Raw genomic sequence first — 144,179 nt, 5'->3', positions numbered from 1 at the left:
TGGAGCAATCAAAATAAGGGATACGCAAGAGGCCAGAATTGGAGGAGCGCAAAGATTTCAGAGTGTTGTAGGGCTGGAGGATGTTACAAGAGATAGGGAGGGGCGAGGTCACGGAGAGATTTGAAAACAAGGATGAGAATTTTTAAATTTTGGTGTTACTGGACCAGGAGCCAATGTAAGTCAGCGAGCACAGGAGTGATGGATCAACAGGACTTGGTGCGGGTTAGAATACGATCAACAGAGTTTTGGATGAGCTCAAGTTTATGGAGGATGGAAGCTGGGAGGCCGTCCAAATGAGCATTGGAACAGTCAAGTCTAGAGGAAACAAATGAGGGTTTCAGCAGCAGATCAGCTGAGGCAGGGGCGGAGTCAGACAATGTTACTGAGGTGCAAATAGGCGGTCTTAGTAATGGAGCGGATATAGAGTCATAGAGTCATAACGGCACAGAGGAAGCCATTCGGCCCATCGAATCCATGCCGGCTCTCTGTAGAGTAATCCAGTCAGTCCCATTCCCCCGCTCTATCCTCGTAGCCCTGCATGTTTATTTCCCTCAAGTGCCTATCCAATTTCCTTTTGAAATCATTGATCGTCTCCGCTTCCAACACCTCGTCGGCAGTGAGTTCCAGGTCATTACCACTCGCTGTGCAAAAAAGTTCTTCCTCACATCCCCACTGTGTCTCTTGCTCAAAACCTTGTACCATCAGCTAATGGGAACAGCCTTTCTCTGTCTACCTTATCCAAACCCGTCATAATCTTGTACACTTCTATCAAATCCCCCCGCAAACTCCTTTGCTTCAAGGAAAATAACACCAGCTTCTCCAACCTAACCCTGTAGCTAAAATCCCTCACCCCTGGAACCATTCTGATAAATCTCCTCTGCACCCACTCAAGGACCTTCACATCCTTCCTAAAGTGTGGTGACCAGAACTGGATACAATACTCCAGTTGTGGCCTAATCAGAGTTTTATAAAGGTTCAGCATAACTTCCCTGCTTTTGTGCTCAACACCTCCATTTATAAAGTCCAAGATCCCATATGCTTTGCTAACTACTCTCTCAATATGTCCTGCCACCTTCTATGCACATGAACCCTCAGGTCCCTCTGTCCCTGCAAACTCTTTACAACTCTGCCATTACGTCTATATTGCCTCTCCCTATCCCTTCCGCCAAAATGCATCACCTCACACTTCTCTGTATTAAATTCCATCTGCCACTTGTCTGCCCATTCTGCCAGCCTATCTTTGTCCTGTTGTAGTCGATTGGTATCATCCACGCTGTTTGCCATATCTCCAAGTTTGGTATCATTGGCAAATTTTGAAATTTTACTCTGTATTCCAATATCCAAGTCATTATATATATATAAAAAAAGCAGCGATCCCAGCACAGAACCCCTGGGAACACCACTGCCTACCATTCTTCAGTCGGAACCAGCTATTCACCACGACTCACTGTTTTCTGTCCTTAAGCCAATTTTTTATCCAAGTGATACTGACCCTCCTATTCCATGAGCCTTTTATGTGGCACTTTGTCAAAAGCTTTCTTAAAATCCTACATCCATTGCATTCCCTTCATCAACCCTCTCTGTTACTTTATCAAAAAATTCAATTGGATTAGTTAAACACAATCTGCCTTTTACAAATCCGTGCTGGCTCTCCTTAATTAACTTCAACTGCTCCAAGTGCCTGTTAATTGTTTCCCTGGTTATTGTTTGTAAAACCTTACCCACCACTCATGTTAAACTGACCGGACTGTAGTTACCAGGATTGTCGTTACACCCTTTCTTGAACAAGGGTGTCACATTTGCCACTTTCCAATTCTCTGGCACCTCGCCCGCATCAAGGGAAGATTGGAAGATTATGGCAAGCCCTTCCGCTATCTCCACCCCCACTTCCCTCAGCAACCTGGGATGCAAGGCATCCAGACCAGGTGACTTATCCACTCTAAGCATAGCCAGCCTTTCCAGTACATCCTGCCTATTAATTTTCACCCCATCCATTACCTCTGCCATGTCCGCTTCTACCGATATTTTGTCAGTAGCCTCTTCCTTAATAAACACCGATACAAAGTACTCATTAAGAATTCTAGCCTTGCCCTGCGCCTCTAAGCATATATTGCCTTCTTTGTCCCAAATAGGCCCCACCCTGCCTCTTACTACCCACTTACTATTTACATGCCGGTAGAAGATTTTTGGATTCCCTTTTATATTAACTGCCATTTTATTCTCATATTCTCTCCTTGTCAGTCTTATTTTCCTCTTCATTTCCCCTCTCAGCTTACTATATTTGGCCTGGTTCTCACTTGAAGAATTCACCTGACATGCATCATACACCCTCTTTTTTGTTTCATTATATTCTCTATCTCCCTTTTAATCCAAGGAGCCCTGGCTTTGGTTACCTGACTTTCCCCTCTAGTTGGAATGTACCTAGCCTGTATCTGAAACATCGCCTCCTTAACGATCACCCATTGTTCCATAACAGTTTTTCCTGTCAATCTTTGGTTCCATTTTACCCTGGCTAGATCCCCTCTCATCCCACTGAAGTTAGCCCTCTTCCAATTTAGAAGTTCCACTTTAGATTGTTCCTTGCTCTTCTCCATTACTACTCTAAACCCTTACGATACAGTAATCACTCTTACCGAAGTGTTCTCCCACAGACACTTGGTATGTTGTCGGAAAGTAATCTCAGCATCAAATATGACACCAAGGTTGTGAAAAATCTGATTCCGTGTTAAGACAGTTGCCAGAGAGAGGGAATGGAGTCAATGGCTAGGAAATGGAGTTTGTGGAGGGACCGAAGATATTGGCTCCAATATTTAGTTGGAGGAAATTTCTGCTCATTCAGTACTGGATGTCGGACAAGCAGTGACAATTTAGAGACAATGGAAGTGGTGGTGAGGTAGAGCTGGGTGTCGTCAGCATACATGTTGTACCTGATGTTGTGTTTTCTGATGATGTCGCTGAGGGGCAGCATATAGATGGGTTATAGGAGGAGCCAAGGATTGATCAGAGGTTATGGCACGGAGGGCGGGAAGAGAAACACTTGTGCACACATACAACTCTCCCCTTCCCCCCCCCCCCACACACACAAACACACACACTCACACACATATTCACACACGCGCGCGCACACACACACACACACACACACATTCACACACACGCACTCATGCACACACACATTCATACACACACACTTACACACACACATGCACACACACACACACACACACACACACACACATTCACACACACACATGCATACACACACACACACACATTCACACACACACATGCACACACACACATTCACACACACACACACCCACCTACCCACACACTCACCCTCCCACACTCACATATTCATCCCACCACACACACACCCCACACCCACCCTACCGCACACACCCACCCCGCACAAACACTCACATTTACACCCACCCTACCACACACACCCAATTCCCCCCCCCCCCCCCCCTCGCACACACACACCCCACACACATAAACAGATCCACATATGTTGGAATACAAAAATATAAATGCTGGAAATGCCAAACAGATGGAGCAACGTGTGAAAGAGAGCAAGTAAGCTCACTGGATGTGACCCTGTTCCAATGAAAGCTTATACCTGAGAGGTAACCCATCATTTATCTTTCCCATGTTGCCAGGCTGGTTGTGTGTGTCCAGCGTTTTCTGGTTTTACCTCAGGTGAAAATGCAAGATGACCCTTGTTTTTTTCATTTATCTACCTACACACAATGCAGTGACAGAGCTTAAAGTCACTGTGACCCACACCTGTGACGTTACAGTGACACGCTGTTCCACTGTTTCTTCCTTTCCAAGTTTGCCTATCCCGAAGATGGTGTCCCTTTTACATTCATTTCTGTAATTAATAAATCCGGACAGAAGAGGGCGACCATGCACCTGAGTTCAAATTAAGTGCAACTGGGAGGCAACAAATAAACAGTGGAATTTGCTCAAATCAGTCAACTGGGCATTTTACAGGACAGTTTTACATGGCATACTTTGACTTAGTTTGTTGATTTAGCTATCATTGTAAACTGGGCCCCTGTTACAACAGCTGGTGACAAGTGACAATTGCAGGTCATAGCTAGAGCAACAGTAAGAAATGTGCTTCTTAGTTTTTCTTCCAGTTTTATCCCGTTTCCTCTCCCTCCTCTTCTGATGTTGGTTAAAGTTCCAGGGATGTTGGAAGCTCTCCAGTGACCTGCCAAGTGGCCATTTTAGGACCTTATAATCAGTCTGATTTAGCAGCACTGAACACGATGCATTCACCGACTGAACCATTGGGGAAACGACTGCTTTAGGTTTTTAACTGTACAACGGACTGATTATTGTTCAGGGGAGGAAAGGTCAGATAGCCAGCACCAGCTATGGCTCAGTGGGCAGCACTCTCACTGCTGAGTTCAGAGGTTGTGGGTTCAAATCCCACTCCAGTGATTTGAGCACATTGGGCTTGAAATCACACTCCACACAGACCGTGGGGTCCCCACAAGTTCCAGGTTTATGCGAAGCACATGCTGCATTTGCAATCTGGCCAAAATAACGTTGATAGCTCGCCGCCTCTAAACTAAAGGGCCTCCGCAGGCAGAGAGTTTCACTATTTGCCCAACTCCTGCCCAGGCAATGTCCTTCAAATTCTTATCACTGAAAAAAACAGGCGTAAGGCCTGCTTTTATCAGCATAATACTTTTAAAGTACAGAAAAAGACATTAAAAAAAATAATTTAAACATTTAAAATCCTGTGTAAGGTAAGTTTATTTTTAGACTCTTTAAAATATGTAAATTTATTTTTCAAAAAATTCAATTTTTGTTTTAAATAGTTAAATAGTCCATTTTTATTAATTTCAAATATGTGAATTTTTTTTTGTTATTTTCAGTGTTTCTGTGTTTTTGAGGCTATTCCCATTATGGAATCCCTATGAGTATGAATGGGGATTCCCCCTATTCTGATAGATTGGGCCGGCCCACATGATCCCAGAGATCCATACGAAACCCTTACGATCCTGGGCTACATGTGCGTCTACGAAGGCCTTCGCATAGAGGGCCTGGACCACAAGTCTCCGAACCTCCAGGACCACTAGGTAGATTTGTAGAAATGTTTCAGGTCAAAGGCATCTGCCCGCGGGAAGCCTCCAACCGCAATTTCTGGTCCAATATCTAGGCTGACACTCCAGTGTAGTACTGAAGGAGTGCTGCATTGTCGGAGGTGCCGTCTTTCAGATGAGAGGTTAAACTGAGGCCCAGCCTGCCCTCTCAGGTGGACGTAAAAGATCCCATGGTATTATATAGAGATGAGCAGGGGGAGTTTTCCTTGTGTCCTGGCCAACATTTATTTGTCAACTGACACCACTGAAACAGAAGATCTGGTCATTTATTGTTTGTTGGACCTAGCCGTGTGCAAACAGGCTGCTACATTTCCTACATCACAACAATGATTACATAAAGTATGTAATTGGCTGTGAAACACTTTGGGATGCCCTGAGGTTAGGAAAGGCACTTTATAAATGCAAGTACAAAAGTAAAATGCTGCGGATGCTGGAAATCTGAAATATAAACAGAAAATGCTGGAAATACTCAACAGGTCAGGCAGCAACTGTGGAGAGAGAAACAGAGTTAGTGATTCAGGTCAATGACCTTTCGTCAGAACTGGACAAAGTTAGAGATGCAAGTCTTTCTTTCAGTACATTGCGGAACATATATTGAGGCTGAGATATATCATGGTAGCGGCATTGTCAAGTGAGAATGTGATGAGGTCCATCGCAGTGATGTGTCCATTCGAACCCTGCCTGAATAGTGGGAAATGCTGGATGCTATGGTAGAGTGGTACACTCCAGTGGTTGCCATGAAGGGAGGCTGAGGATCATCTGTTAGCCATGTGGCACTGGTGTGCCCATTCCATACACTGAATCTGACTCAAAATGTCTCAGGTCTTAGTGCTATTTACTAGTGTATCTCCCATGGCATTAGGTGTCAGCTGTGTCTCAGTTGATAGTACTCTTGCTTCTACATAAGAACATAGGAGCAGGAGTAGGCCATACGGCCCCTCGAGCCTACTCCATCATTTAATACGATCATGGCTGATATGATCATGGACTCAGGTCCACTTCCCTGTCCACTCCCCATAACCTCTTAATCTCTTAATCCCTTATCGGTTAAGAAGCTATCTATCTCTGTCTTAAATTTATTCAATGTTCTGGCTTCCACAGCTCTCTGAGGCAGCGAATTCCACAGATTTACTCAGAGAGTAGAAATTCCTCCTCAGCTCAGTTTTAAATGGGCAGCCCCTTATTCCAGGATTATGTCCCATAGTTCTAGTCTCCCCTATCAGTGGAAATATCCTCTCTGCATCAACCTTGTCAAGCCCCCTCATAATTTTATACGTTTCGATAAGATCACCTCTCATTCTTCTGAATTCCAATGAGTCGAGGCCCAACCTCCTCAACCTTTTCTCATAAGTCAACCCCCTCATCTCCAGAATCAACCTAGTGAACCTTCTCTGAACTGCCTGCAAAGCAAGTATATCCTTTCGTAAATATGGAAACCAAAACTGTACGCAGTATTCCAGGTGTGGCCTCACCAATACCCTATGTAACTGTAGCAAGACTTCCTTGCTTTTATACTCCGTCCCCTTTGCAATAAAGACCAAGATTCCATTGGCCTTCCTGATCACTTGCTGTACCTGCTTACTAAACGTTTGTGTTTCATACACAAGTACCCCCAGGCCCCACTGTACTGCAGCACTTTTGCAATTTTTCTCCATTTAAATAATAACTCGCTCTTTGATTTTTTTTCTGCCAAAGTGCATGGCCTCACACTTTCCAACATTATACTCCATCTGCAAACTTTTGCCCAATCACTTAGCCTGTCTATGTCCTTTTGCAGATTTTGTGTGTCCTCCTTACACATTGCTTTTCCTCCTATCTTTGTATCGTCAGCAAACTTGACTACGTTGCACTTGGTCCATTCTTCCAAGTCGTTAATATAGATTGTAAATAGTTGGGGTCCCAGCACTGATCCCCGCAGCACCCCACTAGTTACTGATTGTCAATCTGAGAATGAACCATTTATCCCGGCTCTCTGTTTTCTGTTAGTTAGCCAATCCTCTATCCATGCTAAAATACTTCCCCCAACCCCATGAACTTTTATTTTGTGTAGTAACCTTTTAAGTGGCACCTTGTCAAATGCCTTCTGGAAGTCCAAGTACACCACATCCACTGGTTCCCCTTTTTCCACCCTGTTCGTTACATCCTTAAAGGATTCTAGCAAATTTGTCAAACATGACTTTCCCTTCATAAATCCATGCTGACTCTGCCTGACCGAATTATGCTTTTCCAAATGTCCTGCTACTGCTTCTTTAATAATAGATTCCAACATTTTCCCAACCACAGATGTTAGGCTAACTGGTCTATAGTTTCCTGCTTTTTGTCTGCCTCCTTTTTTAAATAGGGGTGTTACATCTGCAGTTTTCCAATCTGCTGGGACCTACCCAGATTCCAGGCAATTTTGGTAAATTACAACCAGTGCATCCACTATCCCTGCCATTACTTCTCTTAACACCTTAGGGTGCAAGCCATCAGGTCCAGGGGATTTATCCGCCTTTAGTATAAAAACATGACACTTCAAAAGTACTTAATTGGCTGTAAAATGCTTTGGGACATCCTGAGGTTGCTGTATAAATGCAAGTTTGTTTGTTCTTTCTTTCGAGCCAATTTTATGGGTGTTGTGATTTATTTTTGTTGATTTGCAATATGTTTGTTAACTGATACATTATAAGTGTTTGCAGTGGGTGGGGGAGGAACTGTCACAACAGCTGCATCTTGGAGAACTGTGGTGGCTGGAATGTGATTGGGCTCATTTCTTTTGTTTGCTAGAACTGGGGGGAAAATAAAACTGTAAAGATCAGTTTTAAGCAATATGAACGGTGAACAACAAAACATTGCAAAAGTAGAAAATAACCCATTAGAACGGAAAAAAAGCACAGACATTTAAACACTCAATCAATGGAGAAAAAGAAAATAAACCGATTGTTCAATGGTCACAAAATATTGGTTGCACATTTTATCTCACAGAGAGGAGCCTGAAAGAGTTCTGTAACTAGAATGCTTTTAGCTGAAAATGTAATCTACAGACAAGCTTGTTTATACAGCTGTATCATGAGAGATTATGTGCACCTGGGAGTAACATTGATGGCCACGGTTGGAAAATGAGAACTAACGTTAACTAGAACACAGCCCTGCAGGATAAAGACCCGTGTTTACTCTGCCTGACATTAGCCAAGAGAGAACAAGAACAAGAGAGAACTGTGGAGAAAACTTGTCAGGTTCTTGATTGCTGTGAGGGGCTCTGTAAAAGCTAACCTCTTTAAAGATGATACAAACTGACTCATGGATAATTCTTTCAGTTCACAGGAATAAAATCTGCGGATGCACCGATACATACATCTGCATGTACTTCCAGTCCACTGATCCTTAAAATGGCAAAATACTAGGGATGCTGGAAATCTGAAATATAAACAGAAAATGCTGGAAATACTCAGCAGGTCAGGCAGCATCTGTGGAGAGATGTTGATGAATTTTCGTCAGAACTGGAAGAAGTTAGAACCTAACAGATTTTAAGCAATTGCAGAGGCAGGGAAAGGGGAGAGGGGAGGGAAGAACAAATGGGAAGGTCTGAGATATGGTGGAAGGCAGGGAAGATTAAATGACAAAAGGGATGATGGTGCAAGGCATAAGCGAGTGGTAAAAGGACAAAAGATGGGTCTAGAGGAGCTATAAATGGTAACACTTTTGCCAAGTTATTTCCATTATAAATTAGTTAAGAACTTGGGCGGTGGGAGAAGGTCTTAACCCGCAAGGTGAGCCCTGTCTGTTCCAAGTGAGCTCTGTTCTGTCTGGAATTGGTAGTCAGAATGACTCAAATTGCACTTTGAAAAGTCACTGATTATGTAGGTATGGAGGATCTAATTACACATTGCAGAAAAACTGCTGAGAGTGCCTTGTTCTCCAAGGGAACCAATCGGCAATTGGAACTTGGCATCTGTGAGGGACCAATCAGAGGTTTTGGTGTTGTGAATAAACACTTCCGTGTTCATATTTATAATTGAAAGAAAGTGATTATCTGTACGAACATGATCCCTTTCTGCGCATGTGTGCTGTCACTGAGGCCACAGATGCACAGTACCCCACAGTTGTGGCTGCAGTGCAGCGTTGGCCAGGCTTCCACAGCTCTGTGGGAGAAGGCCCTTCACTGGATCTGTGCTGGGCGGGGGGTGGGGGGGGGTGCAGAAGAAAGGGAGAGGGTATCGGAGGGAGAGAGGGAATCAGAGAGAGAGAGAGGGAATTGGAGGGAGAGAGAGGGAATTGGAGGGAGAGAGAAGGAATCGGAGGGAGAGAGGGGGTAGAGAGAGGGAATCAAAGGGAGAGAGGGAATCAGGGGGAGTGAGGGAAATCGGAGGGAAAGAGAGGGAATCGGAGGGAGAGAGAGGGAATTGGAGGAAGAGCAAGGGAATCAAAGGGAAAGGGAATCAGGGAAAAGAGTTTATTGGAGGAAGCGAGGGAATTGGAAGGGGAGAGAGAGGGAATTGGAGGGAGAGAGAGGGAATCAGAGGGAGAGAGAGGGGAAACCGGATGGAGAGGGGAAGAGAGGGACTTGGAGGGAGAGAGAGGGGAAATCGGAGGGGGAGAGACAATCGGATGAGGAGGAGAGAGGGATCCGGAACTCGGAGGGGGGAAGGCTGGTGTAACGGGTTGGTATGGGGGAAGAACGTGATTCAGGTCTAAAGGGCGGGGGGGGAGGGGTGGAGAGCGAGAACGTGATCCAGATGGTAAGATGGATCACATTTTTCCAACCCCACCCCCTTTACATCCGCACCACATTCTCCTCCCCCTACACCTGGTTGATTTCTCGAAAAGCCCGGTGCATGAGTGGCAAATGACATCATTGGACTGGATGAAATAATGACACTGTCACTATTCACTTCATACTCAATAAACTGATTAACAATCCGTGACCCACACACAATGCCCTGTCTATGGTGGGCGGGGCGGGGGGCGGCGGCGGGGGTGAGGGGGGGGGGGTTGCTGGGAGAAGGTCAGGAACTTATTGGGGGAGAAGGTCATGAATCTGTGGGGGAGGAACTTGGGCGGGGGGAGAAGGTCAGAAATGTGGGCGGGGAGAGGTCAGGAACTTGTGCTGGGTGGGATGAAGGGGAAGGTCAAGCTCTTGGGTGGTGGGGGGGGGAGTAGTTCAGGAAGTTGGGCGGTCTTAACCTGTGACGGTGAGCACTGTATGTTCCAAGTGGGCTCTGGTCTGTTTGGAGTCGGCAGTCAGATTGGTTTGAATTACACTTTGCAAAGTCACTAATCATGTGGACAGGGTGGTTCTAATTACACATTTCAGAGAAACTGCTTGGTTTGTCTTAACCTCCAAGGAGACCAATCAGCAATCAAGACTTGTCATCCAAGGGGACCAATCAGAACTTTTGGTATTGCGAATAAATACGTCCTAATTGAAACTGCCTCTGTATATTTGTCATGCTGTAATTGCACCATCCTACCAGTAGTGGTGCTGTAACAGCTCAATTTTGCAGCACTCAGCTTCTCAGCCTGTATGCGAATGCTATGCTACCCACCCCTCTCCCCCTTACAATGTGGTGGTTAGGATAACAGGCGCTGCTAGCAGAAAGAAAGTGCATCCCTTCCTGTGTTAACTTGTAACTTTCCTTACATCAAACATGTGGTGAAAGATTTGTGGGACATTTACGAATCAGAATGAGTAACGTATGAGGTTGGCCCTGTGATTAGGAGATCAATTTGGGTGGAGATAAGAAGTATTAGCACAAAGAAGTCACTGGAGGAAGTGGTCTACAGGCCCCCAAACAGTAGCCGCATTCGAGGACAGAATATAAATCAAGATATAATGGAGGCTTATAAGAAAGGTACAACAATAATCATGAGTGATTTTAATCTTTATATTGATTGGACAAATCAAATTGGCAACGGTAGCCTCGAGGAAGAGTTCATAGAGTGTATGTGGGATGGTTTCTTGGAACAATACATTGTGGAGCCAACTAGGGAGTAAACTATTTTAGATCTGGTAATGTGTAACGAGTCTGGAATAATTAATGATTTTGCAATGAAGGATCCTCTTGGGAAGAGTGATCATAGAATGGTAGAATTTCAAATTCAGTTTGAGGGTGAGAAAGCTAGTTCTCAAACTAGTGTCCTCAACTTAAATAAAGGTAATTACAAAGGTATGAAGGCAGAGTTGGTTGAAGTGGAATGGGAAAATATATTAAAGGGTAAGACTGTAGAAACATTGTGCCAAACATTTAAGGAGATATTTCATAACTCTCAGCAAATATTTATTCCTGTGAGAAATAAAGATGCTAAGAGAAGGATGAACCATCCGTGGCTAACTAAGGAAGTAAAGGATGGTATCAAATTGAAAACAAAGGCATACAATGTTGCGAAGGACAGTGGAAGGCCAGAGGATTGGGGCATTTTTAGAAACCAGCAAAAGATGACTAAAAAATTGATAAAGACAGAGAAGATAGCATATGAGAGTAAACTAGCAAGAAATATAAAAACAGACAATAAGAGTTTCGACAGGTATATAAAAAGGAAACGAGTAGCTAAAGTAAACGTCGGTCCCTTAGAGGATGGGACTGGAGAATTAATACTGGGAAACAGTGAAATGACAGAGACTTTGAATAAATATTTTGTATCGGTCTTAACGATAGAGGAAAACAAAAAACATCCCAATAATTGATAATCAAGGAGCTATTGCCGGGGGGGGTGGTGGGGTGGGGAGGGGGGTGGGGAGGACTTAAAACAATCACTATCACTAGAGATAAAGTACTAGACAAACTAATGGGACTAAAGGTGGGCAAGTCCCCTGGACCTGATGGTCAGCATCCTTGGGTCTTAAAAGAAGTGGCTGCAGAGATAGTGGATGCATTGGTTGTAATCTACCAAAATTCCCTGAATTCTGGAGCAGTCCCAGTGGACTGGAAACCTGCAAATGTAACACCTCTATTTAAGAAAGGAGGGAGATGGAAAGCAGGAAATTATAGACCAGTTAGCTAACATATCATTGGGAAAATGCTGGAGTCCATCATTAAGGAAGTAGTGGGCCCTGCAACATCATGACCCCCCAGCCTGCGAGAGAACACCTCCACAGGTCGGGCTACAAAAGAGCTGGAGCATACCAGTACAAGTTCCAGCGCGAGCTGTTCCGAATGTGCGATAATTTTGTGGTGGGTGACTGGGTGACTGGGTGACGCCCAGGTCGCTGTTTGGAGCAGAAGTATCGGTGGGACCCAGGTACAGCAGAGGAGCGGGAAGGTCGTGGCAGAGATGTGGTGAGTGATTGAGGCGGAGGAGCGATGAGGGATGGTGGCTGAGATTCGGTGGGAGATCGTGGTGGAGATGCAGTGAGTGCCACTGGATAAAGGCCTAGCTCTGTCAAGCCCGTGTGGCGGCTGATGTGCAATGGTCACCTCACATTAAAAAAATCCACGCACAGGCATCTTCCACCCCCTCAATTGGAGTTCAGGACTGGAATACGGGTCCTTCATTGAAACATCTGTGAACTTGTCCGTTTTGGTATGGAAGCAAGGGACGGCCTATGATGATGATGATGACAATCAACAGGAGGAATCAGCAAATCATGAATGTAACCAGCGCTTGGTGGTTTTGTATGGTGTGGGGAAACATTGTGATGAAGTTCGACATGTAATTAAAAAATAACCAAAGACATCCTGAAGGTTTTGAAGAAGAAGAGCATTGCGGAGATTGGTAGGAAGTGCTTGTAATGTATTGAGTATGAGAATCCCTTGGATCAGGTTCACATTTGTCAAGTGTATCTTTGGCAGTTTATGCAGGATGAGTATGGATCAGCATCTTCTCTAATGATTTTTGGAAACGTTTTTTTCTTCGATGGAACTGTTCCAGATGTGTGTATGTGTATACATGTATACAGGTTGGGCTATAAAAAGAGCTGGAACGGTGGGCCTGGAACATCGTCCAAAACGGGCGAGCCGTTCCAAGTGTGCGACAATTTTGATTGGCCGACTGGGTGATGTCATCAAAATCCAGGTCGCCGTTTGGAGCGTGGGCAGGAGCATCGGCGGGGCCCAGGTAAAGTGTAGGAGCCCGAAGGTCAGGGCGGATGAGCGGCGAGAGATCGTGGCGGAGGAGCGATGAGAGCTCATGGCTGAGAGTCGGCGATTGATCATGGCGGAGGTTCGGCGAATGTTTGATGTGGATGTGCAGAGAGAGATCGTGGTGGAGGTGCGGCGAATGTTTGTGGCGGAGGAGGGGTGAGAGATCGTGGTGGAGGTGCGCCAAATATTTGTAGCGGAGGAGCGGCGAGAGACCGTGGCGGAGGTGCGCCAAATGTTTGTGACGGAAGAGCGGCGAGAGATCGTGGCTGGGGTGCGGCAAATGTTTGTGACAGAGGAGCGGCGAGAGATCGTGGCGGGGATGCGCCAAATGTTTGTGACGGAGGAGCGGCGAGAGATCGTGGCAGGGGTGCGGCAAATCAAGGTGTGGGGCCCAGAAGAGCCGAGGGCGCAGGGTCAGCACGGATCAGCCCACACTCCTCCAAACCAAGGCATTTTTGTAAAAAATAAAATTAATCAAATCGTAAAAATTCTGCATCATCAGGAGATAAAAAGATTGGGTACATGCAAAACGGTACAGATTGGATTCATATGTACCATTTGTTGGAAATGCGATGTTTTCAAAATGGACTTGTGAATAAAGATTATTTGACCATATACTTATGTCATTTCCTGGTTTATATATGCGCTCTAGGTCCGTGCGACAGAGCAGATCTCCAGTCGTCCTGGTTAAACCTTGCCACTGGATAAAGGCCTAGCTCTGTCAAGCCTGTGTGATGGCTGATGTGCAACGGTCACCACACGTTAAAAAATCCACGCACAGGCATCTTCCACCCCTTCAATTGGAGTTCAGGACTGGAACATCGGTCCTTCATTGAAACATCTGTGAAGTTATCCTCATTCGCAGGACTGTCTATGATGATGATGACAATTCATTCTACTTCTCTGTTAACCAAATTGCCCAAAGATTTTGCTATTGAACTATCAATTATAATATAAAATATAGTATCAAGTATAATATAATATATAGTATTATTTGCCAAGAATGTTTCTGTCCAGTAATATTTACAATACCATGTAGTGCTAAGGCTGACACAAAAGGTACTGTATCAGGCAATATATCTGCAGCCTGCAGTCAAATGTTTCATAGTAGCATGTGCAGCACATCAGACTCACAAAGCAGTATGACATTCCAGGACAGTCTGGTTTATATTTTGTTGTCCTGAATGCTAATTCCAACCAGCTGTTTTCGGTATTTTCTTTTGGGCACGACTTACAGTAAACACATTTTTTTGTTCCCGAAAAGTGTCTTCAAGCTCTTAATTCTCCTCACATCAATGTTGAGAGCACAGTCAGCTAGCCAAGCATTAGTGCCTGTCAGTAGATTCTACAACCCCAGTAGCTCCTCGTCAGTCCATAGAGTTGTTCAACAATTTGTTGCAAGTGTAAGCTGGTTACTAGTACCAGACACCCAGCCATAAAGAGCATCGGCAAAAATACCCATTAGCGTTTTATGACAGGGGGAAGGGCTGAGGTGCTGAGATGGCACAATAGTCTTTCTCCCAGCAGTCAGAAATAGCAACAGTCAAACAAAATGTCCCTTTTCACAGCAGCTGAAAGCTCCAAAATCAGAGTACATGCTTTACCTCATCAAATCTGCTAACTCAGATGTCACAGGCACTCTAACAGCTTTTTAACTATACACAGCACCGCCCCCACCCCTTGTTCCCTACCCTGGCGCTTGTAATGGAGGCAGTTTACCCGCGACATGCACCTGGAGCTGCACCCTCAAATCAACAGCGCAACTTCCTATGATGTCATAAATGTGACAGCAAATGCTCTTGTTCCAAGCTCACTGCTGTGAACAAGGCTGCTTGGGGAGACACCTGGTGATATGGTTTCTGCCCATACCTCTGATTGGCTACGCTCCATCTATGGATGGTCCTGGGGTGCTGGGGTCAGGAAAATTGGCCCTCTTGAGTCATGCCAAAGACATTGAGCTGATAAACTAGACTGGCACTTGCGTGCATTACTAAAAAGATGCCATTCTTCAGATCCAACTCTAATCTCAGGCCCTGTCTTAGAAACATAGAAACATAGAAAATAGGAGCAGTAGTGGGACATTCGGCCCTTCGAGTCTGCATCGCCATTCAATATGATCATGGCTGATCCTCTATCTCAACACCATATTCCCACTTTTCAGGTGAATGCAAAAGGATCCCTTGGTACTATTTGAAGAAGATCAGAGTGCTTTCTTGATGTTCTGGCCAACATTCATCTCTCTGCCAACCCCACCAAAAAGAGATGAACTGGTCATTCATCTTAGCACTGTTTGTGGAATCTTGCTATGTGCAAAATGGCTGCTGTGTTCAGCTACATAGCAAAGGTGACTGCACTTGAAAGTAATCCATTCTATATGAAGCTCTTAGGGATGCCTTAAGAGATGTGATAAGGCACCATATAAATGCAAATTCGTTCTAATTAATACCCCTTTGATATGGACTGCGATTACAAGGCCATAGTGGCTTCTGTAGCATTTTCAAATAGATGATGGAGATAAGGATTGCTAAAGCTTTATGTTAGTGTTTTAAGACCTGTAGATTGTGTTTTGAGATGAACAACTTTACTAAAAGAATGCTGCAGATCCCTATCCCATTTAATATAATTGTCTAATGAGTGATATAAACCTACACCGGTGATTTCCGCATGGGTTCTCCAAAGGTCCAGCGTAACTTTGTGGGAAAGATCAGAGGAAACCATTTTCTGTTTCTGCGAAGTTCCGACAATCTTGTGGCGAAATTGAGAGAACTCACTGAATTACTACCTCCCAGTATATGGAAGATAGTAACTATCTGCTCACAGCACTAAATTCTACTAAAATGCTCAATATATCTCGGCTTGATATTAAAATAAATGAGTTAACAGCTTAATTAAAATAGCGGACAAATGATTTGCATATCAACGTCCTAAGTGTTCACATGCACCAAGTCCCGCTCACCCATCACCCCTGCATTCGCTGACCTACATTGGCTCCCGGTTAAGCAACGCCTCTATTTTAAAATACCTCTTGTTTTCAAATCCCTCCATGGCCTCATCCTTCCCTATCTCTGGAATCTCCTCCAACCTCACAAACCTCCGTGATGTCTGCGTTCCTCTATTTCTGCCCTCGAGCATCCCTGATTATAATCGCTCAACCGTTGGTGACCATGCCTTCTGTTGCCTAGGCCCCAAGCTCTGGAACTCCCTGCCTAAACCTCTTCACCTTTCTACCTCTCTTTTCTCCTTCAAGACGCTCCTTAAAACCTACCGCTTTGACTAAGCTTTTGGTCACCTGCCCTAATTTCTCCTTATGTGGCTGGGTGTCAATTTTTTTATCTTATAGTACTCCTGTGAAGCACCCTGGGATGTTTTACTATGTTAAAGGTGCTATATGAATGCAAGTTGTTGTTGTTGTAAGCATAATTTCAAGGCATGTTACCTTGCAATGTATTGCAGTCCTTTTATGAATGGTAAGTGTTAAGAGAAGCTATGCTATGTAAAATTGTGTCCGGATTCCATTTTGTATTAAAGACTCCATTTTGAGGTTAAAAGACAGATTCTACAGAAATTGGCTGAAACTGTCAATATTTGGAAAATGTCAACGAGACAATCCAAATGTCCAAGGCCCCTACGCTAGGCTGGTCCTGACTGTCATCATATAAAATGGATTCTGATTCTTTGGGCTATTCTAATTGATAAATCTATCTGTTTGACAACTATATGTTTACTTTTCCTGTACACATAAGGAGTCAAGTCAACTGTTTGTTATGTCTGGATATCCATTATGGAACTTTCACCCACTGATACTAAATCTGTGGAATGATGAGCTCATGTTACCAATATAAACCAATAGTAAAGGTCATGGGTGAGGTATGCTGTAATGGTCTTTACCCGAGGTTATAATTGCATACTATTGTCATGAGAAGTTAGGTAGATCCAGAGTTGGCCACCCTGTCACTGAGCTCAGCAACAGTCGTGCGAGGTCTCCCACTGCCTTCGTATCACTGTGTGTGTTGTCCATGAGTATCACTTCCTCGAATGAATCTACAAATGAAGACTCTGGGGCCAAATTAGATAGACCCCAAAAATGGGCACGGGAATCGCGATGTGTGATTAACCCGCGCCCATTGTATGAAATGCACGCCATTTTCGTGCTGCCTGATAATTAGCATGATATCTGTGTGTAGCCAGCGTGCAATTCATTGGCTGCACGCATCAGCAGTAACTTCCTAGCACGTCTTGCACTGCTTAAAGCTAGCCTGCATCTCTTAATGGGAAGGTGCTTTGTGGCTGGAGCATGTGCTGGCAGTTGTGCAGGAAATGAATCTGACCAGAAGAACAGTGAAGAATGGCACAGTGTGTGAGAGTGCAGGCTGCAAGGTTGTCCAATGCTGCACTAGGGCTTCTTGGTGGAGTAGATGGAAATAAGGAGAGATGTCCTCTATTTGCAAGGGGCCAGGAGGCCCTCCAGACACAGTCAAAAGGCAGTGGGAGCAGAGCAGATAGCCATGGAGGTCAATGCCAGGCGTCTAGCCCAGAGGACCTGGATGCAGTGTTGCAAGAAGTTCAATTACCTCACGTGAGTATTCAAGGTCAGTGAATGCATCTTCAAATGCCATATTCTACCAACTGCACCACTAGCCTCATACAGCACTCATACCTCACATTCATATGCTCCACCTCACCCTCAGACACTTAGCACTGCTGCATCCACACACTGTCAGTTATTGACAGCCACATATCCCAAACATCTTGCACGACACTCACAGACACACTTCCCTCTCTCTGGCAGGACAAGATGACGCAGCAGGAACTAACCAGAGTGGGACAGGTGCACCTGCATGTCCTAATCCCCATGGAGGAGACGGTTCCGGTCATTATTGGAATGGCCACTGCTGAGGCCGTGGTCAGCGGAGGGGCTGAAACCATTGAAGATAATGGTATCCTCCGACCTAAGGCCTCCTCCTCACATCCCACTTCCCCCTCATCCCACAATCCCTTCTGACTTACAAGCTGAAGATGGTGTAAGCATGCACTTCTTACTTTCCACCCCCCCACCCCCCACTCCCCTCCCCTCACTGCAACCTTATCTTTGTGCCTGCCTCCTTTCAGATACCCAAGAGTTGCAACCTGGTCAGGCAGTGGAGGCACACCAAGGAGATAGTGATGAAGAAGCCACACCGTCACTTAATCCTTCAACAGATTACCAGGATTGCTGAGGCGCCGTCCCGGGGGAGTGGCAGGTGCTCCGTGGAACACGAATCTGCTGTCCTCTCTCAGGATGACAGCCTTTGTGCTCCCACTCTTGCCACTTGTCCAGTGCCCTTGCTGTTGCCTGTCAGCCAACCAGCCCAGACTACTGCCGCCCAAACCGAGATGGTGCAGTCCGCAGCCGGGCCCTCCAGGCCCAGAGCTGCTCGAGGTCGTCCTCCAAGGTGATCTGCAGTCTCCCCCACTGAAAGTCAGCAGCCCTCCACCACCCATGCTGCAGCCACTGGGGTAGCATTTCGTAGAAGACAGGCACTAAGGGAATGCACAGGGTGATCAGATTCATTGTGTAGGCAACATGGCATGTTTGATTTATAAGTTTTGTTTGCAATGTTTATTTTGTTGTGGCTTTTATTTTTGCATTGTGGTCAAAGGGGTGATGCATTGGCCAGTAACAGAGGGAAGGTAGGGAATGTGGGACTGTTGGTGTATGGGGAATTGGGGTTGGAGTTACTGCTATCACACTCAAATTAGTTGTTCAAGGAGAGTCCAAGCAGAAAGGGATTGCCTAGGTTGGCGCCTGCTTCTCCTCCTCCCTTCCTCTTCCTCCTGCTCCTCAGCTGCTCGCTGTATAGTTGGTGGCAAGGGCTGTGCCCTCATGGTGGTGAGGTTGTGCAGCATGCAGCAGACTACCACGAATCTTGACACCCACTCTACAGAGCACTGCAGGGTTCCTCCAGAGTGGCCCAGGCAATGGAATCATTGTATCGCCATGCCAATGGTCTGTTCTATCACATTTCTTGTGGCAGCATTGTATACATACTGGGCACGTGTGCATGGGTTACAAAATGGAGTCATGAGCCATGTCATCAGCGGATAGCCCTTGTCGTCCAGTAGCCACCCCATGGTTTGTCGTGGTGGCTGATGGCACAGCGAACTGCCGCAGAATTAAGGCATCATGACTGCTGCCAGGATACCGGGCATTGACCTGCATGATGCGCTGCCTATGGTCACACACCAGTTGTATGTTGAGGGAGTAGAATCCCTTTCGGTTCTGGTACATGGCAGAGATGACATGAGGCGCCCACAAGGGAAAATTTGTCTATTCAATGGCACCCTGCATTATGACGATGTCTGCAATCCTAGTGAAGCTGTGTGTTCGCTCCGCCTGCAAGAGAGAATGGAATGTAGTTTGCTTTCTTTGAATAAAGAGCCTCAGTGACCTCTCTTATGCAACAGTGGATGGCAAACTGAGAGATGTTGCTAATATCTCCAACTCCAGCCTGGAAGAAACCAGACGCATAAAAGTTCATCTCTACAGTCGCCTTCACAGCCACTGGCAATGCAGTCTTTGCCCTGCTCTGAGATTGCAGTTATGGCTGCACCAGTTGGCAGATTTCAGTGAGGACATCTTTATTGAAGCGCAGACGCCTCACACAATGATCCTCTCTGAAGTTCAGGTCGGAGAATTGCTCCCAGAACACCTTGGGTAGATATGGCCTCCTGCTGCGAGCCCTTCTCTCCCTTCTCCTCCTCCCTCTTTCAGCAGCTTGTCCTGTTCTGCGTGGCCTCTGTTCAATTCTCCCAGCCATGCTTTATTCCAGGAGGAAGGCCTACTAGTGCACCCATGTCTGGGAGCAACTGGTTTGTGCAGAAGCCTTAAATTCAGCAAAAAATCCTTTAGCACTTGCCACACTACTCCCCGTGGACTTTTGCAAATTGAAACCACTGCAGAAAGCACTAATCATTTGTAAAATTGTACCGACAGCCAGAAGAAATCAACCAGCAACTAACCTGTAAGTAGTTGATGATACCTTTAAATTAGTGCTGGTGGGGTGTGGTTTTCGTTCCTGCTGCTGAATGCATGTGCGAGCTTAAGAGAGGGCATTAGCTGAGCATTGAGCTCCAAAATCAACACAAACGGTTGCTATCGAGCTGAATTACGCACCATTATATGTCTGGGACTCTCATTCTCTGGCACAGAGGCAGCAGATCCAAGCTTGCCTCTAGCAGCATAACTTTTATTTTATTCGATCTGGGATGTGGGCGTCGCTGGCAAGGTCAGCATTTATTGCCCATCCCTAACTGCCCTTGAGAAGGTGATGGTGAGCCGCCTTCTTGGACTGCTGCTGTCCATGTGGTGAAGGTACTCCCACAGTGCTGTTAAGGAGCGAGTTCCAGGAGTTTGACCCAGCAACGATGAAGGAACGATGATATATTTCCAAGTCAGGATGGTGTGTGACTTGGAGGGGAACTTGCAGATGATGGCGTTCCCATGCGCCTGCTGCCCTTGTACTTCTAGGTGGTCGAGTTCGCGGGTTTGGGAGGTGCTGCCGATGAAGCCTTGGCAAGTTGCTGCAGTGCATCGTGTAGATGGTACACACTGCAGACACGGTGCGCCAGTGGTGGAGGGAGTGAATGTTTCAGGTGGCGGATGAGGTGCCAATCATGTGGGCTGCTTTGTCCTGGATGGTATCGAGCTTCTTGAGTGTTGTTGGAGTTGCACTCATCCAGGCAAGTGGAGAGTATTCCATCACAGTCCCGACTTGTGCCTTATAGATGGTGGAAAGGCTTTGGGGAGTCAGGAGGTGAGACACTCACCACAGAATACCCAGCCTCTGATCTGCTCTTGTTGCCACACTATTTATGTGGCTGGTCCAGTTAAATTTCAGGTCAATGGTGACTCCCAGGATGTTGATGCTGGGGGATTCGGCGATGGTAATAGCGCTAAATGTCAAGGGAAGGTGGTTAGACTCTTGCTTGTTGGAGATGGTCATTGCCTGCACTTTTGTGACACAAATTTTACTTGCCACTTATCAACCCAAGCCTGAAGGTCGTCCAGGTCTTGCTGCATGCAGGCATGGACTGCTTCGTTATCTGAGGAGTTGCGAATGATGCTGAATATCATGCAGTCATCAGCGAATATCCTCACTTCTGACCTTGTGATGGAGGAAAGGTCATTGATGAAGCAGCTAAAGATGATTGGGCCGAGGACACTGCCCTGAGGAACTCTTGCAGCGATGTCCTAGGGCTGTGATGATAGACCTCCAACCACCATAGCCACTTCCTTTGTGCTAGGTATGACTCCAGCCAATGGAGAGTTTTCCCCCAGATTCACAGTAACTTCAGTTTTACGAGGGCTTCTTGATGCCACACTCGGTCAAATGCTGCCTTGATGTCAAGGGCAGTCACTCACCTCACCTCTGGAATTCAACTCTTTTGTCCATGTTTGGACTAAGGCTGTAATGAGGTCTGGATCCAAGTGGCCCTGGCGGAACCCAAACTGGGCATCGGTGAGCAGGTTATTGGTGAGCAAGTGCCACTTGATAACACTGTCGACGACACCTTTTATCATTTTGCGGATGACTGAGAGTAGACTGATGGGGAGGTGATTGGATTTGTCCTGCTTTTTGTGGACAGGACATACCTGGGCAGTTTTCCACATTGTCGGTTAGATGCTGGTGTTGTAGCTGCACTGAAACAGTTTGTCCAGAGGCACGGCTAGTTCTGGAGCACAAGTCTTCAGCACGACAGCCTGGATGTTATTGGGGCCCGTAGCCTTTGCTATATCCAGTGCACTCAGCCGCTTCTTGATATAACGTAGAGTGAATCGAATTGGCTGAAGACTGGCTTCTGTGATGGTAGGGACCTCAGGAGGGGGCCGATATGAATCATCCGCTCGGCACTTCTGGTTGAAGATGGTTGCAAATGCTTCAGCCTTGTCTTTTGCTCTCACGTGCTGTGCTCCGCCATCATTGAAGATGGGGATATTCATGGACCCTCCTCCTCCCGTTAGTTGTTTAATTGTCCACCACCATTCACGACTGGATGTGGCAGGACATAGAAATATAGAAACATAGAAAATAGGTGCAGGAGTAGGCCATTCAGCCCTTCTAGCCTGCACCACCATTCAATGAGCTCATGGCTGAACATGCAACTTCAGTACCCCATTCCTGCTTTCTCGCCATACCCCTTGATCCCCCGAGTAGTAAGGACTTCATCTAACTCCCTTTTAAATATATTTAGTGAATTGGCCTCAACTACTTTCTGTGGTAGAGAATTCCACAGGTTCACCACTCTCTGGGTGAAGAAGTTTCTCCTCATCTCGGTCCTAAATGGCTTACCCCTTATCCTTAGACTGTGACCCCTGGTTCTGGACTTCCCCAACATTGGGAACATTCTTCCTGCATCTAACCTGTCTAACCCCGTCAGAATTTTAAACGTTTCTATGAGGTCCCCTCTCATTCTTCTGAACTCCAGTGAATACAAGCCCAGTTGATCCAGTCTTTCTTGATAGGTCAGTCCCGCCATCCCGGGAATCAGTCTGGTGAACCTTCGCTGCACTCCCTCAATAGCAAGAATGTCCTTCCTCAAGTTAGGAGACCAAAACTGTACACAATACTCCAAGTGTGGCCTCACCAAGGCCCTGTACAACTGTAGCAACACCTCCCTGCCCCTGTACTCAAATCCCCTCGCTATGAAGGCCAACATGCCATTTGCTTTCTTAACCGCCTGCTGTACCTGCATGCCAACCTTCAATGACTGATGTACCATGTCACCCAGGTCTCGTTGCACCTCCCCTTTTCCTAATCTGTCACCATTCAGATAATAGTCTGTCTCTCTGTTTTTACCACCAAAGTGGATAACCTCACATTTATCCACATTATACTTCATCTGCCATGCATTTGCCCACTCACCTAACCTATCCAAGTCACTCTGCAGCCTCATAGCATCCTCCTCGCAGCTCACACTGCCACCCAACTTAGTGTCATCCGCAAATTTGGAGATACTACATTTAATCCCCTCGTCTAAATCATTAATGTACAATGTAAACAGCTGGGGCCCCAGCACAGAACCCTGCGGTACCCCACTAGTCACTGCCTGCCATTCTGAAAAGTACCCATTTACTCCTACTCTTTGCTTCCTGTCTGACAACCAGTTCTCAATCCACGTCAGCACACTACCCCCAATCCCATGTGCTTTAACTTTGCACATTAATCTCTTGTGTGGGACCTTGTCGAAAGCCTTCTGAAAGTCCAAATATACCACATCAACTGGTTCTCCTTTGTCCACTTTACTGGAAACATCCTCAAAAAATTCCAGAAGATTTATCAAGCATGATTTCCCTTTCACAAATCCTGACTTGGACCTATCATGTCACCATTTTCCAAATGCACTGCTATGACATCCTTAATAATTGATTCCATCATTTTACCCACTACTGAGGTCAGGCTGACCGGTCTATAATTCCCTGTTTTCTCTCTCCCTCCTTTTTTAAAAAGTGGGGTTACATTGGCTACCCTCCACTCGATAGGAACTGATCCAGAGTCAATGGAATGTTGGAAAATGACTGTCAATGCATCCACTATTTCCAAGGCCACCTCCTTAAGTACTCTGGGATGCAGTCCATCAGGCCCTGGGGATTTATCGGCCTTCAATCCCATCAATTTCCCCAACACAATTTCCCGACTAATAAAGATTTCCCTCAGTTCCTCCTCCTTACTAGACCCTCTGACCCCTTTTATATCCGGAAGGTTGTTGGTGTCCTCCTTAGTGAATACCGAACCAAAGTATTTGTTCAATTGGTCTGCCATTTCTTTGTTCCCCGTTATGACTTCCCCTGATTCTGACTGCAAGGGACCTACGTTTGTCTTTACTAACCTTTTTCTCTTTACATACCTATAGAAACTTTTGCAATCCGCCTTAATGTTCCCTGCAAGCTTCTTCTCATACTCCATTTTCCCTGCCCTTATCAAATCCTTTGTCCTCCTCTGCTGAGTTCTAAATTTCTCCCAGTCCCCGGGTTCACTGCTATTTCTGGCCAATTTGTATGCCACTTCCTTGGCTTTAATACTATCCCTGATTTCCCTTGATAGCCACGGTTGAGCCACCTTCCCTTTTTTATTTTTACGCCAGACAGGAATGTACAATTGTTGTAGTTCATCCATGCGGTCTCTAAATGTCTGCCATCCACAGTCAACCCCTTAAGTATCATTCGCCAATCTATCCTAGCCAATTCACGCCTCATACCTTCAAAGTTACCCTTCTTTAAGTTCTGGACCATGGTCTCTGAATGAACTGTTTCATTCTCCATCCTAATGCAGAATTCCACCATATTATGGTCACTCTTCCCCAAGGGGCCTCGCACAATGAGATTGCTAATTAATCCTCTCTCATTACACAACACCCAGTCTAAGATGGCCTCCCCCCTAGTTGGTTCCTCGACATATTGGCCTAGAAAACCATCCCTTATGCACTCCAGGAAATCCTCCTCCACAGTATTGCTTCCAGTTTGGCTCGCCCAATCTATGTGCATATTAAAGTCACCCATTATAACTGCTGCACCTTTATTGCATGCATCCCTAATTTCCTGTTTGATGCCCTCCCCAACATCACTACTACTGTTTGGAGGTCTGTACACAATTCCCACTAACGTTTTTTGCCCTTTGGTGTTCTGCAGCTCTACCCATATAGATTCCACATCATCCAAGCTAATGTCTTTCCTAACTATTACATTAATCTCCTCTTTAACCAGCAATGCTACCCCACTTCCTTTTCCTTTTATTCTATCCTTCCTGAATGTTGAATACCCCTGGATGTTGAGTTCCCAGCCCTGATCATCCTGGAGCCATGTCTCCGTAATCCCAATCACATCATATTTGTTAACATCTATTTGCACAGTTAATTCATCCACCTTATTGCGGATACTCCTTGCATTAAGACACAAAGCCTTCAGGCTTGTTTTTTTAACACCCTTTTTTAAGGACTGCAGACCTTTGATCTGATCTGTTGATTGTGAGATCGCTTAGTCCTGTCTATAGCATGCTGCTTTCGCTGTTTAGCATGCATGTAGTCCTGTGTTGCAGTTTCCCCAGGTTGGCACCTCATTTTTAGGTACTCCTGGTGCTGCTCCTGGCATGCTCCTGCACTCCTCATTGAACCAGGGTTGGTCCCCTGGCTTGATGGTAATAGTAAGTTGAGGGATATGCCGGGCCATGAGGTTACAGATTGTGGTGGAATACAATTCTGCTGCTGCTGATGGCTCACAGTGCCTCCTGGATTCCCAGTTTTGAGCTGCTAGATCTGTTCTGAATCGATCCCATTTAGCACAGTGATAGTGCCACACAACACAATGGCGGGTGTCGTCAGTGTGAAGACAAGACTTCATCTTTACAATGACTGTGCGGTGGTCACTGCTACCAATGCTGTCATGGACAGATGCATCTGCAACAGGTAGATTGGTGAGAACGAGGTCAAGTAGGTTTTTCCCTCGTGTTGGTTCTCTCACCACCTGCTGCAGCCCCAGTCTGGCAGCTATGTCCTTCAGGACTTGGCCAGCTTGGTCACTAGTGGTGCGACTGAGCCACTCTTAAACATTGAAGTCCCCCACCCAGAATGCATTCTGTGCCCTTGTTACTCTCAGTGCTTCTTCCAAGTGGTGTTCAACATGGTGGAGTAATGATTCATCAGCTGAGGGAAGGCCGTAGGTGGTAATCAGCAGGAGGTTTCCTTGCCCATGCTGGACCTGAAGCCATGAACAGTAAGTATCAATAGGAGTTGTTATACTATCAATTGCTTTCAGAACATATGGAATATGCCAGTCATTGATTCAATATTTGCAATTCCTTGCAGTTAAAGAGATAATCAGGCATCTTACAGTTGCCTGCACCAAGTTACACTGTTACTTCAATATGCAAGAAGAGGTTGGTTGGGATGGGTCCAATCTACCATCTTCTTTAGCTTATAAACTTGATGAGGCACAAACTTGATGTATGTTTAAGATTAATTAAGGCATTTATCATTTCAAATTTTATCAGGAAATTTTAAACGTGCATTTAGAGGACCACTCATTACAGTTTGAATAGTTCAATTTGTCTATAAATGTGTGTTCCCCGAATATTATGACTTGTATACATATCAGCCTGTATCACTGGTTTGATCTCAACACTATAGGTAATCTTCAAATACAAACATCTGCAAAGAGAACCTCCATGCACGTGTTTTACATGCAAACAGTATAATTGACAAATGTCATCCGGTCAAATATATAGGTGCTTATTGATGCAACATCAGAAATATACAAAGAGAAGTTTGCAGAGCATTGGTGTCTCTGAGGAAGTTGAGGGTAATGAACTGGCAGTGTTTCGAGCTATAGCTCCTAAACAAGGCACTCAACTTCCAATTTAATTTCCCACTTGCAATGTATGCACCGGTGAGCATGCTCCCAGACTTGTGGAGCTGTTGCACTGTGAGTGGCTTAGCCAGTCACGTGATGTTCACAAGATGTAATAAAACCCCAGTTAATTGAGCTCAGACTCCCCATGATGAGGTGGGCTGTTGCGAGCCTGCTGGATGAGCTGGTAGTATTCAGTTTCATTGTTAAACCAGCTCGTACTTACAGCTACACCACTGTGTAGCTATGAATTCTTAAGCAAAGAGCCCATGAAGCAAATACAATACACCACTGAAGACAGAGCGAGCGCACAGAATCTCGGATAAATAGCCTCGAGGAGGCCTGTGCCAAGAGACATCATAATTACAATCTTAAATTTCTCCAGGAAATAAGCTATTCTCCAGCAGGTGTGAAACAGAGATGTGCTGAAATACCTTTTGCTGGATATCTCCACTGACCTGAAGTAACATGCTGAGACATTAATGCAGTCATTTGTTTTTCACAAACCAGAAAATATGTCTCTGGGCTGGCCAGAATAAGGATAATAATGTGTCTCTGAGCCGGCCAGAATAAGGATAATAATGTGTCTAGCTGGCTAGAATTATGATCATAAAAAGAACACTTCTTCCCAGCCCATTGACGTGCTTATGTAAGCAGAACAATTGACCTGCAAGGACCTGGCCTGATTGAGTAAAGGAATATTATGTGTTCTTGTTATGTTCAATATTTCTTTAGCCATTGAGAGTGCAGTTTTCAGTAACCCAGATCAAGATAAATGGTTCACCAGCAGCAAGTGGGATTACAGGCTTTAATAACTACAGATCCTATTAACAGAGGAGATCAGTGAATTATGAAAATAGACGTCCCGAAGTATGCTTTCATACAGATCAGGTACTATTGATCCACTTAACGAAAAGCACTACTTGTGGTTGTTAGAATTGGAGATCCAGGGTGGAATCTACCATTGGCATACTCTAGGTTAATCTCTGGTGATTTTTCTTTTACTGCGATAATGCTCAAAATCAAAATATGAGTGCTATGAACCATGTGCGATGAATGTTAAGCAAAGGATGAAATCAGTACACCAGAGTACGCATTATTCATTGAGGAAGTGGCTGCTGCTTAAACATTAATAGCTCTAAAGCATAAAACAGGTATAACTATAGTACACATGTCACCCAAGTAATGTTACCACTTATTTTGAGAATTTAATAAGTTCTTAGTTGGATTAAAGAAAGAACTGATCAGACCCAATCCACGTCCAGACCGGGATCAAACAGGGCTGCGTCATCGACCCAATCCTCTTCTCAGTCTTCCTCGCTGCCATGCTCCACCTCACAGCTGACAAACTCCCCGCTGGTGTGGAACTAAACTACAGAACTAGTGGGAAGCTGTTCAACCTTCGCCGTCTCCAGTTCAGGTCCAAGACCACCCCAACCTCTGTCGTCGAGCTACAGTACGGGGATGACGCCTGCATCTGTGCGCATACAGAGACTGAACTCCAGGACATAGTCGACGCATTTACTGAGCAGTACGAAAGCATAGGCCTTATGCTAAACATCAGCAAGACAAAGGTCCTCCACTAGCCTGTCCTTACCGCACAGCACTGTCCCCCAGCCATCAAGATCCACGGCGCGGCCCTGGACAACGTGGATCACTTCCCATATCTCAGGAGCCTCCTATCAACAAGAGCAGGCATTGACGATAAGACCCAACATCGCCTCCAGTGCGCCTTCGGCCTCCTGAGGAAAAGAGTGTTTGAAGACCGGTCCCTCAAAACTGCCACCAAGCTCATGGTCTACAGGGCTGTAGTAATACCTGCCCTCATGTATAGCTCAGACACAAGGACCTCAGTAGGCACATATACAGTAGGCATCTCAAGTCACTGGAGAAATATCACCAACGATGTCTCCGCAAGATCCTACAAATCCCCTGGGAGGACAGGCGTCCTCAACCAGGCCAACATCCCCAGCATCAAAGCACGACCACATGGTCCGCATGCCAGACACGAGACTCCCAAAGCAAGCGCTCTACTCGGAACTCCTTCACGGCAAACGAGCCAAAGGTGGGCAGCGGAAAAGTTACAAGGATACCCTCAAAGCCTCCCTGATAAAATGCAACATCCCCACTGACACCTGGGAGACCCTGGCCAAAGACCGCCCTAAGTGGAGGAAGTGCATCCGGGAGGACACTGAGTACCTTGAGTCTCGTCGCCGAGAGCATGCAGAAATCAAGCGCAGTCAGCGGAAAGAGCGTGCAGCAAACAAGTCCCATCCATCCCTTCCCTCAACGACTATCTGCCCCACCTGTGACACAGTTTGTGATTCTCATATTGGACTGTACAGCTACCTAAGAACTCATGTTAAGAGTGAAAGCAAGTCTTCCTCGATACCGAGGGACTGCCTATGATGATGATTATGATAAAGAAAGAAGATGGAGTGTTCTTACTCTTTGGTCTCTCTCTAACTATCACAGAACCGGACAACTATAGAAAGATGCATAGCACCCCTCAGTGTTCTGCTAGATCTTCCTACACCATGGATGGTTATGTGTTCCAAATCAGGATACTTTTCCGGATCACCTGACACTTTGGGGTACAGTAGTATAGTGGTTATGTTACTGGGCTAATAATCCAGTAGGCCTGGACTAAAAATCGGAGATGTGAGTTCAAATTCCACCATGGCAACTAGAGAATTTAAATTCAGTTAATTAAATAAATCTGGAATAAAAAGCTAGTGTCAGTAATAATGACCATGGGCTCAGTTTTCCCCAGTGATTTGTGCCGTTTTTTTTGAGCAGGCTGCTTTTTTTGGCCTAAGTTAAAAAAACACTGTTTTCCTGATCAATTTGCACCAGCGTAACTCAGTTAGTTACAATTTTTTTAGGTACGTTCTTTTTCAGCCAAAGGAGGCGTGACCTGCCACCACCGCCAATTCTGGCCAGTTAGACAAGTTTGGCAAGCTGACAGTTACTCCAATTCTGCTTAGGCCAGCATATGTGGCCTCTGCAGAAAAACCTTCTGGAGAGTTAAGGAAATCGACGGAGGTAAGGAAATCGGCACAGGTAAGTGCAGCAGATGTCCGGTCAGCAGCAGCACGAAAGGTAAGAGAGAGAGGGAGAGAGGGGGCAGGGTAGGGGGTGGGGAAGCCTTTTGGTATAGTTAGGTGGGGGGACCGGGAGGGAGGAGGCCACTCGGCCTGGGCTAGGGGCGGGTGAGTGGGACCGGGAGGCCACCTGAGGCTCGGGGCGGGCTAAGGAAGCAGATCGGCAACCCTTCGGCCTGGGGTAGGGGCGGGAGTCGGCTCCGGCATCGGGAGGGGGATTTAATAATTGGAGGTAAGTTGCTGCAATGTATTTTTATGTGTTTTTAAGTTGCTGCAATGTATTTTAATGTGTTGTGAGCTGGCTGCATGTTTCACTTTGCAGCCTCAGCCTGCATTGTGTCCCTGGTTACCATGGCAACCCAATCTTTTTGGCACAGATCAAGGCTCCACTCGCAAAACTAAAGGACAGGTTAGGCTGGGCCAAAATGAAGAAATCCGACGGGGAAACTTAGATCATTTTTTTTTGGCGTACTTGGGTCCCCAAAAAAGGGCGTAACTCTTTAAGTAAGCCAAAAAAAAAAGCATTGGGGAAAATTGAGCCCCATGAGACTACTGGATTGTCATTAAAAACCCATCTGGTTCACTAATGTCCTTTTGGGAAGGAAATCTGCCATCCTTACCTGGTCTGGCCTATATGTGACACCAGACCCACAGCAATTTGGTTGACTTTTAACTGCCCTCTGAAAAGGCCTGGCGAGCCACTCAGTTATACCAAACCTCTAAAAAGCATGGACTGCGGTGGTTCAAGAGGTGGCTCACCAGCACCTTCCCAAGAGCAATTTGGGTAAGGCAATAAGTGCTAGCCTTGCTAGCGATGCCCACATCCCGTGAACAAATAAAAAAAACTTAAAGAGCTCAGAGTGGGCCTGCGGTAACTGGAACACCTCGGAGGCATGGGAAGGCTGCACAAATCTGCTTGTCTGTGCATTTTACACATTTTCTGGACAATTTGCCCTAGACTGGGGCCAGGCTGTGGCAAATGGAGTTCAATATGGTCAAATGTGAGGTCATCCACTTTGGTCCCAAGAAAGATAAATCAGAGTATTTTCTAATTGATGAGAAACTAGGAACTCAGGAGGAACAAAGAGATTTGGGAGTACACAAATTATTAAAATAGATACCAGAACTGAGAGGGTACAACTATCAGGAAAGACTAAACAGGCTAGGGCTTTTTCTCCAGAAAAGCGAAGACTGAAACATGATCTGATAGAGATCTTTAAAAATACCTGGGCTTAGAGGGCTCAATTAAGAGCGCAGGTTGCATAAACCTGGCTTGTATTCCCTTGCGTATTGAGGATTGATCTGATCGAGGTTTTTAAAATATAAAGGATTTGATAGGATATATATGGAGATACTATTTCCTTTGGTAGGAGAATCAAGAACAGAGGAGCATAATCTTAAACATTGAGCTAGGCCATTCAGGAGTGAAATCAGAAAGCACTTTTACACACAAAGGGTAGTTGAAAATCTGAAATTCTCTCCCCTTAATGGCTGTGGATACTGGGATAATTGTAGCCATTAAGACTGAGATCTATAGATTTGGGTAAGGTAAAGGTATCAATGGATATGGGTAAATGGAGTTGAGGTACAGATCAGCCATGATGCAATTGAATGGTGGTGTAGGCTCGAGGGGCTGAATGGCCTACTCCTATTCCTATGTTTGTAACTGTTTCACCTAGTCCAAAACTGGTAGCCAGCCAACTACATTATTCAAAGGAGACTTGTTACAAATTTTGGGCTTCTAAATGAAAATGACAAGTCCGTATATAGTTACTCTAGGAGAGGTAGATCAAGTAACGATCTTTTTTAAAATGTGTTTCGGGATTCTTTCTGAATGAAGACTGTGAAAAGGAATCATTTTATTGACGTTTTAAAGCAACAGACGTCACAGGAACATTTCCCGGTTGTCAACCTGTGCTGACAAAACGTATACCTGCAGCCCCTGTTTGGTGCAGGTTACTCAAACTGATACCGTCAGGTACTGTCCACAGATACTGCCTGACCTGCTGAGTATTTCCAACACCCTCTGTTTTTATTTCACTCAGGTACTGATTGCTGTGATGTAATATTGGCATGCACTGAAGCAAAGGCACAAAGCAAAGGTACTTTTCCATTATAAAATCCTCATCTTGCGTGAGAGTTTGATTTATGTGCAGTTTAAGTGTATTGCACAGGGATGAGAGACTTCAGTTATGTGGAGAGAGTAGAGAAGCTGAAATTATTTTCCTTAGAGCAAAGAAGATTAAGCAAAGATTTAATAATAAGGTTCAAAATTATGAGGGGTTCTAATGGAGTAAATGCGGAGAAACTGTTTCCCCTGGGAGGAGGGTCGGCACCAGAGGACACAGGTTTAAGATCATTGGCAATAGAGCCTGAGCAGAGATTTGGCAATTATTTTTATATAGCAAGTTGTTATGATCTGGAATACACTGCCTGAAAGATTCTAAGATTCCAAGATTCAATCATTCTATGATTCGAAGACTCTATAATGCGAAGACTTGGGGGGCGGTGGGGGGCAGTTTTAGCACATGAAAATGGGTGGGGGCAAATTTTTCAATTCTGAACCCCGGACCCAACCCGCCTGCTTCCAGGTTTTACGGAGTTGGGTCAAGGAGCGGACAGCCAACTCAATCCCAGGAGGCAGGTTGGCGTTTCAAATATGTTAATGAGGCTGGCAGTCTCCGATTTAATCTGCCTTGCAGGTTTTACAGCGGGTGGCTGGGTTTACCACACCTCGGGAAACCCAGCAGCTGAAGGGAGGTGACGGTTGCTTTGTGGAGACATTACGTGCCTTTCCAGCACTGCTTGTGGGGCAGGAGTCAGCTCACCGGCAGGCGAGGGCGTACACGAGTTCTGCTGCAGAGGACTCAGCTGAGAACTTCGATAGGCCAGGTTACAGAAAATGGCTGATGGGCGTATACCCACAAATGCTTGGTGCACTGGAAAGCCTGCCGGAGAGCCTGCCTCAATGTCAAAGAGCGTGCAGGTATCCAGCAATAACCTGGCACAGAGCTTGGAGCCCAACTTTTCCAACATGGAACGGGTGGTCACCTTTATCAGCCCATGTGTGGAACCCACCATGATGCAGCTTCTGATGTCCGATGTCTCAGCTTACATTGCACCACAAGCAGCTTCCAGCCAACATCTGAGTGCTGCAGTGGAAGCTGAGACTGCTGTCTTCATGGCTCTGGAAACTGCTGTTCAAAGGGGCTTCCAGGACATCGCAGCACGCAGCAATCTGTCCTCCATCAGATTACTAGGATTGCTATGGTGCCGCCCCAGAAGAGTGGCAGTGGCTCCCTGGAGTACAACCTCGCCCGCTATCATTTCCCCCGCCATGGATGCTGCGCACTCGTGCCCAGCGTCTCACCGACCTCCAACCCATCCTCTAAAATACACGCAGCTCAGTATCTGCGCTATTGGCTGCAACTGTGAGATCGAGTGACGGTCTCTCTTCATCTTCACTGTCTTCTTCCTCTTCCTCCACTGACCTCCCTGCTGTCCTCTCTCAAGAAGACAACATTTGTGCTCCCACCACTGCCACTTCACTATTGCCCTTGCTTGCTGCCTGTCAGCCCAGGCTGCTGCCGCCCATGCCAAGATAGTGCAGTCCACAACAGGGGCTTCTAGGCCCAGAACTGCTCAAGGTTGTCCTCCAAGGCCATCTGCAGTCTCCTCCACTGAAACTCAGCAGCCTTCCACCAGCCTTCCATGCTGCAGTCACTGGGGTAGGGTTAGGGTTAGCATTAGGACAGGCAAAGACACACAGAAGACAGGCGCTAATGGAATGCACAAGGGCAATTAGTTTCCATTTGTGTGCAATGTGGCATGATTTCATTTATAAATTTGTTTTAGAATGTGTATTTTGTGTTAGGTTTTATTTTTGCATTGTGGCCAAGTGGACGCTGTGACGTTCAGTGACAGAGGGGAAGGGAAGGTGTGGGACTGTTGGTGATTGGGGAATTGGGGTTGCAGTTACTGGTATCGCACTTGAATTAGTTCTTCATGGACATTCTGGCCAGAAATAGTCATAAGAACATAAGAACATAAGAAATAGGAGCAGGAGCAGACCATTTGACCCCTCGAGCCTGCTCCACCATTCAATAAGATCATGGTTGATCTGATCATGGACTCAGCTCCACTTCGCTGCCCGCTCTCCATAACCCTTTACTCCCTTATCGCTCAATTTCAGTCTAGGTTGCCTGCTCCCATTCTCTTCTTCCTCTTCCTCCCCCTCATGCTCCTGCTCCTCAGCTGCTTGCCGTATAGCTGTCCCCTCATGATGGCGAAGTTGTCTAACATGCAGCAGGCCACCACAAATCTTGACATCTGCTCTACCAAGTACGTGTGCGCATGGGTTGTGTACCACAGTCAGGAGCCATGTCGGCAGCAAATAGTCCTTGTTGCCCAGTAACCACGCTGTTGGTTGCCGTTGAAGCTCAAGTGCAGGTGGCACAACAGAGTGCCGCAGAATGAAGGCCTCATGACCGTTGCCGGGATACCGAGCATTGACCTGCCTGATTCGCTGTCTTTGTTCGCACACCAGCTGGATGTTAAGGGAGTGGAATCCATTTCAGTTGTGGTCATTGCAGAGGTGACATGAGGCATTCAATGGCACTCTGCACCATGGCATGGGGGCACCTGCAAATCTAGCAAAACCTGTCAGCTTGCACTGCCTGCTTGTCTCTGGCAAGAAAGAATGAAATGTAGTTCGCTCTCTTTGAATCGACAGCCTTAGTGACATCCCTTACACAACAGTGGATGGCAAACTGAGAGATGCTGTTAATACCTCCAGCTTCAGTCTGGAAGGAGTCAGATGCATAAACGTACATTGCTACGGTCACCTTGAAAAGCCACTGGCAATATGGTCTTTGCCCTGCTCTGAGATTGCAGTTGTGGCTGCACCAGTTGGCAGATTTCAGTGAGGACGTGCTTACGGAAGTGTAGACCTCTCACACCTTGTCCCTTGCTGAGGTTCAGGTAGGAAAAATGCTCCCTGAACACCCTCGGCAGATATGGCCTCCTGTTGAGAGCCCTCCTCCCCACCTCCTCCTTCCTCTTCCAGCAGCTTGTCCTGCTTCGTGTGCCCTCTGTTCATTTTCCCAGTCATGCTGTATTCCAAGGGGAATGTCTACTAATACACCCATGTTTCCTATGTGCAGAAGCCTACAAGTCAACAAAACATCCTTTAGCACCTGCTAACATCCTGCCACTCCACTTCCTGTAGACTTTTGTAACGTGAAACAACTATGGAAAGCACCAAACACTTGTGGAATCGTATCTGAAGAAATAAATCAGCAACTAAGCTGTAAGTAGTTGATGATCCTTTAATTAGTGTTGGTGGGTGCTCCTTCCTGCTGTTGAACGTGTGTTCTGCCATGTGAGGTTAAGAGAGGGAGTCAGCTGGAGTGTTCAGCTCCAAAATGGCAATGTTGATGTCAAATTCACTGAGTGCGTGCTAACACCTTCACCAATATGGCGTCTGACACAATTCATGGCAGAAGTGTGTGCGTGCATCGGACGCCACTTTGGTCCCCAAACAACAGATGCCACATGTCCTAATTTGGTGTTTTATGATTCTAAGATTCTATAATTCTAAGACTATGGCCTTGAAATTGGGTACTGCCCTGTTTTGGGGTGGAATCACTCGCGAGGCATGAGACTTTGCACCAGGTGAAGAAGTCCCGCCTCTCACAATAATTTGGGGTACTGCCTCCGGAAGGAAGTGGAGTGCCAAATCAAATGCTCCCCTTCCTTCCTGGGGCGGGAGAGGGGCGCATGGTTCAGCTGGGCTAAGCACTGGGTCACATAGCGCTGCCGCGTACGAAGGGCTCTTCCCTGAATTAAAGGGAAGGGCCCAAGCTGCACACTCTGCATATTGGGAACGCTCCCACCTGGACCACCGGGGAGCGGGGGTGCTGCGCAGTCAGCCCGGTACTCAGTCAGAATGCCCTATCTGAGGGATCGCGACACTGGCCCCGCGAACAAAGCGTGACCTGAGCGGGAAGCAAAACGGCAGATTTTTTCCAGCAGCAGCTGGCCACCTCCCCTTTAACTATTGCTCCGGTAGCGTCCGGCCACCCGGTACGCGTCCTCTGAAACTGTCGCTGTCATCGCCTGGTGCAGCTTCAGGGGGCGAAACACAATTTAGAGGCTAACAGGGCGATGCGCGCGGTGATGACATCACGATCTCCGGGTGCCATAGCGCCTCCGCCAAATCCCTGCCGAATTTAGCGGCAGTCGTTAGCGGCACCACATCTGGTCGCAAAGTTATTTGCACTCTGCTTGAGTGCCGGGTTGATGGGGCGGGATCAGGGCTGCCCTCGTGGAGAAGGTAAGTTAGTTTTTCTTTGCTGAGCATGCAGCGAAGGCCTTTCCCTATAAAGGAGCCTTTCAATGCGGCAGCGCTGCACGGCCTCACCGCTGAACTCACCCCCCTGCCTGCTGATTGCCCTCCAAGAAGGAAGTGGAGTGCTTAATTTTTTTAAAGTTTGAATGATTAGCGCCTGGAGCTAGATTCTGTAATTCTAAAACTATGAGAGGGGAGGTGGGAGGGAGGCAGGGGGAATTGCCCCACATCCCGATTGGGAGCAGTAACTTCCGGGGCCAAGTCTTTTATCGCCCGGCTCAGAAGTCCCGACCCGATGCAGAATTGAGTCTTACGTCCCTTAAAGTAAGTGGAGCACTGTCCCAGGAGCTCCTCTTCCTGTGGGGGGTGCTCTCAGGCGGTAGTGCGCCGCTGATGTGCTACAATGGCCCGCCCCTTCCATTAAAGGGGTGGGTCACTGCACAGTCTGCATGGCCCTTTGCTGGCCGCCACTGGGCCACCAGTGAGACCAGGCCACCGGCTCGGCACCCAAAACGGAGTCCACGTTAGGGCCGTCATGCTCGGGCCGACCCAAGAGTCGGCCGACCAACAAAGGAGGCAGCCCGGAACGCTGCAGGACTCCCCTTTAAACAGCGCCCCTGGAGTGGATGTCCATCACCTTTGCGACTTGCGAAGCTGGTGTTGACATTCGCCTGCACCAGCCTCGCAGCCCAATTTCCCCTGCGGGGCATTAAGGGGTCGGCGCGGGGCAGCAAGGGGTCAGTGTGCACGGTGATGACGTCATCACCAGTTACACACTGGCCCGGGGCCCTAAACATAAGAACATAAGAAGATAAGAAGTAGGAGCAGGAATAGGCCATACGGCCCCCCGAGCCTGCTCCGCCATTTAATAAGATCATGGCTGATCCGATCATGGACTCAGGTCCACTTCCCTGCCCGCTCCCCATAACCCTTTATTCCCTTATCGGTTAAGAAACTGTCTATTTCTGTCTTAAATATATTCAATGACCCAGCTTCCACAGCTTTCCGAGGCAGCGAATTCCACAGATTTACAACCCTCTGAGAAGAAATTCCTCCTCATCTCAGTTTTATATGGATGGCCCCTTATTCCAGGATTATGTCCCCTAGTTCTAGTCTCCCCTATTAGTGGAAGTGTCCTCCCTGCATCCACTTTGTCAAGCTCCCTCATAATCTTATACGTTTCGATAAGATCATCTCTTGTTCTTCTGAGTAGAGGCCCAACCTACTCAACATTTCCTCATAAGTCAACCCCCTCACCTCCGGAATCAATCTAATCAACCTTCTTTGAACTGCCGCCAAAGCAAGTATATCCTTTCTTAAATATGGAAACCAAAACTGTACGCAGTATTCCATTTGTGGCCTCACCAATACCCTGTATAACTGTAGCAAGACTTCCCTGCTTTTATACTGCATCCCCTTTGCAATAAAGGCCTAGATTCTATTGGCCTTCCTGATTACTTGCTGTACCTGCAGACTAAATGTTTGTGTTTCATGCACTAGGACCCCCAGGTCCCGCTGTACAGCAGCACTTTTTCTCCATTTAAATAATAACTTGCTCTTCGATTTTTTTTCTGCCAAAGTGCATAACCTCACACTTTCCAACATTATACTCCATCTGCCAAATTTTTGCCCACTCACTTAGCCTGTCTATGTCCCTTTGCAGGTTTTTTGTGTCCTCCTCGCACATTGCGTTTACTCCCATCTTTGTATCATCAGCAAACTTGGCTACGTTACACTCGGTCCCTTCATCCAAGTTGTTAATATAGATTGTAAATAGTTGGGGTCCCAGCACTGATCCCTGCGGCACCCCACTAGTTACTGATTGCCAACCTGAAAATGAACCATTTATCCCGACTCTCTGTTTTCTAATAGTTAGCTAATACTCTATCCATGCTAATATATTACCCCCAACCCCATGAACTTTTATCTTGTGCAGTAACCTTTTATGTGGCACCTTGTCAAATACCTTCTGGAAGTCCAAATACACCACATCCACTGGTTCTCCCTTATCCACCCTGTTCGTTACATCCTCAAAGAATTCTAGCAAATTTGTCAAACATGCCTTTCCCTTCATAAATCCATGCTGACTCTGTCTGACTGAATTATGTTTTTCCAAATGTCCTACTACTGCTTCTTTAATAATGGACTCCAACATTTTTCCAAACGCAGATGTTAGGCTAACTGGTCTATAGTTTCCTGCTTTTTGTCTGCCTCATTTTTTAAAAAGGGGCGTTACATTTTCAGTTTTCCAATCTGCTGGGACCCCCCCAGAATCCAGGGTATTTTGGTGAATTACAACCAATGCATCCACTATCTCTGCCACTTCTTCTCTTAAGACCCTCGTATACAAGCCATCAGGTCCAGTGGATTTATCTGCCTTTAGTCCCATTATCTTACTGAGTACCACCTCCTTCATGATTGTGATTTTGTAAAGTTCCTCCCCCCCTCTAGCCTCATGACTATCCACTGTTGGGATATTTTTAGTGTCCTCTACCGTAAAGACTGATACAAAATATTTGTTCAGAGTTTCTGCCATCTCTATGTTCCCCATCACTAATTCCCCGGTCTCGTCCTCTAAGGGACCAACATTTACTTTAGCCACTCTTTTCCTTTTTATATACCTGTAGAAATTCTCGCTATCTGTTTTTATATTTCGTGCTAGTTTACTTTCATAGTCTATCTTCCCTTTCGTAATCATTTTTTTTAGTTGTTCTTTGCTGGCTTTTAAAAGCTTCCCAATCTTCTGTCCTCCCACTAGTTTTGACCACTTTGTATGCCCTTGTTTTTAATTGAATACCAAACGCGGGATGCGTCACTGCTGGGTCAGCCCCAATCATCCGGCGCAATTCCATGGGCGACGGCAGCATCTTCCTCGCCTGAGCGATAACGTCATTGCGCCCTGTTAGCGCCCCCTGGAGACACTAACAGGGCTGTAAAAAGGGGCAATTTCAGCCCCTATGATTGTAAAATTTTGTAATCCTCAGACTGATTCTAAGATTCTGTAATTCTCAGACTATGATTCTAAGATTCTGTAATTCCCAGACTATGATTCTAAGATTCTGTAATCCTCAGACTGATTCTAAGATTCTGTAATTCTCAGACTATGATTCTAAGATTCTGTAATTCTCAGACTGATTCTAAGATTCTGTAATTCCCAGACTATGATTCTAAGATTCTGTAATTCGCAGACTATGATTCTAAGATTCTGTAATCCTCAGACTGATTCTAAGATTCTGTAATTCCCAGACTGTAATTCTAAGAATCTATGATCTCGCGTTGCTGTTCGGGATTTGAGTATTTTATCTTTGAGAAATGTTGCTGCTAGCTTGCTGCTTCCGCACTGAGCAGCAGAGTCTGGATCTGAGTTCTCGCTCTCGCTGTCCTGCTGCCGGCCGCTACATTTCTGGCATTCCATAACCACACGTACAGCATTCAGGTTGAACCATGGTGATTAAAGTTTTCATCGCATCTTCCTCTGGCTCTAAAGCGGTAAGAATATACTGAATGTATATATAACATTTACAAATTATCCTTTATACGGTACAGAAATAAAACGAAACATGTAAAAGAAAAACTTGGAAATGTTTTCATTTCCCCAGCGGATTGATTATTTTTAAGTTTGGCGAAGTATCTGCAAGTGGAACATACTTTTTTCTGTTTCAAGCATTAGAGCGGTAGTTTTTGGTGTTGTTGTAACTTTCCCCCTTTAAACATGTTTTTGACTGATAGTTACTTGTGCACTCTCGAAAAAGCGTTGGATCCGACGCATGGCTTTGGTCTATTGCAGAACCAACGATGCATTTACAAGTCACAGAATGTTTTAAAAGACGGATCCCGCTCATTTTATCTGGTTCCATTCCCACCTTCCGCCGATGTAAGAGTTACACCAGCTGACCGAGTCTCTGAGGGGATTTAAATGGAACTGCTCGGGGTTTTGGAATACTGGTTTTCAGAACATGCCAATATTAAATAGGATCACGCACGGGTTGGATTCGGCAGGCTTGTAGGTTTCCATGTCAATTTCCAAAATCCACTTCTGCCAGCGCACTGGAAACCAGCAAAACCCGAAGCCAGGTCGAGTTGCCTGAGGCCTGGCGATCTGGTTTTGAACAGTGGCTACACAATGAGCTGAGCTCACAGATACAGGTAATGCATTAAAAACAAGCTGGCCAAAACATCAGTGGCTGTACAACGTGTACGCCAATCCCTGGTATGGAATACGTGTACAGGAACTGATCAAATAGCAGGTCCAAGTTTTAGCAGAGTTGTACAGTAATGAAAAGTACTGTGTATTGTAATACAAGTTCATTTAATGGTTTAAATATCTACCCATATCCTAAGCAATTCATGCAGCTACCATGCCCCAGTTTACTGAATCAGTTATACTTGTCTATAGCTTGTGCTGTTTTTCCACTATTTAGTCTTCCAGTCCAGGCAGCCACAAATGCTTAATTGCTATTAAAATTTAGCCTAGATTACCAGAAACTTAAAACAAATCAAATCTCTGATGAGCTTCCAGAAGTTTGCGAAAACATAAAGCATAGCTTTGAGGAATTAATTGTGTGACTTTCATTTGGAATGGTTTGTACAAAACGGAAGAACCAGTTGACAAAGCCTTGCTTGCCAAGAGCTGTATAGCCTTTGTGCTGCAGATGCCCTCAGAGACCGGGACATATGGGCAGTATGTGTGCAGCAGTAAAGTTACACTCTTCCTCCTGCAGCTTTTCAGGCCTTTGGGTTTAGATTTTCACAGGTCAGAAGTCAGGCCTCAGCTCCAGATGGGATGGAGCAATTAGGGTTATCTATTTATGAAGGTTAAAAAGTCTGCATATATTGGTCCTTATATAACCGTTCAACAACCTGTTTGACAAGCAGACATTCTGTGGAAGGTCTAAAGTCAGCTTATTTGTTTTATATATTATCCTCATTTAAACTTTCCTGTCGCTGAAGTTAAAGTAGCATTCTAGCTTTGTCACAGTATAAAGGAAGAACTTGCATTTATATAGCACCTGTCACGATCTCAGGACACCCCAAAGCCCTTTGCCGCCAATGAAGTACTATTGAAGTGTAGTCACTGTTGTAATATAGGGAAGCGCGGCTGCCAATTTGCACAGTCAGGTCTCAAACAGCAATGAAATAATGACGAGATAATCTGTTTTAGTGATGTTGGTTGAGGGATAAATATTAGTCAGGACACCGGAGAGAATTCCCCTGCTCTTCTTCGAATACTGCCATGGGATCTTTTACATCCACTTGAGAGGCCAGAGAGTGCCTCGGTTTAACATCTCATCTGAAAGTTAGTATCTCCCAACAGTGTAGCACTCCTTCAGTACTGCACCGGAGTATCAGCCTGAATTATGTGCTCAAGGCTCTGGAATGGGACTTGAACCTGCAACCTTCTGACTCTGGTGAAACTACTACCAGTACTTGTACTGTTAAATTGCTGCATAAAGCAGTTTTCATGACCAGCAATGTTCCATCTACAGTTAACATGGAGCAGCATTACATATAATGGTACTGAGAAGCAACATGAAGAATGATGGAAGGACTTGTCATTAAATTAGCTAGGACAGGAAGAAGGTGAGTCTGAGGTGGTGTAACAATGTACTCTTGGAGGTGATTGTAATGGGGATAGGTGTCTCCCAAAGTTGATCTTGGTTTTCAAAGACTTGAAGCAAAACAGAATGAAATTCAACCAAAGCAAGTTGAATTAAAGAACAGTGCTTTTATTAACCTTTGGTCAATGGTAGCACTCTCACTTCTGACGTAGGATGTTGTGTGTTCAAACCCCACCTAGAGACTTGAGCACATAATCTAGGCTAACATTTCATTGGAAAACTTAAGGATGCTGCATTGCCGGAAGTGTCGACTTTCAGACGACACATGAAACCAAGGCTCTGCAATGTAGAAGATCCCATAGCACTACTTGAACAAGAGCATTGGAGTTCTCTTAATGTCCAAGTCAAACATTGATCTCTCAACCACACAGCTAAAACAGATTATTTTGTCATTTATCACATTGCTGTTTGTGGTACCTTACTGTGTTTAAATTGACTGTCACAGTTGCCTGCATAACAATGGTGCAAACCCTTCAAAAGCTCTTCATTGGCTGTGATGTGCTTTGGGATGTCCTGAAGACATGAATGGCACCATATAACTCCATGTTCTCTCTTTCTGATTGGATGGCAGTGATTTGTCAAGAGAGCTGGAATGTTTGTGTGTGGAAGTAGCTTGATGGGACACAGTCTAAGAAGTCTTACAATAAAGCCTGTGAGACTGCATTATATCCAGTTTACACTTGCTGTAAAAAAGGGTAGTGGGATGGAGTCAAAGGTGGGCCAACAAGGATGATTTGTGGTTTTTGGATGTTGAGATATGAAGAAAAGATCAAGGATTTCAATGTGTTCTCATTGCATGGAAGAACATTGGGGAGGGGGAGAGATATTCAAATGTTTTAAATACGTATTGTCATGCTTTCTGACAGCTTGCTTAAAAAATGCTTTCCCAGCAGATGGAAATCTTAGTGCAGGATGGACCACTGGGGATGTGGTGTTCTTGACAAACACAATTTTTCTTTAGTGCAAACATGATAGTTAATGCTATGATATAATTGTACCATTGTGTATGTTTCCAAACATGGAACATTGATGGACCATTCATTCATCAAGTTTCAAAGTACCTTTCAAGGGTGAATGGAGTTGATAGGGTGAAAGTGGAGGGATACTTTCTGAACATGAGGAATAGAGAACTAAGGAGCATGATTATAAGCTAAGAGAACAATCAGCTAATTGTAATTTAAGAAGTATCTTCACACTTAGCTTGTAGACAGACTGCCATCTAGCACAGTGATTATTAAAAGGGCTGGGGTTTTGCTGAGATGGTGGCAGGTAACATGCTGCGGGATGGAATCGAGGACACTTGTGTCAAAGGCAGAGTCTTGATTAAGGAGATCTTCGAAGTGCTCCTTTCAGCGGGTCCTGACTGCCTCGGTATCCTTGATGAGTGTCCCCTCATTCTTGGCCAGCAGTGGGGTGGGACCTTGGGTGCTTGGGCCATAGGTGGACTTGACTGCGGTGAAGAATCCTCGCACATCATGGCTGTCGGCCAGCTGCTGAATCTCCTGTGCTTTCTCCATCCACCATCTATTCTTTAGGTCATGGGTTTTTTGTTGGACCTCGGCCTTAAGTTGGGTTGTTTTAGGTTCAGAAATGCTCTCCGTTTGAGATTTATTAACTCTTGGATCTCCTTGGATCGCATATTCAGAGGCTGAACTCCAAGTCATTGTCAACATTTTCGCTGAGGCAGAAGAAAGCATGGACCTTACACCAAACATCCGTAAGGCAAAGGTCCTCCACCAACCTGACCCCGCCACACAGCACTGCCCCCCAGTCATCAAGATCCACAGTGTGGCCCTGGACAACGTGGACCACTTTCCATACCTCGGGAGCCTATTATCAGCAAGGGCAGACATCGACGACAAGGTTCAACACCGCCTCCAGTGCGCCAGCGCAGCCTTCGGTCACCTGAGGAAGAGAGTGTTCGAAGATCAGGCCCTCAAATCTTATGGTCAAGCTTATGATCTACAGGGCTGTAGTGATACCCATCCTCCTGTATGGCTCTGAGATGTGGACCATATGCAGTAGACACCTCAAATTGCTGGAGAAATACCATCAACTATATCTCTACAAGATCCTGCAAATCCCCTGGGAGGACAGATACACCAATGTCAGTGTTCTCGATCAGGCCAACATCCCCAGCATCAAAGCACTGACCACACTCGAACAGCTCTGTTGGGTGGGTCACATTGTTCGCATGCCCGACACAAGACTCCCAAAGCATGCGCTCTACTTGGAACCTACACAGCAATCGAGCCCCAGGTGGGCAGAGGAAATGTTTCAAGGAAACCCTCAAAGCCTCCTTGATAGTGCAACATCCGCACTGACACCTGGGCGTCCTTGGCCGAAGACCGCCCTAGGTGGAGGAAGAGCATCCGGGAGAGTGCTGAGCACCTCAAGTCTCGTCGCTGAGAGCATGCAGAAAGCAAACGCAGGCAATAGAAGGAGCGTGCGGCAAACCAGACTCCCCACCCTCCCTTTCCTTCAATGACTGTCTGTCCCACCTGTGACAGAGACTTTAATTCCAGCATTGGACTGTTCAGTCACCTGAGAACTCACTTTTAGAGTGGAAGCAAGTCTATGGGACTGCCTATGATGATGATTATTAAAAAGGAACTGAATAGATTAGGACAACACATTTACATTTACATTTAAATGGTGCTTTTAAAATGCTTCACAGATAGGAGTCGAATTAGAGCAAGAGGATAAAAGGAGATAGCTGAAAGTCTGGTCAAGGAGGTAGGCTTTAAGGAGGCTTTTGAAGACAGGTGTGAATGTAGCAAGGGGGAGGGGCTTAGGAAGAGAGTGCCACTTTTTTGGGGCACGGTGGCTGGAAATATATGAACATACAAAAATGACGGACAGGAAAAGACCAGTTGGTTCGAATCTATCCTATACAGTTATGTTGTGATTCATCATCATGACCCCCAGTGTTCCCACCCGCTATGTAATCTCCTGGGAGAGGCAAAAGAAACTCCGAACCCGAGGCCAGTTCAGAGATTAAACGGATTCTAGCATATTCCTCTCTGACCCCCAAAAGCAGTTAAATGAGCTGCAGGAGATAGTAACAACCAGGAGGTGAATGACCCAACATCCTATCTACGTTTTGTGCTATAATCGTAGGACAGACGGAGGGAGGGAAAACAGTAGACCAATAGGAACTGGACCAAATGCAGCAATGTGACTGAAGTGGAGCAGTTTCTAGAGGATGTGTGTCTGCGGAGTGAAAGGTCGGTGGTCTTATGTCTGAAAAGATAGCCTGTACTTCGTTGACCCAGGAGCTGAAAAGAAAGATCAGCTCCATAATAAAGGCTCTGCCGATCGACCTCATTCAACAATAGCAGATCCTGAATTAAGGAACTAACGGATGGGACACATTGGATGAGCTGAATATTGTTTTCTCATGCCTCCCTTTTAAATCTAAAAATAGTGTTTGGCCTTTCGGCCCTTACAGTTCACTGGCCTTGTGCTGATGAAGGCTGGTCACCAGGATGGTTCGGGCCTCTTTTGCTGTAATCGAGTGGGAGGTGCGATCGCAAACATTGACTGCCCGTCCCATTACCACAGGCAATCAAAATGGCCTCCTAGGATTTCAAACAGTGGTTCCTGGAAACTAGGGAGTCATTGGATTTCCATAGGTTCTGTATTTCTTCACTTACTACGATGCTTTTTCGGAAGTTAGAATGAGAGGAGGTGTCCTCGTAGATGTGAACGAAAGAAAGATTTGTATTTATATAGCACCTTTCACAACCTCAGGGTGTCTGAAAGTCATTTATAGCCAATGAAATACTTTTGAAATGTTGTCACTTTTGCAATGTACAAAATGAGCAGGCAATTTGCGCACAGCAAGGTCCTACAAACAGTAATGACCAGATAATTTGTTTTTTTGATGTTGGTTGAGGGATAAATATTGGCCAGAACTCGAGGGTCAGCTCCCCTGCTCTTCTTCGAAATAGTGCCATGGGATCTTTTATGTGCACCTGAGAGAGCAGTCGGGGCCTCATCCGAAAGACGGCACCTCCGACAGTGCAGCACACTCTCAGTACTGCACTGTACTGTCAGTATTTACAGTGGGTTCCTTACTCAGGCAAGAATTAAAATCATTTGGCTAGTTCAGAGGCAGTGGCCATTGAAAACGTGACCGATCTGCTTTCATATAAAAACTAAAATGAGCACAAAACAGTTTTTTTTAAAAAAAAGGACAAAACTACTCCAAATAGTAAAGCCTTAATATAAAAGCAAAATACCGCGAATACTGGAAATCTGAAATAAAATCCTGAATGTAAATCCTTTCTGAAATAAATCCTTAACAGTTGCTATGCCGCAGGAGGTAAGTCCTTTTTATTTAACAGATTACATGACCCCCTCCATGCTGCACTGTACCTCCTTTTTTGTCAGGCAGACGGTGAAGTAGACCTGTTGGGAGTGAGCTAAAGCAAAGAGTTGACCAGGACTGTATCTGCTTGTGTTCCTTGATGGCTGTTGGATTTGTCTGTTTTTTGCGACCAATTGTGAATGATCTACCCCGCTCCGTCCACCCCTGCCCAGCCGCCCAGTTTGGCTAACTTCTGCTGTGTTTCGGCGAGAGTGGTTTTTCTCACAGTAAGACGCGGGTGGGGACTGCCACTATTTACTGTTCAGCTTCACTGATGCATCCACACCCATTCCAGGATGAATCTGATGTTACTGAGCTACGTGCGGGTCTGGCTTGAAATCTCCAGAGTGCTTGGGAAGGCACCAACTTCCTAACTGCACTAACCAGTGGAGGAGGGGACAACAGACCTGACTTGAGAGAAAACAAGGTTTTTATACCAGAGGGAAGTGCAGCTGCTGAAAATGAACAAGCCATTGTTCATAGGTGCGCTTGTCCCTTGTGATATATTTCATCGCCATGGTTACCAGTTAAAGACGTTTGAACAACTTAACTTTTGAAAACATGTTGAAGAGAAGCAGTAGGGTAACTAGCTCCACAATGTACAGAACATCTGTTGTGCAGAGGGAGAAGAAGGCTGTTATTTTTATACGACTTAGGTTGCTTATTTTTACGTTACTAAGGTCTTATTGAGTTATAAAAATAGCAGCTGAAGTTTAGCTGTTCTCATTTTGTGTTTGGGTTTATTTGAAAGCCACTGAGCAAAGTTGAAAGGCTGTGAAAGAAAATGTTGGATGGATGTGTTTCTGAGGCATTCTATGGCAAAGCCTTATACGTACAATGCATTCTGGACTGAAGCTTTGTACATGGTGTAACGAAGATTAAGATAAATAATACATCCTATAACCAAGCTTTGTATATCGCATGCATCCTATAATGAAACTTTGTTTACACTTTAGATCCTTTAATTAAACTTCACATATGCAGTGAATCTTGTAACAAAACTTTATACATTGTTACATTGCATCCTGTAACAAAGCCTTATGTTGTGTGACTAGAATGTAGCCTATATATCACCTTTCTTCAAGAAGAGAGAGCAAGAATAAACTGGCTAATTATAGACTAGTTAATGCAATATGGGCAAACCCTTAGGGCTGCTGAGCGCCACTCCGTAGCGCCATGAAATGGTGATAAAATGGTGGCGGTTGCTCTTTCGCCAGCTAATGGCAGGTCCCGCAGCGGCCGCCACATTTGTGTCCCTCTTTGCACTGCCGGTAACTGGCAATGACCTGAAAGGAAAAAATGGTGATGTCAGTTGGTGTGCAACGCCGACTTACTGTCACCACGCCGAACTTCAACCCCAGTGCTGTCCGAAGCACGTCAGATTAACCCGGCGTGCAAGCAGGCTGACAGTTGCAATGTCAGCACTTCTTAAAGGGACACGCACATCCTTCAGGTGTTTGTATTTAAGTTTTTGAAGGGTTTTTTGAGTGTGTAGGGAGTGCTGCTGGATGCTTGCAAGGCCTCGGATGGTAAATGAAGGCCTTTGTGAAGACAGAAAATGCTGCAAATACTAAGCCGGTCAGGCAACATCCATGGAGAGAGAAACAGAATTCACGTCTCGGGTCGAGACCTGCTGAGTATTTCCAGCATTTTATGCTGTTATTTCATATTTAAAGCAGCTGCTCGCAGAGTGAAAAGGAGGAAGCAAAAGGAAGGATGCATCTCAGACAGCCCCTTTCTGGTTAAGATATCCAGGATGGAATCATCCACTTGTGGTACCAGTGACCACAATTCTCCTCTCAACTTTTGTCCTTCCATCTGTTACTGACCATCACAATGTCCTCTTGACCACGATGCTGAAATAAAAGCCACCACAAAGCAAATTTTCCAATCCACCTATATACATCTATCCATCCAATATGACATCGAGAAATCAACTCATCACCCTCGTGCATTCCCATTAGTGACTGCCTTGTGTGTGCCTTTGCCTATCCCACTGATGTCACGCAGTGCTACCCCAGTGGCTGCAGCATGTCTGGTGGAAGGCTGCTAACTTTCAGTGGGGACACTGCAAATGGCCTTACTGGTTGACCTTGAAGAGCTGGTGACTGGGAGTGTGAAATCATTCTTCTTCTTCATTCTTCCACCATTACCGGCTGGGCAGGCTACATTTCTTGGATGTGTGAAATGAGGAAGGCACAAGAGTGGAGTTGTGGTGATGGGAGGGCAGGAAAACACAAGGTGCATGCCAGAAAGAGGATAATGAATGAGGATACTGGCATCTTTTATCCTTCAGCCCTGCCACTGGCCAAGAGCTCAGCCACATCCCTGCCAAGAATGACCTGCACCGTCTCCTCCAAAGGGATGAGGTGAGGCTAGGAATGGGAGATGTGTCTCGTGATTGGTGCAGATTGTTGGTAGGTGAGTGATTGGGGGTCATGCATTGAGCAGTGTGTGAGGCTGGTGGTGCAGTTGTTAGGAGACGGCTTTTGAAGATGCAGTCACTGACCTTGACCAGAGGTCATGAAGCTTCTTTGGGCACTGGGGACAGATGGTGGGGGCAACACTGCTGGCAGTGACGGCCTTAGTGATGTTCTTTCTGGAGGGCTTCCTGGCTCCCTGTGGGTAGAGGGCCACTATTGCAGTATTGACCCCCTGCACAAAGTTGGAGTGCTGTGTGCGAGACCCTCGGTGTCCCTTCCCGGGCTTGCTGAGCAATTTGTGATAGTGCTGAGGCAGTTTTACCATTTGTTGAGGTTAGGAAGGTAATTCAGCTTTAACAGCTGAATATTCACATTTGGAATTTCTTTTAAATATTGAATATTTCTTAAAGGCAGAAAGGGCTGAAACATGTATTGATTCACTGCATTTTATTTTGTATTGCTTCAGTGTGCATGGCCCCTTTAATTCTCAGACCTCTTCATTGCCCACAATTCCTTGCAAGCTCCACAGCTTTACTCACCAAGGCTGTGGGAAGCTGGAATGACGGACCTTCATCACGGATCCCTCCAGCAACGCCACCAGGACGGCGCTGCACAGAAAGTGAGCACTTGCCACCTATCTCCATGTCCCTCAGACCAATTTCAGTCACTTAGCATTGCAGCCATTTCCAGCGGCTGTTAACTGCAGTTCCTGGTAACACCACCAACTTCGTGAATTTTTTCGCCTTTGAATCTATAAATTGGGATAAAATCAATGCCTCTAAAGCAAGTACATCCTTTCGTAAATGTGGAAACCAAAACTGCATGCAGTATTCCAGGTGTGGCCTCACCAATATCCTATGTAGCTATAGTAAGACTTCCCTGCTTTTATACTCCATCCTGTTTGCAATAAAGGCCAAGAAACCATTGGCATTCCTGATCACTTGCTGTACCTGCATACTATCCTTTTGTGTTTCATGCACAAGTACCCCCAGGTCCGTCTGTACTGTGGCACTTTGCAATCTTTCTCCATGTAAATAATAACTTGCTCTTTGATTTTTTTCTGTCCAACATTATACTCCATCTGCCAACTTTTTGCCCACTCACTTAGCATGTCTATGACCGTTTGCAGATTTTTTGTGTTCTCCTCATACATTGCTTTTCCTTCCATCTTTGTATCGTCAGCAAACTTGGCTACATTACATTCAATCCCTTCTTCCAAGTTGTTAATATAGATTGTAAATAGTTGGGGTCCCAGCACTGATCCCTGCGGCACCCCACTAGTTACTGATTGCCAACCAGAGAATGAACCATTTATCCCGACTCTCTGTTTTCTGTTAGTTAACCAATCCGCTACCCATGCTAATATATTACCCCCAACTCGTGAACTTTTATCTTGTGCAGTGCCCACGACCCCCTCCAGACCGCGGGAAAGGGCCCGTGGTGACTACATAGCTGCAAGACTCTTACGTGAGGAGCTGATATCTGAACGATTTGCCTGAAGGAACATTGCTGTGAGTGACAATGCTGTCACACTGCTGTGTGTGTGCAGCTCAGACATCAATAGTGCCCATCACCTTGGTGCCAGTTAAAGTTTACGTTAATTGAAGTTAAGTTTTATTTAACCTTTTCATGTTAAGGAATCACCAGTATGTAACGGTCCAGCTATCTGAAACAATGCACCACAAGGTTATGTTCAATAAAGAAAATTTTATACCAACATTGGTCTGAAATCATAAGTATCACGGGCAAATCTTTTGCAGATTTTTTGTGTCCTCCTCACTCATTGCTTTTCCTCCCATCTTTGTATCGTCAGCAAACTTGGCTACGTTATACTCAGTCCCTTCTTCCAAGTCGTTAATATACATTGTAAATAGTTGGGGTCCCAGCACTGATCCCTGCGGCACCCCACTCATTACTGGTTGCCAACCAGAGAATGAACGATTTATCCCGACTCTCTGTTTTCTGTTAGTTAGCCAATCCTCTATCCATGCTAATATATTACCCCCAACCCCGTGAACTTTTATCTTGTGCAGTAACCTTTTATGTGGCACTTTGTCAAATGCCTTCTGGAAGTCCAAATACACCACATCTACTGGTTCCCCTTTATCCATCTTGTTTGTTACATCCTTAAAGAACTCAAGCAAATTTGTCAAACATGACTTCCCCTTCATAAATCCATGCTGACTCTGCCAGATCAAATTTTGCTTTTCCAAATGTCCTGCTACTGCTTCTTTAATAATGGACTCCAACATTTTCCCAACCACAGATGTTAGGCTAACTGGTCTATAGTTTCCTGTTTTTTGTCTGCCTCCTTTTTTTAAATAGGGGTGTTACATTTGCAGTTTTCCAATCTGCTGGGACCTCCCCAGAATCCAGGGTATTTTGGTAACTTACAACCAATGCACTCACTATCCCGACCGCTACTTCTCTTAAGACCCTAGGATGCAAGCCATCAGGTCCAGGGGATTTATCTGCCTTTAGTCCCATTATCTTATTGAGTGCTTTGTGATTGTGTTTAGTTCCTCCCCCCACCCCCCCACCCCCCCCCCCCCCCCCCCCCCATAGCCCCTTGACTATCCACTGTTGGAATATTTTTAGTGTCCTCTCCTGTAAAGACTGATACAAAATATTTGTTCAGAGTTTCTGCTATTTCCATGTTCCCTATTACTAATTCCCTGGTCTCGTCCTCTAAGGGACCAACATTTACTTTAGCCACCCTTTTCCTTTTTATATACCTATAGAAACTCTTGCTATCTGTTTTTGTATTTTGTGCTAGTTTACTTTCATAGTCTATCTTCCCTTAATCATTTTTTTAGTCATTCTTTGCTGGCTTTTAAAAGCTTCCCAATCTTCTGTCCTCTAGTTTTGGCCACTTGATATGCCCTTGTTTTTAATTGGATACCGCCCTTTATTTCTTTAGTTAGCCACGGATGACTTTTTTTTCTTACACCCTTTCCTCTTCACTGGAATATATTTTTCCTGAGAATTGTGAAATATCTCCTTAAATGTACACCACTGTTCATCAACCGTCCTGCCCTTTAATCTATTTTCCCAGTCCATTTTACCCAACTCTGCCCTCATCCTTCATAGTCTCCTTTATTTAAGCTTAATATGCTGGTTCGAGATCCAACTTTCTCACCCTCCATCTGAATTTGAAATTCAATCATGCTATGATCACTCATTCTGAGGAGATCCTTTACTAGGAGATTGTTTATTAATCCTGTCTGATTACACAAGACCAGATCTAAGATAGCCTGCCCCCTGATTGGTTCCGTTACATACTGCTTAAGGAACCTGTCCCTACCCTGTCAATCTCCTTCAGAATCTTGTATGTTTCAATGAGATCACCTCTCATTCTCCTAAACTCCAATAGGCCCATTCTACACAAACTCTCATCATAATACAGCCCTCTCATCCCAGGAATCAATCTAGTGAACCTTTGTTGCACCATCTCCAAGGCAGGTATATCCTTCCTTAGATAAGGAGACCAAAACTGTGCACAGTACTCCAGGTGTGGTCTCACCAAGGCCCTGTACAATTGTAGCAAGACTTCCTTACTCTTATACTCCAACCCCCTTGCAATAAAGGACAACATGCCATTTACCTTCCTTATCGCTTGCTGCACCTGCATGCTAGCTTTCTGTGTGTCAGGCATAAGGACAACCAAATCTCTCTGAGCACTAACATTTAAAAGATACACACCATTTAAAAAAGATTCTGTTTTTCTATTCTTACCGAAGTGAATAACCTCACATTTCCCTACCTTATACCCCATCTACCACCTTACTGCCCACTCACTTAGTCTATCTATATCCCTTTGCAGATGTTTTGTATTCTCCTGCAGCTTACTGTCCCACCTTGCTTTGTATCATCAGGAAACTTGGATACATTACACTCGGTCCCTTCATCTAGGTCATTATTATAGATTGTAAATAGCTGAGGCCCCAGCACTGATCCTTGCGGCACCCCACTAGTTACAGCCTGCCAGCCTGAAAAATACCTGTTTTTCCCTACCCTGTTTTATGTCTGTTAACCAATCCTTTAACCATGCTAATACATTAACTCCAAACCAAACCCATGAGTCCTTATCTTGTGTAATAACCTTTTATGTGGCACCTTATTGAATGCCTTTTGGAAATCCAAATATACTACATCCTCTGGTTCCCCTTTATCTACCTTGCTAATTACATCCTCAAAAACTCTAATAAATTTGTCAAACACGATTTCCCTTTCATAAAACCATGTTGACTCTGCCGAATCATGTTATGATTTTCTATAGTGCCCTGATAGCACTTCCTTAACAATGGATTCCAGCATTTTCCCGACGACTGATGTCAGGCTAACTGTTTTCTCTCTCCCTCCTTTTTTGAATAGCGATGTTACATTTGCTACCTTTCAATCCGCTGGGAACCTAGTTTGACTCCGAGATGAGCTTCTGACCACATGTCCGCTCCATCACCAAGACTACTTACTATCATCTCCATAACATCGCCTGACTCAGCCCCTGCCTCAGCTGATCTGCTGCTAAACTCCTCATCCATGTCTTTGTTACCTCTCGACTTGACTGTTCCAATACCCTACATAAACTTGTGCTCATCCAGAACTCTGCTGCCTGTATTTTAACTCTCAACAAGTCCTGTTTAACCATCCACCAATGATCCCTGTAACTTTCGGCTCGCATGGCCCCTTCAAAATGTGCAGCTTTTCTATTGAAAAGCCGGTTGTACAAACCCCTGGAGCGCTGCTTGGTTGCACAGTTTACAGGGAAGATTGTCCATCACCTACACTGGCTCCCAGTCCGGCAATGCCTCAATTTTAAAATTCTCATCCTTCTTTTCAATCCCTCCATGGCCTCGTCACTCCCGATCTCCGTAATCTCCTCCAGCCCTACAAGCCTTCGAGACCTCTGCGCTCTTCCAATTCTGGCATCTTACACATTCCTGATTTTAATTGTTCCAGCATTAGTGGCTGTGCTTTCAGCTGCCTTGGCCCTAAGTTCTGGAATTCCCTCCCAAAACCTCGCCACCTCTCTCTCCTCTTTTAAGATGCTCCTTTAAAAACCACCTCTTTGACCAAGCTGTCCTGATATCATCTTCTGTGACTTGGTTTCTAATTTTGATTGATAACATTCTTGTGAAGCGCCTCGGGACGGTTTGCTACGATAAAGGGGGCTATATAATTGCAGTTGTTGTAATGTAGGAAATGCACAGAAAGAACCCACAAACAGCAAGTAGATAAATGAGCAGATAATCTGTTTTAGGTGTTGGTTGAGGGATAAATGTTAACCAGGACACCAGGAGCGCTCTCCTGCTTTTCTTTGAATAGTGTCATGGGATCTTTTACATCCAGCTGAGAGGACACAGTAGTGCCAGCCTGGATTACATGCTCAAGTCTCTGGAGCAGAACTTGAACAACAGCAACAACTTGCATTTATATAGCACCTTTAATGTAGTAAACTGTCCCAAGGTGCTTCGCAGGAAAGACTATCAGCAAAATTTTACACCAAGCTACATCAGGAGATATTCGAATAGGTGACCAAAGCTTGGTCAAAGAGGTAGTTTTAAAGCAATGTCAGAGAAAGAGATTTGAATTTATATCATCACCGTAGGCAGTCCCTCAAAGTCGAGGAAGATTTGCTTCCCCTCTAAAGGTGAGTTCTCAGGTGACTGTATCGTCCAATACGGGAATTACAGTCTCTGTCACAGGTGGGACTGACAGTGGTTGAAGGAAAGGGTGGGTGAGGAGCCTGGTTTGTCACACGTTCCTTCTGCTGTCTGCGCGCGATTTCTGCATGCTCTCAGCGACGAGACTCGAGGTGCTCAGCGCCCCCCCCGGATGCTCTTCCTCCACTTAGGGCGGTCTTGGGCCAGGGATTCCCAGGTGTCGGTGGGGATGTTACATTTTATCAAGGAAGCTTTGAGGTGACCTTGAAACGTTTCCTCTCCCCACCTGGGGTTTGCTTACCATGTAGGCTTGCTTAGGGAGTCTTGTGTTGGGCATGCGGATGACGTGGCCCGCCCAACGGAGCTGGTCGAGTGTGATCAATGCTTCAATGATGGCGATGTTGGCGTGAGCGAGAACACTGATGTTGGTGCGTCTGAGAGAGACTTGAATTTATCACAATCACCGGATGTCTCGAAGCACTTTACAGCCAATGAAGTACTGTTGTAATGTAGGAAACATGACGGCCAATCTGCGCACAGCAAGCTCCCACAAACAGTAATATGCTAATGACCAGATAAACTGTTTTTGTTATGTTGATTGAGGGATAAATATTGGCCAGGACACTAGGGATAACTCCTCTGCTCTTCTTTAAGATAGTGCCATGGGATCTTTTACATCCACTTGAGAGAGTAGATGGGACCTCCGTTTAACATCTCATCCGAAATATGGCACTTCCGACAGTGCAGCACCTTCTCAGTACTGCACTGGAGTGTCGGCCTAGATTGTTGTGCTCAAGTTCCTGATGTGCGACTTGAACCCACAACCTTCTGACTCAAAGGCGAGAGTGCGACCTACTGAGCCACAGCTGATACTTTAGAGTAGGAGAGAGATGTGGAGAGGTTTAGAAGGGGATTTCCAGAGCTTGGGGCATAGGCAGCTGAAGGCATGGCCGCCGATGGTGGAGCATTGAAAATTGGGGATGCGCAAGAGGTCAGAATTGGAGGAACGCAGAGTTCTCAGAACGTTGAAGGGTTGTAGCACTAGAGGAGGTTACAGAGATAGGGAGGGGTGAGGCCATGGAGAGATATGAAAACAAGGATGAGAATTTTAAAATCAAGGTTTTGCCAGATTAGGAGACAATGTAGGTCAGCAAGTCCAGGGGTGATCACGGGTGAACGGGTTCACGACCTTCTGACTTAGAGTTGAGAGCGCTGCCACAGAGCCAAGGCTGATACCCAATCACACTTTTCTTGTGATGTGGGCATTGCTGGCAAGGCCAGCATTTATTGCCCATTCTTAATTGCCCTTGAGAGGGTGGTGGTGAGCCACCTTGAACCGCTGCAGTCCTTGTGGTGAATGTACTCCCACTGTGGTGTTCGGGATGGAGTTCCAAGATAGTAACCTAGCAACGATGAAGAAACGGCGATATATTTCAAAGTCAAGGTGGTGTGCGACTTGAAAGGAAACTTGCAGGTGATGGTGTTCCTATGCGCCTGCTGCCCTTGTCCCTCTAGGTGGTAGAGGTCGCAGGTTTGGAAGATGCTGCTGAAGAAGCCTCGGTGAGTTGCTACAGTGGATCTTGTAGATGGTACACACTGCAGCCACGGTATGTCGGTGGTGGAGGAAGTGAATGTTTAAGCTGGTGGATGGGGTGCCAATCAAGCGGGCTGCTTTGTCCTGGATGGTGTCGAGCTTCTTTAATGTTGTTGGAGCTGCACTCATCCAGGGCAAATGGAGAGTATTCCATCCCACTCCTGACTTGTGCCTTGTCGATGGTGGAACGGCTATGGGGAGTCAGGAGGTGAGACACTCACTGCAGAGTACCCAGCCTCTGACCAGCTCTTGTAGAAACAGTATTTATGTGGTTGGTTCAGGTAAGTTTCTGGTCAATGGTGACCCCCAGGATGTTGATGGTGGGCTTTTCAGCGATGGTAATACCGTTGAATGTCAAGGGGCAGTCGTTGGACTCTCTCTTGTTGGAGATAGATGGCACTTGTGTGGCGCGAATGTTACTAGTCACTTATCAGCCTAAGCCTGAATGCCATCCCGGCCTTGCTGCATGCAGGCATGGACTGCTTCATTATCTGAGGAGTAGTGAATGGAACTGAACACTGTGCAATCATCAGTGAACATCCCCACTTCTGACCTTATGATGAGGGAAGGTCATTGATGAAGCAGCTGAAGATGGTTGGACCTAGGACACTGCCCTGAGGAACTCCTGCAGCGATGTCCCGGGGCTGGGATGATTGGCCTCCAACCACCACAACCATCTTCCTTTGTGCTAGGTATGACTCTCCAGCTAGTGGAGAGTTTGTCCACTGATTCCCATTGACTTCAAATTTACTAGGGCTCCTTGATGCCACACTCGGTCAAATGCTGCCTTGATGTCAAGGGCAGTCATTCTCACCTCACCTCTGGAATTCAGCTCTTTTGTCCATATTTGGACCAAGGCTGTAATGAGGTCTGGAGCTGAGTGGTCCTGATGGAACCCAAACTGAGCATCGGTGAGCAGGTTATTGGTGAGTAAGTGCTGCTTGATAGCACTGTTGACGACACCTTCCATCACTTTGCTGATGATTGAGAGTAGACTGATGGGGCGGTAATTGGCCGGATTGGATTTGTCCTGCTTTTTGTGGACAGGACATACCTGGGCAGTTTTCCCCTTTATAGGATAGATGCCAGTGTTGTAGCTGTACTGGAACAGCTTGGCTAGAGGCACGGCTAGTTCAGGAGCACAAGTCTTCAGCACGACAGCCGGGATGTTGTCGGGGCCCATAGCCTTTGCTGCATCCCGTGCACTCATCCGTTTCTTGATATCGCGTGGAGTGAATCGAATTGGCTGAAGACTGGCTTCTGTGATGGTGGGGACCTCGGGAGGAGGCTGATATGGATCATCCACTCGGCACTTCTGGTTGAAGATGGTTGCAAACGCTTCAGCCTTATCTTTTGCACTCGTGTTCTGGGATTAGTCATCATTGAGGATGGGGATATTCATGGAGCCTCCTCCTCCCGTTAGTTGTTTAATTCACGACTGGATGTGGCAGGACTGCAGAGCTTTGATCTGATCCGTTGATTGTAGAATCGCTTCGTTCTGTCTATGGCATGCTGCTTCCGCAGCTTAGCATGCATGTAGTCCTGTGTTGCAGCTTCCCTAGGCTGGCGCCTTATTTTTAGCCGGTCAGCGTACTCTCGAATTTTATTTCCTGTACTTACAAGGACTTAAATTGCCGTTCCAATTTCTCTGAGGCTGTCCTGTGAAATTTAGGTTTCGGTCCACAGAGCCATCTTGAGCACAGTTCACTTCATAATGGCCTGCACTATAGATGGTGTATAGAGCTCAGTAAGGCATAAATGTTGTGAGGATGCTCCAAACTGTGTCCTGGCAGTCATTCAAAAGTTTGCTTCTCTTTGCCCTGCTTTCCTCCTTATTAAGGGGTGGAAGATCGTTTGTGGATGTGGTTGGCCAGGACTTGACGACGGTGTCAAAATGTTGAATATCTCAAGCATTTCACAAGAGCTTGAGTAATGCAGTACAGTGGGTTTGCGACTGGAGTGAGTTTGAACTCCCTCCCTTGGCTGGAAACAGGAACAGCAGTTTTTCAGGGTACTTCGCAGGTCCAATTACTTTTCGATGGCAATTGCAAAAATCAGGCTGAAGTAGTTGGAGCAACCTGTGACGTAATGTTATAAAAGTAACGCGGAAGAAACATTGGCTGTTATTTTTGTTGTGTGAGATAGCCATGAATAGTAAATATGGTCTTTTGTTCTTAAGTATGCAGTCCTTGCAGGAACATAGGAATTGCTAGACAAAAGAAGTCCAAAGTCCATCTAGTTCACCTTCTACCATCCTGATACAACGATAATCAAGTTGTTGACTAATCATGGCAATCAATCTCTATCAATTAGTCTACAACAGGCCCAGACAGTGAGGAAACCCCACCAGTGATGGAGAGCATTGGGAACCATAGGTCCAAGGTCACCTATTCCTCCCCAGCTTGCTACACTATGTTTTTACTCCCATGACATCACTGGCGGTTGCCGGGAGTGAGAACAAAGAACTTTGAATATGGGAAGCGTAGACACTTGCTGATTGGCTTGCTGCTGCTGTGGGAAGATCCTGAAACAATGCTTAGTTACACTGCACTGTGTGATGTTAAAGCTCGATATCAGTGGAAAACTAGAGATGCGGGCTAGAGATTGATTGCCATGATTCGTCAACAAGATGTTGACTAGGCATACATCATAAAGGGCAAAATTGTATCTCGTAGTAGCAAATATTACCAGTTTTCAAATGTGTCTTTTTACTAAATTACATCAGCTCCTGATAGATAATTAAACAGTGAGGGAAAAGCAGATCCATACTGAAGTGGGACATGCTATGTTGCGTAAATATAACCCAGGTATGAAAAAAAGGAAGATTTGCATTTATATAACACCTTTCATGACCTCAGGACATCCCTTTACAGCCAATGAAGTGCTTTTAAAGTGTAGTCATTATTGCAATGTGGGAAACGCGGCAACCAACTTGCGCACAGCAAACTCCCACAAACAGCAACAAAACCTTTTTTTTTTCGTGATGTTGGTTGAGGAATAAATGTTGGCCTGGGCACCAGCAAAAACTACCCTGCTCTTCTTTAAAAAGTGCCATGTGATCTTTTATGTCCATCTGAGAGAGCAGATGGGGGCCTCGGTTTAACCTCTCATCTGAAAGACGGCACCTCCGACAGTGCAGCACTCCCTCAGCACTGCAGTGGAGTGTCAGCCTAGATTATGCGCTCAAGTCTGAGGATTGGGTTTTGAACTCCCACTCCAGAGACTTGAGCGTATAATCGAGGCTGACTCCAAGGCGAGAGTACTCCCACAGACCAATGGCTGACACCGAGTGGCCATACAGAAAGGGCACTGAATCAGTTGTATGAAGTTTTCAGACTTGCACCCACTGTGTAGCCTGGATTGCCTGTAATTACAACTCAGAAGTCTTAAGACTTCTGTATTTGCCGTTGGTTCTTTAGAAATGAGTCATCACATAAGACCTGGGAAGAGAACCACTTAAACAAAAAGGAACTGAGAGAGGCACAGCTTTGTGTGGAAGAATGCCTTTTATGACCCCAAATTTCCCCAGCCGCTTAGAGGGGCGTAGTTAGATGTGGTGCGTCGACTTCGTGGGGGAAAAAAACGCGGCGAAAACTTGATAATTTGACCGTTCCTGGATCCCTGTGGGCCCGTGGCATGGCACTGAGAAACCTGCAGGGGGGCGGAGCTTGGGCCGCACTTGTTCAGCACAGCCGGCAGGGGGGAGGGGCTTGGGTCCGGCATGTCCTCGAGTGTTCGCGCGTCATGCGCATTGCGCGTTAAAGCGTACGTGCATGCACAATGGGGCAGGAACCTTGGCAATCGGCCATTTAAAGGGAGAGCATCCTCAGTGCCTCAGCAGCATTGGCAGTGGGTCATATTAGAAGGTAATGTGTGAATTGTGATTTTTGCGTGGCTGAGGGAGTGGAAAGGAGTGCTGCACAGATGCATGAAAGGTGAGAACTGTGTGTTTTCAAGATCACCTGAGTGTAAATCCAATACACCAATGACGCAAGAATGTGCAACAAGGACGAAGAACTTCTTGCATGAGGAGGTGGAGAAACTAGTGACTGTCATTGAGGACAGATGGCAGGAGCAGGATATCAGTAAGAGTGGTCCCACAAAAGTTCCACCCAAAGAAATGAGGAGACGCTGGAACGTATTTGCCGAAGAATTCTCCGCAGGGGTGAAGACCGCAAGAACTGGAGGCCAGTGTAAAAAGAAATGGCAGGACGTTGGTCAAGTAGTGAGTGTAAGTATTAGCTTGAGTTTTAAATGGAATTGCAATTGTTACTGTGATCATCTGTATATGGCCATCCATCAGAAGCTCAACATGTGGCAAAAATTATATTTTCATCTTTGCAGAAGAAATTGGCCCACAACAAAAGGGAGAGAACTTGAACAGGAGGAGGGCTGCCGAATCTGCACCAACTATCACCACTGGAATAGAGGGTCGCTGCCTTGCTGAGTCACACCTGCAGAAAAAGAATCAGCTCTGCACAAGCTGGGCCCACACGCGAGGGTGAGGGTCAATCATGAAAATGCATCGTCGCCCTTCAAATCAACCTGCTGACTGGCCTGCTACACGTGAGACTACTCATTCCACCCATCCTGCCCCTTCCTTTCCTGCTAACCATTTGACTGATCTGTTGTATTTAGCAGAAAAGAAGATAATCCTGAACATCCTGAAGATCAACAAGAGGATTCAGATGCGTCTGCTCCAGACCAAGGCGGGTGGGGGGAGGAGGGGGGTCCATGGATCTGTGTTCACGAGAGAATGCTGATCGTGATATGGATCAGTCCATGGTACAGGGCATCACTTTGCCAGGCACCTCCATGAGCTCTGCCACGACATTCTTTGGTTTCACACCTTCCGAAGTTGCGGGTCCCAGTGGCGGTGGTGGAATGCAGGTTGTAACACCCAGGGCTCCACCGTCCTAGCCTGCGCCTCACACTGGAGGGATGCTGCTAGGCAGACCCGTGGCGAGGAGAAGGAGAAGCCGACCAGTCTCTCCTGAGATGTAGCCTTCATGAGGGGATCACTCGTGGCCGCCGTCAGTGGGGTGCGCGATGAGGTTGCGACACTGTCGGGATAAATATCAGCACTGAGACGGGAACTGAGGGCGGGCATGTCAGAGGGAGTGCAAATGATGTCAGAGGTCATGAGGGAGCTAGCTGCTGCTATAAGGGTACACAGGCCTGACAATCAAATGCCACCCCCACTGCAATCCCCACACCGGCCTCTGTTGAGACCCAAGCCGGGCCCCCAGCACCTCCCCCCCACCACCACCACCGCCCCTATGAGGAAGTGCTCATTCCCTGATATGTGGCTGAGAGATAGGTGCAGCCTTTCTTTGTTGTTGTTGTTGAAGTGTATTGTAAACTTTCCAATAAAAGATTTTTTTGCATTAAAACTGAATCATGTTCCATTATCACCACACAACATTTAGGAACAACTGTCAAAAAAACCCCATCCCTACCCCTACAGTCATGCATGCCTGCCGCCCCTAGCCCTGGCAAGAGGGCTAGCCGCTGCGTTCTGCAGTCGGCAAGGCAGGACTGCTCTATTTTCAGTAGCTTATTTATCTTTCATTTATTTTTGATGTTGTGAAGATATTGTACTGAAGTTGTTTTGATGTTATGCTGATGCTGTGAACGTGTTTAGTGCTTTAGAATCCTGTAACTCATCTTCCCCCCACCCCCCCCCCCCCGCCATCTCTGGCTACCTGCGCTGATTTCTTAAATGTAGGTAAGGTTTTTCTTTGCCTACAAAAGTGGCCACATACAGTGGCCTAAGTTAGTCTGGAGTAACTTTTAGCTGGCCAACCAAATTTGTTTCCATGGTCAAAACAGGCGTAAGTGGCTGGTCACGCCCTCTTTTGGAGAAAAAAAACTAAACTAAAAAACAACCTAACTAACTGACTTACACTGGAGCAAGTTAAATGGGGCAATTTGCGATTTTTAAGTTACTCTAAAAAAAGCTACTTGCTCCAAAAAAAGGCGTGACAACTCCTGGGGAAATTTGAGCCCTTTATACTTAACCAGCTGAGAATTCGGGCTTGGTACATCACCGATTGCCGTCAGCAAGGACTAATGTAAAACAAGTGTCACATGTAACCGGGTAAAATGTAACAAATAATGAAAGAAAATCTGACTTTCCATTGAATACATATTTTTTATGAGTTTTTTTTGTTCGCTGAACTGATTCAGTTGTTGGGGATAAGATTGCTTTAATCTCTCCTCAGCTCCACCCACTCCACACATAGCCCTCAAAACATTAAATAAATTGGCATGAGCTGTTTTAGTTTCTGGCTGTGTAAGTCATCATTTTTGGAAATATTGCAAAGATATCAACAGGCTTTGGTATGGTTGGCCGTATCATTAAGTATTATACGGAAAACACTCCCACTTGGGTTCCTCCCTCGGCGGCTCCAGTAACGTACTGAGGCCGTGAGCACGCCAGCATGTTGGCACCTGGTTACTGTGGCAACTCCTTAAGGGTAGTCTGGTGTGTGGTTTTTGATGTACAGTGGTACAGCAGAACATGCGGGGTGAGGGGGAATCAGGGGTTGAGGTCAGTGAGGGGGGTCAGGGGTCGAGGATAGAGAGGGGGGGGTCAGAAATTGTAAGGGGGGTCGGGTCGAGGACAGTGAGGGGGTCGGGTCGTGGACAGTGAGAGGGTCGAGAACAGTGAGGGGTGTCGGGTCGAGGACAGTGAGGGAGGTCAGGGGTTGAGGACAGTAAGGGGGGGTCAGGGGTTGAAGTCAGTGAGGGGGGGTCAGGGGTTGAAGACAGTGAGGGGGGTCAGGGGTCGAGGACAGTGTGAGGGTCAGAGGTCGAGGACAGTGAGGGAGGAGGAGGATTTAAAATTAAAAATTGCTGGTCTGAAACCAACTTCTCGTGGACATGAACATGCAGCACAAAACTATCTCTAATTCTATTGTGCTATACAGAAGGCTGTATCATTGAAGATTATGATTCAGTGTGAGGATTTACAGACCGAGCTAGATTCTGAAATTCAGCCTGTAATATGTTTTTAAGGTTATCTCCACCCCTAAATTCCAAATTTACCCTGCGACAGAAATGTTGAGAAAATAAAGAACCCTTTTTGCTTCACATTACAGAAAGCATCGAAACACCTTCGATACCAAATTCAAAAGAAATTCTAAATGCAATCCGATTGAATTGAGAGCCTCATTTTACCATTACCTTCTTGCTCTGTATGAAGGAGGTTGAATATTTGATCAAGGAGTTAGCCTAAACAGGACAGGGACTTTCATAGTTTGTGGGACATAAATGACTTCTTGAATAAGACTTTAACTGGTCAACTGCAGACAAGTATACCAGTGATCAAAGAATGTCAGTCAGTGGGCCAGGTGACATTCTAATAGATTACACATTAACTGCAGTTAACATTGTTCAGAAACACATTTGGGGAACGTAATCTTTTTCAAGTAAATACTCAGTTGTCTGTTCAACAGCCTCTTATTCTTTTGTCAGCCATGGCTCAGGGGTAGCACTCTCTGTTCTGAGTCAGAAGTTTCAAGTCATACTCAAGAGACTTGAGCACACAATCCCAGTGCAGTTCTGAGGGAGTGCTGCACTGTCGGAGATGCCGTCTTTCAGATGAGACGTTAAACTGAAGCCCCGTCTGCTTCGGTTTGGTGGACATAAACGCTCCCATGGCATTATTGCGAAGGAAAGCAGGGGAGTTCTCCCCAGAGTCCTGGAAAATATATGTCCCGCAACCAACATCATTAGAAAAACAGATTATCTGGTCATTATCTGGTCATTAACACATTCCTGTTTGTGGGACCTGCTTGTGCGCAAATTGGCTGCTGCATTTCATACATTACAACAGTGACTACGCTTCAAAAGTACTTCATTGGCTGTAATTTTTCTAATTCTATGTAAAAATCGAGACACAGTTAATATTGCTGAAAATGGGAACACGATGGAACAAGTAAACGAAGGACCTCACTACAAATGCAGGGCCAGCAAACGGGTGTAGCTATTGGCTTGTCATTGCTGGCAGCTCTTCCTCTTCAGTGCAGCTTAGAAGCATGTTTTCCATGTCAAATATTATTAGGGTATGGAATGTTTAACTACAAGTCATTATTGAAATCAAGTCAATCACAGTATTTAAGAAGGAATTGGAAAAACAAAAAGTATTCGGAATGTAGGAACAGGAGTAGGCCATTCAATCCCTCGAGGTTGCTCCGCCATTCAATTAGATCATGGCTGATCTGTACCTCAACTCCATTTTTCCGCATTTGCTCCATATCCCTTGAAATCCTTACCTAACAAAAATCTATCGATCTCAGTCTTGAAAGCTCCAAAACTATCGGTGGAAGCCATTCCAGATTTCCACTACCCTTTGTGTGAAAAAGGACTACTTGATTTCAGTTCTAAATGGCCGAGCTTTAATTGTCAGATTATGTACCCTTGTTCTTGATTCGCCTACTAGAGGAAATAGTTTCTCTGTATCTCCCCTATCAAATCTTATAATGTTTTAAACATCTTTGTTAGATCACCCCTCAACCTTCTCAACATGAGGGAATACAAGCCATGTTTATGCAACCTATCCTCAATTTATCCCTTTAAGCCCCGGTATCATTTTTGGTGAATCTGCACAGCAGCCCCTCCAAGGACAGTATGTCCTTCCTGAGGCAGCTGCCCAAAACTGCACACAGATGGAGTCTGACCAAGGCTCTCTATAACTGAAACATCACTTCCTCACTTGTATTCCAATATTACGTAGGCAGAGGGATAAAGCAGGAAATATGATTAGATTAGAGAGCTCGCGCACTGGCACAGGCACAATGGGCCTAATGGCCTATCCCTGTAATAAAACTTCTGATATTATGACATCATGCCGTGTTACATTCCTAGGCTGACTGGCCGCCTCTTCCTCCAGTTTAGCAGCAACAGCAGCAGCTTTCAAGTATACAGCGCCTTTAACGTAGAAAAGAAATGCCCTGAGGTACTTCACAGAGGCGTAAGGAAGAAATGAGTAGGAGATATTAGGCTGACTGAGCAAAAGCTTGGTCAAAGAGGTGAGTATTAAGGAGGTGTCTTCGAGGAGGAGAGGGAGGTGGAGAGGCGGAGGGGTTTACGGAAGGCATTCCAGAGCTCAGGGGCTAGATGGCTGAAGGCATAGCCGCCAATGGTATGGGAGGGGGTGGATGGACGGATGCTGGGAATGGACAAACGGCCAGTATGCAAGTTCAGCAATGGTAGGGAAGGGTGAGGTCATGTCGGGATTTAACACAAGAATGAGAATTTTAATAAGAAGTGCTCCCAGTCTGTTCTATTAATCTGTGGCATCAGATAATGGTTTAACCCATGTCACAATAAGGCATTCTGAATGGTCTTCCTGATGGTCAGCTGTTTAGCACACACCCAACTTAAGAATGACCATGGGATTTTAAGAGAATTGCTAAAGTTAAGTCTCTAACTATAATGAAACAGCCTTGCATTTAAGATTTGCGTGTCGAATTGCATAATATAACAAACGGGAAGGATGTTAGTTGTACTGGCTGAGTGTGTTGAAATAATGCTTGCTGAAGCCCGAATCAGACTGAGAGGCAGCAGTGGTTTTGACTGGAGATGTTTGCACTCTGACCTATTAATGTAAATCTACCAGTGAAATAATTCTCTTGCTGTGTCCTGTGCAATGTAAAACCAGGGCAGACATACTGTGAGCCGACTGATCAATTCATTTGGCTTTGGCATTGATACAATGCCTCCTCTGTTCCCGTAAAAGCAATTGGTCTGCGTTAATTTTGAAAAGTACACTGCCTGGGGGAGCAAAGAATGCCAAATAGCTCGTCAGCAAGGATTACTTCGGAAACTCTGTGCTGCAGAATACCAGCCTGTTCGGGCAGCCGTTGAAGCAAATCTAACCAGGTCATCAGGGAAGTTTTAAAAAAAATTCATTTTTGGGATATGGCCATCACGAGCGAGGCCAGCATTTATTGCTCAACCTTAGTTGCAGTAGTGTCTGGGCTCCATTCAGCAGCTCCCTCGCCCATCCTCCCCCCCGCCCATCCCCAGCCATGGCAAACATTGAACTTGCATAAGAACATAAGAACATGAGAATTAGGAATGGGAGTAGGCCATCTAGCCCCTCGAGCCTGCTCCGCCATTCAACAAGATCATGGCTGATCTGGCCGTGGACTCAGCTCCACTTACCCGCCTGCTCCCCGTAACCCTTTATTCCCTTATTGGTTAAAAATCTATCTATCTGTGATTTGAATACATTCAATGAGCTAGCCTCAACTGCTTCCTTGGGCAGAGAATTCCACAGATCCACAACCATCTGGGAGAAGAAATTCCTTCTCAACTCGGTTTTAAATTGGCTCCCCCATATTTTGAGGCTGTGCCCCCTAGTTCTAGTCTCCCTGACCAGTGGAAACAACCTCTCTGCCTCTATCTTGACTATGCCTTTCATTATTTTAAATGTTTCTATAAGATCACCCCTCATCCTTCTGAACTCCCAACGAGTAAAGACCCAGTCTACTCAATCTATCATCATAAGGTAACCCTCTCATCTCCGGAATCAGCCGAGTGAATCGTCTCTGTACCCCCTCCAAAGCTAGTATATCCTTCCTTAAGTAAGGTGACCAAAACTGCACGCACCAATACCCTATACAGTTGCAGCGGGACCTCCCTGCTTTTGTACTCCATCCCTCTCGCAATGAAGGCCAACATTCCATCGCCTTCCTGATTACCTGCTGCACCTGCAAAGTAACTTTTTGGGATTCATGCACAAGGATCCCCAGGTCCCTCTGCATCACAGCATGTTGTAATTTCTCCCCATTCAAATAATATTCCCTTTTACTGTTTTTTTCCCCAAGGTGGATGACCTCACATTTTCCGACATTGTATTCATCTGCCAAACCTTAGCCCATTCGCTTAACCTATCTAAATCTCTTTGCAATAAATCTCTTTGCAGCCTCTCTGTGTCCTCTACACAACCTGCTTTCCCACTAACCTTTGTGTCATTTGCAAATTTTGTTACACTACATTCCGTCCCCTCTTCCAGGTCATCTATGTATATTGTAAACGGTTGTGCTCCCAGCACCGATCCCTGTGGCACACCACTAACCACTGATTTCCAACCCGAAAAGGACTCATTTATCACGACTCTCTGCTTTCTGTTAGCCAGCCAATTCTCTATCCATGCTAATACATTTCCTCTGACTCCGCATACCTTTATCTTCTGCAGTAACCTTTTGTGTGGCACCTTATCGAATGCCTTTTGGAAATCTAAATACACCACATCCATCGGTACACCTCTATCCACCATGCTCGTTACATCCTCAAAGAATTCCAGTAAATTAGTTAAACATGATTTCCCCTTCATGAATCCATGTTGCGTCTGCTTGATTGCACTATTCCTATCTAGATGTCCCGCTATTTCCTCCTTCATGATAGCTTCAAGCATTTTCCCCACTACAGATGTTAAACTAACTGGCATATAGTTACCTGCCTTTTGTCTGCCCCTTTTTTAAACAGAGGCGTTATAGTAGCTGCTTTCCAATCCGCTGGTACCTCCCCAGAGTCCAGAGAATTTTGGTAGATTATAACGAATGCATCTGTGATAACTTCCGCCATCTCTTTTAAAACCCTGGGATGCATTTCATCAGGACCAGGGGACTTGTCTACCTTGAGATCCATTAGCCTGTCCAGCACTACCCCGCTAATGATAGTGATTATCTCAAGGTCCTCCCTTCCCACATTCCCGTGACCAGCAATTTTTGGCATGGTTTTTGTGTCTTCCACTGTGAAGACCGAAGCAAAATAATTGTTTCAGGTCTCAGCCATTTCCACATTTCCCATTATTAAATCCCCCTTCTCATCTTCTAAGTGACCAACATTTACTTTAGTCACTCTCTTCCGTTTTATATATCGGTAAAAGCTTTTACTATCTGTTTTTATGTTTTGCGCAAGTTTACTTTCGTAATCTATCTTTCCTTTCTTTATTGCTTTCTTAGTCATTCTTTGCTGTCTTTTAAAATTTTCCCAATCTTCTAGTTTCCCACGAACCTTGGCCACCTTATACGCATTGGTTTTTAATTTGATACTCTCCTTTATTTCCTTGGTTATCCACGGCTGGTTATCCCTTCTCTTACCGCCCTTCTTTTTCACTGGAATATATTTTTGTTGAGTACTATGAAAGGGCTCCTTAAAAGTCCTGCACTCTTCCTTAATTGTGCCACCGTTTAGTCTGTGTTTCCAGTCTACTTTAGCCAACTCTGCCCTCATCCCACTGTAGTCCCATTTGTTTAAGCATAGTATGCTCGTTTGAGACACTACTTCCTCACCCTCAATCTGTATTACAAATTCAACCATGCTGTGATCACTCATTCCGAGAGGATCTTTTACTAGGAGATCGTTTATTATTCCTGTCTCATTACACAGGACCAGATCTAAGATAGCTTGCTCCCTTGTAGGTTCTGTAACATACTGTTCTAAGAAACAATCCCGTATGCATTCTATGAATTCCTCCTCCAGGCTACCCCGTGCGATTTGATTTGACCAATCGATATGTAGGTTAAAATCCCCCATGATTACTGCCGTTCCTTTTTCACATGCCTCCATTATTCCCTTGATTATTGCCCGCCCCACCGTGAAGTTATTATTTGGGGGCCTATAAACTAGGCCCACCAGTGACTTTTTCCCCTTACTATCTCTAATCTCCACCCACAATGATTCAACATTTTGTTCATTAGAGCCAATATCGTCTCTCACAACTGCCCTGATATCATCCTTTAATAACAGAGCGACCCCACCTCCTTTTCCTTCTTGTCTATCTTTCCGAATTGTCAGATACCCCTGTATGTTTAATTCCCAGTCTTGGCCCCCCTGCAACCACGTTTCTGTAATGGCCACCAAATCATACCCATTTGTAATGATTTGTGCCGTCAACTCATTTACTTTATTTTGAATGCTGCGTGCGTTTAGGTAAAGTGTTTTAATACTAGTTTTTAAACCATGATTTTTAGTTTTGACCCCTCCTGCAGCCCCTTTATATTCATACATATTGTCCCTTCCTATCACCTTCTGGTTTACACTTACCCCAGTGCTACTCTGCTCTGTTGCCCCCTGCCTTTTGCATTCTTTCTTGGGGTCCTGTTCATCTGAGCTCTCACCCACTCTATCTAGCTCAGAGCCCTCTCCTGGATTCCGAATACTCCTTGCATTGAGGCACCGAGCTTTCATGCTTGCCTTTTTATTACCCTTTGACCCTTTAGAATTTTGCTGTGCAGTGGCCCTTTTTGTTTTTTGTCTTGGGTTTCTCTGCCCTCCACTTTTACTCATCCCCTTTCTGTCTTTTGCTTTTGCCTCCATTTTGTTTCTCTCTGTCTCCCTGCATTGGTTCCCATCCCCCTGCCATATTAGTTTAACTCCTCCCCAACAGCATCCTTCCATTCTGTGATGTAGTGTCAGCTGTGGCTCCGTTAGTAGCACACACACCTCCGAGTCAGAAAGTTGGGGGTTCAAGTCCTACTCCAGGGTCTTGAGCACATAAATCCAGACTGATACTCCAGAGCACTGCTGAGGGAGTTCTGCACTGTCGGTGGTGCCATCTTTCAAAGACGCTAAACCGAGGCCATGTTTGCTCTCTCAGGTGGACGTAAAAGATCCCATGGAACTATTTCGAAGAAGAGCAGGGATCCTGGCCGATAAAATTGACATAACAAAAACAGATTATCTGGTCATTATCACATTGCTGTTTGTGGGAGCTTGTTGTGCGCAAGTTGGTTGCTGCATTTCCCACATTACAACAGTGACTACACTCCAAATAAAAGTACTTCATTGGTTGGAAAGGGCTTTGAGACATCTGGTGGACGCGAACATTTGAGCGAACATTGCGGCAATGTTTCCGATCAACCCACCAATTGCCTGGAGGAGCTCTCGACCGATGTCGATGCTCTCCCTGGACAGTGCGACCATGTCCTCGTTAAGATCTGCTTATCACAGCGCATGCCTATCTCGCTGACTCAACCTCCGTGGGGACGGAGTGGGCACTGTACGCTGCTCGGCCCCTGCTGCAAGCCGCTTGGCCCCGCTACTTCATTTGTTGATGAAGATGTGGCCGCAGATACTACAGATGAAATTGGGTCATCATCTTCCTCCTCCTCTCCTTCAGTGCTGTCCTCTCCACCCGTGGTGATGACCACCTGTAAGGGGACAGGTGCAGCCTCCCTTTGCGTCTCGGGAGTCTGGGAACCTGCAAAACATAATTGAGCTTATTAGAACAGAAGGGTAGACATGAGAATGCTTGCGCTGCGCTGGCATATGTAGGAGGAGCAACACTATTGCAATAAATGTGAACGAGAGATGTTACATATATAATTACATCATATGGTTATACATCTATGGAATTCACTGCCCCAGAGAACTGTGGAGACTTGGTCATTGAATATATTTAAGGTGGAGATAGCCAGATTTCTGAATGATAAGGGATTCAAGGGTTATGGGGAGCGGGTAGGGAAGTGGAGCTGAGTCCATGATCCGATCAGCCATGATTTTATTAAATGGCGGGTCATTAAATGGCAGGTGCCAAATGACCTACACCTGCTTCTATTTCTTATGTTGTTAACCTGAGAGTAGTACAGAAGCTGCATGCATAACATGACATCATTCATGTATTATAATGAAATGCCGTTAAATTACTTTAAATTACCACTGGTTTACACATTACTCACGTTGCGCAACAACGGGATCTGCACCACCATGGGTGGCAGAGCGACTGTGGCTGCCCACTAGTGCTGCAGCACGTTCCTCCAAGTCGCTGAGCAGTAGTACTTGAGCAGGGCCTCATCCGATGCGCCTCTGCTCTGATCAATTCTTAGATATCTTCCTCTGCAAACATGACAAGAGCATGGCATAAACTAATTGACTAGGTACTATTCCGGAAAGATAACAGATTCTAACGTTATATACTAATACGGTTTGTAACCAATGGATGCATAGTTATAACATCTGCGTTCAAAGAAAATATTTAATAAGATCGTGCTTAGTAACTAATGCTTGATACCAAACATCTCATTAACGATCTCCAGGAAGGGCCCCATCCACGGGCTGTTGCATTTGGTGTCTGATGGGAGGTAGGTGGTTTATTTGACTCGATGGAGGTCCCCTGGGTTGGGGTGAAATCAGGACCGCTGGTGAGCTCGGCAATGACAGGAGTGCAATGGGAGGGGGCATCGTGTCCATGGGCTGTGCTCGGAGACCTCCGTGTAGCCGGAGCTAATTTCCCAAAGTGTCCAAGGGCAGACAGTGAGCCAGGGCAGCTCTCCCCCAGTCCAGGCTGGGTCATGTGTAAGTGACAGCAGCCGGAGAGACTCTCACAGTCTGGGTAAAGGTGACTGGACCCCTCAGTGCTCAGTCATGCCCCATCCACCAACATAACCCAAAAGAAGATGGTGCCAAAATTAGACTTAAATGGCGCAGGTTCTGAACCCAGTCCAAATCTCAGCTGGGAATCTACGCAAGAATACCCAACGTAATTGTAACGTAGCTAAGTTTGCTGATGATACAAAGATGGGAGGAAAAGCAATGTGTGAGGAGGACACAAAAAATCTGCAAAAGGACAAAGACAGGCTAAGTGAGTGGGCAAAAATTGGCAGATGGAGTATAATGTTGGAAAGTGTGAGGTCATGCGCTTTGGCAGAAAAAAAATCAAAGAGCAAGTTATTATTTAAATGGAGAAAGATTGCAAAGTGCTGCAGTACAGCGGGATCTGAGGATACTTTCTTCTCCCAGAGGGTTGTGAATCTGTGGAATTCTCTGCCCAAAGAAGCAGTTGAGGCTAGCTCATTAAATATATTCAAATCACAGATAGATAGATTTTTAACCAATAAGGGAATTAAGGGTTATGGGGAGAGAGCGGGTAAGTGGAGCTGAGTCCACGGCCAGATCAGCCATGATCTTGTTGAATGGCGGAGCAGGCTCGAGGGGCTAGATGGCCTACTCCTGTTCCTAATTCTTATGTTCTTATGTTCTTATGAGGGTGTTGACTTATGAGTAGATTGGGCCTATACTCATTGGAATTCAAAAGAATGAGAGGTGATCTTATCGAAACGTTTAAGATTATGAGGGGGCTTGACCAGGTGGATGCAGAGAGGATGTTTCCACTGATGGGGGAGACTTGAACTAGAGGGCTTGATCTTAGAATAAGGGGCCGCCCATTTAAAACTGAAGATGAGGAGAAATTTCCTCTGAGGGTTGTAAATCTGCGGAATTCGCTGCCTCAGAGAGCTGTGGAAGCTGGGACATTGAATAAATTTAAGATAGAAATAGACAGTGTCTTAAACGATAAGGGGATAAGGGGTTATGGGGAGCGGGTGGGGAAGTGGAGCTGAGTCCATGATCAGATCAGCCATGATGATATTGAATGGTGGAGCAGGCTCCAGAGGCCGTATGGCCTACTCCTGTTTCCATTTCTTATGTTCTTAATTTCAATCCGGCAGATTTACATATTCAGTGGATCATTACAATTTAAAATATATTTAATACTTACTCTTGCCGAAGCAGCCAAGCTGTTCAACCTCTTGCGGCACTGGTCTGATCCCCTCGACTCGTAGGACACCGAGGACACCACATCGGCGATCTCGCCCCAATTTTTTTGATATGTCCGGGATGGAGGGTCCCCACACCCACCCTGGGTTAATTGGCCCCACTGAGTCTGCACCTCGTTAAGACCTCATTAGCCTCATCTGAGAAGGGTTTTGCCCTCCTTCTCCCTTCAACCTCCTGCAGACTCCAGAATCATCGTGAGACATCTCCATCATTAACTTCATAGCACGAGTTCAAATCCACCTTCTGCAACAGCTTTCTTCTCTCTCTCCCTCCCTTTGCCTTCTGCGCATGCGCAGATGACCCTTGACCTCCCGAATCGCGGAGAAACTTCTTTGCAAAAAAAAAACCCCATGCACAGATCAGCCGTTGCTCTGGATGCCAGCCTTCCACATCGCTAAGGCCCATTCCACATCGCTAAGGCTATCGCTCAAAATAAAAAGCCGAAAGTACTGATCAAAAAAATGGGCAATCTTCCAGCGATCCTGAAAAATAAAAAATCGCTAAGGCCGGAACATCACCCATTTTTTGGGCAATAGCGATCTGAGTGGAAAGTCTAGCAAAGAATCTGATGCAAAGTTGACCACAGCTGGGGAAGGAGTCAGGGTGACAGAATTGGCCTCAGCGCCCTTGGGCCAGAGAGGGGATAAGTTCCAACTGGATGTCCCATTCTTAATCTTTTGGTCAGTGATCTCCATTAGATATGTGTGTGTGTGGGAGTGAGATTGGTTCCCTCTATGCCTCCCAACAAATTATTGAATCCATCTTAAGAATTTAGCATTGTGGGTCCATGTCAAGCAGGAGTCAGGTTTTAGACTGCCCAGGCTCGCCTATGCCTATTGGCTGAAAGTACAATGCAGCTCACCAGTGTGGACTGGATTTGTGCCCAGGTCTAGAGAGACTAATGTCTAACCCAACTAACCCTCCAATGTGTGTGTAAATAAATATATATATAATATGTACAATGCATATCCCTTAACTAACATCACTAAAACAGATTATCTGGTTATTATCTCACTGTTGTTTGTGGACGCTTGCTGTGCTCAAATTGGCTGCTGCATTTCCTATATTGTAACAGAGGCTACACTTCAAACGCACTTCATTGGCTGTAAAGCATTTTGGAATGTCCTGAGGATGCCAAAGACGCTATGTAAATGCAAGACTTTCTTTTTTATTTCTTACCCGTTTCCCAAATTAAATTTTTTTGCTGTATGTGCAAGTATCAGGCCAGCGGTTTTACACTTTGGTGCCAATGCATTTAGGCCTTTTTAAGAAGACATTTTTAACAGTAGTGTTACTTATCAATGAAGTAATAAAGAAACAGTTCAGTCCTTGTTAAGGAGCTTGCTTCTTGCTGCGTTGAAAATATAAAAACGGAATTGCCCATAAGTCAAGCTTTGCCTTCAGCCAGAGAGAGATTTTTTTTCCCTTTTAATTGCTGTGACCTTTGGAGTTTGAGCAGCGGATTAATTCGACAATTAATGACATGCTCAACACAAAAAATAATGTAGCAAGAAGCTCACTGGGAATCTGTGTAGACTGACATGGCAGTGGAATGTCTTGAGAAAGGAATTGCTCTTTGAGTTGCTGTCTGCATATCACACCCTTAATCCAGATTCTTCATAGTGTACAAAGATCAGTCAGCCCCACATGCCGGGGTGACAACTTTCCTCAATTAAGTCTAAAACATTCTTTGGCTGACAAAAAAATTCCCAGTAAACGTGTCCAAATGTCATACTGGTATTTTCAGTACTTCCAAGTTCAGACAGACTATTCATTTTATTGTTGGCTCATGTTTCTCCAGGTGAATTCTAAAGACTACTGGCGATAGCTGTTGCCCAGTTTAAATATGACACCCTCACAGACCCCAGTATTTACATAACTTTGGGCAACTGTACAACGCTGACTTGGAGCAAAGATTTTCAAACTGGGGTCTGTGAGGGGCTCCTGATGTATCCGCGAGTTTGTCTGATTTGAGGATGTCTGGGGCCATGCATACCACATTACTGTGAGGAAAATGTCATTAATATGTTTTCTGTTTATGTTGTCTTCCCAGTGCACTTGATTAGCAAAACAAAACTTCCCTTTGAGTACCCGGCACTGCCTTTCAGAAGGTGGGGGAGCGTGTTCCCTGGGAATATCCAATACAGTCCCAACCACTTAAGACTTCCATATTTAAAATAGGCAGTCACTTATATCGGCCAAAAGGTGATAACCATTTGTAAACGTCCGTTTCAAAGTTGCCGGTTACGTCTTAATTGCTCCGTTTATTTTGAGCAGGAAGAGTTTTGTTATATACGAATAAAGAGTCTGACTGGATACTGTGAGCTCAAAGTAAAATGTGATCTGAGTCTTTTATTGCAGGTCTCCAAAGTGCCTCTCCAGCCTCCTTAAGTATCTATGCTCCCATGGAATTATGGGATCCCTTGGGACGCTAGAGGATGAGCCCTCTGGTGGCTGTACAAGGTATATACAAGCTTACATTTACAACAACACTCCCCACCCCCACCCCCCGCACACCCCCTGCCCCCCAAAGGCAACAGTGTAACTATTTACAAGGTAAGACAATCTTGAGCCCTTCTTTGCCTGGTTGATCATCTCGGTGCAGATGCTGGTATTGGTGAACCGTCTGTTAGGCCCACGCTGGGCTGCTGTGCAGCTGGCCTTGCTAGGCTGCCTGGTGTGGTGAGTCCTGTTGGGCTGCTGCAGATGATGGGTTCTAATTCGTGGTCAACCATGGTGCCAGTTGCCACTGGTGTGTATGTTGGGGGGTCAAAGAAGGTAGGGTCCAAAGTGGGTTGCTCAAGATAGTCCATGAATCTGAGTTTGATTTGGTCCAAGTGTTTCCAGTGAATGAGTCCATTTGAAAGTTTGACCCGAAACACCCTGCTCCCCTCTTTGGCTACAATGGTGCAAGGAAGCCACTTGGGACCTTGTCCATAATTCAATACAAGTACAGGATCATTGATTTCAATTTCACGTGACACATTTGCGCTATCATGATATGTACTTTGTTGAAGCCGCCTGCTCTCTACCTGTTCATGTAGATCAGGGTGAACTAACGAGAGCCTTGTCTTAAGTGCCCTTTTCATGAGCAGTTCAACAGGTGGAATCCCAGTGAGCGAGTGGGGTCTCGTGAGGTAACTGAGCAGGACTCAGGATAGGCGAGTCTGCAGTTACCCTCTTCAAGTCCTGCTTGATAGTTTGCACTGCTCTCTCTGCCTGACCATTGGATGCTGGTTTGAACAGGGCAGATGTGACATGTTTGATCCCGTTGTGGGTCATGAACTCTTTGAACTCGGCACTGGTGAAACACGGCCTGTTGTTACTCACAAGGACATCAGGCAGGCCGTGCGTGGCAAACATGGCCTGCAGGCATTCAGTGGTGGCAGCGGATGTGCTTGCCGACATTATCTCACATTCAATCCATTTGGAGTACGCATCAACAACCACGAGGAACATTTTACCCAAGAACAGGCCTGCATAGTCGACATGGACCCTAGACCACGGTTTGGAGGGCCAAGACCATAAACTTAATGGTGCCTCCCTGGGTGCATTACTTAACTGCGAGCATGTGTTACATCTGTACACGCAGGACTCTAAGTCCCCATCAATATTGGGCCACCACACGTGGGATCTGGTATTCGCTTTCATCATTACGATGCCTGGGTGGGCACTGTGGAGGTCACTGATGAAGGTGTCTCTGCCCTTCTTGGGAACCACTACCCGATTTCCCCACAGAAGGCAGTCTGCCTGTATAGACATTTCATCTTTGCGCTGCTGGAACGGCTTTATCTCTTCCTGCATTTCCACTGAGACACTGGATCAGCTCCCGTGAAGCACACAGTTTTTAACTAAGGACAGTAAGGGGTCCTGACTTGTCCAGGTTCTAATCTGTCGGGCTGTGACAAGTGATTGCTCACTCTCAAATGCTTCCATAACCATGACTAAATCTGCGGGCTGCGCCATTTCCACCCCCGTGGTGGGCAATGGCAGCCTACTGAGAGCATCGGCAGAGTTTTCTGAGCCTGGCCTGTGGCGGATGGCGTAGTTGTATGTGGACAACATGAGCGCCCATCTCTGGATGCGGGTCGATACATTAGTATTTATCCCCTTACTCTCGGAAAACAGGGATATCAGTGGCTTATGGTCAGTTTCCAATTCAAATTTTAGCCCAAACAGATATTGATGCATTTTCTTTACCCCATAAACACACGCTAATGCTTCTTTTTCAATCATGCTGTCGGCTCTCTCAGCCTTCGACAGACTCCTGGATGCATAAGTAACCGGTTGCAATTTCCCAAAATCATTAGCTTGTTGCAATACACAACAGATGCCATACACGACGACACATCACATGCTAGTACCAAACGCTTACATGGATCATACAACACAAGCAATTTGTTTGAGCATAACAATTTTCCAGCTTTTACAAAGGCATTTTCTTGGCTTTTGCCCTATACCCATTCATCTCCTTTATACAGTAAGGCATGGAGTGGTTCTAACAGTGTGCTGAGACCCGATAAGAAGTTACCAAAATAGTTCAAGAGTACTAGAAACGACCGCAGCTCCGTCATGTTCTGTGGTCTTGGTGCGTTCTCGATGGCCTCCGTCTTCGAATCGGTGGGCCTGATGCCGTCCGCCGCGATTCTTCACCCCAGGAACTCCACTTCACGCGCCAGGAAAATGTACTTCGAGCATTTTAACCTGAGTCGACTAAGAACATCCTCCAGATTCTGCAGATGCTCACTTGTGTCCCGACCTGTAACCAAGATGTCGTCCTGGAAGACCACCATGCGCGGGACAGACTTCAGTAAGCTTTCCATGTTTCTCTGGAATATCGCCGCCGCTGATCGAATTCCAAACGGGCATCTGTAATAAATGAAGAGATCTTTGTGCATGTTGATGCAGGTGAGGGCCTTTGATGATTCCTCCAGCTCCTGCGTCATGTAGGCCGAGGTCAAGTCCAGCTTCATGAACATCTTTCCTCCCACCAGCATAGCAAAAAGGTTGTCAGCCTTTGGTAGTGGGTATTGGTCCTGCAGGGAGAAACGATTGATAGTTACTTTGTAATCACTACAGATTCTGACAGTGCCGTCTCCCTTGAGGACAGGAACGATCGGGCTGGCCCACTCGTTGAATTCGATCGGCGAAATGATGCCCTCTCTTTGCAGCCGGTCTAGCTTGAACTCTACCCATTCTCTCATCATGTACGGTACTGCTCTCGCCTTGTGATGGATGGGTCTCCCCCCAGAATTAGGTGAATCTGCACTTTTGCTCCTTGCATGGTTTGAACAGCGAAGGGAACTTGTTTGACACCTGGACACACGAAGTGTCATCAGCGGACGAGAGCGCTCTGACGTCATCCCAGTTCCAGCGTATTTTTCCCAGCCAGTTCCTGCCAAGCAACATGGGACCATTGCCCGGTACCACTCAGAGTGGTAGCTTGTGCACTGCTCCATCGTAGGAGACTTTTACAGTAGCACTGCTGATTACGGGAATCAGTTCCTTTGTGTAAGTTCTCAGTTTTGTGCGATTTGGAGTCAAGACTGGCCTTGAGGCCTTGCTGCACCACAATTTTTCGAAAGTCTTTTTGCCCGTGAAGGACTGGCTCGCGCCCATGTCCAGCTCCATTGACACCGGGAGTCCATTTAATTCAACCTTCAGCATTATCGGGGGACACGTTATGATGAATGTGTGCACCCCATATACCCCTGCCTCCTTGGCCTGAGGCTCTGGTTCGTCATGATCCGATGTGGATCTGTCCTCCTCTGCAACATGGTGGTTTGCAGGATTAACAGGATTTGCAGCTCGCCTGCACATACGTTGGAGGTGTCCCATTGTTCCACAGCCCTTGCAAATGTACCCTCTGAAGCGGCATGAATGGAAATGATGATCATCCCTGCAGCGCCAACAAGGTGTTAATAGCCTTGCATTCGTCACCCTTGGTGGTGGACTCTGAGACATCTACGGACGTACAGCTGCAGGCATGTGGGGCCTGCCCGTGCATTGCAATTTGAAAACAACATCACTTTGTTCACAGTACTTGTAGCAGCACTCGTGTGCTGAGAGATTTGCTTAGTATTGTCACTGGTGGCAATGAATGCCTGGGCTATCGCTATGGCCTCACTCAAGGTTGGGGTCTCTACAGTCAAATGTTTGTGAAGTATCATTTCATGGCCATTGCCAAGTACGAAAAAGTCTCTGAGCATATGCTCCAAATGTCCTTAAATTCGCAATGTCCTGCAAGGTGTCTTAGCTCAGCGACATAACTCATCACTTCCTGGCCTTCAGATCTTTTGTAGGTGTAGAACCGATACCTCGCCATCAGAACGCTTTCCTTCGGGTTCAGATGCTCCCGGACCAGTGTGCACAAATCATCGTACGATTTCTCTGTGGGTTTCGCTGGAGCAAGCAGGTTTTTCATGAGGCCATACGTTGGTGCCCCGCAGACGGTGAGGAGAATCGCCCTTCGTTTGGCAGCGTTCGCTTCTGCTTCTAGCTCGTTGGCCACGAAGTATTGGTCGAGTCGCTCCACGAAGGTTTCCCAATCATCTCCCTCCGAGAAATTCTCCAGGATGCCCACTGTTCTCTGCATCGTTGGGTTTGTCATTTGTATCTCCTCGCCAGTTGTTATATACAAATAAAGAGTCAGACTGAACACTGTGAGCTCAAAGTAAAGTCTGACCTTAGTCTTTTATTGCAAGTCTCCAGAGTTCCTCTCCAGCCTGTCAGGCCTCCTTAAGTACCTGTGCTCCCAAGGGATTATGGGATCCCTTGGGACTCCAGTGGATGAGCCTTTTGGTGGCTGCACAAGCTGTGTATAAGTTTACATATATAACAAGTTTTTCACTCACTAGTTCACACCTTGTTAAGGCGCACTGAATGTATCTGCAGGAGATCCCCTAATCAGAGAAGTTTAGAAACCACTGATTGCTCGATCAGGGCATCTTAATAGTACTTGTGTTGTGTTCTAACTCGTACCCAGCAATATTACGCCGCATAAAACTGGAGAATCAAATATTTTTGGTTTTGTGTGGAGCAATTTCTTTTTATTTGTAGTTAACACAATGATATCCTGCAGCGCCAAGTCTTCTAGAGGTTTATCTTGCTGTTTTTATTTCCCTCTTCCACATTCTTCAGCAAGTGTTGCTCCTCTCTCGGATTCCCCACATCGTGTAGCATTTCCCCATTGGAGAGACGGGCAAGTGATGTGTTCTCAGCAGGTTTATGGAATAACTGGAATGGGCAGCAACTCTTTCTTTATCATTTTCTTCCCCCTCCCCACTTCCACTGATGGGAATTGTTTCACCTTTACTCCCCTCCTCTCCTGGATGGGACATTTGAAGCAGGAACCCTCCATTTGGGGGGAATCTTGAGGAGCTCGGGGGTAGCCTCAATGCTACCAATACATGTACCATGTGTTCACACTCCAGCGCTGGGCTGTTTTGATACCTTGCCGGTATATGTTTCTCTTCACAGCCTCACTGCCACCTGTTGTTCATCAGTTAGCCAAAATTATATTTACCGTGTCTCGTGAGTATAACTTGGGTTCAGGCCTGTCGAATCAGGCACATGTATATTTTTAAAAATCAATTTATTTATGACACATGCCAAGGAATAGCAACATTGCCACAGCAGTAGGAGAACACTGCACTACATTCCTGCTATAGGGAAACCTTACCATCGGGACTTGATGATTATCTCTGTCCCAGGAACAACGGCAGTCTTCTTTCTGCTGTGGAGGATTCACCGTGGCTCCCCGTCTAGGTGTAAACTCTTTCCCTTTATACCCTTTCTGATTACTGCTATGTGACCACTGCTGCAATTCCGTTTTGTTTCTCAACCATTACATGACCTTTATTGCACTTCATGGAGCAGATGGTCCTCCTACAGCACCATCTGTTCAGTTGTTCCAAATATTAATTATCTAGTTCAAAATATTATGACCTAAAACTGTATTATGATGTTTTGTACATGAAAGTCTAACGTTTCACACTTGCGATACAAAAACAGCACAGCAATACCACACCAACAGGTCACTTTGAAGAATTAGCAGGTCTGCTGCATTAACCCTTCCCATCCTATTCTCTGACATTTACCCAAAGTTACTGTCCAACACATGTTTCCTCCACACATGCTTCCTCCTTTAGCTGGTAAGTTGGACTGCCTGGGGTAAGGAGATCTCCATTTCCACCATCCAAGCTGTTGGGAAATGTATGTTATAAATCATAGTAAGTGAGAGATTTTAGCTGGTCCCTCTGGAAGAGCACTACCATTTTATATATACTATTAGCTCCCCTCTATAGTGGTGAGGTATAAAAGACCAATTTGTCATCTTTCAACAACAAATCTGATTTATTTGTACATAAATACAATTTTTCAAAAGTACTTAAATCCTGGCTGCTGAGTGAGGGTCGCACGTTACTGGTGGTATTCATGGATAGAGCATGTCCTACGTGGCTCCTGGGGCAGACGGTTAAGTAGTGAGAGTGCTAACTGACATGTAAATGGTTATATATCAGTCAGATCTCTAGCAGGGCTGTAGGGTGCCAGTGCTTGTAGTGGTAACGTCTCTCTCTGTCTGATTCCTGGTGATTCAAGGTGGAGGGTGCTAAGTATCTTGTGGTGATGTGTCTAGTTCAGTGGTGAGAGGGCTGGCCTCGTGACATTTCTCCAATCCCTAGTAGTCTAGTCTGATGACGGCAAGGAGAAGATCACCTTGTAGTTATGCCTCTGTTTATGTCTGGAAATCTAATGGGGAGAAGAGACAGTTTTATTGAAGTGATACCATTTTTATGATTCATGATTCATGATTCATGATTCTGCTTGTCACAGCAATGTGGTTATCTTGTGCTTGGTGTTTGATTAGCAGAGTAGAAGTTGATTTTCTCAGTTAGTGAATCTGCTCCCTGTCAGTTTAGTTATAAAGGTGATGGGTTACACAATTCGGAATGGCAGTGGTCAGTGCGGCATTTCTGGGAGACATTTGGACAACAAAGAGCCCATCACTATTTTGAATTGTTTTAACAATTCTGACTCTGGGTTCAGGTTTGTGAATATTCTAATTTTAGACTTCCTGTGGCTAGTCCAAGTTAACCCTGAATCCTGTCTCCTTATTCCACTATGTATTTATAATTCTTATGCATATGATGCCAGCTGTGGCTCAGTGTCAGAAGATTGTGGGTTTAAGTCCCACTCCAAAGACTTGAGCACAAAATCTAGACTGACACTTCAGTGCAGTACTGAGTGCGCGCTGCATTGGCGGAGGGGGCCATCTTTCTGATGAGACAGTAAACCAAGGCCCCCTGAGGTGAACATAAAAGATCCCACGGCACTATTTTGAAGAAGAGCAGAGGAGTTCACCCCAGTGTCCTGGACAATATTTATCCCTCAATTAACATCACTAAAACAGTCATTATCACATTAGTGTTTATGGGACATTGCTGTGTGCAAGTTGGATGCTGCGTTTCCTACAGTGACTACATTAAAGGCCATACACTTTCTTCCACAGCACAGCATTGTTGACTTCCACAGGACATCTGGTATTAGAAACTATGAAATCCATCACATAAGGCTCTATAACAAGAGACTCTGAAGGGGATTGGGACCTTACAATGGAACTGAGACTTCTGTTCCTGTTGTGCGCCAAATAGATGTTTAGAGACCGGGGGCCAGGTATAAAATTTAAATTCATTCATTTAAACTTTGTCGCTGGGTCAAAATCCTGGAACTCCCTATCTAACAGCATTTTGGGAGTACCTTCACCACATGGACTGCAGCGGTCCAACAAGAAGTCCCACCACTTTCCCAAGGGCAATTAGGGATGGCCATTAATTGCCAGCGAGACCCACACCCTGAGAACATTATATCTCAATTGGTTGACACTAATGCTGTGATGTAGGGTTTAATCACCAATAAAGATTGATGCTTAGAACAACCCTTGCTTAACGTCCAGGCCCACAAAGGTCAAACGGGACAAATCAGTGAATAAGAAATATAAGCACAAGTAGAACCGAGTTGGCAGGACTTGACACCCACGTGACTCATGTGCAGCAGTTGGACACCCCTGATGTACACTGTCAAAAATAGAGCAGTGTTTTGGCGAGCTTGGCTTTGGGGTGTCTCCCTACACTTTAAAGACATAGCTTGGGATGGGAGCTGAGAAGCCGACTCCAGCATACTTTATGCCAAAGCTAATGAAATGGACACCTCTCCGCTGTGCTGATGGGCTCACTTTGAGGAAGTCCTAGGGTAGCAGTTACATATTCAGGACTGCGTGCCTGACTGCTGCTAACTTGGCTGCCTGTGTAGCTCTTGAGTTGTGCTTGAATTTGACATCAGGCAGTCTTTGTTGCTACCAAATTTGGTCTCCGACTGCTTGGCAGCGGCTCATTTGACGATCTGTGTGTTGTTACTTTCCCATAAATGGGAAGGACATCACCGCTGTTTTGATCTGGATTAGATTAATATCCAAGAAAAGGTTTAATTATATGCGATGCATAACTTATTGAGAAATGAAGTTCACATTGGTTGTAAGTCCTCGATAGAAATTCTTTGCTGCTACATAAACAGTATTTCATTTTACTGTACAGGCTTCATATAACAATTCAAGAGGCTGTGTTTTATTAGCATTGCACACTGTCCGACTGGATTAGTGGCATGCCCGTGACACATACACAGTTCAGTGCTGTCTGAACCATACACGGTATTTCAATGCCTTCTTCGATCGTGGTGTTCTTTATTATTATGTGGCATACTGAGGCAGACTGGACGGGGATGGTACTTGTTCTGAGCTGGCAGCACTGCTCTTGCAGTAGCGCACTAGTCTTTATCTGGTGCTACCACTGTTGCCGTCTCTTGAGACGATGGCACTGTGCCATTATTCAAAATGGAAGTGCCCCCTGAATCACCTATTAGCATTGCCGGCAATAGCAGAAGTTATTTAACCTTTTATTTTGCTCTCTGTTCCCTTCCATGGTTTGACTTCATGAAGCAAACGAGTGCTGCTTTTTCCAGACGGCTGTTGCTGCTTTGGGACAAGTTGTCTATTTGGCTCGTTTTCTGTTTTTATGGAAAACAAAGGGGACCTGAGTGGGAGCAGGGTGAAAGTTGCTGTTGAAATATTTCATATGTTTACAGCTCTCCAAGTAGTAGTCTTCCATTTTAACAAAAATTGTTCATTAATAGTGTAACGTCATTGTGACCTGACAAGAGTATTTAAAAAGGGTTGATTTTGTAGCAAGTATTGTTGCAATGTTGGAGAGTTAAATGTTTTCCACTTTATTTTCCTTGTACTACTCCCAGGTTAAAGTATAGGATGGTGGGATGCAGAAAAGCCTTGTCTTTGCTGCCTCAGTAATATACCCAATGCTAGATCAGGTAAATCCCAGGTTAGATCTCTGGTCTATGCTGAGTTTGTTAATGTTAGCTCGGGTGCTGTTGCCGTCAGCGGCCCTGTGCGAAGGAGGGGATATTCGGCCAGGATTCCTGCTCCTGATTGTTATGCAACCTATTGGAAAATGCAAGTGCATGCGGATATCTGGTGAGTACAGGATTGGGCTCAATTGAGACATCTCCTGGAGATGAATAGACTGGCAACATAGAATTATTATATAGAATATAGAACACAGAAACAGAACATTCGGCCCAAAAGGTCAATTGCGGTGTTTATGCTCCACTCAAGCCTTGTCCCATCCTTCTTCATCTAACTCTAGCAGCATAACCTTCTATTCCCTTCTCCCTCATATCCTTATCGAGCTTCCCCTTAAATGCATCTATACTATTCGCTGTGGTAGAGCGTTCCACATTCTCACCACCCTTTGGGTAAAGAAGTTTCTTCTGAATTCCCTATTGGGTTTCTTGGTGGCTATCTTGTATTGATGGCCTCGAGTTTTTTTTCTTCTCCACAAGTGGAAACATTCTCTCTGTATCCACTCTACCAAAACCTTTCATAATTTTAAAGACCTCTATTAGACCTGTCTTCAGCCTTTTTTCAAGAGAAAAGATATCCAGCCTGTTCATCCTTTCCTGATAGGTTTTCCCTCACATTTCTGGGATCATCCTTATAAATCTTCTCTGCACGCTCTCCAGTGCTTCTATATCCTTTTTATAATATGGTGACTAGAATTGTACTCAGAACTCCAAGGGCTAGAATTTCCATAAAACCCCCTTCCGCCAGATTGCCGCCCAAAAGATCGCTAAGATTCTTAAATAATGCCGGCGAAAAATTGCACCAAAAAAGCAAAAAATACTGCCCGGCAAGTAAATGGGTCTTACATGCAGATTCTCGGTGGTTAAACACAATCCTGGGCAAATTGGGCAGTTCTTAATCAAAATGTGCAGTACTTACTCAAATTTAGACCGAGGCTGTGGTTGGGCCTAGGGAGGAGGGAAAACATACACAATATTTTTTCCAAGAAACAAAAAATAAAAAAATCAGAAAACATTCTCAAGACTCTTTTTAATTTAATCGCTGTAAAAGAATTTTAAAAGAATTGTAAAAAACCCTTTAATTTGCCTTTCTTTGCAGGCTACTTAACAACCGCCCAGCTCCGGCTGCTTTTCGTGGCCGTTTTTTTCGATCTTACCTACGGGTCACCGCTGAGCCCAAACTTGGGCGATAGTGTTTTTTTCGGCGGTGCACGCCGACAGTCCACTCCCCAGCGGTACTTCGAAACCGCCGGCGGAACTCTTTGTGGGAAATTTTCGCCGGATGGTTTTCCGCCGAAAACGAGCAGCACCGCCGAAAAAACTGGCGGAAATTGAGTGGAAATTCTAGCCCTAGGTGTGGTCTAACCACGGTTCGATACAACTTTAGCATAACTTCACTACTTTTCAAATCTAGCGCTCAGAAATAAACCCTAGTGCCTGGTTTTCTTTTTTTATGACCATATTAACCCGTGTCGCTACTTTTAGTGACTTGTGTATTTGTACTCCTAGATCCCCTTGCTTCATTACCCCATTTAGATTCTTATTTTCCAAGTAATATGTGACCACCTTATTTTCTTACCAAAATGTAATACTTATCTCTGAAATTCGTTTGCCAATTATATACCCATTCTGCAAGTTTATTAATGTCTTGCTGTAATTTGTTGCAGTCTTCCTCATGTTTACTATCACCCTCCAATTTGGTGTCATCTGCAAATTTAGAAATTGTGTTTTTGATTCCAAAGTCTAAATCATTAATATAACTTCTGAATAACATTGGTCCTGGCACTGATCCTTGTGGAACACTACTACCCACCACTCTAAATAGCTACCCATTACCTCGACTCTCTGCTTTCTGTCTTGAAGCCAGTTAGCTATCCATTCTACTGCTTGTCCCCTGACTCCTCATGTACTAACCTTATTCATTAGTCTATTATATGGCACCTTTTCAAAGGCCTTTTGGAAATCTAGATAAATTACATCTACTGCATTACCCTTGTCTATTCTCTCTGTTACTCTTTCAAATAATTAAACGAGGTTGGTCAAGCAACACTTTCCCTATTGAAATCTATGCTGACTACTCATTATTATATTTTTGGTTTCTAGATGTTTTTTTATTTTCACCTTTTAGTAGGGATTCCTATCACCGATGTTACGCTGACTGGTCTATAGTTTCCTGGTGTTACTTCGCCAGCGCTTTGAGGTGTCTACTGTATATGGTCCACGTCTCTGAGCCATACAGGAGGGCAGGTATCACACAGCCCTGTAGACCATAAGCTTGGTGCCAGATTGGAAGTCCTGGTCGTCAAACACTCTCTTCCTCAGGCGGCTGAAGGCACAGTGGAGGCGGTATTGGATCTCGTCATCGATGTCTGCCCTTGCTGATAACCTCCCGAGGTATGGAAAATAGTCCATGTTGCCCAAGGCCACGTTGTGGAATTAGAAACATAGAAATTAGGTGCAGGAACAGGCCATTCAGCCCCTCGAACCTGCACCGCCATTCAATAAGATCATGGCTGATCATTCAACCTCAGTACCCTTTTCCTGCTTTCTCTCCATACCCCTTGATCCCTTTGGCCGTAAGGGCCGTATCTAACTCCCTTTTGAATATATCTAACAAACTGGCCTCAACAACTTTCTGCGGTAGAGAATTTTACAGGTTAACAACTCTCTGAGTGAAGAAGTTTCTCCTCATCTCAGTACTAAATAGCTTACCCCTTATTCTTAGACTGTGACCCGTGGTTCTGGAACTCCCCAGCAACAGGAACATTCTTCCTGCCTCTAACCTGTCCAATCCCGTCAGAATTTTATATGTTTCTATGAGATCCCCTCTCATTCTTCTAAACTCCAGCCCAGTTGATCCAGTCTCTCCTCTTATATCAGTCCTGCCATCCTGGGAATCAATCTGGTGAACCTTCGCTGTACTCCCTCAATAGCAAGAACGTCCTTCCTCAGATTAGGAGACCAAAACTGAACACAATATTCGAAATGTAGCCTCACTAAGACTCTGTACAACTGCAGTAAGACCTCCTTGCTCCTCTACTCAAATCCTCTAGCTATGAAAGCCAACATGCCATTTGCCTTCTTCACCGCTTGCTGTACCTGCATGCCAAACTTCAATGACTGATGTATCATGACACCCAGGTCCCGTTGCACCTCCTCTTTTCCTAATCTGTCACTATTTAAACAATATTCTGTCTTCCTGTTTTTGCCAACAAAGTGGATAACCTCACATTTATCCACATTATACTGCATCTGCCATGCATTTGCCCACTCACCTAACCTGTCCAAATCACCATGCAGCCTCTTAGCATCCTCCTCACAGCTCACACATCCACCCATCTTAGTGTCATCTGCAAACTTGGAGATATTACATTCAATTCCTTCATCTAAATTATTGATGTATATTGTAAACAGCTGGGGTCCCAGCACTGAACCCTGCGGCACCCCACTGGTCACTGCCTGCCATTCTGAAAAGGACCTGTTTATTCCGACTCTCTGCTTCCTGCCTGCCAACCAGTTCTCTGTCCACGTCAGTACATTACCCCCAATACCATGTGCTTTAATTTTGCACACCAATCTCTTGTGTGGGACCTTATCAATAGCCTTTTGAAAGTCCAAATACACCACATCCACTGGTTCTCCCTTATCCACTCTACTAGTTACATCCTCAAAAAATTCTAGAAGATTTGACAAGCATGATTTCCTTTTCATAAATCCATGCTGACTTGGACCGATCCTGTCACTGCTTTCCAAATGCACTGCTATTTCATCTTTAATAATTGATTCCAATATTTTCCTCACCGCCAATGTCAGGCTAACCGGTCTATAATTCCCTGTTTTCTCTCTCCCTCCTTTTTTAAAAAGTTGTGTTACATTAGCTACCCTCCAGTCCATAGCAACTGATCCAGAGTCAATAGAATGTTGGAAAATGATCACCAATGCATCCACTATTTCTAGGGCTACTTCCTTAATTACTCTGGGATGCAGCCTATCAGGCCCTGGGGATTTATTGGCCTTCAATCCCATCAATTTCATTAACACAATTTCCAGACTAATCAGGATTTCCTTCAGTTCCTCCTTTTCGCTAGACCCTCGAACCCCTATTATTTCAGGAAGGTTATTTGTGTCTTCCTTAGTGAAGACAGATCCAAAGTATTTGTTCAATAGGTCTGCCATTTCTTTATTCCCCGTTATAAATTCACCTGATTCTGACGGCAAAGGACCTACGTTGGTCTTCACTAATCTTTTTCTCTTCACATATCTATAGAAGCTTTTGCAGTCAGTTTTTATGTTCCCTGCAAGCTTCCTCTCATACTCTATTTCTCCCCGCCTAATTAGACCCTTTGTCCTCCTCTGCTGAATTCTAAATTTCTCCCAGTCCTCAGGTTTGCTGCTTTTTCTGGCCAATTTATATGCCTCTTCCTTGGATTTAATTCTAGCCCTAATTTCCCTTGTTAGCCACGGTTGAACTACCTTCCCCGTTTTGTTTTTACTCCAGACAGGGATGTACAATTGTTGAAGTTCTTCCATGTAATCTATAAATGTCTGCCATTGCCGATCCACTGTCAACCCTTTTAAGTATAATTTGCCAGTCTATCCTAGCCAATTCACGTCCCATACCATCGAAGTTACCTTTCCTTAAGTTCAGGACCCTAGTCTCTGAATTAACACTGTCACTCTCCATCTTAAGAAAGAATTCTACCATATTATGGTATTCTTCCCCAAGGGACCTCGCACAACAAGATTGCTAATTAGTCCTCTCTCATTATACAACACCCAGTCTAGGATGGCCAGCTCTCTAGTTGGTTCTTTGACATATTGGTCTAGAAAGGCATCCCTAATACACTCCAGGAAATCCTCCTCCACCGCATTGCTACCAGCTTGGTTAGCCCAACCTATATGTAGATTAACGTCGCCCATGATAACTGCTGTACCTTTTTGCACGCATCCCTAATTTCTTGTTTGATGCCATCCCCAACCTCTCTACTATTGTTTGGTGGTCTGTACACAATTCCCACGAGCGTTTTCTGCCCTTTGGTGTTCCGCAGCTCTACCCATACAGATTCCACATCATCCAAGCTAATGTCCTTTCTTACTATTGCCTTAATTTCTTCTTTAACCAGCCACGCTATCCCGCCTCCTTTTCCTTTCTGTCTATCCTTCCTGAATGTTGAATATCCCTGGATGTTGAGTTCCCAGCCTTGGTCACCCTGGAGCCATGTCTACATAATCCCAATTATATCATAATCGTTAATAGCTGCCTGCGCAGTTAATTCATCCACCTTATTATGAATACTCCTCGCATTGAGGCACAGAGCCTTCAGGCTTGTCTTTTTAACACTCTTTGTCCCTTTAGAATTTTACTGTAATGTGGCCCTTTTTGATTTTTGCCTTGGGTTTCTCTGCCCTCCACTTTTATTATTCTCTTTTTTATTGTTTGCTTCTGCCCCCATTTTATTTCCCTCTGTCTCCCTGCATAGGTTCCCATCCCCCTGCCATATTAGTTTAACCCCTTCCCAACAGCACGAGCAAACACTCCCCCTAGGACATTTTGATGACCGGGCTGGAAAAGTACAGGTTGGACTTCCCTTATCCGGGACTCCCTTATCCGGCACCACCCCTCGTCCGGCATGATTCTGGTGGCTGGGGGCGCATGCGCAGAACGCGACCGACCTCCACCCAACTTTGGGGCCCATCGACACTCAGCCTGTCCGGGGCACCAACCTCCTTCCCCCCGCCCCGACCTCAGGCCGTTTCCCCCCCACCCCTCCCCCTGGCGTGACTAGTCACAAAGGTAAAAGCCCATGGGATCCAAGGCAAAGTGGCAAGTTGGATCCAAAATTGGCTGAGGCAAGAAGCAAAGGGTAATGGTTGATGGATGTTTTTGTGACTGGAAGGATGTTTCCAGTGGGGTTCCACAGGGCTCAGTACTGGGTCCCTTGCATTTTGTGGTATACATCAATGATCTAGATTCAAAATAGAGGATATGATTAAGAAATTTGCAGATGACACTAAAATTGGCTGTGTGGTTGATAATGAAGAGGATAGTCATGGACTGCAGGAGGATATTAATCTATTGGTCAGGTGGGCAGAACAATGGCAAATGGAATTTAATTCGGAGAAACATGAGGTAATGCACTGGGGAGGTCCAATAAGGAAAGGGTATACACATTAAACTGGAAGCCACTTAGAAGTGTAGATGAACAAAGGGACCTTGGAGTGCTTGTCCACAGATCCCTGAAAGTAGCAGGACAGGTGGATAAGGTGGATAAAAAGGCATACGGAATGCTTGCCTTTATTGGCCGAGGCATAGAATATAAGAGCAGCGAGGTTATGCTTAAATTGTATAATACTTTGGTTGGACCACAGCTGGAGTACTGCGTGCAGTTCTGGTCGCCGTATTATAGAAAGGACGTGATTGCACACGAGAGGGTGCAGAGGAGATTTACTAGGATGCTGCCTGCAATGGAGAATCTTAGTAATGAGGACAGATTGGATAGTCTGGGTTTGTTCTCATTGGAACAGAGGAGGCTGAGGGGAGACCTTATTGAGGTGTATACAATTTTGAGGGGCCTGGATAAAGTGGCTAGCAAGGGCGTATTTCCCTTGGTGGAGGAGTCAATTACGAGGGAGCATAGGTTTAAGGTGGTTGGTGGAAGGTTTAGAGGGAATTTGAGGGGAAGCTTCTTCACGCAGAGGGCTGTAGGGGTCTGGAACTCACTGCCCGGAAAGGTGGTAGAGGCAGAAACCCTCACCACATTTAAAAGGTGCTTGAAGTGCCGTGACCTGCAGGGTTACAGACCTAGAGCTGGTAATTGGGATTTCATTCGATAACCTCTTGCTGGCTGGCGCAGATACAATGGTAAATACTTTAGGGAATCTAATACGTCCTCTCTTGGACTAGTTTCGATCGCCTGGATGGATCGGAGAGGAATTTCCCAGATTTTTTTCCCCTATTGGCTTGGGTTTTATCTGGTTTTTGCCTCTCCAGGAGATCACATGGCTTCGGTTGGGGTGGAGTATAAAGTGTTGCAATACATGGGATATCGCAGTTGTGTGGGGTGGACTGGTTGGGCCGGATGCTCTTTACCTTTCCGCTATTGTTCATTGTTCATAGGTTTATGTGTAACCTTCAGGGCTGCTGACCGAGGGCTGTGTGGCTCTTTGTCGGCCAGCACGGGCACGATGGGCCGAAATGGTCTCCTTCTGCGCTATAGATTTCTATGTTTCTATTCCAGATGAACCACTCGCTGCTTAAAGTTTTTTTCTTGTGTCGCCTTTGGCTGTTTTGCGAATCACCTTAAACCTGAGTCTCGACTCTTCGGCCAAAGAGAACAGTTTCTCTCTGTCTAGACCCCTCATGATTTTGAACACCTCTATCAAATCTCCTCTCAATCTTCTCTGCTTTAAGGAGAACAACCCCAGCTTCTCCACTCTGTCCACGTAACTGAAGTCCCTCATCTCTGGAATCATTCTCGTAAATCTTTTCTGCACCCTCTCTAAGGCCTTCACATCCTTCCTAAAGTGCGGTGCCCAGAATTGGACACAATACTCCAGTTGAGGCTGAACCAGTGTTTTGATACATAATTTCCACACGTTTGTACTCTATACCTCTATTCACGAAGCCCAGGATCCCGTAAGCTTTTTTAAGTGTTTTCTCAACCCGCCCTGCACATATACCCCTAGGTCACTCTGTTCATGCACCCCCTTTAGGATTGTACCCTTTAGTTTATTTTGCCTCTCCTCATTCTTTCCACCAAAATTTATCACTTTTCTGCATTAAATTTCATCTGCCACGTGTCCGCCCATTCCACCAGCCTGTCTATGTCCTCTTGAAGTCTGTAACTATTCTCCTCACTGTTCACTATACTTCCAAGTTTTGTGCAAATTTTGAAATTGTATCCTGTACACCCACATCCAAATCATTGACATATATCAAGAAAAGCAGTGGTGCTAGAACCGACCCCTGGGGAACACCACTGGACCTTCCTCCAGTCCGAAAAACAACTGTTCACCACTATCTTTCGATGTCATGTCCACTTGATCCGTCTCCCTGGTAAATAATGAAGCAAAGTAATTATTTCATATTTTTGCCATTTCGCTATCGCTGCCTTAGTGGCACTACTTCCATCAGGACTGTCCTTTTTTTTACTTATGTGCCTGCAGGATATTTTACTATTTTGTTTTATGTTCTTTGATAATTTAATTTCATAGTTCCTCTTTGCCTTCCTAATTGTGTTTTTTACTTCTCTCCTAATCTCTTCGTATTATCCCATCTCATGCTCTCTCTCCTGCTGTCTATGTACTTAGAGTCTGCCTCTTTCCTTACCCTCAATTTTTCCCTTGTACGAACATAAGAAATAGAAGCAGGGGTAGGCCATTCGGCCCCTCTAGCTTTCTCCGCCATTCAATGAGATGATGGCTGATCTTCTACTACAACTCCACTTTCCTGCACCATCCTCATTATCCCTTGATTCCCTTAATATCCAAAAATCTTGCAATCTCTGTCTTGAATATATTTAATGACTGAGCTTCCACAGCCCTCTGGGGTAGAAATTTCCAAAGATTCACAACCCTCCGAAGAAATAAATTTCTCTTCATCTCAGTCCTTAATGGCCGACTCCATATTCTGAGACTGTGACCCCTGGTTCTAGACTCCCCAGCCAGGGGAAACATCTAACCTGTCAAGCCCTGTAAGAATTTTATGTTTCAATGAGATCACCTCTCATTCTTCTAAACTCTAGAGAATATAGGCCTAGTCTCAATCTTATGTCTTTATTCATCCATGGAGTCTCGTTAGTGTTTAGTTTGTTCTTGTTTTTTAGTGGAATATATTTTTCCTGGACTCTGTTGAACACTGTTTTTAAATGTTTTCCATTGCTGTTCTAAATCATTGTTTACCAATATTGATGTCCATTTTATTTCCCCAAATTCTATTCTCAGCCCCACAAAATTGGCTTTCCTCCAATCTCCAACCCTGGTCTTTGTCTCTTCTCAATTATTATCTTACAGTGTATTATATTATGGCCACTATTGCCTAGATGTTCCCTACTTTTACTTCATATCTGCTCTGGTTCATTGCCCATTATATAGAAATTACATTACTGAAATGGCCCATTTGGCCCAACCACTGTGTGCGAGTCTTTATCGTCCACACCAGCAGTAATCCTCATCCCATGTGCCTCCCCTGCTCCCATATCCCCATATCTGCCTACCTTTCAACCAACTATCTAATCTATTTTTAAATGTTGACATGGTCTCTACTTCAATCATTAACTCCAAGAGAACATTCCTCAGTCTCACAGCCCGCCATGGCTTTAAAAAAAAAGCTTCCCCATCTCTTTTTGTCCAGAATCTCTCACATTTAATCTTGTATTTACATCCCCTTTCCAGACCCTTCAATCACTGGAAAACAGTCAGTTTCTTTTTACTGTCTCATTCCTTCAGAATTTTTAGAATCTTAACATCTATCTGACGAAAACTGCCCCAATTATTGAAGCCTTCCATGCTGTTGAGATTCCCACGTGAAAAATGGTCACTTGAGAGTGAGCAAGCAAGCAAAGAGGTCAGCACCATTTTGAGAGGTAGTGGGAGAAAAGCAGTGTGGAGGGGAGAATAATGCAGCTGTTCACTGATCTCGACTCTAGACTCTGGGTGCTGTGGAATTGACCTGTGTCTCATTCACCTGACAGGGTTACAGAGATTGTCATCAGAGGAAGTACGAGAAGTAAACTCAGCCCGATTGCCTCCTTATTGCAGTGCTCTCCAAGGACGGTCCAAAATTGGGGAAATGAGCCAGTGCTTTGAATTACAACAAAAATGCTTTCTTCGTAGCTGTTATTTACATAAAAAACAGTTACCATTTCATAAGAAATGAGAACCTAGAAACAGGAGCAGGAGCGCAGTGTAAGACGGGCTGCTAATTTGCTCTTAGCCGCTTTGTGCTTTCGCTGAAGAACAATTTCACCCCCTATTTGCACTGGTCGGTGAGTCATAACTAGGGGGTATACATTTTTAAATATGGCCTAAAACGGGCACCGAAGGGTCCAATATGGCAAGTGGTGTGCGATCGCTCAGTCAATGCCGGAAATGCGCCACTGTAATACTGGACAGGGCTGCTCAGTAGGCATGCAGGATGTGTGTCTGAAACTGGGGTTAGCCCCTTTGCATATGCAGATTGGGGGCCTGAACACCCGTTTCAGCTCCATTTGCCAAATTGGACTGTGAATGATCGCAGCCTGCTCCAAGAGTATTGTGGTCAGTTTCTTCAGGTGTTCAGCAGCCAAAGCAATGCTCCTTAAAGCTGGAGATTGCCATTCGAAAGTAACTTTAATGCTTTTTACTTGCCTTATTGTGGAGCTAGGAGTTCTTCTCTCAGTTCCACATTGAAAACGTGGGCTTCTGCCGGCCACCGTTTACCCCCTTCGCCCCCCTCACCACCCCAAATGACTCTCCTGAGGATCTCGGCCAATCTTGCTGCCAGCCTTGCCACTGGTGAACCATCTCGGGCTGAATATGGTGCCCATAGCTCACCAGCACTGTTGTAAGGAGGTCGGCGGACCAATTTGCTGTGGTCCTGCCGCCAGCCTCCGTGGGCATGTGCAGTGTGTGCTGGTCTGGGATCGCACCCCGATTGGAGGGCAGTCCAATTTCTAGTCCTATTTCTGTTGCTGTATACTAGTAAAAAAAAGAAATGCTTTTTGCATTGAGAGAACTGGTTCCCTTTTGGGTAGATGATGTGGCCCTTTGGAAATTAGGGCAAAGTGTCCTGAGGAATGTTAATATTTGCAAGGGAGTCTCCTACATAGTGGGAAAGCACTGATCTAACACATGCTTTTCTTTGGCCAGAATGGAGGGCTGTCTACCTCGGGCATCCATGCCCTTGACAGTCTCGGAGAAGCTTTCCACTCTGATGTCTTATGCGTCGTCGGCATTTATATGAAGGGCGGGAGGAATGGCTTTTTGAACTCGGGATTATCTGAATGTTCTGGAGTTTACTCTGGATTCAGTGCCTGTGTTGACCTGGACACTCACCCCTGTGCATTGAGTTATGAGCCGATGTGTAGATGCACATTACCCTGCTCCTTGGCCTTGTGCTTATTTGATTCTGTTGAATGGCTGCAGAACATTTTCCCTCATGGAGGACTGTTTAATTTCAAAACAAATGATTTTAAAATTGCAACATGTGCCAAGATTCAAACCACAGGAAAATAAAAGGGGAGAGTTCTTGGCTCAGACATTGAACAACACACAATAAGAACCAGATGCTGAAACGGTTTCCGATTGGATTACGTTACATTCCTAAAAACGTTCCAATTTTAATGAAACAAAATCTCTACAGGAACATTTATTGAGGAGAATTTATTTTTTATTGTACTGCTTAATTAAAAAAAAAAATTCAAATTAATCACAAACTGGTCCCATTAAATTGACCTAAAAGCATAGGTTTCTAAACTGGGGGACCGCTGAGCCAAGTGTGGGGGCGGAGGTGGGGGGTGGCTTTGAGGTCCCGGGGAGGATATCAATGGAAGGGAGGGGGAGGGCTTTGCAGTTCCATCAGATTTCTGTATAACACTCCATTTCTCTTGTTGTATAATGATCATTGTTGCCTGCAGTGATGGTAGGACAGGCCTTGTAAGTGTCATGGATTCTCAGAAGCATGTTGATACTTACAAAGGGTTACCTTGGAGTATGTCTAATACCTGGAATTGTCTTTTGAGGTGGAGTAATGGTGGGAAAAGCTTCTGGATTCATTCGAGGCAGTTGGACGATGTGATTGGGGAGGATCCTGGGCTTTTATGGAAGGTTGAGGGGAAAAATGGCCCTTTTCATCAGTATTTCTTTGTGAATTTTCTATTCATTTTTTAAAAATTAGGCTCCGTTTTAAAAAAAATATATTTTCTAGTTTGCCTCGCACACATTAGTTTTCACATTTTTGGAGGGAGACCTAATCATTGTAGTTTACAAAGTTCACTGCAGTTGACAGTGTGCCACTCCTTAATGACAAACAGCTGTAATTATTTAACTAGGTTTGCAATCTGGCTCATTCTTCTGACCCTAAATCTTACTCCTCAAATAACTGCAACCTTGCGAGATCTGCACTCTGGAAACACCCCCACTTGGTCTAACATTATTCTACACGTGAGAGAGCAAAGACAAACTCTTCTTTGGGTCCTGCTGGCACAACTTCTCCACTAGGAGGAGCCCGGGAGCAACTTGGAAATCATTTATTCACCAGATTAATGTTTTCTTTATTCATATCTCTCTGTGAAGAATCTGCTCCCCTCAATTAATGCTTCCAGTGATGAGGATATAGGAACAGGAGTAGGCCATTCAGCCCCTCGAGCTTGTTCTGCCACTCAGGCCGATCTGGAGCCTTGGTTCTGTATCCCTTAATACCCTTGGCTAGCAAAAAAATGATGTGATGGATGGTAAAGAGCGCAGTGAATTGATGTGATGGATGGCGCCTTCATTAATTCACTTATGGTTATGCCACCAACGAACGGTACTCACCATTTTAGGATCACAGCAATCTTGTTAATTCCTTACCAAACATGGTCAAGTTTGCCTTTACAGCAAAATTCTAAAGGGTCAAAGTGTGTTAAAAAGACAAGCCTGAAGGCTCTGTGCCTCAATTCGAGGAGTATTCGGAATAAGGTGGGTGAATTAACTGCGCAGATAGCAGTTAACAGATACGATGTGATTGGCATCATGGAAACATGGCTCCAGGGTGACCAAGACTGGGAACTCAACATCCAAGGGTATTCAGCATTTAGGAAGGATAGACAGAAAGGAAAAGGAGACAAGGTGGCATTGCTGGTTAAAGAGGAAATTAATGCAATTGTAAGGAAGGACATTAGCTTGGATGATGTGGAATCGGTATGGGTGGAGCTACGGAAAACCAAAGGGAAGAAAACGCTAGTGGGAGTTGTGTACAGGCCACCGAATAGTAGTAGTGAGGTTGGGGACAGCATCAAACAAGAAATAAGGGATGTGTGCAATAAAGGTACAGCAGTAATCATGGGCGACTTTAATCTACATATTGATTGGGCTAACCTAACTGGTAGCAATGCGGTGGAGGAGGATTTCCTGGAGTGTATTAGGGATGGTTTTCTAGACCAATATGTCGAGGAACCAACCAGAGAGCTGGCCATCCTCGACTGGGTGATGTGTAATGAGAAGGGACTAATTAGCAGTCTTGTTGTGCGAGGCCCGTTGGGGAAGAGTGACCATAATATGGTAGAATTCTTTATTAAGATGGAGAGTGACAAAGTTAATTCAGAAACTAGGGTCCTGAACTTAAGGAAAGGTAACTTCGACGGTATGAGGTGCGAATTGGCTAGAATAGACTGGCAAATGATACTTAAAGGGTTGACGGTGGATAGGCAATGGCAAACATTTAAAGATCATATGGATGAACTTCAACAATTGTACATCCCTTTCTGGAGTAAAAATAAAACGGGGAAGGTGGCTCAACCGTGGCTAACAGGGGAAATTAAGGATAGTGTTAAATCCAAGGAAGAGGCATACAAATTAGCCAGAAAAAGCAGCAAACCGGAGGACTGGGAGAAATTTAGAATTCAGCAGAGGAGGACAAAGGGTTTAATTAAGGGGAAAATAGAGTACGAGAGGAAGCTTGCCGGAAACGTAAAAACTGACTGCAAAAGCTTTTATAGATATGTGAAGAGAAAAAGATTAGTGAAGACAAATGTAGGTCCCTTGCAGTCGGATTCGGGTGAATTTATAATGGGGAACAAAGAAATGGCAGACCAATTGAATAAGTACTTCGGTTCTGTCTTCACAAAAGAAGACATAAATAACCTTCCAGAAGAACTAGGGGACCGAGGGTCCAGTGAGAAGGAGGAACTGAAGGATATCTTTATTAGGCGGGAAATTATGTTAGGGAAATTGACGGGATTGAAGGCCGATAAATCCCCAGGGCCTGATAGTCTACATCCCAGAGTACTTAAGGAAGTGGCCCTAGAAATAGTGGATGCATTGGTGATAATTTTCCACCAGTCTATCGACTCTGGATCAGTTCCTATGGACTGGAGGGTAGCTAATGTAACACCACATTTTAAAAAAGGAGGGAGAGAGAAAACGGGTAATTATAGACCGGTTAGCCTGACATCAGTAGTGGGGAAAATCAATCATTAAGGATGAAATAGCAACGCATTTGGAAAGCAGTGATAGGATCGATCCAAGTCAGCATGGATTTATGAAAGGGAAATCATGCTTGACAAATCTTCTGGAATTTTTTGAGGATGTAACTAGTAGAGTGGACAAGGGAGAACCAGTGGATGTGGTGCATTTGGACTTTCAAAAAGCTTTTGACAAGGTCCCACACGAGAGATTGGTGTGCAAAATCAAAGCACATGGTATTGGGGGTAATGTACTGACGTGGATAGAGAAGTGGTTGGCAGATAGAAAGCAGAGAGTCGGGATAAACGGGTCCTTTTCAGAATGGCAGGCAGTGACTAGTGGAGTGCCACAGGGCTCAGTGCTGGGACCCAGCTCTTTACAATATATATGAATGATTTAGATGGTGGAATTGAGTGTAATATCGGCAAGTTTGCTGATGACACTAAACAGGGTGGTGGTGTGAGCTGTGAGGAGGATGCTAAGAGGCTGCAGGGTGACTTGGACAGGTTAGGCGAGTGGGCAAATGCATGGCAGATGCAGTATAATGTGGATAAATGTGAGGTTATCCACTTTGGGGGCAAAAACAAGGCGGCAGAATATTATCTGAATGGCGGCAGATTAGGAAAAGGGGAGGTGCAACGAGACCTGGGTGTCATGGTTCATCAGTCACTGAAAGTGGGCATGCAGATACAGCAGGCGCTGAAGAAGGCAAATGGTATGTTGGCCTTCATAGCTAGGGGATTTGAATACAGGAGCAGGGAGGTCTTACTTCAGTTGTACAGGGCTTTAGTGAGGCCTCACCTGGAATATTGTGTTCAGTTTTGGTCTCCTAATCTGAGGAAGGACATTCTTGCTATTGAGGGAGTGCAGCAAAGGTTCACCAGACTGATTCCAGGGATGGCTGGACTGTCATATGAGGAGCAACTGGATCAACTGGGCCTTTATTCACTGGAGTTTAGAAGAATGAGAGGGGCTCTCATAGAAACGTATAAGATTCTGACGGGACTGGACAGGTTAAATGCAGGAAGAATGTTCCCGATGTTGGGGAAGTCCAGAACCAGGGGACATAGTCTTAGGATAAGGGGTAGGCCATTTAGGACTGAGATGAGGAGCAACGTCTTCACTCAGAGAGTTGTTAACCTGTGGAATTCCCTGCCGCAGAGAGTTGTTGATGCCAGTTCATTGGACATATTCAAGAGGGAGTTAGATGTGGCCCTTACTGCTAAGGGGATCAAGAGGTATGGAGAGAAAGCAGGAAAGGGGTACTGAGGGAATGATCAGCCATGAACTAATTGAATGGTGGTGTAGGCTCGAAGGGCCGAATGGCCCACTCCTGCACCTATTTTCTATGTTTCTAAGGTAGGACAGTACCAACAGGAGCAGGCATAGAACATATAATGCATGTTTAAGATGAAGACCACCATAGGGGGAGTTCAGTTCGGTATTGTTGAGGACAATGAGCTCTAACTCTCTGCAATGTGTGTGGGATTAAGTGTCTGTCTCGGATGTACAGCAAACATTCTATAACGTGTGCCAGGGATTGAGCCCCCAATGGGTTCCAGGTGAGTCACTCAATTTGATGTATGTTTTGAGAATGAGTAAAGGGCCAGGCTGTACACGAGCTCCTCCAACCCCCGGGACTCCCTTTGCGTGTTTGTGATTCCTGCATTGAGTAATCGGTGTTACTGCTTTCATTTCCAGATTAAGAAGCAGCAGCAGGAGGTGCTGGACTTCCTGCAGGCCAACAAAATCGAGTTTGAAAGATGTGACATCGCAGTGAATGATGAGAACAAAATGTTTATGAGGGAGAATGTTCCAGAGAACTGCCGACCTGTGAGTGGGAACCCACTGCCACCTCAGATCTTCAATAATGACCACTATTGTGGGGTAAGGCAAACTCTCTCGCACAGAATCTATTAGTGATGTGAGCTATTTCTTGAAAATTAAAGAACTCGAATTCACTGACTGAAAATATTTTTTGAGGATTTTAATAGGCCGAGAAATGCTTGATGGCGGTATCAGTGGGCGAATGTTTAATGGTGTGGCATCACCGTATCTTGGTGATCTCCGGCCTTGCTCGTATTCCCAAATACATCCTCCACAGCTCTAACTGCCTTGTCCCCATCCCTCAGCTCAACCACTGGCGGGCGGCCACTCGATCAGTCACTTCGCTCCTGCCATCTGGAACTTTCACCTCATTCTCTCCAGCTTACAACCTCGCTCTACACTTTCAAAAACCTCCTCAAAACCCTTCTCTTGGTCCCACAACCCAGCCCTCTTTTTTTTTCTCCCCACTCTCCTCCTGCACGTTATCCATTCTTCATTTTCCTCAACGTGAAGTGCTTCCAGACGCCTTCCTGTACGTGAGAAGGGCTTTAGATCTGCAAGTTGTTGAACGTCATTCCTTTGCCCACTCTTTCAGCGGCAGCCTTATCTCTTTAGCATCCACGTTGGAGTTGAGAAGACTGAGAGGGGATCTTATTGAAAAGTATAAAATTCTGAGGGGGCTCGCCAGGGTAGATGCAGAGAGGATGTTTCCCTTATGGGGGAATCTCGAACTAGGGGGCATCGTTTCAGAATAAGGGGTCGCCCATTTAAAATGAAAGTGAGGAGTAGTTTCGTGAATCTTTGGAATTCTGTGCCCCAGAGAGCTGTGGAGGCTGGGTCATTGAATATATTTAAGGTGAAGATAGACAGATTTTTGAAGGATAAAGGAGTCGAGGGTTATGGGGAGCGGGTGGGGAAGTGGAATTGAGGCCAAGATCAGATCAGCCATGATCTCATTGAATGGTGGAGCTGGCTCGAGAGGCCAAATGGCCAAATCCTGCTCCTATTTCTTATGTTCTTGTGTTATAATAGCAGCGGCGATATATATGAACACACTCAGCTTTCATCCACTAATGGTGCCTGGAGTAATTGCTAGGTAATGATCTCCCTCTTCATCATGGACTATGATCTATAATGTCACATTAGTGATTAAAACTGCTCAAATAATTCTAAATCTTAAAAGCTTACTTTGTTTATTTCTTTTAGTTTCATACTTAAACCAGAAACTCACTCTTTGGATCGAAAATAGAGTGTTTTTCTGGTGAGTAATCGGTCACCAGCACTGCCGAAATAGAACCGACCTTATTCGGTGAACATTGATCAGGGACTGGTGATTCTAAACCTGTCCGGCTCTGGTGATTATTATGCAAAGTTGTTTGCTCTATATCTGCACACTTTGGGCCCAAGTTTCCCCAGGAGTTGCTCCGTTTTTTTTGGGAGTAACTTAAAAATTGCAATTCTCCCCATTTAAGTTGCTCCAGTGTAAGTGAGTTCGTTTTTTTTTAATTCAGTTTTTTTTCAAAAGGGGGCATTACCAGCCACTTACGCCTGTTTTGTCCATTTAAGCAAGTTTAGCCAGCTAAAACTTACTCCAAACTGACTTAGGCCAGCGTAAGTGGGCACTTTTGTACGTTCAGAAAAACCCTGCGGTGAATTAAGAAATCAGCGCAGGCAGCCAGAGATCTGGGGGGGGAAAGGGAAGTTAGAGGGCTTTCCAAAGCATTAAACATTTCACTTTTAACCATAAAGATGCATAGAAACCATCATAATTTTTAAATAACAATAAATTAACATTAAATCAAGTAATAAAAATGAGAAGTCCTACCTTGCCGACTGGAGCATGCACCGGCAAAACCTTTTGGCCACGGCTAGGGGCGGGAGGCTGGGAGAGACCTGTGCGTGTAAAGCAATCAGTCGCTGGCTTCCTCGCCCCATGGACATTCAAGATAGAATTGGCGTATTTTGTACCTAGACGCTGGTGTTTATTAATTTGGTGCTTCCAGATTGCAAGATTCCACTTTTAGAATTCCAACCAGTCCGGAATAAAAGCAGGGCATTTCTCCCCCAGTCTAAGCGCGCTCCTCGCGGATGTGCAGGTTGGTCTTGAAGTGTCATCTCCTTACTTTGACAAAATCTGTGGTTGTCAGAGAATGTTCAAAAACATGGATCCCGAGTCCAGCTCAGAGTCGTCAATATTTGGCAGGTCCCACATCTGAGATTTTCAGCCACTTATCTGGAGTGTTGCAAGCTGCGTCTGTCAACAGGAGTTGTGTACGAGTTTTCTGCCCTGTTATTACTCTTTTGTCACTGATAAAGCATCCGTGGCCGGAGCGCCCATCTTCTGAAGGAGTACAGACTGACTCTGAACATGTGTTTGTGTAACTCCCGACCACAGCAAGTAAGTGGGCTCTCCCTCCAACTTACTTCCCATCAGGTGATTTCTCAGTCGGTCTGTCAATGAAACCAGCGATTTCCCTCCCAGACATCTCAGGCAGACGTTGCTTTCTGGACTCCCAGTTAATCGGATCATCCCAGCGATGATCGGTGTGGGTGTTTCTAGGAAGCCCGAGTCCCGATAACTATTTAAGCACATCTTCAATGCCTGGGGAGCCCATTCAGCCAGGGCTAGGGGTGGCGTGCTTCGGGCCCCTCCCACACAGTTTGCAGAGCGTTGTAGAGATTTGGGCTGCGAGGAGCTACTACACATGCGCGCACACTCTAGTGTGCATGTGTAGAGGTCCCGGCACTGTTTTCAATGCCGGGACATGGCTCCGCCTCCCCACCCCTTGTGCTGCACTACGCCGAGGCCGAAGACGTCCTGAGGAGCGGGGAGAATTAGAAGGTAACTTTTCAGCGCCCTTTTTATTCTAGAAAGTCGGCGCACCTCACAGTGTGCTGTTTTTACAGGGGGGGAAACTTGGACCCAATATGAGGAATCTTTTGTGATGCTTTCCCCCTGAAATTATACAGCTGGAGCAGCCTTAGAGGCTGCATGAACCTGAATGAAGCAGATACTGAAATAAAACTACTCTAATTAGTTACTAAGGGCCCAAATTTCCCCAACCCCTTTTTCTGGCGTACTCTCCTGAGATGCGGCGACTTTGCGCGCTCAGAACTGCAAAAAACTTACTAACGATTCTGGCCGCTCTGCTGTGTGTCACGGGTCCTGGCGCGGCATTTCTCGTGGAGTGGGGGTGGAGCTATGGCCCTGCGCCGAAAACAGTGCCGGCAGCTGCGCGCATGCGCAATGGAGTCTGCATGCATGCGCAGTAGCTCCTCGCCCTCCCAGCGCGTCCTGCAGGCTGTGAGCGGGACCCGACGCCACCGCCCCTATCCCTGGCCTAAGGGACGATCCGATGTTCGCCGCCCCTATCCCTGGCCGAAAAGGACGACCCGATAATCTTCAACAGCACCTCCCGATAAAACATGGGCCAGCAGGCAGCAGTGTGGAGAGAATGTTTCATTTTGTGTGGGCACGTGTCAAATCGTTATTACCCAACACTGATTAAGTTTTCCCTCGGAGAGAAGTCCAGTCCCTCGGAGAGAAATCCAGTTCCTCGGAGAGAAGTCAAGTCCCTTGGAGAGAAGTCGTGTCCCTCGGGGGGCCCAAGTTTCCCCAGGAGTTGCTCCGGCTTTTTTGGAGCAATTAGATTTTTTTGGAGTAGCTTAAAAATCGCAATTCTCCACATCGAAGTTGCTCCAGTGTAAGTGAGTTAGTTAAGTCTTTTTTAGTTCAGGTTTTTTTTTCAAAAGGGGGCGTTACCAACCACTTACCCCTGTTTTAGCCATTTATGCAAGTTTGGATAGTTAAAACTTACTCCAAACTAATTTAGGCCAGAGTAAGTGTCCACTTTTGTACATTCTAAAAAACCTTACCTAGAGTTAAGAGTTCAGGGCAGATAGCCAGAGACGGGGTGGGAAGCATTAAACACAAAGGACTAAGCGTTAAACACATCACTTTAACCAATAAAGAACCATATAACCCATAACAATTAATAAATAATATAAAATATAAAATAACTCAAGTAATAATAAGTAAAGAGTCTTACCTTCCCAACTGGAGCACGCACTGGCAATGCCCTTCTGTCAGGGCTAGGTGCGGGAGCCAATGGCAGCCACGACCAAGCATCAAACATTGCAAATAAAAGATGAAATAACGCAATAAAAATAAAGAACTCAGGTAAACAATTGAATAACAAATAAATAACTGTAGTAAATCCTACCTTGAATTGAACTCGGCCAGGAAAGGGGCGGCCGGCAAAGACGCATCAGGAGGCTGAAGGGAAGGAGGGGAGGGGAGTGGTGGGGGGTGGAGGAGAGGCTGGGCTGGGCTGGCTGGGCTCGGCAGAAACGCGGCAAAGTATCGGGAGGCTGAAGGGGGGACGAATCAATTCTCTAATACAAAATAGAAGATCCGCTGGATCTGATAAACAATAAGCTGCAATGTTGCTTTTTGATTCTGTCTGGGGGGGGGGGGGGGGGGGAGGCGGGGAGTGGTGGGCAGCGATTGTTGTAGTGCTTATTGATTTTCCTAATTCCCCACTACGCGATCAGTTGAAACTGCAGCTCTCTCACTCACTTACTGATCCGATTCTACTGCGCATGCGCGATCACGGCAATCCCGATCCTACTGCGCATGTCCAGCGTCCCGGCACTTTTTCCAGCGCAGGAAGCTGGCTCCGCCCACAGACCCAGTCGCCTCGCCACGCCAGTAGCTAGAAGACCCGGGACAGCGGCCAAAATCGTCCTGAAGATTGTTGGCGCACTTCCATGCGTGGAAAACTGGCGCACCTCTGGTAAGTACGCCAGAAATCTCTAGTGGCTAAAATTGAGCCCAATGTGTTGGAATTCATTAGGGCAGGCAATAATCGTGTTATCAAAAGACAGTTTAATTTAGTAGCACAGAGGTTAATATGGTTTGAAACTAATTCCTGACGGCTTATGTGGATTTTTTTTTTCTGGACACAAGAAGTTTTCAAATTTTGTGCGTGGCGACTTGGAACCTTTGATAAACTCCCAGGAATCTCCTGGAATGATTGATAAACTCTTGGGAATCGCCTGGGACGATTGATAAACTCCCGGGAATCCTCTGGAACTATTAATAAACTCCCAGGAATCCCCTGGAACTATTGATGATAAGCTCCCGGGAATCCCCTTGAATGATTGATAAGCTCCTGGGAATCCCCTGGAATGATTGATAAACGCCCAGGAATCCCTTGGAACTATTAATAAACTTCCAGGAATCCCCTGGAACGATTGATAAATTTCCGGGAATCCCCTGGAACTATTAATAAACTCCCGGGAAACCTCTGGAACTATTGATAACCTCTCGGGAAACCCCTGGAACGATTGATAAGCTCCCAGGAATCCCCTGTAATGATTGATAAACTCCCAGGAATCCCTTGGAACTATTAATAAACTTCTAGGAATCCCCTGGAACAATTGCTAAACTTCCGGGAATCCCCTGGAACTATTAATAAACTCCCGGGAAACACCTGGAACGATTGATAAACTCACAGGAAAATCCCTGGAACGATTGATAAACACCCAGGAATCCCCTGAAACTATTGATCAACTCCCAGGAATCCCCGGAACTATTGATAAACTCCCAGGAAAACCCGGGAACTATTGATAAACTCCCAGGAAAACCCAAGAACTATTGATTAACTCCCAGGAAGCCCCTGGGACTATTAATGAACAAATAAGTACAGTGGTGTCTCCCAGGGTTTGTATTAGGTGCCCTGCTCTTTTTGATATATATTAATGACCTAAACTTGGCTATGCAAGGCCTAATTTCAATGTTTTCAGATGACACAAAATTCGGATAGGTACGAAACAATGAGAAGGATTGTAACAGACTTCAGGAGGACATAGACTGGTGAAATGTACAGCACATGCAGATCAAATTTTATGCAGAGAATTTGAGAAGACTGTTAAAAAAAGCATACAGATCTTTGGCTTGATAAACAGAGATATACAGTACTAAAGCAAGGAAGTTATGCCAAACCTTTATAATTCACTGGTTAGGCTCCAGCAGAGTATTGTATCCAATTCTGGGCACCACATTTTAGGGAGGATGTCAAGGCCTTGGAGAGGGTGCAGGGAAAACTTACTAAAATGGGATGAAAGACTTCAGTCATGTGTAGAGACTGGAGAAGCTGGGATTGTTCTCCTTAGAGCAGAGATGGTTAAGGGGAGATTTAATAAAGGTTCAAAATCATGAAGGGTTTTGATAGAGATGCTGTCTCCAGGGACAGTAGGGTCAGTAATCAGAGGACCCAGATTTAAAGTAATCAGCTACATTTTATACAGCGAGTTGCGATCTGTAATGCACTGCCTTAAAGGGTGGTGGAAGCAGATTCAATAATAACTTTCAAAAGGAAATTGGATAAATACTTGAAGGGGAAACATTTCAGGGCTGTGGGGAAAGTGCAACGGAGTAGGACTAATTGGATTGCTGTTTCAAAGAGCCGGCACAGGCACGATAGGTCGAATAGCCTCCATGTGTGCTGTATCATTCTATGATTCTATCTTCTCTCTTTCTAGAACTTTGAAGCGTTTTTCGATGCCAGAGAGAATAATGCTGTGTATGCATTTCTAGGCCTGACCGCTCCACCCGGCTCAAAGGTTAGATTGGAAATAAGCCGAGACTTCTATTAATTCTGTTTCCACAAATGCATGAACCAGATTTTTTTATGGATGTGAAGGATTGAGTATGGGCTCCAAATAAACAGTGTAGAAATTACTGTCAGTGATGTTTTCATACAAACACTTTAACATTCCCCATATCAAATTTCCCCTCTCCATTATTTTAACAGAAACATTATCACAAAATAGCAGGGAGAGGAATTTGCTATGAGTGTATGTAAACGCTCATACGACAACATCACTAACAATACTTCTACCCCGAATGTTTGAAATGTGCCTCTTTTATATATTTACTGTCACTTGCAATTAGCTCACTACTGTGTCGTATATTTATACGCTGAAGCTTGGGGGGGTTCTCGGTTCCTTTAGAAAGTTGATAGATGTTTATTTAAAGATGAGTTTCACAAATCAAATGACTGTCTGGGCTAAGCTCAGTGAAATAACATCATGGGATTGTGTAGAAGTTGCCTAAACGCTCTGGAGTTTAGAAGAATGAGAGGTGATAGAAGATTCTGATGGTGATTGACAGGGTAGATGCTGAGAGGTTGTTTCCCCTGGCTGGAGTGTCTATAACTCAGGGAGGGCCTTTTGAGACCGAGATGAGGAGCAATTTCTTCACTCAGAGGAATGTGACTCTTTGGACTTCTCTGACCCAGAGGGCTGTGGATGCTGAGTCTCTGAATATATTCAAGGCTGAGATAGATAGATTTTTGGAGTCCAGGGGAATCAAGTGATATGGAGATCAGGTAGGAAAGTGGAGTTGAGGTTGATGATCAGCCATGATCTTGTTGAATGGCGGAGCAGACTCGAGGGGCCGAATGGCCTACTCCTGCTCCTATTTCTTATGTTCTTTTGGGATACAGCATAAGAACACTTGACGTGATTCTCCAAAATTCCCTTTTCTGATATTTTACGAGTGATGTTAACTGATTTTAAATGAGTCAAGGCTGCCACAGAAACAGCAGAGGGGACTTTTTGATTACTACATTCAGCGTTCATACGTTGGTATCCTAAAGGGCTATGTCGTGGTCTATTTATTCTGCATTGTTGTATAAATGTGTGTGTTCCGTATTTCATGATACAAATGCATTAACAGATTTTGGGCCATATATTCTGCTCTCCCCTTATAGTGTGTTTTAATCTGCGATTATTTTCACCCCATTTGCGATGTGCTGTTAAAGAGGGGATTTATTCTGCACCTGTAGTAGCCCGTGCCACTGATATTTATTCATATTAGATATGGTGACCTTCCATAAAATCATAGAATCTTATTGTTATATATGCAGGCTACAGATATACTCTCTGTGTAGTCACTGTATAGTTGCAGAAGATGGAGACTTGTTAACCTGATGTACTATCAATAAGGTTTATACTGTGTATATACATGCTGGCACCACTAGAGGGCGCAACTGGTGGAAACCAGGGTTTCCTGCCCTAGTAGCAGGGGCTGTATAAATCGGGAGCCACCATGCGGCTGCCTCACTCTGGAGTTACGAATAAAGCACCAAGGTCACTACAGTTTGAGTACAACACATTGCCTCGTGGAGTCATTTATAGGTACATTATAGACATAATATTTATAGCACAGAAGGAGATCATTTGGTCCATCATGACTGTACTAGATCTGTGGTAGAACTATCCAGTTCGGCCCACGCCCCTGCTCTTTCTCCATAACCCTGCAAATTTTTCCTTTTCAAGTATTTATCCAATTCTCTTTTGAAAGTTACTATTGAATCTGCTTCCATCGCCCTTTCAGGCAGTGCGTTCCAGATCACAACAATAGTTATGTGTGGTGCTGGCTGAGTGCAGGGTTAGAACTCATTGCGACTGCTACAGCAGTTGAACAGCTGCCAGCAGTGAGAGTCTGGGGCTCCACAGGAAGAATTGCCACTTTGCTGAAGATCAGAAGGGCCGCTGACAACGACGGGGATTGTAACCTAGCATGCTCTTCAGCAGTGCAGGTGAAGGGGTGAAAGCTGAAGGGGCTGGGTGGGGGGAGAGTATTTATCCTAAAGTTTACTTTGCTGTAAAATCCGTGTGTTCGTCAAACTCAAAATATTTCCACAAGTCAGCCAGCTGGTGAAATCTCCACGTCAGTCATGTAGATTTGCATGTCTCAAAACAACCGTGGATTTGCATGTCATTAACACTTGTATGAAGAGATGACTCGTGCACTGGGTGTGGTTGCTCACAAAGCTCAGCAGCAATTTGCCTTTATCAAGCGTCTTCAACGTAGTAAAATATGGTTATCAGACAAAGTTTGACACCGAGCCACAGAGGGAGATACCGGGACAAGCGACTGAAAGCTTGGTCAAAGAGAGAGGTTTTAAGGAGCATCTTAAAGGAGGAGAGAGAGGTTAATAGAAGGTATTCCGGAGCTTGGGGCCTAGGTAGCTGAAGGCATGGTCGCCAATGGTGGACAAAGGAAATCAGAAATGCACAAGAGGCCAGAATTGAAGGCAAGCTGAGATCTCGGAGCATTGTAGGGTTGGAGGAGCTTACAGAGATAGGGAGCGGCGAGGCCATGGTGGGTAATGAACATACTACCCTATTTCTTCTAAAGGTTCATTGCGCTTTTCAATTACTGGGTGTCAGTGGACAAAATTTTTTACAAGAAGCTTACAAGACCCATCAGTTCTACTGTGAAGTGAATCTGTGATGTAATCCCAGTGTGCTGATGAAAAGACCCAGAAATAGGCTAACCAACTTGTTAATACAGGTTAAGCACTATCAAATTAAATGAATAAAGTTTGTCTTTAAGTACTGAAAACCCTTTGCCACTGCACTGCTGCCCAATAAAATTCAGTCCGATGTTTCATTCTCATGAGGAGAACTGAAATGCATGGATTCCGTTCTGAGGCGTGTAGGTCATGAGACCACACTGGGGTATTGCCATAGAGACAGACAATTAGTGACCTAGAATTGCTGTGTGTCGCCAATTGTAACAGCTCTGACAACCTTCAGTTGAGAAATGTTTTTATATTTTTAAAAAACACAACTCTGATTTATTAATGAGGCTATTTTAATAAGATCAGAGAGGATCCTGTGAAATTTCCCATTTATACTGAATAAATATCAGTCCTGACGATGAGGCAAAGAATATTGCCTGTTACTGTGTAGAAATATCAATATCTCTAATGATGATTGAAAGGGCTGCGCATTTCTCAGCTGTTTTACAGATGGGGGCTCAGGGGCTGCTTTTGTTGCAGAATGACACAAACGGTAATCTCGCTGTTTGCACACCAGTGTTGTAATTTATTCAAACAGTGCACTGCATGATTCTGTGATGGCCACACTGGCTACTCAGTGTTGTTGGATATCAAATAACCTGCTGTAATCCGACACCTCACTAATGCCCACATTTACGCAATACATATAAAAGAGTGTCCATCGCTTCAGATATCTTGTTTCGGACCTCGCGCTTTGAGATGTCAAAGTATCGATTGTTTTTATATCTTAAAAGGGAAAGGCATTCATTGTGATTTTTTTTGACCTAAAGCTGTAAATTTACAATATAATCTTCAAATTGACCCACAATTACGCTGACATTAGGCTGTGTTTACTCGCAGCAATTGGACTTTGTGACTTTAAAGGGACAGGCCAGCTTAAAAATGGCTCCACCCTAGCAGTGGAACAGGTAGACGGTGCATAGTTTATGCACCCCTCATGATAAAACAATGTATCCACCAACTTACTGCGAGCAACTCCATCGAAGATCCATTAATACCACTTTTATTTCATCACACTCCTGACTTGCACCTTGTAGATGCTGGAAAGGCTGTGGGGAGTCAGGAGGTGAGACACTCACCGCAGAATACCCAGTCTCTGATCTGCTCTTGTTGTCACAGTATTTACGTGGCTGGTCCAGTTAAGTTTCTGGTCAATGGCGACCCCCCCAGGATGGCGGGGGATTTGGCGACGGTAATGCCGTTGAATATTAAGGGCCGGTGGTTAGACTCTCTCTTGTTTGAGATGATCATTGCCTGTCGCTTGTGTAGGGCGAATATTACTTGCTACTTATCAGCCCAAGCCTGAATGCTGTGTATATCTTGCTGCATGCGAGCATGGACTGCTTCATTATCTGAGCAGTTGTGAATTGAACTGAACACTGTTCAATCATCAGCGAATATCCCCACATCTGACGATATGATAGAGGGAAGGTCATTGACGAAGCAGCTAAAAATAGATGCCCTGAGGAACTCTTGCAGCAATGTCCTGGGGCTGTGATGATTGTGGTTGTTGGAGGTCAATCATCTTCCTGTGTGCTGGGTATGACTCCAGCCAATGGAGAGTTTTCTGCTTGTTTGGACCAAGGCTGTAATGAGCTCTGGAACCGAGTGGTCCTGGCGGAACACAAACTGGGCATCGGTGAGCAAGTTATTGGTGGGCAAGTGCTGCTTGATAGCACTGGCAACAACACCTTCCATCACTTTGCTGATGTTTGAGAGTAGACTGATAGGGCAGTAATTGGCCAGATTGGATTTGTCCTGCTTTTTGTGGGCAGGACATACCTGGGCAGTTTTCCACATTGTCGGATAGATGCCAGTGTTGTCGCTGTACTGGAACAGCTTGGCTACAGTCAAGTCTTCAGCATGACAGCCAGGATATTGTCAGGGCTCATAGCCTTTGCTATATCCAGTGCGCTCAGCCATTTCTTGATATCACATGGAGTGAACTGAATTGGCTGAAGACTGGCTTCTGTGATGGTGGTGACCTCAGGAGGGGGCCAATATGGATCATCTACTTGGCACTTCTGGCTGAAGATGGTTGCAAATTCTCCAGCCTTGTCTTTCGCACTTGTGTGCTGGGCTCCGCCATCATTGAGGACGTGGATATTCATGGAGCCTCCTCCTCCCGTGTTATATCTTCAGATGCTCTAATAATGACTCCACTAAACAATGTGTTGTGCTTGAACTGTAGTGAACTTAGTCCGTTTAATGTAACTCCAGAGTAAGGATCACACCTGGTGGCCTGCCACTTATACTAGGCCTGGCACACCTGTACAAGTAACTTGCAAGTCTCCCACTGCAAGGCACACCTTGTAATAGTACAAGCAGTAACCATGTAGGATACATGACATCACTCTCCCCCAAGTGTTTAGTGCAAATCGCCTTTGCGTTGACTGTGCTCTGGGCTTAGCTTTATCTGGTTGACCCTTGGAGGGTCGTTTCCAGCTTGGGTGAGTAGCTGGTGTTTTGTTGGCAGTAGAGGTGCTGGTGGTTTCTGTGTGGGTGTCCATGACCACTCCATTCTCTCCTCCCTCCCACATACAGATTGTGCCCTTGGCTCATTACATTCATTTACATTCAAGTCCAAAAAAAATTGCATTTACAGTATTGCCTTTGTGGTACCATGGTGAGTGCGGTACATTTGAATGGTGAGGTACATACTTGGAATATACTTGGAGTCAGTGCTGGGGTCAATACTGGTGCATGAGGACAAACTAGTGCGAGGACAAACTAGTGCCAGAACTACTGGATGGTGTCCAGGTAGTCTGGTGGCGGCACGGTGCCCAGTGCTGGCAGTGGGAACCCGGTTGGCTCAGGTTGCCTGCTCTCGGGGCTTTTGCCGTTGCTTCTAGCGTCGGGCAGGTTCACAGATGCCTGTGACCTCCCTGTCCTCTCCTTGCACCCCAGGTTGTTGCTGCTTCCTGAGGAGCAGTCGTCTAGCAGTGCACAGAGAACTTGCCTCAGCGTTATTTGGTTTGGGATCTTGGCTGGTCCCAGTCCCATTTGGGAGAACCGTTGCGAGTGACCCTTCATTCCCGGGAGTAGCCTTGGTGGCGATAGGGTCTGGGGGCTGCGTCTTAGCGCAGTTTGCTCTTTCAGGCTCGTGGCAGTTAGTGCCATCGGGTGCTGGAGAGGTGGAGCCGATCAGGGGCAGGGTATCGATACCGTTGTCGTTGCCCTCCTGAGATCGCTTGCTCTGCAGCTTGTATATATTAGCTGCTTGTGGCCACACTCCATGGTGCATCACTCTGGTTCCAGGGATGCAGGCTACAGCATTGGGTAGCTCGCTGGACCTGTGTGCTCCTGATGGGTGTTTGCCTGCTGCATTGACTGTATGCAGTTGAAATCCTACATCGCACAACGTTTCATTACTTATTGTGAGTAACCTGTAGCTCCGATCGCAAACGCGCAACTTTTCCTTGCTTATTGCATGTACACAACTCTGATCATCAACTACACATTTTACATCTAACTCACAGTTGCTGTTACATTGAATGAGAGCGTGGAACTGTCCCTTTAAGTGTGGTGAGTTGTGGGCCTCCTTTAAGAGAGCCTTGCTATCTTTACCCCAATTCTCTTCTTCGCTTGGTGCCACGTATTGCTCCATCAGCGCTGTACCTCGTGGTCTGGCTGCCGCCATTTTTTTCTTCAGCGCCTCACCTCGTGGTTTGGGTGCCATCTTTCTTCCATCCACGATGTCGACTGCTGTCATCCTCTTCTCCCTGGGTTCCGGCACCAAAGCTGCCTCTGGGTCCAATTTTCTTCCTCCGGAGTCCTGCCATTGGAGCCTGGAAGGTGCGTTTGGGTCGTCTCAGCTGAATCATCTCCATGCAGTCGTGCTGAGCGGTCTGTGCCTCGGGTGTTGTGCTGGCCTGCTCTCTGGTGCAGGATCCAACCTCAGGTGGGGGTTTGCTTTGTCTCTGAGCGTGGAGGACGTCAATCGCTGGAGGGATGAAACCTTCCCAGCTCCAATGGATCTTCTCCATCCACCTTCCGAGTAGCGTTGGTCCATTGCCTGCAACAATCCACAGGGGTAACTTGTGCACCGCACCGTCATGGAGTACCTTAACATCCGCACTACCAATGACCAGGATAAGTTCATCGGTGCAGGTGCGCAGCTTGCCTGAACTGGGACCAACTTGGGTCGTTCAGCCTGATTGTCCCATAGCCTCTCAAAGGCTTCTTGATTCATTACTGACTGGCTCAACCCCGTGTCCACTTCCATGAAGACTGGAACGCCATTTAGCTCGACTTCCATCCTCAGTGGAGAACATTGGGTGGTGCAGGTAAATATGCTATATACCTCACCATGGGGCTGAGCTACCTCTCTGACTATCGCTTCATAATCCGTACTGGATTCATGGCCATCTGCAGACACTTCATCAACACAGTGAGTCATATTTCTTTTACACATTCACTGGAGGTGGCCCTTTGTGCTGCAGCCTTTACATACATAGTCTTTAAAATGGCACTGATGAGCCTTGTGATTCCCTCCGCTATGCTAGCATGGTGCTATTCGATTAGACCCCCTCGGCGGACTCTGAGTTAAGGGACTCAGGGGCCTGTTCTCTCTCTTCTGAGAAGATTCACATTCTACATTCCAGCCTCTAAAAGGCGCCACTCTGTGCACAGTACTTGCCGGGTTTGAGTCCTGAGGATGAGTCATCCGCCGAGGGCCGCAGGTTGAGGTCATGAATGCTTGGCTCATGGAGATGGTCTTCTGCAGTGTGACTGTGGTATCTGCAATTAGTAGCTTATGAAGAAGGCCCTCATGGCCCATAGAGATGACAAAGATATCCCACAGCGCTTCAGTGAGGTGGTTGCCGGAATCACACGGTGCCGCTAGCTTCCTGAGGTCTGCAGCATATTTTGCGATCTCCTGGCCTTCGGGCTGTCGGTGTGTATAAAACCGGTGTCTGGCTGTGAGGATGCTCTCTTTGGGCTTGAGTTGTTCTTGGATCAGTGTTACAAGCACCTCGTACGTCTTGGTCGTTGTCTTCGCTGGTGCCAGCAAGTCCCTGACGAGGCCATAGACGGTGGGCTCACAACTGGTTAGCAGGATAGCTCTGCGCTTATCAGCCAGTGTGGCTTGATTGTCGCCTGCCAGGTCGTTTGCTGTGAAGAAATGGTCGCGCCTCTCCACAAAGGCTTCCCAATCATCATCGGCGAACTGCTGCAAAGTACCAAGGTTAGCCATTTTCGGGTGAAAGTCCGTAATCTCATCGCCAATTGTTATATCTTCAGATGCTCTAATAATGATTCCATGAGACAATGTGTTGTGCATGAACTGTAGTAACCTTAGTCCATGTAATGTAACTCCAGAGTGAGGATCACACGTGGTGGCCTGCCTTTTTTACTAGGTCTGGCATACCTGTACAGGTAACCCACACGTCTCCCACTACAGTGCCCTCTGGTGGCACACCTTGTAATAGTACAAGCAGTAACCATGTAGGGTACATGACATCCCGTAAGTTGTTTAATGGTCCACCACCATTCACGACTGGATGTGGCAGGACTACAGAGCTTTGATCTGATCCGTTGATTGTGGGATCGCTTAGCTCTGTCAAGAGCATGCTGCTTTCACCGTTTAGCATGCATGTAGTCCTGTGTTGCAGCTTCCCCAGGTTGGCACCTCATTTTTAGGTACACCTGGTGCTGCTCCTGGCCATGCTCTTCTGCACTCCTCATTAAACCAGGGTTGGTCCCCTGGCTTGATGGTGATGGTGGAGTGAGGGATATGCTGGGCCACGAGATTAGATTGTGGTGGAATACAATTATGCTGCTACTGATGGCCTATAGCACCTCATGGATTCCCAGTTTTGAGCTGCTAGATCTGTTCTGAATCTATTCCATTAAGCACGGTAATAGTGCCACACAACTGTACAGGGTATTGGTGAGGCCGCACCTGGAGTACTGCGTGCAGTTTTGGTCACCTTACTTAAGGAAGGATATACTAGCTTTGGAGGGGGTACAGAGACGATTCACTAGGCTGATTCCGGAGATGAGGGGGTTACCTTATGATGATAGATTGAGTAGACTGGGTCTTTACTCGTTGGAGTTCAGAAGGATGAGGGGTGTTCTTATAGAAACATTTAAAATATAGACAAGATAGAGGCAGAGAGGTTGTTTCCACCGGTCGGGGAGACTAGAACGAGGGGGCACTAGGGGGCAAAATACGGGGGAGCCAATTTAAAACCGAGTTGAGAAGGAATTTCTTCTCCCAGAGGGTTGTGAATCTGTGGAATTCTCTGCCCAAGGAAGCAGTTGAGGCTAGCTCATTGAATGTATTCAAGTCACAGATAGATAGATTTTTAACCAATAAGGGAATAAAGGGTTACGGGGAGCAGGCGGGTAAGTGGAGCTGAGTCCACAGCCGGATCAGCCATGATCTTGTTGAATGGCGGAGCAGGCTCGAGGGGCTAGATGGCCTACTCCCGTTCCTAATTCTTATGTTCTAACACAATGGAGGGTGTCCTCAGTGTGAAGACGGGACTTCGTCTCCGCAAGGACTGTGTGGTGGTTACTGCTACCAATGCTGTCATGGACAGATGCATCTGCGACAGGTAGATTGGTGAGGACGAGGTCAAGTAGGTTTTTCCCTCTTGTTGGTTCCCTCACCACCTGCCGCAGGCCCAGTCTGGCAGCTATGTCCTTCAGGATTCGGCCAGGTCAGTCAGTAGTGATGCTACCGAGCCACTCTTGGTGATGGACATTGAAGTCTCCCACCCAGAGTACATTCTGTGCCCTTGCTACCCTCAGTGTTTCTTCCAAGTGGTGTTCAACATGGAGGAGTACTGATTCATCAGCTGAGGGAGGGCGTTGTGTGGTACTCAGCAGGAGGTTTCCTTGGCCATGCTAGACCTGAAACCCTGAGCCTTCATGGGGTCCGAAATCAATGTTGAGGGCTCCCAGGGCCACTCCCTCCCGACTGTATAACACTGTGCCACCACCTCTGGCGGGTCTGTCCTGCCGGTGGGTCAGGAGATACTCAGGGATGGTGATGGAGAAGTCTGGGACATTGGCTGAAAGGTATGATTCTGTGAGTATGACTATATCAGGCTGGTGCTTGACTAGTCTGTGGGACAGCTCTCCCAATTTTGGCACAAGTCCCCAGATGTTAGTGAGGAGGACTTTTGCAGGGTCAACTGGGCTGATGTGCTGTTTTCCTGTCCAAAGCCAGTGCCTAGGATGATGCCAGATGGTCTGTCCGGTTTTATTATTCTTACTGCTTTTCATAGCAGTTTGTTACAACTGAGTGGGTTGCTGGGCCATTGTTGCTCTGGAGTCACAAAGAGACCAGGTAAAGATGGAAGATTTCCTTCCCTAAAGGACATTAGTGAACAAGATGGGTTTTTATGACATTCCGATAGTTTCATAGTCATCATTACTGATACCAGATTGATTTAATTAGCTGAATTTTAATTCCCCAGCTGCCGTGGTGGGATTTGAACTCACATCTCTGGATCATTAGTCCAAGCCTCTGGTTTACTAGCCCAGTAACATAACCAATGTGCTACCGTTCCCTCCGTTCCCTTTTGGTTCAAAGGCAGCCAGAGAGAGAGAGTGAGAGAGAAGTGCACATATGCAATGTATGCCCGTGCATACAGATCACCGGCTGAATTATTTTGCGAGAATGCAAAAAGGATGAGCCCCCAAAAACCTGCGGGTAATCTGCCATAACTGTGGCGGAACCCAGCAGAAAATAACGGGAACCTGGTTGCACTCGGCCACCGCCATTTCCTGGATTTTCCAGACAGTGTTTAAGGGCGGAATCACCGTTCACCCCTTAGAAGGCAATGACACCGGGGGATCCCACTGTTCCGAGACAGTCACGGCCCAGTGCTGGACTTGAGGACAGTTTGCCAGTGAGTGGAGGCACCAAATGGGCGGAGGCACCAAATGGGCGGGCAGGAGGGGATCCACCCGGGGAAGTTGTTTGGGGGATTGGGAGGGAGGGACTGAGAAATAGCTGGACCATTTTTTGTAAATTGAGATCAACTCTCTTACATGGAGATCTGCAGGGGTCTTGGAGGGAGGCTTGGGTGTAATAGTAGTCCTGCACTGGATTTTCTATCTCCATAGGGACGATAGGCACTGGAGATGTGTTGGCAGTGGTGCACGCACTTGCCAGACACATTCACATTAGGTTAACCTCCCACCAACCCCGCAAACTCCAGCGGGCTTGCCGCTGGGCGACCCTACTGAGTGCGATCGTGGTATTGTGGCCCCCGGTATTTTTGGGGGCCCATACCCAATAGACAGGTACTTATAAATTGGTTTTTGAACTTTATTCCAAACAACAATAAAAAAGTTTAATTTATTGCTGGAAGTTTTTCCAGCAGTTTTTCAGATAAACGTGTCACAAAGATTTCTAATCGCAGGCAGCTGTGCCTTGCTTCGGATGAAAAACGTTCAAACTAAATGCAGCTTTTGTGAGGAAGGAAAAGCATTAAAAGGGAAGTTTACAACTTCTCGGCAAAGATGTCTCACTTGGAAATGATTACTGACTCGCCCAACGTGCAGCCAAAATACAGAACCACCAATGTCTCAGCACCACCAGATCCCAAGGCTCACTCCCTGCGTACCGCTAAGCACCGTATTTATCTCCAGCCTGGTAATTGTTGCTTAGCGTCTTGCTGTGCATCCTGGGCGTGAAACAGCCAAGGGATTAAATTGAGTGCAAATGTGAAGGAACAGCTAATTATCAAGGCCGCTGACATCTGGGTTTCATGGAGAAACTGGACACATGCTGCTCGACCCCAAACCTACCAGTAAAAATGCCAGAATACTATATAATAAAAAGACAATTTGACTTGATTCAGTCAATGTGACCATGACAATACCATTGCATGTTAGATTGGATATTGTACCCCTATTATAACATAGCATAGTCCCTAACTCACTGTTAAAAATTAGCTTGGCATATTATATCAGTAATATTGCTTACCCATTTGCATTAGGGCCACCTGAACTTATCACAAGTTTATCGTCTCCAGAGGCTCCAAATCAACAGGCATGGCTCTTCCAGTGGTCTCCTTGTACCCTACTTGCAGAGGAATTGCAAGTCTCTAACAAAGAACCTTTATCATACTCAATAGACTGACTTTTTAAAAACTTAGGGCACTGATTCTCGTTTCTGTGCTTGCTTGGAAAGACTGGTACATTAAGTGTTAATCTTTTCATTATTAAAACTGGTTAATGCCTTGACTAAATTAACAAAATGAATTTCAGACAAATGCATTAAGCTTTTGTAGTCCTAGCATAATTTCAGAGCCAAGACCTATCCTTTTTTTACTTTTTTCTATATCGCCCTTCACTTTCTAAATTGATAGTCACCTATTGTCTGGCTTTTCCATCTTGCTCACATCCTTGTTGTGGTCCCTGTAACCAATAGCTCCTTAGCAACTAATGCTGCACTCGCGATATATAACTGTTCTTAACCTCTGTAAGGATAGTATTTCAAATGGCGTGGACTCGGGTTCACTGCCAACAAATCTGGAGTACAGAACTTGCCTCCTCGAGGGAATAGAGACACCTCAGCTTCTAGGAATGGCTGAGCTGAATATGTGTGGTGATTTATATGGATGAACTCCGCAGCAATGGCTACCATGCGATTCGACATGGCAGAGGAAGTTATTTCCTTGTCTGTTTTGTTCTGCATTCCACACGCTGGATGCCATTACAATTTGTGACCTCAAGGAATTGATATTGTTTTTACACCATGTCCTCTGGATGCTTTCCTTCACTGTTCTCTTTTCAGAATTTCCTGAAAACCCACTTAAAATCAACTTAATATTTCTTTACCAGTGCGAATCAAGTCAATGAAACAATACTTGAGGTATAGTATGTCATCATTACACAAAGGCAGTTATTAAAGAAAATCTGACTTTATTTCTTGTGCTTTGAGTTTGCAAAACTTTTCAGAGGAGTTTTAGCTGTGCGACATCTGCTTAATTAATCCTAACTACCTGTTCAGTGATCCTGGATTGGATCAGGAGCGCCCATTTACTTATTTAAGCTATATTTGCATAGATAGTAACTGCCACATGTACAGAATTGCTGTTATATCGAGTAATGGGGACAGGTTCTCCAATGGTCACATTGAACCCATTCCTATCTGCCGTTTGGGAGTGTTGGCCAGGCATGAACAACAGTCAAAAATGATCAAATGTTTCATAACTGCATGAAGTGCCTGGACAAATCATACTAAATTTAGAGTAATGGAAAGGATCCTTTAGGCCATATATGTGTGTCTGCTATATTAAAGCAAAGTCACCCGGTATGTTCCAAGAAATCTGCTTGCCATCTGTTTGGGGAGAGACGAGTTCATTTAGATGTAACAGTAAATGACAGTGTTTATTACAACTCTGTCCTAGTTCAGTCACCAAAGCCATTTCCAGTTGCGTCTGGAAAGATGGTCAACATTTAGCGAAAGTTAGCAGGATATGCAAACAGGGCAGCAGTAGATTAAAGATATGCAAAACCATTTGTGATACAGTACAATTACAGTGTCAGCATGGCCCAGTAGTAGCACTCTCGCCTCTGCACCAGCTTGGATCACCATACTCATTCTATCATTGGCTTGCATGAGAATTACCTGGATCCTAATGGGAAGAATCCTAGCCCCTAGCGACAGGTCCGGGTGCCATTGGTGTAGCAGGCTGGCTGATTGTTCTTCAACTGACTTAACAAATAGGCCCCAATCGTTGGCTCTCATCGGGTATCTCCAGTCCAAAGTGTTAATAGAAATCTTTTCTGTTCACACTGAAAGAAAGAAAAACATGCATTTATACTGTGCCTTTATAGCCAATTGTACTTTTGAAGTATAGCCACTGTTGTACGTTAGCAGCCAATTTGCGCACAGCAAGCTCCCACAAACAGCAATGACCAGAAAATCTGTTTAGTGGTGTTGATTGAGAGATAAATATTGGCCAGGACACCCCTGCATCTCTTCAAAATAGTGCCACGAGATCTTTTATGTCCTCCTGAGGGGGCAGATGGGGCATTGGTTTAACGTCCCATCTGAAAGACGACACCTCTGACAGTGCAGCACTCCCTCAGTACTGCCCCGGAATGTCAACCTAGATTTTGTGGTCAATTCCTAGGAATGGGGCTTGAACCTACAACCTTCTGATTTCAGGTGGGAGTGCTACCACAAAAGCAAAGGCTGATACTGCAACATTTCAGATCTGGATACAAAGGCAGTTTGCAGCAAATAGCTATAAAGATCAAATGTTTCATTAGCTCACCTGTTTAAAGAAAGAAGAGGTGATTTTCATATTCATCATGAGTTTCTTCATTGCATTATTGAAAGGTTCCATCCATCAGTTTGGTTTAAATTCTCTATCCATTGACCTTGAAGCCACCTGAAATTATCCTAGAGGCTGTGTCAAAAACAAAGCTCATTCAGGTTTAATACAGCAAAGCAGTTATCACAGGAATGCTGTATTTTATTTGGGGAATGTTTTCCAATTTATATTGTTATACTAAACAATATAAATATCTGCACATACTGCACAGAGAGAGAATGCTATACAATTTTTTTTCTGTAGTTCTCAAAGGGTTAACGTGCGCAGTGGAGGGAATCTGATTAAGTCTAAAATGTGAAAGCCTGTAAATATTGCATGTGGTGCTGGAGCACCAAAAGGATTAAACGTTTAAAATCAACAGTGGAACATGTTAGGTACTGAAGCTGTGTGCTGCAGAATGACTGGACAGGTCTTCTCTCTCGTGATTCCAAACAACTACATCCAACCTTCATGGCATCCGCAAATAGCGCCACATAGAGCTCAGCTGTATCCACAGCAGGTTTGGAGATCTCTGTTCTGAAGGCAGTTTGCTTGCCTAAGTCTCACTAAAACAAATAGAAAGAACTTGCATTCATGCAGGTATAGCAATTTTCATGACCTCAAGATGTCCCAAGACGCTTTGCAGCCAATAAAGTACAGGCAACTCTCGATTATCCGGGTCCTTCGGGGATTGGGCTATTCCGGGCAAACGATTTTTCCGTTAGGATGAGTCTACATTTTAAAGTTAAAACTTTAATGAATCAATACAATCGTTAGGGCGAGTTTACATTTATAAGTTAAAACTTTAATGAATCAATACAATCAGCTACAAACAGTAACAAAAGATGAATATTACCAGCATGCATGTCCAGGTTCTGTGGCTGGAACCCGGTGCCGGCCCTGCCCCCGTTCCCATCGTCAGCGGCAGCCGCGAGAGACAGCGGCTGCAGCAGCGCACACACACACACCAGCAAAGCAAGGGCAGAGGAGGGTGATTTTTACAGTGAGTGAGAGAGAGAGAGTGTGTGTGTGAGAGAGAATGTGCGAGTGTGAGAGAGAGTGAGTGCGTGAGAGAGAGAGTGAGCAAGTACAAATGAGCACAGTGTTTGGAAGGTGATTTTTCCAAGTTATTTGGAGCTGTCTTTTCACTTTTTAGCAACAGAATTTGAAATCCCGTTACAACGGTTTCCCGTTGGATCCGTGTGTGGATAATCGAGAGTTGCCTGTACTTTTCAAGTGTAGTCATTGTTGTAATGTACTCTCTCCCATCAGTGTGAGTGAAAGTTCATAAATATTATGAGGCAATTAGAGGCAACTAATGCTTAATGTGAAAGGAATAACGACACGATAATGAATAACTCCGGGACAGTGAAACATTCACATGTAGCTATTTGTGTTTCTGCAGAAGGTGCTGCTGGTTGTGGACAGTGTTAAGAAACAAACCTCTCTTCCACATCTCACTTGAAAATGTTTGTAACTAAAAGGCACAATATCCATGGTCTGACGTGGTTCTACACATCAATGAAAAAATATGTCGCAAAAGACACTTTATATAGAAACATAGAAAATAGGTGCAGGAGTAGGTCATTCAGCCCTTCGAGCCTGTACCGCCATTCAATAAGATCATGGCTGATCATTCCCTCAGTATCCCTTTCCTGCTTTCTCTCCATACCCCTTGATCCCCTTAGCCGTAAGGGCCATAACTAACTCCCTCTTGAATATATCCAATGAACTGGCATCAACAACTCTCTGCAGCAGGGAATTCCATAGGTTAACAACTCTCTGAGTGAAGAAATTTCTCCTCATCTCACTCCTAAATGGCCTACCCCTTACCCTAAGACTATGTCCCCTGGTTCTGGACTTCCCCAACATCGGGAACATTCTTCCGGCATCTAACCTTGTCAAAAGCCTTTTGAAAGTCCAAATATACCACATCCACTGGTTTTCCCTTGTCCACTCTGCTAGTTACATCCTCAAAAAATTCCAGAAGATTTGTCAAGCATGATTTTCCTTTCATATATCCATGCTGACTTGGTCTGATCCTGTCACTGCTTTTCAAATGTGCTGTTATTTCATCCTTAATGATTGATTCCAACATTTTCCCCACTACTGATGTCAGGCTAACCGGTCTATAATTACCCGTTTTCTCTCTCCCTCCTTTTTAAAAAAGTGGTGTTACATTTAGCTACCCTCCAGTCCATAGCAACTGATCCAGAGTCGATAGACTGTTGGAAAATGATCACCAATGCATCCACTATTTCTAGGGCCACTTCCTTAAGTACTCTGGGATACAGACTATCAGGCCCCGGGGATTTATCGGCCTTTAATCCCATCAATTTCACTAACACAATTTCCCGCCTAATAAAGATATCCTTCAGTACCTCCTTCTCACTAGACCCACTGTCCCCTAGTACATTCGGAAGGTTATTTGTGTCTTCCTTTGTGAAGACAGAACAGAAATATTTGTTCAATTGGTCTGCCATTTCTTTGTTCCCCATTATAAATTCACCTGAATCCGACTGCAAGGAACCTACATTTGTTTTCACTCATCTTTTTCTCTTCACATATTTATAGAAGCTTTTGCAGTCAGTTTTTATGTTCCCTGCAAGCTTCCTCTCGTACTCTATTTTCCCCCTCTTAATTAAACCCTTAGTCGTCCTCTGTTGGGACCCAAGTTTCGGGCCACGCCTAAAACGGCGCAGCCCGGACCTGGACGCCCGTTTGTCACGCCAGAAAGTGTACCTAAAAAAAACTTACCACTTCTCCGGCTCTCTGTAGGTCCTCTGGAGCTGGGCGGGCGCAGCACGAGCTGTAGGGGATGGAGCCAGGTCCCTGCGCTGAAAACAGTGCCGGGATCTCTGCACATTGGGCGCGCATGTGCATTAGCTCCAGGCGCCCAAAACTGTGGGAGGGGCCCGAAGCATGCAGCCCCTAGCCCTGGCCGAATGGCCTCACTGGGGCTGCATGGATAAGGCTCCTCCCACCCGACTGGACCCGACCCGATCCCTGCTCTCCCCCCCCCCCCCCGGACCTCCGCGACTCTCTCTCTCCCCCCCGGACCTCCGCGACTTCCCCCCCCGCCCCCCCCAGACATCCGCGACCCCCACCGAGACCCGACGCCACCTACCTGTAAATCCAGCTCGAAGTTTTGGGCCCGGCCGTTCAGCCTCCTTCTCTCCCTTCCCCCCCCCTCTCCTTCCCTCCCTCCCTCCCTCCTCTCTCCTTCCCTCCCTCCCTCCTCTCTCCTTCCCTCCCTCCCTCCTCTCTCCTTCCCTCCCTACCTCCCTCCCTCCCTCCTCTATCCTTCCCTCCCTCTTCTCTCCCCCTCTCCCCTTCCTTCCCTCCCTCCTCTCTCTGCCTCTCCCCCTCTCCCCCCCTTCTCCCCCTCTCCCCTCCTCCCCCCTCTCCTCCCTTCTCCCCCTCTCCCCTCCTCCCCCCCTTCTCTTCGCCCCTTCTCTCCTCCTCCCACCCCCCACCCCCCTCCTCCTCCTCCCCCCCACCCCCTCCTCCCCCCTCACTCCTCCCCCCCACTCCTCCCCCACCTCCTCCCCCACTCCTCCCCCCATCTCACCCCACCCCCCTCTTTCCCCACCCCCCACCCCAACCCCCACCCCACCCACCTCTACCCCCACCCCACCCCCCTCTACCCCCACTCCCCTCTACCCCCACCTCACCCCCCTCTACCTCCCTCCTCCCCCCCCCCCCCCACCCCACTTCTCCCCCTCCCCTCGCTGTCAGAAACACAGACACTGACAGACAGAGAGTGAGAGACACACACACAGACAGACAGAGAGATAGAGACACTGACAGAGACACACTGGAGGGGGCTGTTCCAGCACGCTGTTGGAGGACTCCTGGTGCTGCAGTCGGTAAGTAGAAAATGTTTTATTTATTGATTTTTTAAATTTTTTTTATTTTTTATTAATTTTTTTTGATTGATTTATTGGTTGATTTATTGATGTATTTATCATTTATTATTGATGATGGCTCTTTATTTGTAAAACTGAAGTGTTTAATGTTTGTAAACTTCCCTTTAAACCTCCCCCCCCCCTCCCCAATTCCCTACGCCTAATTTGTAACCTAAGCCTGATTTTCTGAAGTCTAGACAAGGTTTTTTCTAACGTACAAAAATCTTCACTTGCTCCATTCTAAGTTAGTTTGGAGTAAGTTTTCACTACCTAAACTGTGAAAACAGGCGTAAGTGGCCGGACACGCCCCCTTTTGAAAAAAAATTCTGTTCCAAAGTGAAACTGTTCTAACTGACTAGAACTGGAGCAAATTAAATGCCAAGAATTCAAATTTCTAAGATACTCCATTCTAAACCAGTTGCTCCAAAAAAACAGGAGCAACTCAGACCGAAACTTGGCCCCTTGAATTCTAAATTTCTCCCAGTCCTCAGGTTTGTTGCTTTTTCTAGTCAATTTATATGCTTCTTCCTTGGCTTTAACACTATCCTTAATTTCCCTTGTTATCCATGGTTGATCCACCTTTCCCGTTTTATTTTTACTCCAGATAGGGATGTATAATTGCTGAAGTTCATCCTTGTGATCTTTAAATGTTTGCCATTGCTTATCCACAGTCAACCCTTTAAGTATCCTTTGCCAGTCTATTCTAGCCATTTCACGCCTCATACCGTCAAAGTTAACTTTCCTTAAGTTCAGGACCCTAGTTTCCGAATTAACTGTGTCACTCTCCATCTTAATAAAGAATTCTACCATATTATGGTCACTTTTCCCCAAGAGGCTCGCACAACAAGATTGCTAATTAGTCCCTTCTCATTACACATCACCCAGTCTAGGATGGCCAGCCCTCTAGTTGGTTCCTCGACATATTGGTCTTGAAAACCATCCCTAATACACTCCAGGAAATCCTCCTCCACCGCATTGCTACCAGTTTGGTTCGCCCAATCTATATGTAGATTAAAGTTGCCCATGATAATTGCTCTACCTTTATTGCACACATCCCTTATTTCTTCTTTGATACTGTCCCCAACCTCACTACTACTGTTTGATGGTCTGTACACAACCTCCATTAACGTTTTCTGCCCTTTGGAATTCGGCAGCTCCACCCATAGCGATTCCACATCATCCAAGCTAATGTCCCTCCTTACTATAGCATTAATTTCCTCTTTAACCAGCAACGCCAGCCCACCTCCTTTTCCTCTCTGCCAATCCTTCCTAAATGTTGAATACACCTGGATGTCGAGTTCCCAGCCTTGGTCACCCTGGAGCCATGTCTCTGTGATGTCAATTACATCATATCCGTTAACTGCTGTCTGCGCAGTTAATTCGTCACCTTATTCCGAATTCTCCTTGCATTGAGGCACAGAGCCTTCAGGCTTGTCTTTTTAACACACTTTGCCCCTTTAGAATTTTGCTGTAATGTTGCCCTTTTTGTTTTTTGCACTATTCTCCTTTCTATCTTTTGCCTCTGTCTCCCTTTTATTTCCCTCTGCCTCCCTGCATAGATTCCCAATCCCCTGCCATATTAGTTTAACTCCTCCCCAACAGCACTAGCAAACACTCCCCCTAGGACATTGGTTCCGGTCCTGCCCAGGTGCAGACCGTCCGGTTTGTACTGGTCCCACCTCCCCCAGAACCGGTTCCAATGTCCCAGGAATTTGAATCGCTCCCTCTTGCACTACTCCTCAAGCCACGTATTCATCTGAGCTATCCTGCGATTCCTACTCTGACTAGCATGTGGCACTGGTAGCAATCCTGAGATTACTACCTTTTGAGGTCCTACTTTTTAATTTAGCTCCTAGCTCCCTAAATTCATCTCGTAGGACCTCATCCCGTTTTTTACCTATATCGCTGGTACCTATATGCACCACGACAACTGGTTGTTCAACCTCCTTTTTCAGAATGTCCTGCACCCACTCCGAGACATCCTTGACCCTTGCACCAGGGAGGCAACATACCACCCTGGAGTCTCGGTTGCGGCCGCAGAAATGCCTATCTATTCCCCTTACAATCGAATCCCCTATCACTATAGCTCTCCCATTCTTTTTCCTGCCCTCCTGTGCAGCAGAGCCACCCACGGTGCCATGAACTTGGCTGCTGCTGCTCCCCCCTGATGAATCATCCCCCTCAACAGTACCCAAAGTGCTGTATCTGTTTTGCAGGGGAATGACCGCAGGGGACCCCTGCACTACCTTCCTTACACTGCACTTCCTGCTGGTCACCCATTTATTATCTGGCTATGTACCCTTTACCTGCGGTGAGACCAACTCGCTAAACGTGCTATTCACGTCATTCTCAGCATCCTGGATGCTCCAGAGTGAATCCACCCGTAGCTCCAGTGCCGCAAAGCGGTCCATCAGGAGCTGGAGGCGGAGACACTTCCCGCACACGACGTCGTCAGGGACACCGGAAGCGTCCTTGACTTCCCACATAGTACAGGAGGAGCATATCACGTGTCCGAGCTGTCCTGCCATGAATTAACCCTTAGATAAACTTAATTTGGCAACAGCAATGCTAAATGTTACTTATTGATGGAGAAAAGAAAAAAGAAAAGCTACTTCCCAATCACTTACCCCCTTGGCTGTAACGTCACCTCTCGATTTCCTTCTACTTTTTTGCCTTCTCTCCCTGCTGCAGCTGCACAAGTACGCCTCTCCGACTCACCACGCTGGGCCTTTTTATAGGCCTCACCACGTTGCCTCATGATTACAAAGTGCTCCTTGTTCTGACTCTTCGCCCTCTTTTTTTTTTAAAAGTGCTTCACAAGAAAATATATATGTTGTGGATTGGAATGGAATCCCTACAGCATTGTCAATATTGGTACCAGATTCGTGCTGCAAGGGAGATAGTTGCATGTACTATTTGAATGAAGGAGCACTGCATTCTCTAACTGGAGACTCTAGTCTGTTTTGAGTTTGTTTGACGTGAAGATCATTGGCATTATCCATCTGGGCAGGTCATGCTGCTGCACCCTCCCCCCCCCCCCACCCCCGTTTGTGAAACAAAATCGGTGACTTTAACCACCGGATGGGGAAATGGGAGCAACACTCCATTAGGAGGCTCGGGCCTCATCTAGCCCACTGGTGAGCCTGCATGCACAAAATGGCCACCTCGCTGCAGCTTGTCGGTTCTGGGAAGGCGGGAAATCCTGGGGGTCTTCGGACAGATCAGCAGCTGCTTGGACTTTATGGACCCTGGAGTACTCCTGCTCCTCCTGTCCCCATCGAAAAAAAAAGCAAGTTAGATATTTCCTGGGATGTTTTGTGAGCGGCGTACAGTGGTCCCTTTTAAAGACAAGCAGTTTGGCTGCTCAGTGCCTGTTACAAATGGTGCGTGCTGCCCCTATTTGTTCCTCGAGTTTGCAATCGCAGCCTTATGTATGTCATAGGACCTTGATTTCCCTAATTCAATGAGGCTCTTGTCTGATGGGCACCAGGGCAACTCTTGTAAAGGCCCGGGGCAAAACGGCAGCGTGTGGGATGGGAGTGGGAACGGGCGGTAAATGCAGCTCTCCGATTTCTGGGGCCATTCCCACTCAGCAAATCCAGTTAAAATCAGCCCTAGTGTGTCAACAAGCTGCCGGCTAAAGTCCAGAAAGGATTAATGTTCCATTTGTTGTAACATCACCAGTCACAATAGTGCATTTGTGTTGCCTAAGGACTTTCAAACTAAAGGGATACACCAGCCATGTTACCGTTTGTTTCTGTAAAAGAGTCCCAAATCCTGGCTGGCTACAATTTTAAATTAAAATATATAATACAGAAATGTTATTATTTGAAACTGGATAGGTTTCGGTTACAGTTTACCTCCGAGTGGACCAATATCTTGCAATATTCTGTGTATTTCCGATCAAATATTTAGGTGAATGTTGGTTGACCCTATTACATACAATACCTGATTCGTCTGAGCTGATTGTTTCCTTTCCCCATTATGCTCCATTTTAATCCTACTAATCTGACCCAGATTTAAATAGTTATTTGTAGGATAGGCTATATCGCAGAATGAGTCACAGCCCTTAATTCAACAGGGAGGTTGCATCGTAATTATTGGGATGCTGGGATCCCTTGGGACTTCAGGGGATGCGCTCCCTTGTGGCGGAACATGGGAGTGCATGCTTTGCAGATACACAACATCACTCCCCGCCAAAGTCAAAGTGAAAACTATTTACAAGGTGAGGCGGTCGGGAGCCTTTCTTTCCCTGGTGGACCGCCTAGGTACGAATGTCTGTTCTGGTGTGTTGACTGTGCCCGCGCTGGGTTGGCGTGTTGTTGGCCCTGCAGGCCTGCTGGGTGAGCCTGGCCTTGCTGGGCTGTTGGGCTTGATGGGTTCGATTTCCTGGTCGTTGATCCTTTGGGTGTGTGTTGTGGGCTCGAAAAAGGTGGTGTCTGCTGTGGGTTGCTCAGGGCAGTCTGTGAACCGCAGCCTCGTTTGGTCCAGGTGCTTCCTGCAAATTTGTTCATTGTCTAGTTTGACTACAAACACCCTACTCCCTTCTTTAGCTATCACCGTGCCCGCAATCCACTTGGGACCATGTCCATAGTTTAGCACATACACAGGGTCATTCAGATCAATTTCCCGTGACAGAGTGGCGCGACCATCGTTTACATTTTGTTGCTGCCGCCTGCTCTCTACCTGATCATGCAGGTTGGGGTGAACCAACGAGAGTCTGGTTTTAAGTGTCCTTTTCATGAGTAGCTCAGCCAGGGGCATCCCTGTGAGCGAGTGGGGTCTTGTGCGGTAGCTGAGCAATACTCGGGACAGGCGAGTTTGGAGTGAGCCTTCTGTGACTCGTTTGAGGCTCTGTTTGATTGTTTGTACTGCCCGCTCTGCCTGCCCATTGGAGACTGGTTTAAACGGGGCCGAGGTGACATGTTTGATCCCATTGCGGATCATGAATTCTTTAAATTCGGAACTGGTGAAACATGGCCCGTTGTCACTGACCAGTATGTCAGGCAGGCCGTGGGTGGAAAACATGGCCCTCAGGCTTTCAATGGTGGCGGTGGCAGTGCTTCCCGACATTATTTCACATTCAATCCATTTTGAAAAAGCATCCACCACCACCAGGATCATTTTACCGAGAAACGGGCCCGCATAGTCGACATGGATCCTCGACCTTGGTCTGGAGGGCCAGCACCACAAACTTAGTGGTGCCTCTCTGGGCGCGTTGATCAACTGAGCACACATGCTGCATTGCCGTACACAGGACTCTAAGTCAGAGTCGATACCGGGCCACCACACATGGGATCTGGCTATCGCTTTCATCATTATTATACCCAGGTGTGTGCTGTGGAGATCTGAGATGAACGTCTCCCTGCCCTTTTTGGGTAGCACTACACGGTTACCCCGCAATAGGCAGTCTGCCTGAATGGACAGCTCGTCCTTTTGCCGCTGGAATGGCTTGATTAGCTCTTGCATTTCAACGGGGATGCTGGCCCAGCTCCCATGCAATACACAGTTTTTTACTAGGGACAGCAGAGGACCTTGGCTGGTCCAAGTCCTAATCTGGCAGGCCGTGACAGGTGATTTATCATTTTCAAATGCTTCCATGACCATCAACAAGTCTGCGGGCTGCACCACCATCAACAAGTTTGCAGGCTGCGCCATTTCCACCCCCGTGATGGGCAATAGTAACCGACTGAGAACATCCGCACAGTTCTCGGTGCCTGGCCTGTGGCGGATGGTATATTTATACGCGGATAGCGCGAATGCCCACCTTTGTATGCGGGCTGAGGCATTCATATTTATCCCGTTGTTTTCAGCGAACAGGGATATGAGGGGCTTGTGATCGGTTTCCAGCTCAAATTTGAGGCTAAACAGGTACTGATGCATTTTCTTTACCTGAACACCCACGCTAATGCCTCTTTCTCAATCATGCTATCGACCCTCTTGGCCTTAGACAAGCTCCTAGAAGCATAGGCGACAGGTTACAACTTCCCCGCAACGTTAGCTTCTTGTAATACACACCCGACTCATCACATGCTAGCACAAGTCTTTTACACGGGTTATACAATACAAGCAGCTTGTTAGAGCATAAAATGTTTCTGGCTTTCTCAAAAGTAATTACTTGTTTTTTTCCCCATACCCACTTCTCACCTTTGCGCAATAACACATGTAGGGGCTCTAAAAGGGTGCTTAACCCCGGTAGGAAATTACCGAAATAGTTGAGGAGTCCCAGGAACGACCGCAGCTCCATGACGTTCTGTGGCCTGGGCGCGTTCCTGATAACCTCTGTCTTGACGTCTGTGGGCCGAATGCCGTCCGCCGCGATCTTTCTCCCCAAAAACTCCACTTCTGTTGCCATGAAGACGCATTTCGACCTCTTCAGCCGCAGCCCTACGCGATCCAGTTTTGTAGGTGCTCAACGGTGTCCCGACCTGTGACCAATATGTCGTCCTGAAAAACCACCGTGTGTGGTACCGACTTGAGTAGGCTCTCCATGATTCTCTGGAAGATCGCTGCTGCCGACCGAATTCCAAACGGGCATCTGTTGTAAATGAACAGTCCCTTGTGCGTGTTGATGCAGGTAAGGCCCTTCGAAGACTCCTCCAGCTCCTACGTCATGTCGGCCGAAGTCAGGTCGAGCTTGGTGAACGTCTTGCCTCCTGCCAGCATCGCAAATAGGTTGTCTGCCTTAGGTAGCGGGTATTGGTCCTGTAGCAAGAAGCGATTAATAGTTACTTTATAATCGCCACAAATCCTGACTGTGCCATCACTTTTGAGTACTGGAACAATCGGGCTGGCCCACTCGCTGAATTCCAGTGGGGAGATGATGCCCTCGCGTTGCAGCCTGTCCAAATCGATTTCCACTCTCTCCCTCATCATGTGAGGTATTGCTCGTGACTTGTGGTGGATGGGTCGTGCCTCTGGGACCAAGTGGATCTGCACCTTCATCCCGGAAAAGTTTCCAATGCCTGGCTCAAAAAAGGAAGGAAATTTGTTAAGAACCTGGGTACATGAGGCCTCATCGACATGTGATAGCGCTCGGATGTCATTCCAGTTCCAGCGGATTTTGCCCAGCCAGCTCCTTCCAAGCATTGTCCGGGACAATCCAGAGTGGCAGTTTGCGCACTGTGCCATCGTAGGTGACCTTGACCATGGCGCTGCCCAGGACAGTGATGAGCTCTTGGGTGTACGTTCTCAGGTTCGTGTGGATGGAGCTCAGGGATGGTCTGTGTGCCTTGTTGCACCACAGTCTCTCAAACATCTTTTTACTCATGATGGATTGGCTAGCGCCAGTGTCTAGTTCCATGGCTATGGATAAGCCATTCAATTTTACATTTAACATTATAGGTGGACATTTCGTCGAAAATGTATACACCCCGTGTACTTCTGCATCTGCCTCCTCTCTCTGAGGCTCGAAATTGCTTTGATCCACCATGGACCGATCTTCATCTGCCACGTGGTGGTTAGCAGGTTTTGCAGAGCTTGCAGCTCGTGCGCAAGCTCACTGGAGGTGCTCCATTGTTCCACAGCTCTTGCAAACATACCCTTTGAAGCGGCATGAATAGGCTGAATGGAAGCCTCCACAATGCCAACAAGGTGTGAACTGCCTTGCATTCATCCTTTGTTGCAGACTCTCAGTCATCTGGGTCACCTGAGGCCTGCTGGCAGTTGCAGATTCGTGGTTTCTGCCCTGTACATTTCTGCTCGCAAACACGGTTCCAGTTAATTTATGAACATTGCTAGCACTTGTGCGCTGAGAGATTTGTTTGGTGTTATCACTGGTGGACCTAAACCCCCATGCTATCGCAATGGTCTTGTTGAGGGTCGGTGTCTCTACAGTCAAAAGTTTTCGTAGGATGGTCTCGTGGCCAATGCCCAGTACAAAAAAGTCTCTGAGCATTTGCTCCAGATAGCCGTCAAACTCACATTGTCCTGCAAGTCGCCTTAGCTCAGCGACGTAGCTCGCCACTTCCTGATCTTCAGATCGCTGGCACGTGTAAAACCGATACCTCCCCATCAGCACGCTCTCTCTCGGGTTAAGATGCTCCCAAACCAGTGTATACAGCTCCTCATACGACTTATCTGTGGGTTTCACCGGAGCCAGAAGATTCTTCTTGAGGCTGTAGGTCGGTGCCCTGCAGACCGTGAGGAGGACCGCTCTCCTTTTTGCAGCGCTTCCTTCTCCGTCCAGCTCGTTGGCTACAAAATACTGGTCTAGCCGTTCGACATAGACTTCCCAGTCCTCACCCTCCGAGAACTTCTCCAGGATGCCCACAGTTTGCTGCTTCTTTGCGTTGGATTTGTATCCTCGTCGCCAGTTATTGTGTTTCTAACACAGATGAGACTGCACACAGGGAGGTTAAAGTAACAGTGACCTCAGTCTTTATTAAGCTACTTCAGAGTGAGGAACCGGTCTTAGGAGCTGGCTTGTATACAGTGCTCCCAAGGGATGCTGGGATCCCTTGGGACTTCAGGGGATGTGCTCCCTTGTGGCGGAACATGGGAGTGAATGCTTTACAGATACCCAACAGTAATCAATGATAGCACAGCTAGAATGGTTTATAAATATCATCAGACATGACACTGATTCCTCGATAATTCACCGTTTTATATGCTTAGTAACCATAATTCTTAATTAGAAATGTAATCAGGGTGTCATTAAGACCAAAAACTTGGTGGAAGCTAAGTTGTGCCCAAAGGACCGCTGAGATCCTGACGGTACTTTGGGCGGATATTTCATGAAAAAATCTGGGAAAGACCACCCGGCGGCAAATAAAGGACTTATGCCCTGAATCTGGGCGGCAGCAGCCGGGAGCTCCCATCCTCGGCGGCAAATGCAATCCTCGGCAAAGTACCACCGAGGATTGAGTCGGGCCCAGGGAGGGGGGAACAATTAAATAAAAACATTTCCAAAACATTTTCAAAACCCACTAGAAATCCTTCAGGGGACCCCATCCACTTGAATCACTGCGATAAAAATAAAGAAAAGAAGTGTACTAACCTTTTTTTGCAGGTCTTCATCCTTACTGTTGAGGTTAGACCTGCCTCCACGCGGCGGTCCTTCTGCCTGCTGCAGCGGAGGACTGTCCGGACCAAACTGGCAGCTCGGCGGGCGGGAGGACACTTGCGAGCGTTGCACGCCAGCGCACATCAGTGGGGGGTTCCCAGCGGTCTTCCCTCCCCGCCGGCGGGAGACCTCCGCCAAACTCGCTCCGTGGGGGGATGCCTCCCAGAAAACCCACCAAGTTTGGCCCCGATGTTCCTCGAGCCTGGATGAGGAGGAATACTAGACGGGATGGGATGGCACACACTAAGTATTATGAAAGGGCAAAGTAAAAGGACTGCAAAGGATACAAGACTGAATGAGAACACTGCATGATTCAAGGGTGGTATAATAAAACTATATTTTGCAGTGATTAACAAGGTAGTTATTGGCCCGAAAATTCAGCTTGGAGGCTTCCCACGGGCAATTGCCTTCGACTGGAGAATTTTAATGAATCAACCTGGTGGTCCCGGAGGCGCCCTGGATTCCGGTGGGGAGGCTTTCTCTTCCCGCGCTATCCGGAGGGTTCCCACACAGAAGATACAGTCACGTGTGACTGCTCAGCCAATCAGGTACAGTATTTCACAGGTTCCCATTAATAGCAATGAGACTTGTGTATCTACGAGTTCTCAGTGCTATTAATGGGGAAAAAAACAAACACACATTAATAAAAAATAAAAAACAGACCTCACATCATTAAAATTAATTGAAATTAAAGTTAATAAATGCCTTAGAAAAAAACAAAATATTTCCGATTTTTTTAAAGTTTTGTAATTCGGGTTAAAAATAAACTTATCTCAGTGGGCAGAGTTTTTAACAATACAATGTGTTTATTTTATTTAATTTTAATATGTTTTTGTGTGTTTTTAAACACTTACGCCTGTAAAAATAGGCTATGCGCCTGCTTTTTCAGGTGCAAGATTTTTGAGGACATTTGCTAGGCAAGATATGCGCTAATCCCACAATCTTGCCCTTGTAAAAGACCTCGCTCCCGATCTGTCTACGATCTGTCAAACTCCAGCTTGACAGATTGGAAAAGCCGGTTTTCAGCACGTGCTTTTCCGATACCTTCCTGGGTCCGTAGAAACTGCGTACAGGCCCGGGACATTGGAATTTCCAGGCCAGTATCTTTTTTATATAGAGTGTAAGTATGTGTGTGTGCATCAACACTTTGCCTCAGATTTCGGCACTGCACTTCAATGGCCCGGAGCTTGCAGTCTTGATGACAGTGAACTGGCAGCATTCGCCATCATTCTGCCTTTGAAACTGACCGCAACATCCGGATGTAGCGCATGCGCAGCCGAGCGCGGAATCCTGAAGTTCAATCTCATTTACTGCTCCTCCGCAGGCTGCGCCGTGGACGGCCACTCACCCCCCACCCCTCCCTTGCCCCCCCCCCCCACTCCTCCCCCCACCGGACCAGCAATCTGTGAAATCACCCCTCCTCCGCAGGCTGCGCCGTGGACGGCCACTCACCCCCCACCCCTCCCTTGCCCCCCCCCACTCCTCCCCCCACCGGACCAGCAATCTGTGAAATCACCCCTCCTCCGCAGGCTGCGCCGTGGACGGCCACTCACCCCCCACCCCTCCCTTGCCCCCCCCCACTCCTCCCCCCACCGGACCAGCAATCTGTGAAATCACCCCTCCTCCGCAGGCTGCGCCGTGGACGGCCCCTCACCCTCCACCCCTTCGCCCCAAGCCGGCAATCAGTGAAATCACTGATTTGACGAAAGCGTCCTCTTTTTCCGAACAAATATTGCTGTTAGATACCCTATAAAAAGTTTAATCCCTTCAAATGAGGTGTAACTGGGTTTCTAATAGCAATCTGAGTAATAACTACTGATAACCCACTATTCTGGCCCTGAAAAACTAATTTTATATTGGTGGAATGTAAAATCTTTCCATATGTTTAAAAATTCAGATTTTAAGATGAATTAAAAAAATATTTTTTTCAAAGTTTATTCATGATATTTCAGCTTCTACCTTATCTATACATGTTTTTTTAAAAGTGATTGATTATTAGTGCTTTCTATTTCCGGGTCCCCGGTCTATGAGAATTCTACAGTGTGATTGGCTGCTTGTTGATGTCACAGCAGCTCGCACTATGGGATTGCCACTATACTATGTTGTTTTCAGCTACACGTCGGAAAAGCTGAACTTCTTGCCACAGAGACCGCGAGATCTTTGTGGGAAGCCTACTTCAGGGCCAGCGGTGAGCGTCTTGGCTTTGCCACTGACCGCAAATTTCGGGCCGACAGAAATCAGCGGAACTTTGAAGTAGAGAAAGAAAGCCAGCCATTTCTTGCAGGGTTTTTTTCCCCTGACTTTGATAATGGTGGTATGAGATGAGAATTTACTCACTGTAGCCAATGGACAAACCCCAATCATCTCTCCCATGCGCACCCCCCCCGCCCCAAACAATTATCTTCAGGATCACAGTATCAGCCGTGGCTCAGTGGGTAGCATCCTTGGCTCGGAGTCAGAAGGTTGTGAGTTCAAGTCCCACGCCAGAAACTTGAGCACAAAAATCTTTGCTGATTTTTCAGTGCAATGTTGAGGGAATGCCAGAGGTACTGTCTTTCGGATGAGACATTAAACAGAAGCCTTGTCTGCTCTCTCAGGTGGATGTAAAAGATCCCATGGCACTATTTCGAAGAAGAACAGGGGCATTATCCCTGGTGTCCTGGCCAATATTTATCCCTCAATCACCATAACAAAAACAGATTATCTGGTCTTCATCACATTGCTGTTTGTCGGAGCTTGCTGTGTGCAAATTGGCTGCCGTGTTTCCTGCATTACAACAGTGATTATACTTCATTGGCTGTAAACGCTTTGGGACATCCTGAGGTCGTGAAAGGTGCTATAGAAATGCATGTCTTTTTTTTCTGGCAATAAGCTGGAGAAATTCTTGGCTTGTCCAGGTCTTAATAAGGGGAGATTTAACAGAGCTGTTTAAAATTATGAAGGGTTTTGATAGAGTAGTTAAGGAGAAACTGTTTCCAGTGGCAAGATTGTCGATAACCAGAGGACACATTTTAAGATAGTTCACAAAAGAACCAGGGGGTAGATGAGGAGAATTTTTTTCTGCAGCAAGATGTAATGATCTGGAATGCGCTGCCTGAAAGGGTCGTGGAAGCAGATTCAGTAGTAACTTTCATGAGAATTGGATGGATACTTGAAAAGTAAACAATTCCAGGGCTATGGGGAAAGGGTAGGGGAGTGGGATTAATTGGAAAGCACTTTCAAAGAGCTGGCACGGGCACGAGAGGCCGAGTGACCTCCTTCTGGGCTGTAAGATTCTATGATATCAGCACCTTGGAATATATGCGAATCAATGGAAGCATTGATTTAAACTTCCTATGTAGCCTGTTTGGTTCCAATGGATGTGTTTAAAAAGACCAAAGGATTGAATGTTCTTGTTATAAGATATTCTTATTTTACTAACAACATCAACTAATATTCTTGCCTTTTCAGGAAGCCGAAGCCCTTGCAAAGCAAGAAGCCTAAACTCCAATTTCATCGCACACCGATATTATCAGCAAAGCAGACCATCCAGTGTGAGCAAAGTACGTTTTGGGACCGAGTAGAATTTAACAGAGAGAACCAGTTGGGATTTAAGAAAGCCTCTCTCACTTAATTAAAACACCCAGTAGATTTTATGAATAACTAGCGATTGGGTGAACATGGACCACTGGGTTTCTATTAAACACGTTATTGAACATAATTACATTTTTTAATAGTTTATTTTAGCTTATTTTTCTACTTGGTCATCTGATCCGATTTATGCAGACACACGAAATGTTACCAAAAAAGCAAGTTATAGCAAAAATGTCTTAACGTAGTTTATTTTTTATTGCCGAGTTTTATACTTTGATTCCGACAATCCCATAAAACTTTTGATGCTACAGTTTTAATGTTGAGGTAATGTCAGTGCTAATCCCACTACTCTGCTCTCCTCCCATAGCCTTTATCTTCATCTTCAAATATTTATCTAATGTATGAGGAGCTTGTATTATTCCACTATCTTGCACTGGTCTCCTTGGAATCCAACCCTGAACCAAAGGGCAAAAAAAGTTTTTTTTTTTCCATTTTACCTTGTGCATGAAATTGAGAATATAATCATATTTCAGATTTTTAACAACGATCAAACCGGATTGGCTTGAGGAAGACTTTGAGAACCTCAGTTACATTAAGGATAGATTAAGCACAGTTAAACTGAATCTCTTCATTCTGACTCTCCTGTAATGCACTGTGTGCTGTATTTGCTTATTCTAGTCCAGTATGAATGTCTTTTATTTTTGCAGGGCAGCACTGTACCTAGGTCTGATTTTATGTGCAGCCTGCAATAGAAAGATGGCAGGAAGCAGGATCTATCCAATTTTCTTCTAGGTCCCTGTTCTTTTGCATTCAAAGTGCTTTGGTAATTAAGTAAATTTTAGCTGCAGTTCGACACAACTGCAACCGAATTTGCAGTTTTGTGGAATTATGCAGCAATTGCTTTGATCTGTTTAATGGGAAGTTTAAGAAGAAAGATCCCTCCCCAAACCATCTGATGTACAAGGTAAGGTTCTTCCAGTGGTTCCTCCAGTGGTTCCTGCCATCTTCCCAGCAGTTGATAGCTAACAACATTCAGACTTGCATCTTGATGATATTGAAAATGATTTTAGAATGCTTTAGTAGCTTTGATACTTTCAATAAAGTCTGAAAAAAATCTTGGAGAAAGGCGCAGCAACATTACATAAGAACATAAGAAATAGGAACAGGAGTTGGCCATTTGGCCTCTCGAGCCTGCTCCGTCATTTAATAAGATCATGGCTGATCTGATCATGGGCTCAGCTCCACTTCCCCGCCCGCTCCCCTTTAAAACCCTTTCACCATTATTCACACTCTCTCCCAGTGTATCTGAAGGTTATTTTTGCAGTATCCTGCTTTTCCCAGATTCATAATTATCTTCAGCCAATCGTAAGGTCAGACAGCTTTGTGCAATAAACCAGCTTTACAAATAACATGTCAGATACTTTGTACCTTTTGTACTCATACAGTCCCCGCCACTTATAGCTGGCACCTTCGTGCCAATGCTATTTGCCCATTAAACGCGATGGCCGGTACAATGTACAGAACCCAGAGTGCCAGAGAAAGTTATGATTTGCTGTACTCTGTCAGCTGAATGTGCCGTGCCCTTAATCAGGGGATCTTAGTATTCATAGCCATGCCGTGCATAAGATGCACGTTCTACCTGTTTTTCTTAAAAGATTTCAGTAAATTTGCTACCCCTGGAAATAATTCCCATTAAGGGGTATTTTTAATATTTGTTTCCTGTAGGAATGATGTAAAACATAACCAGCCAGTCTGCATAGCAATAGAACAAAATTCCTGGAACTCACTGGCTGTTTCTGCCAAAATAAACACCGTATTACACAGAATACATATTTACAACAAAGAAACAGGCCATTTGGCCCAACTGGTCTATGTTGGTGTTTATGCTCCACACGAGCCTCCTCCCAGCTTGCTTTATCTCACCCCATCAACATATCCTTCTATTTCTTTCTTCTTCATGTAGCTAGCTTCGCCTTAAATTCATCTATGCTGTTCACCTCAACTACTCCTTGTGGTAGCAACTTCCACATTCTAACCATTCTCTGAGTAACACAGCACTTAAGATGCTGTAACCGTCAACTTTGAAATCGATGTTAATGCAAGTGGCTAATGGTTATCACTTTTTAGCCAATATGAGCAACAGCCCATTTTAAATGTGGACATTTTAAGTGATGGGGACTGTATAGTGGTTGCGAATGACCTTAGATTACAAGATCACTGTACATGAATCGCGCACAGATTCTGCACTTGTGAAGCTTGATCCAGTGGAGGACATTCTCTGAGCCCTCTGCCATCATGGCAGAGTGATGCACACTGGCTGCAGAGTGCCATCAGACCGCAGTATGCCAGCTCCTGTCATGTCTTTAGAAAGTGCCTCGTGTTGTCACACAGTATTTTCCATCGATCTGAGGGAACATCGTAGCTTATGTGTTTAAAGAAATCTTTCAAAGTCGAACAACATGTCTCTGATTTTTGCATTTGCTGTTAAGATCATGTATACTTAAGAAAACAAAATAAAAATGAAATGAATAAATATTATATTTGACGCAGAATTGTTCTTCTCGAATTGCTCATGAATGGTGTTGTTGCAGTCCTTTAAATATAACTTTGTTCAAACCTTGCCTCTTCCCTCCCTCCCATCTCGTAAAGGTGTAAAGCTTCTCGATCATGCTGGGGTACAGATCCGCAGAAGGCAGCTGTCCTTCGATTGGCTGTGACCCCCAGATACTGCACATCATCCTGTCCTCATCCACTGTCCACACACGTACAATCCCCTGGAGCACGATGCCTAGCAATCATCAGTGAGAACCCAACTGGCAAGTCTGTACTGTTCATACCATGGAAGCACATGTCTCAAGGCACTTCACAGGGCAGGTGGATAGCGAGTGGATTCTGTGCACAAGGGAGAAAGAAGAGAAGCGCCTGAAGGAGGCTTCTGAAGGGAGGGAGGCGACTAAGCAGAGGTACTGAGGTAGCGAGTTCCAGAGGGCCAGGGCATGGTGGTTGGTGGATAGGAAAGAGAAATAGACCATGGCTGGAGGAGCAGAGAGTGTGCTGGCAAATGGGGAAGAATTAGATGCTGGCGGTAGGGAGGGGTGAGTTCATAGAGGTTTAAGATGTGGGAAGAACCTTAAATTTGGTTCTGCAGGGCATGGAGAGCCAGTGGAGCAAGGTGAGGGCACAGAAGATGGGGAGGCATTTTGGATGACAGAGCGGGAGGGGGGAGGCCAGTAAGGAGGATGTTGGATAAGTCCAGCTGAAAAAGGATTGGTTTATCCAGGGGGCAAAGTAAGGGCGGAAGCAGGCGATGATTCAGATGTGAAAGAAAGTGTCCTTGATGATGGACCAGTTATGTATGAGGAAAATGAACCAGGAGCCAAGGGATACACCAAGGTTCTGAACCTCTTGTCTTAGTCTGAGGTGGCAGCCGGATATTCAGATGGAGTTGCCAAGGTGTGTGGTATTGGCGGAGGGCTGAAGAGAATGGTCTTGGTTTTGCTGAGACGTCAGTGCAGTACTGAGGGAGTGAACAGATTATCTGGCCATTATCACATTGCTGTTAGTGGAACCTTGCTGTGCACAAATTGGCTGGCATGTTTTCCTGCTTTACAACAGTGACCACACTTCAAAAAGTACTTCATTGGCTGTAAGCCACTTTGGGACGTCCTGAGGTTGTGAAAGGTGTTGTAGAATTTCTGACAGTATGTTGGAGGAGGTCTGGCTTGCCCAGGTCTTAATATTGCATAACCCCTTCTGAGCCCAAGGTTGCTCGGGTCAGCTCTATTACTAACTAACTGAACACTGATCAATGATTGATTTTGTTAATGTAGTATAACGCCAGTCAGGGAGTCATTGAGAGAGTTTGTATAGCATGTACAAATATTTCTGGAATGTTGGATTTAGGACTTACTGTCAGATACCATGTATTCAATACAATGTCATTGTCAAATGGTGGCAATTGGTGTCTCCTCACTGCACTATTATGCAGCACTTTAATTAGGGATGGTCACTGTGTTTTCCTGCTGTTGGTTTTTGGAAAATGAAACTAGAACACTGAGTGATTAACTCCAACTGCTCTTGATACCACTTCCACCAGCTTATGCATAATATTAAAATGTATAGAACACTTTTCCCATTCTAAGAGGCTGGAGCTTCCCAGTGAGGCAGGACTCGAGCTATTATTGCACTGAGCCAGGCAGTAATGATGTTGGAGACCGTACCTATTATCCGCTAGCAGACAGCCTAGCCAATCCAAAAATGGCCCTCATTGTGTGTAAACAAAAGCACCAACACCCGATTTTTGCTGCATTAGTGAAATAAAACTCTAAACAAAGATAATTGCTCCATACTCAAACTCTCAAAGTTTTTACTCATTTACTTTCACAGTGCCACATCACAGACGGGTTTTAATGCAGCCCCAAACCCCTTAATTGCAACATGCAATATTTCTGATGTATAATTTTGTACTATCTTATTGGTAACATCCATTCACCAACGTAACACTTTGCAGGAGATTGACAAACGACATTGCCAGGTTGTAATCTCCCTTCATAAATAGGTTCCCTTTAATACAGTTTATATTCCCATTCTAACATAATCCCATTCTTCATAATCCCATTCTAACATTATCCAATTCTAACATAATCCTATTCTAATAATCCCATTCTAACATAATCCCATTATAACATAGACCCTATTATAACATAGTCCCATTGACACAGAAACAATGCACATTCATTGTTCCACTATTCCCAGCACCAGAACAGTATTATTGCGTGAAGTCTTTTTTATTTTAAATATTTCAGACAAAAAACAGGAGCTGAAGGGTCCAATATTGTGTGCGGGCTGGTTATGTGCCACATGCCAGGTTGGCTAGAGTGCCCTGTAGTCGTACAGAGTGAAACGGGTGTTAGGCCCATTGCCTATGCAAATCAGGTGGGCCGAAGGCCTATTTCAGGCCCCTTTCCAATATTTGGACCAAGACTGACCGCATGCTGTGGTCAGTTTTCTCAGACAAACAGCAGCCAAATTGGCGGTCTTTAAAGGACCGTATTGAAAGATGTTTTACTTACCTGAATATGGAGCCAGAAGGAGCAGGAGTGTTCCTCCTGGCTTCACATCAAAACTGCTGGCCACGGCTCGTGCCCGCTGCTCTCCTCCCCCAGACTCACGGTAGGTTTGGCATCGGCCTCCTCACCCACCAATCTTCGTCTTATAATGTCCCCAGTGTTCAAATGTCTCAATCTTGTTGACAGTGCGCTCAAATTGAGGTGTGAACCAATCGCTAGGCCCATGTGTTTGTCCTTTGGAGCTTGAGGTTTTTTTGTCAAATACAAGTTTAATTTGCACAGGTTGTTTGAATAATTGAAACCCTAAATGGCAGACTCATTCACCCCCCCCCCCCCCCCCTTTCCTCACAATTTATAGCCTGCGCTCCATGTAATGTTCTTTTCATTCAAGTATATATATATAGATGCTAGGTTTAAACCGAGGCAACACAACAGTTAATCTTTTCAGGTCTCCTGGTTATAGAGATCAAAGATTAACTCTGAAATGTTTGAGCTACTCTCATTCTCGAAAACGTTTCTTATTACTTAAACATTGGCGCTGTTGCCAACTAACACTGGCGTGAGTCACAGGCTCCACCTGAAGGCAATGCAGAAATAGAAAAATAAGTTACTCCGTTCCGTTGTACTGTTTCGAAAACTCGATTATGATTTTTGATCAAACTTGTTTATTGTGGTGAGTACTGCAAAAATGAAGTCCGGAAAACCCAACTTTAGTGGTTGCCTGGAGACGAGCCTGTGGATTCTTGGCATGATACACGCTTTCTGAAATGTGTACATTGGCCCTCCCATTTGTTCCTTCAAACAGCATCCATCATGTTGTCAGATAGGAGTAAAAGATACAGAATTTATTTTTAAATTTTTACATATTTTCCTCTTGGGAACTATGCCAGGAATTGCTGAACTGGGCATCGTCAAAGTCCGATTGGTCATGTGCTTCTGTCACACTGCACTTCAGGAAATGAGCTGAAATACACTCCCTCAGGCAAAATAATGGGCCAGAATTTGTTCAAAATGGTGCAGCAACTTTAGGCGAGGAGCAGATGCGTGGTTAAACTCAAATATCCAAAAGTTGCTTACTGAGTTGCATCGCTCCACCGTTAGCTTCGTGAAAACAGCATCTTGCTGTCTGCCTCACCACTGACATGCATTGCATGGTGTGAAGTTGATGTATTTGTGCGATAGATACAAACTAAACTCACCAGAGGAAGTTAAGTCTTGTCCATTTCATAAGCACATAAGAACATAAGAAATAGGAGCGGGAGTAAGCCATAAGGCCCCTTGAGCCTGCTCTGTCATTCAATAAGATCATGGCTAATCTTCTACATCAACTCCACTTACCCGCCTGATCTCCATATCCCTTGATTCCCTTAGTGGCCAAAAATCTATCGATCTCAGTCTTGAGTATACTCATCGACTGAGCATGCACAGCCCCTGGGGTAGAGAATTCCAAAGATTCACAACTCTCTGAGTGAAGAAATGTCTCCTTATCTCTGTCCTAAATGGCCAACACTTGTTGCCTGAGACAGTGGGGGTGAAATTCGATAGTGCACCATTTGGGCGTTAACTTTAAAAATTTTGAAAAGTGAGCACCAGACGCAAACGATTGTTAACTTCTGCTAAATTGGGCTCCAGGAAGGAAGGGGAGGCAGTAAATGAGACTCTAATGATCTCAGTGGGGCACTGCAGGGGTGCTAATGGTAGAGCTCTACCTAATTTCAGGTGACTTGCATCCAGCAATCATCCTTCACACTGGCTGATTCTAGCTCTTAAAGCGGAGGTTATATTAAGCTGCACCTGCTCATTTTCAGCAGTGCTGCATTTGAAGGAGAGCTGTAAGCTACTGAAACAGCTTTATGGGACGGCTGCTGGAAATCCTGCTGGAAGGGAGAGGGCCAGGCTATTCAATGATGTGGGATTTGGAGGCATTAGTGGGGGCAGTAGAGAGAAGGAAGGATTTGCTGTACCCCGCATCTGGAAGGAAGCCATTGCCACAGGTCTTCAGGGCCATGTGGAGAGAAGTGGCCGAGGAGGTGTCGGCCAGCACTGTAGTCGATTGAACCCTGACACAGTGCTGGAAGAAGTTCAACGACCTCAGTCGGGTGGTCAAGATGAGTACATGCTACCACACCTCCTACATACCAGCCTCTGAATCTCTGTCTGTGCACACTGAGCAAACCACTCACCCACTAAACATGTGCTGCTCAAACTCACATCCTCATCTTCTGCCCTGTCTACATTCGTGGCT

At 45.6% G+C, this 144,179-nt stretch overlaps 1 protein-coding gene across 1 annotated transcript; it reads left to right on the top strand.

Moving 5' to 3' along the window:
- The first annotated feature begins 39,361 nt into the window (after nucleotides 1–39,361).
- Nucleotides 39,362–139,398, top strand: LOC139265754 (adapter SH3BGRL-like). The gene is made up of 4 exons (XM_070883111.1): nucleotides 39,362–39,503; nucleotides 99,530–99,715; nucleotides 106,202–106,282; nucleotides 136,743–139,398. Exons 1-4 carry the CDS (start codon nucleotides 39,459–39,461, stop codon nucleotides 136,773–136,775), a joined length of 345 nt encoding a protein of 114 aa, XP_070739212.1. The 5' UTR covers nucleotides 39,362–39,458; the 3' UTR covers nucleotides 136,776–139,398.
- Nucleotides 139,399–144,179: the final 4,781 nt, after the last annotated feature.

The sequence above is a fragment of the Pristiophorus japonicus genome, chromosome 6 (genome assembly GCF_044704955.1).
Source record: "Pristiophorus japonicus isolate sPriJap1 chromosome 6, sPriJap1.hap1, whole genome shotgun sequence".
In the NCBI taxonomy this organism is placed as follows: domain Eukaryota; kingdom Metazoa; phylum Chordata; class Chondrichthyes; family Pristiophoridae; genus Pristiophorus; species Pristiophorus japonicus.
Note: the sequence above shows the minus strand (reverse complement) of the source record. Positions and strands in the feature narration are given on the sequence as shown.

Excerpts from the sequence above, each read along its gene's own strand:
- LOC139265754 (XM_070883111.1), top strand. The coding sequence starts at position 39,459 with ATGGTGATTAAAGTTTTCATCGCATCTTCCTCTGGCTCTAAAGCG. Across the intron at positions 39,504-99,529 it reads CTTCCTCTGGCTCTAAAGCG|ATTAAGAAGCAGCAGCAGGA; the intron begins GTAAGAATATAC and ends TTTCATTTCCAG. Across the intron at positions 99,716-106,201 it reads ATAATGACCACTATTGTGGG|AACTTTGAAGCGTTTTTCGA; the intron begins GTAAGGCAAACT and ends CTCTCTTTCTAG.